Source organism: Macaca nemestrina, chromosome 20 (genome assembly GCF_043159975.1).
Source record: "Macaca nemestrina isolate mMacNem1 chromosome 20, mMacNem.hap1, whole genome shotgun sequence".
NCBI classification, from domain to species: domain Eukaryota; kingdom Metazoa; phylum Chordata; class Mammalia; order Primates; family Cercopithecidae; genus Macaca; species Macaca nemestrina.
This window is the reverse complement of record NC_092144.1, coordinates 55,045,609-55,175,754: the sequence shown is the minus strand read 5'-3', so window position 1 is coordinate 55,175,754 and position 130,146 is coordinate 55,045,609. Positions and strand designations below refer to the sequence as shown.

Here is a 130,146-nt window from a genome sequence, read left to right as displayed (position 1 = left end):
CCCTTGTCTTCTGACCCCTCTTCCTAACACAACTCTTTCGTCCAAGTCTCCTGAGCTCATAGCCTTTCTGTGTATTTAGAATTCCAATTCCAGGGGGGTCTTACGGCCAACACACCTGCGATGAGACCCTATGATACACCCCGAAGCCTTCGGTCGGCCCTGCCTAGCACGCATGCGCGTTCCCTTAGTGGTCCAAACCTCGCATCCCTGGACTAGGCTTCACAGGCTCTGAGAATTCCACGGTTTTTCATTAGCTGTGTGTCTTCGTACAGCTCTAAACCCGGCCATGTGCTGGGAGATCCCTGGCTTGGAGAGGGTGTTACGGAGGCCCAGAGAGGACAAGACTCTAGGAGGCCGTTAACTCTTCGCACGTGAAATTGGGTGGACGTCTGGCCAGGGTTCAAATCCTTGTGGTGCTACTGACCGGATAAGAGATCCTGGACAAGTGGCATCTCTCTCTCTCACTCTCTGTCTTTTTTTTTTTTTTTTTTTAGATGAAGTCTCACTCTGTCCACCAGGCTGGAGTGCAATGGCGCGATCTCGGCCCACTGCAACCTCGGCCTCCCGGGTTCAAGTGATTATCCTGCCTCAGCCTCCCAAGTAGCTGGGATCACAGGAGCGCGCCACCACGCCTGGCTAATTTTTTTTTTTTTTGTAAGTAGAGACGGAGTTTCACCGTGTTGGCCAGGCTGGTGACAAGTGACATCTCTGAGCCTCAGTTTCTCCCCTTTTATAAACTAGGGATTATAATCGTACTCATTATTCGTCTTCCCGTTTTGCCCCCCTGTGTTATTGGGAAGACGTAGTTAGATCGCGAATGTAAAACATCAGGCCCTGGGCCTCATGCTTAAGTGGTGAATATTCGGGGCGCTGTGATTATGAACTTTATATATTACCTGGAAAGAGAGTAAGCTTTGCATTGGGATATTCTAAATGTTTAATGATCATTTTATTATCGGTTTCCTCCACTTTCCTCTAGGTCTCAGCTCTGTAATACTAGCTCTCGCTCTAGGAAGCTCTCTCTGGGTTGCTTTCCCATCCTCCCTTGCCTCCTCAGCTCCTCCACCCCACCCCTGCTCACTTTGTGTCATCACTGTCAGGGGTGGGTGTGTCTCCCCAACTGGGCGGGCTGACCCTGGACTGTTGTGGTCACTGCTATATCTCCAGCACTGCCCTGGGGATTATTGCTGAAAGAAAGTATGAGGCTCTCTAAGTGCAGAAGGTGAGTGACTTACCTCTCTGAGGGCTAACACAGGGCAAGAAGGAACCTTAGAAAACTTCATGCCTCAGCAGGGCGCGGTGGCTCACGCCTGTAATCCCAGCACTTTGGGAGGCCGAGGCAGGCAGATCACCTGAGGTCGGGAGTTTGAGACCAGCCTGGCCAACATGGTGAAACCCCGTCTCTACTAAAAGTACAAAATTAGCTAAGTGTGGTGGCACATGCCTGTAATCCCAGCTACTCGGGAGGTTGAGGCAGGAGAATTGCTTGAACCCGGGAGGCAGAGGTTGCAGTGAGCCGAGATCATGCCATTGCACTCCCAGCCTGGGCAACAAGAGGGAAACTGTCTCCAAAAAAAAAAAAAAAAAAGTACAAAATTACTTGTACAAATTTAGGTAGAGGACCATGGAAAGCCCAGGCAAGTGAGGGGCCCTTTTTTTTTTTTTTTTGACAGAGTCTTGCCCCAGGTTGGAGTGCGGTGGCGCCATCTCGGCTCACCGCAAGCTCCGACTCCCAGGTTCACACCATTCTCCGGCCTCAGCCTCCCAAGTAGCTGGGACTACAGGCGCCGGCCACCACACCAGGCTAATTTTTTTTTTTTTTTTTAGTAGAGACGGGGTTTCACTGTGTTAGCCAGGATGGTCTCGATCTCCTGACTTCGTGATCTGCCTGCCTCGGCCTCCCAAAGTGCTGGGATGACACGCGTGAGCCACTGGGCCCGGCCAAGTGAGGGGCTTTGAAACTTTCACCAGCCTCACTGCAACCCCAACTGTGCTCTAGGCTATAAATACAAACTGCCCCAATGTGCCGTCCAAGTCTCATACACTGCAAGGGCCAATGTGCTGGAGCATGACGAGGTCTCAGCTTCTGATGAAAAGTGTGATCTTGGACAGGGCTCCTGTGGAGCCAGGTTCCCTGCAGAGCCTTCCTACGCTCTGTTGAGTGACCAAATAAATTCTGCCATTCTGTCCAGGCTTGGTGGCTCATGCCTGTAATCCTAGCACTCTGGGAGGCTGAGGCAGAAGGATCGCTTGAGCCTGGGAGTTTAAGACCAGCCTTGGCTACATAGCGAGATCCTAGCTCTACTAAAAATTTAAAAAATTAGGCGGTGTGGTGGCATCCATCTGTGGTCCAGCTACGCCGAGGCTGAGGTGGGAGGGATGCCGGAGCCCAGGAGTTCGTTCGAGGTTGCAATTAGCTGTGATCACACTACTGCACTCCATCCTGGGCGACAGAGTGAGACTCTGTCTCTAAAAAAGTTAAGAATCATAGTAAGTAAAAAATTCTGCCATTCCTACTGTAAGTCACATGATAGACCCACTGTTCTCTCCACTAGGGGGCGCAAAATACTGATCAAGGGCTGTGATTTCAGGTTCTAAGGGAGAAGGGGACTGGGGATCCAACCTTCTAGGTCCTGAGGAGAAGGGATTGGGGGGTCCCAGACTCCTGAGTCCTAGGGGAAGAAGAATCTAGGGGCCTGGACTCTGGGGCCCCTGAGGGGAATGGGGTTCTGAGAAAGGAAGGAGGAGTCTGAGGCCAGCACCAGTATTGGTTGGAAGCGGAACTGGTCCGGGCAGTGCTTTGGTTTGGCTCAAGTCCGTGGGAACCAAGTGGACAGAGCAGGGATTGTTACTCCAGGGTCTCCCCCTCCCCACCACCTCCTGCGCTTGGCAGCCTCCGTTCTTCCCAGGCCCCGGGGACTCGGGGGCATTGCCCACAGTCCCTCTCCAGGGCCCCTGTTTTTTACTGGACTCAGCTGCCCAGCCCCAGGACCTGGGAAAACTGCCCCAAGGGTGTTGAAAGCCTGGCTGGAGGTTAATGCCAAGCAGATTAGGAGAAACACAAGCCGTGGATCTCCAGAGACCAATAGCCCCACCCATGGGACTTGGGGAGCAGGACCACCCTGGACTCCCTCAGGATACAGGAATCTCGGCCCCCAGCCCCCTTCATTCATGGTCCCAGCAGTGGCCTCCTTCAGACCATGGAGCCTCTGCTTATTTGCACCTTCTGCCTTCTGTGCTTTTTACTTGCATTTTTTTTTTAATAAGTTTTTCTTTTTTTTTTTTTTTTTTTTTTTGAGACAAAGTCTCACTCTGCTGCCCAGGCTAGAGTGCAGTGGCCCGATCTCTGCCTCCTGGGTACAAGCAGTTCTCCTGCCTCAGCCTCCAGGTAACTGGGATTACAGGCGCAGGCCACTCTGGCTAATTTTTGTGTTTTTATTAGAGAAATTTTTGTGTTTTATTTTTGTGTTTTCACCATGTTGGCCAGGCTGGTCTTGAACTCCTCACCTCAGATGATCTGCCCTCCTTGGCCAAGCAAAGCTCTGGGATTACAGGCGTGAGCCACTGTGCCAGCCCTAGAGGTCTGTCTTCTTGGGTCCCGCCCAATGCAGCACTGACTTGAGCACCATTCTCCCCTCTGCCACGGGACCTTTATACCTGATTGCAGTGGCACATTTAAAGTGTCAGCCCAGGCCTGGTGCAGTGGTTCATACCGGTAATCCCAGCACTTTGGGAGGGCACGGTGGGCAGATCGCTTGAGCCTGGGAATCGGAGACTAGCTTAGGCAACATGGCAAAACCCCGTCTCTACTAAAAATACAAAAAATTAGCCAGGTGTGGCAGTAGGCATCTCTAGTCCCAACTACTTAGGAGGCTGGGATGGGAGGATCTCTTGAGCCCAAGAGGTCAAGCCTAGAGTAAGCCAAGATCTCACCCCTGCGCTTCAGCCTGGGTGACAGAGCAAGACCTTATCTCAAAACAAAAAAAATAAAAAATGTGTTAGTCCAGCAACTGTGAGGCAGGAAAATAGGGTCTGGAGGCAGGGAACATAAGGCCAGTTCACTTCAGCTATAACAGGAAACATCCTCTCCTGTAGGCCGTAAATAACTTTGTAACTTTTCTTCATCCTCTTCATTTACATAGGGTGTAGGAGAAGTAACCAGTGGAAGGGGAATCCTCTAGGGAGGGAGTTTAAACTCCCAAAAATTCTGTAACAGGACTTTTGAACCCATATGCTTGGGCCCGCTCCCACACTGTGGAGTGTACGTTCATTTTCAATAAATCCCTTCATTTCTTCCTTGCTTTGTCTGTTTTGTTCAGTTCTTTGTTCAAGACGCCAAGAACCTGGATACCATCCACCGTTAACAACTGGAGACTGTCAGAGGCCACTGTGGACTAGCTGTGTCTATGATGTGTCATTTTACAAATGAGAAAGCCAGATTTTGGCCTGGCGCGGTGGCTCATACCTGTCACCCCAGTACTTTGGGAGGCCGAGGCAGGTGGATCACTTGAGGTCAGGAGTTTGAGACCAGCCTAGCCATCATGGGGAAACCCTGTGTCTACTAAAAATACAAACATTAACCGTGCACAGTGGCACATGCCTGTAATCCCAACTACTCCAGAGGCTGAGGCACAGAGAATCGCTGCAGCCTTGGAGGCGGAGGGTGCAGCGAGCTGAGACTGCACCACTGCAGTCCAGCCTGGGTGACAGAGTGAAACCCAACCTCAAAAAAAAAAAAGAGAGAGAGAGAAAGCTGGACTTCAATAAAGAGCAGTTCTAATTGCTGTTTCGATTATTTACTGTTACTATTCACTGTTTTATTCCCACGGACCCATGGGTTAGGGCTCCATACACAACAGTAGGTGCTGATTAAATGTTGGCTGGACTGAGTCAGCCCCTCCATCTTGGCCCCTGAGTCCTCAGAAAAGCAGTGCCATCCATGAGAAGCAACTTGAATTGTATTTTTTGTTGAAAAGAATTCAGGCTAGAGTTGGGAGCAGGATGCAAGAGCTACTGGGAAGGGGGAGCTCAGTCCGAACCTGGGGGATCAGGGGAGCGGGGGACTCTCCCCTTGTCCACAGATGGAGGGTCTGGCTGTTATTCCTCTCCCTTCAGCACAGAAAGAACTTGGTCAGTAAAAATGCCTGTGTAAGTGCTCATGGCTGCTGTGCTTTTGCTGTACAAGTCCCTGGGGAGAAAGCACAGAGGGTTAGAGGGAAGAGGGGCTGGGGGCCTGGACTCCTGGGTCTGAGGGAGGAGGGGCTGAGGCCTGGACTCCTGGGTCTGAGGGAGAAAGAGGGGCTGGGGGCCCGGGTCTGAGGGTGGAGAGGCTGGGGGCCCGGACTCCTGGGTCTGAGGGTGGAGAGGCTGGGGGCCCGGACTCCTGGGTCTGAGGGTGGAGGGGCTGGGGGCCCGGACTCCTGGGTCTGAGGGTGGAGGGGCTGGGGGCCCGGACTCCTGGGTCTGAGGGTGGAGGGGCTGGGGGCCCGGACTCCTGGGTCTGAGGGAGGAGGGGCTGGGGGCCCGGACTCCTGGGTCTGAGGGAGGAGGGGCTGGGGGCCCGGACTCCTGGGTCTGAGGGAGGAGGGGCTGGGGCCTGAACTTCTGGGTCCCGGATACAGTCGGTGGTACGGGCCAGACCCCATTTCTCCAGGGGCAGGTGCTACCTGAGTTTCTCGTCTACAGCAGGCAGGTATGTCTTCTCGTACAGCTTCTGGGCGGCTGCCTTTGCTGACTCCCAGTAACTGGAGAGAGATTCCTGCACCCGGCTGAGCAAGGCCGGGCTGGGCGGTTCATCTTGCTGGGGGAGTTGGGCCCCCTGGACCTCTGCAGGGGGAGAGTGTGTCAGGGGAGCCCATGGGGCTGTAGCAGGGGGAAAGGAGGCAGGAATGAGGGGAGAGGGCAGAGGCAGGGGTAAGAAGGGCCTGAGCTGAGAAGATGCTTGGAGCTCATTCGCCTCCCCACTCACCGAATCCTAGTACCAGGAGGACGAGACACAGAGCCAGGAGGAATCGTGTGCCCATGGTGTCGGGAGACCTGGAACATTGAGTGGGGGTCATATGGCAGGCTGACTGGAGGCGGCTGTTCCTGTGGTCACGCCCCACTCTGGTGGGGGGACTGAGATCCTGCTCTGTGTGTACTCGGTGCCCAAGTCAAGTTTCCCATGCATGGACTTGGACACAGCCCCCTTCTTGGGCCTCACTTTCCAACATCCTGTGATTCTACTCCTGATTTTGACATTTTAATTCTTTTTTTTTTTAATTTCCTTTTTTGAAACGGAATCTCACTCTGTCACCCAGGTTGGAGTATAATGGTGCGATCTTGGCTCACCGCAACCCATACCTCCCAGGTTCAAGAAATTCTCCTGCCTCAGCTTCCCCAGTAGCTGGGATTACAGGCATCCGCCACCACGCCTGGCTGCTTTTTGGTTTTGTTTTTGTTTTTTTGAGATGGAGTCTTGCTCTGTCATCCAGGCTGGAATGCAGTGGTGTGTTAGCTCACTGCAACCTCTGCCTCTGGGGTTCAAGCAATTCTCCTGCCTCAGCCTCCCAAGGAGCTGGGATTACAGGTGCCTGCCACCATGCCTGGCTAATTTTTTGTATTTTTAGTAGAGAGGGGGTTCCACCATGCTGGCCAGGCTGGTCTTGAACTCCTGACCTCATGATACATCTTCCTCGGCCTCCCAAAGTGCTGGGATTACAGGCGTGAGCCACTGCGCCCCACCTAAGTTTTGTATTTTTAGTAGAGATGAGGTTTCACTATGTTGTCCAGGCGGGTCTTGAACTCCTAACCTCAAGTGATTTGCCTGCCTTGGCCTCCCCAAGTGCTGGGATTACAGGCGTGAGCCACCATGCCTGGCTGCTAATTTTTATTCTTTTGTAGAGATGGGGGACTTGCTTTGTTGCCCAGGCTGGTCTGGAACTCCTGGGCTCAAGCGATCCTCCCATCTTGGCCTTCCCAAGGTGCTGGGAGTACAGGCGTGAGCCACTGAGCCCAGCCTAGAAGGCTTTCTTGAGCACCTAAACAGTTCTGGGCCCAGCAGGAACACAGCAAAGCCCCTGCCCTTTGCTAAGCCTGAGTCAGTGCAGGGAGGTGCTCTGCAGACACCATTAAGGACCCACACTAGATCAAAAGCCCTAAGTCAGACCTCATGTCCCTGCATCTGCTCATTGAGTTCTCACTCGTCCTATGAGGGAGGCACTTTTGGTTACAAAGAACATGCACAGGGCACAATATCATCATCCACACGTAGGAGATGAGGTAGCTACATCAGAAAGAGGTTTAAATCTGATCCCTGGAGAAAGAACGGCTCAAGCAAATGGTCTACAATTCTTTTTTTTTTTTTTTTTTTGAGACAGGGTCTTGCTCTGTTGCCCAGGCTGGAGTGCAATGGCAGAATTTTGGCTCACTGCAACCTCTGTCTCCCGGGTTCTAGTGATTTTCCTGCCTCAGCCTCCTGAGTAACTGGGAATACAAGCATGCACCACCACACCTGTCTAATTTTTGTATTTTTAGTAGAGACGGGGTTTCACCATGTTGGCCAGGCTGGTCTCCAACTCCTGACATCAAGTGATCCATCCACCTCGGCCTCCCAAAGCGTTTGGATTACAGGTATAAGCCACTGCGCCCAGCCTACAATTCTTTTTTAGATTTTTAAATTCTTTCATTCTTTTTTTTCCCCCAAGATTGAGTCTTGTTCTGTCACCCAGGCTGGAGTGCAGTGGCATGATCTGGGCTCACTGCAACCTCTGCCTCCCGGGTTCAAGCAATTCTCCTGCCTCAGCCTCCGGAGTAGCTGGGATTACAGGCACGCGCCACCACACCTGGCTAATTTTTGTATTTTTAGTAGAGATGGGGTTTCACCATGCTGGTAAGGCTGGTCTTGAACTCCTGACCTCAGGTGATCCACCCGCCTCGGCCTCCCAAAGTGCTGGGATTACAGGCGTGAGACAATATGCCTAGCCCTTTTTCTTTTTTAGAAATGGGGTTTCTCTGTCACCCAGGCTGGAACACAGTGGCAAGATCATAGCTCACTGCAGCCTCAAACTCCTGGGCTCAAGGGATCCTCCCCTCCTCAGACACCCAACTCTAAGCAGAGGTTCAAATAGTCTACATTTCTAAATTCTGTGATTTACGGAGTGTGGTGATGCACCTATAGTCCCAGCTACTGCGGAGGCTGAGGCAGGAGGATTGCTTGAGCCTAGGAGTTTGAGTCTAGCCTGGGCAATATAGCAAGACTCCATCACACACACACACACACACTCACACAAAGTCACAGTTCCAACACGGGCTTCTAACATTGTGCCTCCTACAATTCCTACTTTATCGATCTTTGCCCTCTCCCTGCTGACGCCCCCCTGCCCCCGCACCCTGGGTCCCTCTCTTACCAGACTCGCGGGCTGTCCTCACCAGCTCCGGACAGGCATAGAGAGGCTTTATAGCGTTTGAGACCCACTTCCGCTCCACAGCCACCACCCCCATCCTTTGTCTAGGCCAAAGTCCTGGCCAACAGAACCACTGAGGGGGTGGATGGGGACAGAAAGGGCAATGACATCCCCCAAGGTCATGCCACAGGGAACCTTCACTCAAGTGACAGGGAACCCTCACTCTGAGAATTTGCCTCTGACAGAGGCTGGCTTGGGGGCTGTGGAGGGGTCGGAGGTGCTGGGTGCCCACTGGGAATGGAGTCAGAGCTTGTGGGAGACAAGGGCGAAGTTCTCAATGAGGGCCATCATGGGGACCTGCTGACTCCACCTGCACTCCTGCCCTCACCCTCCTGAAACTGGTGCGCCTCGAAGTCCCCCATTCTCCACAAACCCACAATAGGGTGTTATCCCTTGATACCCTTCCCTACCCCCCAACTCTCCCTTCCCCATCAGGTGTCACCTCTTCTACTCATTAATTCCTGGGAGGAGGTGGGGTGGGTTTTCTTCTGGCCACACTGGGGAAGGATCCAGACAGGGACACAGGTGAGACTTTATTTATTGGAGAAGTATGAACTTTTATTATTTCTTTTTGTTTCCCCCCCAAGGGATCTCGCTGTGTTGCCCAGGCTGGTCTCGGACTCCCGGGCTCAAGCCATCCTTCCACCTCAGCCTCCTGAGTCGCTGGGACTACAGGCACCCGCCACAACCACCCCTGGCTTTTATGAATATTTTAACCCTGGTCCTTGTCCCCACAGACAATCCTGGGGCACAGGCTGTGGGTCTTGTTCAAGAGGCTTTCTTTGGATTTGAGGAGCCAGGCCTTGGTGCGCGGACCCAGGTCCCTGAGGTGGTCGTCATAGTACGTCTGCATGAAGCCCCGGAAGGTGCTGGGGCTCCTGAGGGAGAGAGGACATCACAGTGGAGGCCCCAGCTCTCCCCAGGTGTTCTCTGCCCCATTTATCTGCGCCTTTCTCTGACCCAGTTCTTGCTCTCAGCTCTAACCCTCTGCTCCTCCCAGACCTAGGGGTCACAGCCCCACTGCCGCCCTTTCCTCCTCCCTGAAACCCAGGGGTTCCAGCCAGGAGTCCAGGCCCCCAGCCCCTCCTTCTCCCTCAGGCCCAGGAGTCCAGGCCCCCAGCCCCTCCTTCTCCCTCAGGCCCAGGAGTCCAGGCCCCCAGCCCCTCCTTCTCCCTCAGGCCCAGGAGTCCAGGCCCCCAGCCCCTCCTTCTCCCTCAGGCCCAGGAGTCCAGGCCCCCAGCCCCTCCTTCTCCCTCAGGCCCAGGAGTCCAGGCCCCCAGCCCCTCCTTCTCCCTCAGGCCCAGGAGTCCAGGCCCCCAGCCCCTCCTTCTCCCTCAGACCCAGGAGTCCAGGCCCCCAGCCTGCCTCCCTCAGACCCAGAGATACAGGGCCTCAGTCCCTCCTCCCTCAGACCCAGGAGCCCAGGCCCCCATCCCCTCCCTCAGACCCAGGAGCCCAGGCCCCCAGCCCCTCCTCTCTCAGACCCAGAGATACAGGGCCCCAGCCCCTCCTCCCTCAGACCCAGGAGTCCTCTCCTGCCACCCAGTCCAGCACACACTCACCAGAACCACTGCCACCTGTCTCTGGTCCTGTTCAACACTGGCTCCAGCAGCTCCTTCATCCTGCCCGTCACCAGGCTCCAGTGACTCATCTTTAGCTTTGGTGGGGGGCTGGGGGTTCCTTCATAGGCTTCTGACTGGCATGCTAGGTGGAACCAGAGGGCAACTTGGGCGGGCTGGGACCCTACAATCCCCCCTTCTCCCTTTCCCGCCATGCTCATCCTGTGTCACTCCTGGTGGCCCAGGGGCAGCCCCCTGCCAGTCCTCTTGCCTCCTGCCTTTACCCGTATATGTCCCATGATCGCTTACCCCTCCTTCAACCATCAGTCATCTCTCTCTCTCCCCTTTTTTTTTTTTTTTTTTTTGAGACAGAGTCAGTCTCTTGCTCTGTTGCCCAGGGTGGAGTGCAGTGGCATGATCTTGTCTCATTACAACCTCCACCTCCTGGATTCAAGCAATTTTCCTGCCTCAGCCTCCTGAGTAGCTAGGATTACAGGCATGTGCCACCATGCCCGGCTAATTTTTATATTTTAAGTAGAGATGGGGTTTTGCCATGTTGGGGCCTTAAACTCCTGACCTCAAGTGATCCACCCACCTCAGCCTCCCAAAATGCTGGGATTACAGATGTGAGCCACCCCGTCCGGCCGGGCCATCTCTTCACCTTGTGTCAGTAGTCTCTCCTGTCACCCTGTCTGCCTATGGTTTCCCTCTAATGGCCTCTCTAATTGCCATCCTCTGATGCCTCCCTTCACCACCTGATTTTGCTGCCCAGGAACTACCCCTTTCCCCCTTAGTCTCCTGTGACCCCCACCCTGTCTAAGCTACCTCTATGGACAGTGGAGGGAAAGCAGGAGGTGACTTTCTGCCCCCAGGGGCAGACATTGGCTCAGCCTTGCTGTCAGTTCCTCTTTCCAGGCCAGACCTTCTACCCACGCGTCTGGACAAAGCCTCGCCTACAGAGACCAACCGTCACGCGGGGGCCACATGTGGCCGGCTGTGTGCCTTGGCCAGTGACTTATCCTCTCTCCCCATGACTCAGTTTCCCCTTCTGTAGAATGGGATAATAGTACCTACCGCAGGGTTATTGTGAGAATTAAGAGTTAATACATACGATGCACATAGAATGGTGCCTTGCACATTGTAGGCGCTATATACGTGTTAATTTCTTTTTTTTTTTTTTTGAGACTGAGTCTTGCTCTGTCGCCCAGGCTGGAGTGCAGTGGCGCGATCTTGGCTCACTGCAAGCTCCGCCTCCCGGGTTCAAGTGATTCTCTGGCCTCAGCCTCCCACGTAGCTAGGACTACAGGTGTGTGCCACTATGTGTGGCTAATTTTTTGTATTTTTAGTAGAGACAGGTTTTTACCCGTCCGTTAGCCAGGATGGTCTCAATCTCCTGACCTTGTGATCTGCCCGCCTCGGCCTTCCAAAGTGCTGGGATTACAGGCATGAGCCAACGTGCCCGGCCCTGTGTTAAAAATTTAAATTTCTACTGGATGACACTGATCTAGAATATGATCCCATTTTAAAATAAAGTACATCGCCGGGCATGGTGGCTCATGCCTGTAATCCCAGCACTTTGGGAGGCCAAGGTGGGCGGATCACCTGAAGTCAGGAGTTCAAGACCAGCCTGGGCAACATGGCAAAACCCTGTCTCTACCAAAAATATAAAAAATTAGGCAGGCGTGGTGGCGTGCGTCTGTAGTCCCAAATACTCTGAAGGCTGAGGCAGGAGAATCGCTTGAACTGGGGAGGTGGGTGATGCAGTGAGCCGAGATCGCACCACTGCACTGTCACGCACTGGGTGAAAAGAGACTTTGTCTCAAAAAAAAAAAAAAAATTAAATGCATATGCAAAACACAGACGCACACACCAGCACACACTCACAGACCCCCTCACATGTGTCCACACACTCAAATATTTTGCACACATGTACCCCACAGAGAGACAGGTGCACACAAATACATACATGCACACAGACATGCACTTTTACCACGACTGTGTACTCCCAGTTCCACGCACGCACACACACACATGCACAGATGATCCCAGTTTGTACCAATGTTATATTCACACTTTACTCTCAACTACTGACACACACACTCCCCGACACGCACACGCTCCGTACTCACGTCTCACGTGGCTACGGAGCCACAGGACACACAGCCACACTCACACCCACCAGGTGTGGGCCCCACATCCCTCCACCCTCTTCTTCTCACCCCCAATGCAGGCCAGGACCAGCACACAGAGGCACAGGGCAGGCAGGTCCTGGAGCCTGTTTCTGAGGAGGGACATTTCTGGGGGTTCCGTGCCTCTGTCCCTCTGTGCTCAACTCTGTGGGCCGGGGGAGGGGAGGCTGCACAGAGCAGGGCCCTCCTCCGGCCACCTCCCCACTTGGCAGAGACTTCAAAGAGCCGGGCCCAGGTGACAGTGGCAATCAGAGGTCATGCCTCTGTGGGCCTCCCTCCTTCCCACCCTCCCACACCGTGCCCTGAGAGAAGACAGAGGCTCTTGAGCCTCCTGCACTGAAGCAGGTTCAAATCCTGTCTCCACCTCCCATGACAGCCTCATTTGCTGGCCTGTTTCCTCCTCTATAAAGTGTGAGACATAGTACATATTTCAGGATATTACTTGAACAAATACAAAGAAAGGCACAGTGGCTCATGCCTGTAATCCCAACACTTTGGGAGGCCGAGGTGGGCAGATCATATGAGGCCAGAAGTTTGAGACCAACCTGGCCAACACGGTGAAACCCTGTCTCTACTAAAAATACAAAAATTAGCCAGACATAGTGACACGCGCCTGTAATCCCAGCTACTCAGGAGACTGAGGCAGGAGAATCACTTGAACCCGGGAGGTGAAGGCTACAGTGAGCCACGATCACGCCATTGCACTTCAGCCTGGGTGACAAAAAGACTCTGTCTCAAAACAAAACAAAACAACAAAACAAAAACAAAGAAAGCTCTTACCATGGAGCCTGGCATTATAGGTGCTCAAAGATCATCGCTGTTATTATTATTTTGTGTCTAATTTCTCCTAGCCACTGGGCTGCAGGGCCAGGCTTGTGGTAGGGCCTCAACAGGGCCTAAGGGATGATGGCAGGAAATAGCAACACAGTCTCATGTCTCCAGCCTCTGTTTCTTTCCGGGTAGGGTGGAACCCGATCACCTCCACGCATTCCTTGAGTTCTCAATTCCAGCTCTTTCTCCTCCAGGTGACTCTGGCTTCAGACGGACCTGGGCTTCGAATCCCCCACTCCTTCACCGCATGACCTGGGCAAATACGTTTTCTTTTCCAGGGCTCAATTTGTTCAACTGTAACATGGGGTTGATAGGGAGCACCTGCCTCCCAGCGTCCTCATGCAGGAGGGCTGAGGCCTATGCAGGACAGCTGCAGGTGCACATAGTAGGAGGTCATCAACATCAGGTCCTGGGCCAGGGCGGTGGCTCCCACCTGAAATCCCAGCACTTTGGGAGGCTGAGGCAGGTGGATCACTTGAGGCCAGGAGTTCAAGACCAGCCTGGGAAACATAGTGAAACCTGGTCTCTACTAAAAATACAAAAATTAGCCAGGTGTGGTGGTGCATGCCTATAATCCCAGCTACTCAGTGGGGGGCAATGGAGCGAGACCTTGTCTCAAAAACAAAACAACATTAACAACAACAAAAACCAACAAAGGCCAGGTATGGTGACTCATACCTGTAATCCCAGCACTTTGGGAGGCCAAGGCGGGTGGATCATGAGGTTAGGAGATCGAGACCATCATGGCCAACATAGTGAAACCCCGTCTCTACTAAAAATACAAAAATTAGCTGGGTATGGCGGCGTGTGCCTGTAGTTCCAGCTACTCAGGAGGCTGAGGCAGGAGAATCGCTTCAACCTGGGAGGCGAAGATTGCAGTGAGCTGAGATTGTGCCACTGCACTCCAGCCTGGGCGATAGAGTGAGAGTCTGTCTAAAAAAAAAACAAAAAAAAAACCCACATCAGGCCAGAAATAGTGCCAGAAATAGAACATTTTTCTCTTGACGGACCCAGCTGCACCCCAGGGCACATGGCTCAGTCAGGGGACTGTGGACTGGACTCTTTTGTCTATGCTTGCCAGATGAAGTAGAGGAGGCCCAATTATATTTGAATTTCAAATCAACAGTGCATGATGTTTTAGTATAAATATGTCCCATGCAATATTTGGGAATTGTACCAAAAAGTTTTTTTGCTATTAATCTGAAATTCAAATGTAACTGAGCATCCTGCATTTTTACATAACAAATCTGCAAACCCAATCTTGGCCACAACCTGAACAACTGTGCAGGACTATCTTGACCCAAATGTCTGCCTTGGCAGAATCCTGTCCATCCCAGAGGCCCCAGCATGAGCACAGCAGATGTCCCCTGGAGTTCCTTGGTAACAATCATCAGCAGATTGAAAACACCCAGAGTTTCTGTTTGGGATGACGAAGATATCCTGGAAATAGTGGTGATGGTTGCACAACAAGGTGAATGTACTTAATGCCACTGAACTGTACACCTAAAAAATGGCTGCAATGGTAAGTTTTGTTTTTGTTTTTGAGGTGGAGTCTCACTCTGTCACCCAGGCTAGAGTGCAATGGCACGATCTTGGCTCACTGCAACCTCTGCCTCCCTGGTTCCAGTGATTCTCCTGCTTCAGCCTCCTGAGTAGCTGGAATTACAGGCGCGCGGCAACCATGCCCGGCAAAGTTTTTGTATGTATGTATGTGTGTATGTATGTATATATGTATGCATTTATTTATTTGAGACAGAGTTTCGCTCTTGTTGCCCCGGCTGGAGTGCAAAGGTATGATCTCAACTCGCTGCAACCTCCGCCTCCCAGGTTCAAGCAATTCTCCGGCCTCAGCCTCCTTAGTAGCTGGAATTATAGGCACCTGCCACCACGCCCAGCTAATTTTTTGTATTTTTAGTAGAGACGGGGTTTCACAATGTTGGCCAGGTTGGGCTCGAACTCCTGACCTCAGGTGATCCACCTGCCTCAGCCTCCCAAAGTGCTAGGATTACAGGCATGAGCCACCATGCCCGGCTCAATTTTTTGTATTTTTAAAGAGACGGGTTTTCACCATGTTGGCCAGGATGGTCTCGAACTGCTGACCTCTCAAGTGATCCACCCACCTCAGCCTCCCAAAGTGCTGGGATTGCAGGCATGAGCCACCACACCTGGCTGCCCAGCTAATTTTTTTATTTTTGTAGAGACAGGGTTTTGCCAAGTTGCCCAGGCTGGTCTTGAACTCCTAGGCTCAAGTAATCCTCCCACCTCGACCTCCCAAAGCGTTGGGATTACAGGGCTGAGCCACTGCACCCAGCCATGTTGTTTATATTTTATCACAATTATAAAAACCAAAAACAGCCAGGTACTGTAGCCCCAGCTACTCAGGAAGCTGTGGTAGGAGGATTCCTTGAGCCCAGGAGTTTGAAAGCCCAGCCTGGGCAACATAGTAAGACCCCCATCTCTTAAAAAAAAAAAAAAAAAAAAAGCCGGGTGCAGTGATTCATGCCTCTAATTCCATCACTTTGGGAGGCCAAGGCAGGTGGATTACAAGGTCAGGAGTTCGAGACCAGCCTGACCAACATGGTGAAACCCTGTCTCTACTAAAAATACCAAAAAAAAAAAAAAAAAGCTGGGTGTGGTGGTGGGCACCTGTAATCTCAGCTACTCAGGAGGCTGAGGCAGGAGAATTGCTTGAACCCGGGAGGCAGAGGTTGCAGTGAGCCGAGATCGCGCCATTGCACTCCAGCTTGGGTGACAGTAAGAGACTCCGTCTCAAAAAAAAAAAAAAAAAAAAAAGGGGGCCAGCATGGTGGCTTATGCCTGTAATCCCTTGTAATCCCTTGTGGGAGGATCACCTGAGCCCAGGAGTTAGACACTAGTCTGGGCAACACAGGGAGACCTCATCTCTACTAAAAATAAAAAAAATTAGCCAGGCGTGGTGGCATGCACCTGTAGTCCCAGCTACTGAGGAGGCCGAGGTGGGAGGATTGCTTGAGTCTAGGGGTTCAAGGCTACAGTGAGCTATGATTGTACCATTGCACTACAGCCCGGGTGACCCTGTCTCCACAACAAGCAAACAAAAACCCAAAATAAAAAACAAAAACAAACCCATTATGTTTTTTGTTTTGTTTTTTGAGACAGAGTCTCGCTCTGTCGCCCGGGCTGGAGTGCAGTGGCCGGATCTCAGCTCACTGCAAGCTCCGCCTCCCGGGTTCAGGCCATTCTCCTGCCTCAGCCTCCCGAGTAGCTGGGACTACAGGCGCCGCCACCTCGCCCGGCTAATTTTTTTTGTATTTTTTAGTAGAGACGGGGTTTCACCGTGTTAACCAGGATGGTCTCGATCTCCTGACCTCGTGATCCGCCCGTCTCGGCCTCCCAAAGTGCTGGGATTACAGGCTTGAGCCACCGCGCCCGGCCTACAAACCCATTATGTGTTGTGTTATGAAAACCAGCTTGGTGTGGGGTTCAGAGCCTGACTCTACCTTTTTCTTCCTCTCCTCTCCTCTCCTCTCCTCTCCTTTCCTTTCTTCCTCCCTCCCTCCCTCCCTCTCTCTCTCTCTTTCTTTCTTTCTTCCTTTCTTTCTTTTTTGAGACGGAGTCTTGCTCTATCGCCCATGCTGTAGTGCAGTGGCGCGATCTCAGCTCACTGCAACTTCCATCTCCTGGGTTCAAGCAATTCTCCTACCTCAGCTTCTTGAGTAGCTGGGACTACAGGCGCTTGCCACCACGCCTAGCTAATTTTTGCATTTTTAGTATAGACAGGGTTTCACCACATTGGCCAGGCTGGTCTTGAAATCCTGACCTCAGGTGATCCACACGCCAAGGCCTCCCAAAGTGCTGGGATTACAGATGTGAGGCACTGCGCCCAACCTCTTTTTTTTTTTTTTTTTTTTTTTTTGAGATGGAGTCTTGCTCAGTCGCCCAGGCTGGAGTGCAGTGATATGATCTTGGCTTACTGCAACCTCCACTTCCTGGGTTCAAGCAATTCTTCTGCCTCAGCCTCTTGAGTAGCTGGGATCACAGGCGTCCGCCACCACGCCCGGCTAATTTTTGTATTTTTAGTAGAGATGGGGTTTCACCATGTTGGCCAGGCTGGTTTTGAACTCCTGATCTCAAGTGATCCGCCTGCCTCGGCCTCCCAAAGTGCTGGGATTATAGGCGTTAGCCACTAGGCCTGGCCGATTCTACCTCTTTCTAGCGGTATGACCTGGGGCAAGTTGCTTCACCTGTCTGGGCCTGTTTCTTCATCCATGAATGGCAGTCATGGACTACCTACCCCCATAGGGTTGCCCGGTAGAGTAAAGATCGTGCACAGAAAATGCTGCATAGGTGCTCCGTCAACGCCAGCTGCTGTTTCATTAGTGCATGCTTCCCCAGCACACACTGTGTGGCAGGAACCACAGCAGGGCTTTTAGATGATTAATGTACTTAATAGGAGTGGGGCATAGTGGCTCATGCCTGTAATCCCAGTACTTTGGGAGGCTGACATGGGCAGATCACTTGAGGTCAGGAGTTTGAGATCAGCCTGGACAATATAGTGAAACCCTGTCTCCACTAAAAATACAAAAATTAGCCAGGCAGGCCGGGCGCAGTGGCTCAAGCCTGTAATCCCAGCACTTTGGGAGGCCGAGACGGGCGGATCATGAGGTCAGGAGATCGAGACCATCCTGGCTAACATGGTGAAACCCCATCTCTACTAAAAATACAAAAAAAAAAAACTAGCCGGGCGAGGTGGCGGGCGCCTGTAGTCCCAGCTACTCGGGAGACTGAGGCAGGAGAATGGCGTAAACCTGGGAAGCGGAGCTTGCAGTGAGCTGAGATCCGGCCACTGCACTCCAGCCTGGGTGACAGAGCGAGACTCCGTCTCAAAAAAAAAAAAAAAAAAAAAAAAAAAATTAGCCAGGCATGGTGGTGGGCGCCTATAATCCCAGCTACTTGGGAGCTTGAGGCAGGAGAATCGCTTGAACCCAGGAGGCAGAAGTTGCAGTGAGCCAAGATGGCGCAATGCACTCTAGCCTGGGTGACAGAGCCAGATTCCATCTCAAAAAAAAAAAAAAAAAAAAAAGTGGGGGGGCCGGGCGTGGTGGCTCACGCCTGTAATACCAGCACTTTGGGAGGCCGAGGCAGGTGGATCACAAGGTCAAGAGATTGAGACCACCAACATGGTGAAACCCCGTCTCTACTAAAAATACAAAAATTAGTTGGGTGTGGTGGCACATACCTGTAGTCCCAACTACTCGGGAGGCTGAGGCAGGAGAATCACTTGAACCCGGGAGATGGAGTTGGCAGTGAGCCGAGATTGCACCGCTGTGCTCCAGCCTGGGTGACAGAGCAAGACTCCATTTCAGGCCGGGCGCGGTGGCTCAAGCCTGTAATCCCAGCACTTTGGGAGGCCGAGACGGGCGGATCACGAGGTCAGGAGATCAAGACCATCCTGGCTGACACGGTGAAACCCCGTCTCTACTTTAAAAAATACAAAAAACTAGCTGGGCGAGGTGGCGGCGCCTGTAGTCCCAGCTACTCGGGAGGCTGAGGCAGGAGAATGGCGTGAACCCGGGAGGCGGAGCTTGCAGTGAGCTGAGATCTGGCCACTGCACTCCAGCCTGGGCGGCAGAGTGAGACTCCGTCTCAAAAAAAAAAAAAAAACTCCATTTCAAAAAAAAAAAAAAACCAAGGCCGAGCACAGTGGCTCACGCCTGTAATCCCAACACTTCGGGAGGCTGAGGCAGGTGGATCACCTGAGGTCAGGAGTTCAAGACCAGCCTGACCAACATGATGAAACCCCGTCTCTACTAAATACAAAAAATTAGGTGGGTGTGGTGGTGCATGCCTGTAATCCCAGCTACTCGGGAGGCTGAGGCAAGAGAATCGCTTGAACCCAGGAGGTGGAGGTTGCAGTGAGCTGAGATTACACCATTGCATTCCAGCCTGGGTGACACAGCAAGACTCCGTCTCAAAAAAAAAAAAAAAAAACCACTTATTTGCCACAAAAACCCTATCAGGTGAGCATCTTTATCACTTCCATTGTACAGATGGGGAAACAGGCTTGGGGTGGGGGCGGAGCCACTTACTGACAACTCCCCAACCAGCAGGGGGTGGTTTTGAACCGGGACCCTCTCACACTACCTAACAAGGCCAGGACAACCTCGGCCCCTCTCCACCAAAATCCAAGAGGTCAAGTGGATGTTGGAGGTGGCGTGGGCCCAGGGAGGTCTCTGACCTCTGCCCCAGCTCCAAGGTCAGCACGCAGGGAGGGCTGTGTGTTTGCTGTTTGCTGCTTGCAATGTTTGCCCATCTCAGGGACGGGAACAGGCTGAAGGTCATTCAGGCTGGACTTCAGAGGCAGCACACAAACAGCTGCTGGAGGATGGGAACTAAGAGATCGGAAGGGGGCGGGGTGGGCCCCAAAACCCAAAAACAGAGCCTGCAATTCTGTTCTCTAAGTCACCAAGCCCCCAAACCACTCTCATCTCCTTCTCTCTATCCCTGGATCCTGTCCCTGGTCTGAATCCCATTCCCTCATCCCCCAAATCCCTGCACCCTCCTCTCTGCTAATCTTCTGGTGTCTCTAGCCGCTCCCCTCCTGGCTGGATACTCTGGGTCATGGTAGGGAAGGCTGGGGTAAAAAAGAGTTTGAAATGTCCCTCCTAATGCATGTTGAAAAATTGAGTTATAATTCACATTCCATAAAATTTACCTTTTTTTTTTTTTTTTTTTTTTGAGATTGAGTCTCACTCTGTTGCCCAGGCTGGAGAGCAGTGGGGCAATCTCAGCTCACTGTAGCCTCTGCCCCCAGGTTCAAGAAATTCTCATGCCTCAGCCTCCCAAGTAGCTGAGACTACAGGCACCTGCCACCATGCCTGGCTAATTTTTAAATTTTTAGTAGAGATGGGGTTTCACCATGTTGGTCAGGCTGGTTTAGAACTGTTAAGCTCAGGCCGGGCACGGTGGCTCAAGCCTGTAATCCCAGCACTTTGGGAGGCCGAGGCGGGTGGATCACGAGGTCAGGAGATCGAGACCATCCTGACTAACATGGTGAAACCCCGTCTCTACTAAAAATACAAAAAAAAAAAAACTAGCCGGGCGTGGTGGCGGGCGCCTGTAGTCCCAGCTACTCGGAGGCTGAGGCGGGAGAATGGCGTGAACCTGGGAGGTGGAGCTTGCAGTGAGCCGAGATCGCGCCACTGCACTCCAGCCTGGGCGACAGAGCGAGACTCCGTCTCAAAAAAAAAAAAAAAAAAAAAAAAAAAAGAACTGTTAAGCTCAAGTGATCTGCCCGCCTCGGAATCCGAAAGTGCTAGGATTACAGGCATGAGCCACTGCGTCCGGCTAAATTTACCCTTTTAAAGTGTACAGTTCAATGGTTTTTCCTATACTGGCAAGGATGCACAATCATCACCAGTATCTAATTCAGAACATGGCTCACTGCAGCCTCAACCTCCCTGATTCAAAGCCATCCTCCTACCTCAGCCTCCCTGGTGGCTGGGCCCACAGGTGTGCACCACCATGCCCAGCTAATTTTTCTTTTCTTTTTTTTTTTTTTAGGAGTGATGGGGTCTTGCTATGTTGCCCAGGCTGGTCTTGAACTCCTGAGCTGAAGCAATCCTCCCACCTTGGCCTCTCAAAGTGTTAGGATTACAGGCGTGTGCCACCACGTCTGGCAAGGGATGATTTTGGAAGAGAACCGGAGGAAGTGAGGAGGGAGTCAGGCAGATATCTGGACCCCTGGGAAGAGCATTCCAGGAAGAGGAACAGGAACTGCAAGGGCCCTGTGGTGGGAGCGTGCCCAATACGTTGGAGGAATAGCGAGGAGTTGCTTGTGAGTGATGGACAGAGAGACAGAGATGAGGCGATCATGGACAGGGTAGTGTTCCGTTTATAGGCCTTTGGTAAGTTCTTCTGGGTTGACTCTGAGAGTCAGGAGAGTTCTGAGCAGAGGAAGAGCATAGTCTGCCTTGAGGCCGGACACGGTGGTTCATGCCTGTAACCCCAGCACTTTGGGAGGCCGAGGAGGGTTGATCGCTAGAGCTCAGGAGTTCAAGACCAGCCTGGGCAACATGGCGAAACCCCGTCTCTACTACAAATACAAAAATTACCTGGGTGTGGTGGCACACACACGCCTGTAGTCCCAGCTACTCAGGAGGCTGAGCAGGAGAATCGCTTGAACCTGGGAGGCAGAGGTTGCAGTGGGCTGAGATGGTGCTGCTGCACTCCAGCCTAGGCAACAGAGTGAGACTCTGCCTCAAAAAACAAACAAACAAAAAGTCTGACTTGAGTTCTAACAGACTGCTGAGTGAGAAGAGAGGAGAGTATAGGAGTTTGGAGAATTGATTTTTGGGGAGAAGGGAATACATTAACCCCAGAGAGTAATATTTATACATTTATTTATTCTCTTTATATCTTTTTTTTTTTTTTTTTTTTTGGTAGAAACAGTGTCTCACCATGTTACCCCGGCTAGTCTTGAACTCCTGGCCTCAAATGATCCTCCCACCTCAGCCCTCCAAAGTGCTGGGATTACAGGCATAAGACACTGTGCCCACCTTCAGGATTTCCTTTTTCTTTTTTTTTTTTTTTTTTGAGACAGAGTCTTGCTCTGTCCTCCAGGCTGGAGTGCAGTGGCCCAATCTTGGTTCACTGCAAGCTCTGCCTCCTGGGTTCACACCATTCTCCTGCCTCAGCCTCCCGAGTAGCTGGGGCTACAGGCGCCCACCCCCATGCCCCTACGCCCGGCTATTTTTTTTGTATTTTTAGTAGAAACGGGGTTTCACCATGTTAGCCAGGATGGTCTCAATCTCCTGACCTTGTAATGCACCTGCCTTGGCCTCCCAAAGTGCTGGGATTATAGGCGTGAGCCACTGCACCCAGCCCAGGATTTCCTTTTTTCTTTTTTTCTTTTCTTTTTTTTGAGACACAGTCTCGCTCTGTTGCCCAGGCTGGAGTGCAGTGGCACGATCTTGGCTCACTGCAACCTCTGCCTCCCGGGTTCAGGCAATTCTCCTGCCTCAGCCTCCTGAGTAGCTGGGACTACAGGTGCCCGCCACCATGCCCGGCTAATTTTTGTATTTGTAGTAGAGACGGGGTTTCACCATATTGGCCAGGCTGGTCTCAAACTCCTGACCTTGTGATCCGCCTGCCTTGGCCTCCCAAAGTGCTGGGATTACAGGCGTGAACCACCGCGCCCGGCCCAGGATTTCCTTTCATGTTTTGAGATGGAGCCTTGCTCTGACACCCAGGCTGAAGTGCAGTGGCATGATCTTGGCTCACTGCAGTCTCCACCTCCTGGGTTCAAGCGATTCTCATGCCTCAGCCTCCCAAGTAGCTGGGATTACAGGTGCACACCACCACACCTGGCTAATGTTAGTATTTTTAGTAGAGATGGGGTTTCACCATGTTGGCCAGGATGGTCTCCAACTCCTGGCCTCGAGTGACCCTCCTGCCTTGGCATCCCAAAGTGCTGGGATTACAGGTGTGAGCCATCACGCCCAGCTTCAGGATTTCCTTTCCTTTTTTTTTTTTGTTGAGACTGAGTTTTGCTCTTGTTACCCAGGCTGGAGTGCAATGGCGTGATCTCCGCTCACTGCAACCTCCGCCTCCCGAGTTCAAGTGATTCTCCTGCCTCAGCCTCTCGAGTAGCTGAGTTTACAGGCACCCATCACCACGCCCAGCTAATTTTTTTGTATTTTTAGTAGAGACGGGTTTCGCCATGTTGGCCCAGTTGGTCTCAAATTCCTGGCCTCAAGTGATCTGCCCGCCTCGGCCGCCCAAAGTGCTGGGATTACAAGGGTGAGCCACTGAGCCCAGCTAGGATTTCCATTTTAAGGCTGCGTTACATTCCATTGCATGTATAGACCACATTTCCTTGACCCATTCATCTGTTGATAAACATTTAGGTTGTTTCCATATCTTGGGTATTGAGCAGAGCTGCAGTGAACAGGGGAGGGCAGGTATCTCTTCAAGGTCCTGATTTCAATTCTTTGGAATAAATACCCAGAAATGAGATTACGGCATCATTTGGTAGTTCTGTTTTTAACGTTTTGAGGAACCCCCATACTGTTTTCCACAGTGGCTGCGGTGTTTGGTGTTCCCACTAGCATTGTAGGAGTCCCTTATATATTTTGAATATTAACCCCTTATTAGTTATATGGCTTACAAATATCGTTCTTATGAAATCTTAAGCTGGGTGAGGTGGCTTACACCTGTAGTCCCAGCACTTTGGGATGCCAAGGCGGGTGGATCACTTGAGGTCAGGAGTTTGAGACCAGCCTGGCCAACATAGCAAAACTCCATCTCTACTAAAAGTACAAAAAAATTAGCTGGGTGTGGTGGCACATGCCTGTAATCCCAGCTACTAGGGAGGCTAAGGCAGGAGAATCCCCCAGGAGGCAGAGGTTGCAGTGAGCTGAGATCACGACATTGCACTCCAGCCTGGGGGACAGAGTGAGACTCTGTGTCAAGAAAAAAAAAAAAAAGGCCAGGCACGGTGGCTCATGCCTGTAATCCCAGCACTTTGGGAGGCCAAGGCAGGTGGATCATGTGAAGTCAGGAGTTCGAGACCAGCCTGATCAACATGGAGAAACCTCATCTCTACTAAAAATACAAAAATTAGCTAGGTGTGGTGGCACACGCCTGTAATCCCAGCTACTTGGGAGGTTGAGGCAGGAGAATCACTTGAACCTGGGAGGCAGAGGTCACAGTGAACTGAGATTATGCCATTGTACTCCAGCCTGGGCAAGAGGAGCAAAACTCCGTTTCAAAACAACAAAACATAAAACAACCTCAACCCCTCATCTCAGGTAGACCACACCAGGAAAAGAGTAGCGTAGTGACATTGCCAGGTTGAGGGTTCAATCTAGTCCCAGTTCTCCACTTCCTGGCTGTGTGACCTTACACAAGTAGCCTCACCTCTCTGGGCCTCAATGCCCTTATGGGATTAACCAGGCCCAGTTTGCAAGGTTCTTAGGAAGATCCTTTTGAGACCACGGAGTTAAAACATCCTCAGCACAGGACAAGGAGATGGGGCATTGGAGGGCTTGTGAGGAGTCTCTAAGGTACAGCCTCTGCCCTCTCCCGCACCCCCTACCCTCTCTGGCACCCCTGGCCCACAGTGAAGAAGCACTCAGGAGAGAATTTTCTATAGGCTTTTTATTGGTGGCACCTGGGGCCACATGGAGGGAGTCCTCAGCACAGGTGCTGAGGTGCGGGAAATTTCAGAGCCCCCTCCTGGGATGTCACCCTTCAGGTGCTCATGAGTTAATCTTGAGTTTCTCCTTCACTTTCCGAAATGTCTCTGAAAACCAATCCCTGTGGGGAGGGATAAGGAAGGGGTCACTGTGTGCAGCCCCTCCCAGGCTGTCCACATTCTACCTGCTACCTGACTCCCACCTCTTCCCCTTCCTGAATCTCCATCCCCACTGTCTGTGGGATTAGGAGGTCCGCTGGGCTGGGTGGGCCAACTTCTGTGCTTCAGTTTCCCAGATGGACCAGAGCACGATGAAGTCTAAACACTTTACCCTTGACTGGGCATGGTGACTCACGCCTGTAATCCCAGCACTTTGGAAGGCCGAGACAGGCAGATCACTTGAGGTCAGGAGTTCAGGACCAGCTTGGCCAACATGGCGAATCCCTGTCTCTACTAAATTACAAAAATTAGCCACGCATGGTGGTGCATGCCAGCTACTCAGGAGGCTGAGGCAGAATTGCTTGACCCTGGGAGGTGGAGATCACAGTGAGTCAAGATCACGCCACTGCATTCCAGCCTAGGCAACAGCGTGACGACTCCATCTCAGAAAAAAAAAAACAAAAAAACCCCTGGCCTGGCTTTCAAGGCCTGCCATCTCTTGCTACCAACTCTTTCTTCCAATCTGCCCTTGCCTTAGCTGTTCTCATTCAAAGGTACTTTCCAGTCTCCCTGCCTATGCCCAGGCTGTTCACATGCCTGGAATGCCACCCGCTCTTGATTATGATTATCGATTAACCTTCTTGGCTTAGGACCTTTGCCTCTCCCTCCAATCTTCCTTCCTTCCTTCCTTCCTTCCTTCCTTCCTTCCTTCCTTCCTTCCTTCCTTCCTTCCTTCCTCCCTCCCTCCCTCCCTCCCTCCCTCCTCCCCTCCCCTCCCCTCCCCTCCCCTCTCCCCTCCCCTCCCCTCCCCTCCCTTCCCTTCCCTTCCCTCCTTCCTTTATTTTTTTTTTTGACAGAGTTTCGCCTTTGTTGCCCAGGCTGGAGTGCAATGGCGCGATCTCGGTTCACCGCAACCTCCGGCTCCCAGGTTCAAGCGATTCCCCTGCCCCATCATCCCGAGTAGCTGGGATTACAAGCATGCGCCACCATGCCCGGCTAATTTTTTGTATTTTTTTTTTAGAAGAGACAGGTTTTCTCCTTGTTGGTCAGGCTGGTCTCAAACTCCCGACCTCAGGCAACCCACCCACCTCGGCCTCCCAAAGTGCTGGGATTACAGGCATGAGCCATTGTGCCTGGCCTACTTTTGTATTTTTAGTGGAGATGACGGTTTCTCCATGTTGGTCACGCTGGTCTTGAACTCCCGACCTCAGGTGATCCGCCTGCCTTGGCCTCCCAAGGTGCTGGAATTACAGGCATGAGCCACTACACCTGGCTTCCAATCTTTCTAAGTTTAGTCCTGGCTAGATTTTCCCTCCCTCCCTCCCTTCCTGCCTCCCTCCCTTTCCCTCCCTCCCTCCCTCCCTCCCTCCCTCCCTTCCTTCCTTCCTTCCTCCCCCCCTTCCTCTCTCTCCTTCCTTCCTTCTTTTCTTTTCTTTTCTTTTCTTTCTTGTTGAGACAGGGTCTCATTCTGTTGCCCAGGCTGGAGTGAAGTGGCACAAACATAGCTCACTGCAGCCTTAACCTCCTGGGCTCAAGGGATCCTCTTGCCTCAGCCTCCCGAGTAGCTGGGACTACAGGTACATGCCATCATGCCTGGGTAATTTTTTGTATTTCTAGTAGAGACAGGGTTCTCAAACTCCTGACCTCAAGTGACCCACTCACCTCAGCCTTCCAAACCTTCCAAAGTGCTGGGATTACAGGTGTGAGCCACCGTGCTCAGCATGTTCTTCACTGTTTTATTGCCCACAATGAAACAGTTTCCAGCACTTAACAGATGCTCAATAAATATGTGTTAAGGAATGATTCTCTAACTTGCCACAGGGAGCAAGGGTGGATTTAAAGATGCACTGAGCATCTACAATGTGCCAGACACCCTGTAGACCCTCTCCTTTACTTCCCCTCAGAACCACCATTTTACAGGGAGGAAACTGAGGCTCACAGTAATGCCTCTCTCTTAAGATCACACAGGGAGTAAGGGGCTCTATGCCAGCCTGGGGACACAGGTCTGGCCAAGTTTGGGTCCTCCATTACCCCACAAGACCATCTGTTTTTTGTTTTTTGTTTTTTTTTCGAGACGGGAATTCGCTATTGTTGCCCAGGCTGGAGTGCAGTGGCATGATCTCCGCTCACTGCAACCTCTGCCTCCCAGGTTCAAGTGATTCTCCTGCCTCAGCCTCCCAAGTAGCTAGGAATAGAGGCATATACCTCCATGCCCGTCTAATTTTTTGTATTTTTAATAGAGATGGGGTTTCTCCATGTTGGTCAGGCTGGTCTTGAACTCCCAGCCTCAGGTGATCTGCCCGACTCGGCCTCCCAAAGTGCTGGTTTACAGGCGTGAGCTATTGCGCCCAGGCTTTTTTTTTTTAGAGACAGGATCGCCGGGTGTGGTGGCTCACACCTGTAATCCCAGCACTTTGGGAGGTCGAGGCAGGCGGATCACAAGGTCAGGAGTTCAAGACCAGCCTGGCCAAGATGTGAAACCCTGTCTCTAATAAAAATACAAAAAAAATTAGCCAGACGTGGTGGCAGGCGCCTGTAATCCCAGCTAGTCAGGAGACTGAGGCAGAGAATTGCTTGAACTGGGGAGGTAGAGGTTGCAGTGAGCCGAGATGGTACCACTGCACTCCAGCCTGGGAGACAGAGCAAGACTCCATCTCAAAATAAATAAATAAATAAATAAATAAATAAATAAATAAATAAATAAAATAAAAATAGAGACAGGATCTCGCCACGTTAGCCAGGCAGGTCTCAAACTCCTAGGCCCCAGCAATCCTCCCACAGTCATGAGCCACTGTACTTGAGCAAGACCATCTTTTCTTTTTCTTTTTTTAGACGGAATGTTGCTTTGTCACCCAGGCTGGAGTGCAGTGGCACCATCTTGGCTCATTGCAACCCTCACCTTCCTGGTGCAAGCAATTCTCCTGACTCAGCCTCCCGAGTAGTTGGGATTACAGGTTCATGCCACCATGTCAGGCGAATTTTTTTGTAATTTTAGTAGAGACAGGGTTTCACCATGTTGGCCAGGCTGGTCTCGAACTCCTGAACTCAGGCAATCTGCCCACCTAGGCCTCCCAAAGTGTTGGGATTATAGGCATGAGCCACGGCGCCCAGCCCAAGACCATCTTTTAAAATGTGGCCTGGATGGGAGTCCGGGAAACTGTTCCTGAAGTCTGAGATCCTTGAGATCTAGCTGTGTGACCAGAAGGACGCTGTCAGCCTCTCTGGGACTTGTTTTTTTTCAATTTGTCCATCTTGGACCATCCTCCACGGCTCCACCCAAAAACACACCCCAGCCCTCCTGTGCCCTGGGAAGGGTTCTAACCGTGTCTTGGCAGGAAGTTCACTCTGTGTGATGAGGTTGATGAATTCCCGAACATTGTCCTCCAGGGTCTTTCCAAACTCCTCCAGGACATCAAAGGGGTTGGAGACGTCTGGAACCCCCTGGGCTGGGGTTGGGCCTGCCAGGAAGATGGGCAGCGGTGCAAAAAATTTTTTTTTTCTTTTTGAGACGCAGACTTGCCATGTCAAGTGCTATGATCTCGGCTCACTGCAACCTCCACTTCCTGAGTTCAAGCAGTTCTCCTGCCTCAGCCCCCCAGGTAGCTGGGATTACAAGCGCACGCCACCACAACTGGCTAATTGTTTTGTATTTTTAGTAGAGATGGGGTTTCACCATGTGGGCCAGGCTGGTTTCGAACTCCTGACCTCAAGTGATCTGCCTGCCTCGGCCTCCCAAAGTGCCGAGATTACAGGCATGAGCCACCGCACCCGGCCAAAAATTTGTTATTGGAACCCCCTTGGGATGGGATCCTGGGATGGATAAGGAGATCCTTGGGGATCATGTGGTTAGAATGGGGAGGATACTGGAGTGACCGCGTGGGGCTCAAGCCGCTGGGAATTGCCTTACTCAGCACTGACCTCCTCCCACAGCCCCTCGCCCTGATCACCCAGTTTCAAGGCGGTAGAAGGAGGACAGCCAATCCTAGAGGCGTAGGCGTCAATACGTCATCAGATGCTAGGGCTCTCCTGGGCAGATTTGGCGCCTGCCGAACTGAGCCTGGGCAAACCTGGAGACCCACCCGACCACAATGGGGCAACCACGACCCAGAGGGGGCCCCAGAGCTCTCAGAGGTCCTCTAAGCCGGGACCCAGGCCTGTAGCCACCTTCACTCTTCCAAAAGTCCAACTCCGCAATTCTCCCATCCCACTTTTACCTTCCAAGACCATCGACAGAACCACCACCAGGAGCGACAGGAAGAGCCTCATGGCGGGGCCGGAGGGGCACTCTGGAGGCAGAGGGGGAGGGGTGCAGGGGATCAGTAGCACCTTCCTCCGTGCCTCCCTTTCTTCCTCCCACGATACCCTCATCTCCTTTTTTTGAGTTCTTGCAGAGTGGAGGCTGGTGTCCCTCCCAAACACTCAGCACCAACCTGAATCCTTGCTGGAGGGCTCCGTTGGGAGGTCCTGTACCACCAGCAGGACCTTTATCAGGCTGGGGAGGGGGCGGGGCAGGTTGATGTTGATCTCTCTCCTCCTGAGCCTGCCTCCTTCTGCCCACCCAGGTTTTTCTTCTCTGTCCCTGGCCCGTGGGCGTTGGGGTCAGGTGGGGTCCCGGGCACTTCCCTTAGCCCCAAAGCCCTTTACCATTCAGCACCCTCACCTCCCAATCTCCCTGACTCTAGGGGGTCCTCAGACTACCATAGCCCCTTTCCTCAACTCAGAGGGCAGCCTCGTCCTGTCTCTGTGGACATCTTTCCTCAGGGGCCTTCCAGTAATAACCCTGTGATCTCATCCACCCCTCATTCACACCATGTCCCTAGACCACCTCTTTCCCCCACTTCCCCTCTCTTAGCAAGCCTCCTTAGCCCCAACAACTCTTCCTTTATGTTGCTGGGGTCTCTCAGTTGGCCCCGCACTCCTACCCTGCGTGCCACCTCCAATTTCTTTCAGATCAGCCCTTGAAGCACCCCAGACCACCCTGATACTCTCTGGGCTCTTAACTTGATGGTTCTGTCTCCCTTTTTTGCGAGGGGGTCACCTTAGCTGGACGACACTGTAAAAACCTCACTTGCATTAGCCAGGTGTGGTGGCTCATGCCTGTAATTCCAGCGCTCTGGAAAGCTGAGGAGGTAGGATTGCTTGAGCCCAGGAGTTTGAGACCAGCCTGGGCAACATAGGGAGACCTCATCTCTACAAAAAAATTCAAAAATTACTGGGTGTGGTGGCGCACACCTGTAGTCCCAGTTCCTCAAGAGGCTGAGGTAGGAAGATTGCTTGAGCCCAGGAGTTCAAGGCTGCAGTGAGCTGTGATTGCACCACTGCACTCCAGCCTGGTGGGACAGAGTGAGACCCCATCTCAAAAAATTAAAACCCTCGGCTGAAAAGTTCTGAGTGTATGCCCCTTCCTCCCTTCCACCAGGACTCACCCCCTTTGCCTGACTACCTCCCCACAACACTCCATCTGCTCTTATTCACCCTCCAAGGCCCCTCCTGGCACCAAGCCTGCTTCCCCCCATCACCACATCCGTCCCCCAAGGCTGGAGTCCAATTCCTTCCCCACCAGCTGCCTTTGACCGCCAGTGACCCTGACAACTGGTGGGGAGGGTGTCCTCGGCCCAGCCTCAGACTCTAGGTTGGCTGGCCTTGTGCCCCCACAACCACGTGTCAGCCTGGCGGTAGGGGGGTGGTTGTGAAAGGGACAGCACAGACAAGACCCTGGCAGGATTGCAACATCCCTCTGGCCGGCTCAGAGCTTCCAGTCCCTGTCAGCCCCAGGGGCCCCCCTACTTCCCCAACTGAGCCCAACATTCCCCAAACATCCACCCATATGTCTGCTTCCCTGACCCCACAAGAATAGAAAACAGTGCTCCTGTTTTCCAGCCTCATCCTCTCCTCTGCTATAGGAGTTTCTGTTTTATAGATGGGGAAACTGTCGCCCAACCAAGAACATCCAGTAGGGCTCGGCGAGGGGCAAGGAGGGGGCTACTGACTGGGCGCAGTGGCTCACATCTGTAATCACATCACTTTGGGAAGCTGAGGCGGGAGGATCTGCTTGAGCCCAGGAGTTTGAGACCAGCCTGGGCAACATAATAAGACCCCATCTCTAGGAAAAAAAATAAAAATTTGGCCAGGCGTGGTGTGCCACGCCTGTAATCCCAGCACTTTGGGAGGCCTGGGCGGGTGGATCATTTGAGGTCAGGAGTTCGAGACCAGCCTGACCAACTGGTGAAACCCTGTCCCTGTTAAAAATAGAAAAAATTAGCCAGGTGTGGTGGCGCAGGCCTATAATCCCAGCTACTTGGGAGGCTGAGGCACAAGAATCGCTTGAAATGGGGAGGCAGAGGTTACAGTGAGCCGAGATGGTGCCACTGCACTCCAGCCTGGATGACAGAGCCAGACTCCATCTCAAAAAAAAAAAAAAAAAAAAAAAAAAAATTCGGCCGGCTGCAGTGGCTCACGCCTGTAATCCTAGCGCTTTGGGAGGCTGAGGCTGACCAACATGGAAAAACCCGGTCTCTGCTAAAAATACAAAATGCGCCAGGTGTGGTGGCACATGCTTGTAATCCCAGCTACTTGGGAGGCTGAGGCAGGTAGAGAGGTTGTGGTGAGATGAGATTGTGCCATTGCACTCCAGCCTGGGCAACAAGAGTGAAACTCCGTCTCAAAAAACAAAACAAGCCGGGCGCAGTGGCTTATACCTGTAATCCCAACACTTTGGGAGGCCGAGGTGGGTAGATCACAAGTTTCAGGAGATCGAGACCATCCTGGCTAACACGGTGAAACCCCGTCTCTACTAAAAATACAAAAAATTAGCCGGGCATGGTGGCGGGCGCCTGTAGTCCCAGCTACTCGAGAGGCTGAGGCAGGAGAATGGCGTGAACCCGGGAGGTGGAGCTTGCAATGAGCTGAGATCATGCCACCGCACTCCAGCCTGGGCGACAGAGCGAGACTCTGTCTCAAAACAAAACAAAACAAAAAAACTTACTTATTTGCCACAAAAACGCTATCAGGTGAGCATCTTTATCATTTCCATTGTACAGATGGGGAAACAGGCTTCGGGGTGGGGGCGGAGCCACTTACTTCCCTACCAGCAAGTGGTTTTGTTTTGTTTTGTTTTGTTTTTTGAGACAGAGTCTCGCTCTGTAGCCCAGGCTGGGGTCCAGTGGCCGGATCTCAGCTCACTGCAAGCTCCACCTCCCGGGTTTACGCCATTCTCCTGCCTCAGCCTCCCGAGTAGCTGGGGCTACAGGCGCCCGCCACCTCACCCGGCTAGTTTTTTGTATTTTTTAGTAGAGACGGGGTTTCACCAGGTTAGCCAGGATGGTCTCGATCTCCTGACCTTGTGATCCGCCCGTCTCGGCCTCCCAAAGTGCTGGGATTACAGGCTTGAGCCACCGTGCCCGGCCTAAGCAAGTGGTTTTGAACCCAGACCCTCTCACACTACCTAAACCACGCCAGGACAACCTCTGCCCCTCTCCACCAAAATCCAAGAGGTCAAGTGGATGTTGGAGGTGGCGTGGGCCCAGGGAGGTCTCTGACCTCTGCCCCAGCTCCAAGGTCAGCACGCAGGGAGGGCTGTGTGTTTGCTGTTTGCTGCTTGCAATGTTTGCCCATTTTAGGGACGGGAACAGGCTGAAAGTTGTTCAGGCTGGACTTCAGAGGCAGCACACAAACAGCTGCTGGAGGATGGGAACTGAGGGGTTGGAAGGGGGCAGGGTGAGCCCAGAAACTCCAGTGTGCCTCTGAGCCTGCAGCTCTGTTCTCTAAGTCACCAAGCCCCCAAACCACTCTCATCTCTTTCTCTCTATCCCTGGATCCTGTCCCTGGTCTGAATCCCACCCCCTCATCCCCCAAATCCCTGCACCCTCCTCTCTGCTAATCTTCTGGTATCTCTAGCCACTCCCCTCCTGGCTGGATACTCTGGGTCATGGTAGGGAAGGCTGGGGTAAAAAAGAGTTTGAAATGTCCCTCCTAATGCATGTTGAAAGATTGAATTATAATTCACATTCCATAAAATTTACCCTTTTATTTATTTATTTTTTTGAGATTGAGTCTCACTCTGTTGCCCAGGCTGGAGTGCAGTGGGGGAATCTAGGCTCACTGTAGCCTCCACCCCGCAGGTTCAAGAAATTCTCGTGCCTCAGCCTCCCAAGTAGCTGAGACTCCAGGCACCCGCCACCACGCCTGGCTAATTTCTTTTTTTTTTTTTTTTTTTTTTTTTTTGAGACGGAGTCTCGCTGTGTCGCCCAGGCTGGAGTGCAGTGGCCGGATCTCAGCTCACTGCAAGCTCCGCCTCCCGGGTTCACGCCATTCTCCTGCCTCAGCCTCCCGAGGAGCTGGGACTACAGGCACCCGCCACCGCGCCCGGCTAATTTTTTGTATTTTTAGTAGAGACGGGGTTTCACTGTGGTCTCGATCTCCTGACCTTGTGATCCGCCCGCCTCGGCCTCCCAAAGTGCTGGGATTACAGGCTTGAGCCACCGCGCCCGGCCCTAATTTCTTAATTAATTATTAATTTTTTTTTTGAGATGGAGTTTCGCTCTTGTTGCCCAGGCTGCAGTACAATGGTGTGATCTCGGCTCACCGCAACCTCTGCCTCCTGGGTTCAAGCAATTCTCCTGCGTCAGCCTTTGGAGTAGCTGGGATTACAGGTGTGTGCCACCATGCCCGTCTAATTTTTTGTATTTTTAATAGAGATGGGGTTTCTCCATGTTGGTCAGGCTGGTCTCAAACTCCCAGCCTCAGGTGATCTCCCCAACTCGGCCTCCAAAAGTGCTGGGGTTACAGACATGAGCCACCGTGTCCAGCTACATTTACCCTTTGAAAATGTACAGTTCGATGGTTTTTCCTATATTGGAAAGGTTGCACGATCATCACCAGTATCTAATTCAGAACATGGCTTACTGCAGCCTCAACCTCCCTGATTCAAAGCCATCCTCCTACCTCAGTCTCCCGCATGGCTGGAACCCCAAGGTGTTCACCACCATGCCCAGCAAATTTTTTTTTTTTTTTTTTTTTTTTAGGACGGATGGAGTCTTGCTATTGCCCAGGCTGATCTTGAACTCCTGAGCTGAAGCAATCCTCCCACCTTGGCCTCTCAAAGTCTTAGGATTACAGGCATGTGCCACCACATCTGGCAGGGGATGATTTTGGAAGAGAACTGGAGGAAGTGAGGAGAGAGCCAGGCAGGCTTGACCCTGGGAGGCAGAGGTTGCAGTGGGCTGAGATGGTGCCACTGCACTCCAGCCTGGGCAACAGAGTGAGACTCTGTCTCAAAAAACAAAAAATCTGCCGGGCGCGGTGGCTCAAGCCTGTAATCCCAGCACTTTTGGGAGGCCGAGGCGGGTGAATCACGAGGTCAGGAGATCGAGACCATCCTGGCTATCATGGTGAAACCCCGTCTCTACTAAAAATACAAAAAAAAAACTAGCCGGGCGTGGTGGCGGGCGCCTGTAGTCCCAGCTACTCGGAGGCTGAGGCAGGAGAATCGCGTGAACCTGGGAGGCGGAGCTTGCAGTGAGCCGAGATCGCGCCACTGCACTCCAGCCTGGGTGACACAGCGCGAGACTCCATCTCAAAAAAAAAAAAAAAAAAAAAAAAAAAAAAAAAAATCTGACTTGAGTTCTAACAGGCTGCTGAGAGAGAAGAGAGGAGAGTATAGGAGTTTGGAGAGTTGATTTTGGGGGAGAAGGGTATGCATTAACCCCAGAGAGTAATATTTATACATTTATTTATTATCTTTCTTTCTTCTCTTTTTGGTAGAGATGGTGTCTCACCATGTTACCCAGGCTGGTCTCGAACTCCTGGCCTCAAGTGATCCTCCCACCTCAGCCTTCCAAAGCGCTGGGATTACAGGCATAAGCCGCCATGCCCAGCTTCAGGATTTCCTTTTATATTTTGTCTTTTTTTTTTTTTTTTCTTTTTTGTGGAGAACGGGGTCTCGCTATATTACCCAGGCAGGTCTTGAACTCCTGGGCTCAAGCTATCCTCCCACCTCTGCCTCCCTGAGAGCTGGGATTACAGGCGTGAGCCACTGCGCCCGGCTCCTTTTATGTTTTGAGATGGAGTCTTGCTCTGATGTCCAGGCTGAAGTGCAGTCGCATGATCTCCACTTACTGCAGCCTCCACCTCCTGGGTTCAAGCGATTCTCATGCCTCAGCCTACCGAGTAGCTGGGATTACAGGTGCCGGCCACCAACCCTTGCTAATTTTTGTATTTTTAGCAGAGACGCGGTTTCACCATGTTGGCCAGAATGGTCTCCAACTCCTGGCCTCGAGTGATCCTCCTGCCTTGGGATCCCAAAGTGCTGGGATTACAGGTGTGAGCCACCGAGCCTGGCTTCAGGAGTTCCTTTTTTTTTTTTGAGTTGGAGTTTTCCTGTTGTTGCCCAGGCTGGAGTGCAACAGTGCAATCTCCACTCACTGCAACCTCTGCCTCCTGGGTTCAAGTGATTCTCCTGCCTCAGCCTCTCGAGTAGCTGGGTTTACAGGCACCTGCCACCACGCCTGGCTAATTTTTTTGTACTTTTAGTAGAGACGGGGTTTCATCATGTTGGCTAGGCTGGTCTCCAACTCCTGGCCTCAAGTGATCCGCCCGCCTTGGCCTCCCAAAGTGCTGGGATTACAAGCATGAGCCACCGAGCCCGGCCTCAGGGTTTCCTTTTTAAGGCTGCGTTACATTCCATTGCATGTATAGACCACATTTCCTTGACCCATTCATCTGTTGATAAACATTTAGGTTGTTTCCATATCTTGGGTATTGAGCAGAGCTGCAGTGAACAAGGGAGGGTCCTGATTTCAATTCTTTTGAATAAATACCCAGAAGTGGGATTGCTAGATCGTTTGGGAGTTCTATCTTTAATGTTTTGAGAAAACCCCATACTGTTTTCCACAGTGGCTGCGGTGTTTGATGTTCCAGCTAGGACTGTGGGAGTCCCTTATATATTTTGATTTTTTTTTTTTTTTTTTTTTGAGATGGAGTCCCACTCTGTCGCCCAGGCTGGAGGGTAGTGGTGCAATCTTGGCTCACTGCAACCTTCGACTCCTGGGTTCAAGGGATTATCTTACCTCAGCCTCCCGAGCAGCTGTGATTACAGGCATGTACCACCCCACCTGGCTAATATTTTTGTATTTTTAGTAGAGACAGGGTTTCACCATGTTGGCCAGGCAGGTCTCGAACCCTTGACTTCAGGAGATCGGCCTGCCTCAGCCTCCCAAAGTGTTGGGATTACAGGCGTGAGCCACTTCGCCTGGCCTGAATATTAACCCCTTATTAGATATGTGGCTTACAAATATTTTTCTTTGAAATCTTAAGTTGGGCGCGGTGGCTCACGCCCGTATTCCTGGCACTTTGGGAAGCCAAGGCAGGTGGATCACTCAAGGCCAGGAGTTTGAGACCAGCCTGGCCAACATGGCGAAATTCCGTTTCTATTAAAAATACAAAAAAATTAGCTGGGCATGGTGGCACATGCCTATAATCCCAGCTACTCAGGAGGCTGAGGCAGGAGAATCCCTTGAACTCAGGTGGTGGAGTTTGCAAGGCTGCAGTGAGCGGAGATCATGCAAGTGCACTCAAGCCTGGGTGACAGGACCAGACTTCGTCTCAAAAAAAAAAAAAATAGGCCGGGCGCGGTGGCTCAAGCCTGTAATCCCAGCACTTTGGGAGGCCGAGGCGGGCGGATCACAAGGTCAGGAGATCAAGACCACAGTGAAACCCCGTCTCTACTAAAAATACAAAAAATTAGCCGGGCGCGGTGGCGGGCGCCTGTAGTCCTAGCTACTCAGGAGGCTGAGGCAGGAGAATGGCGGGAACCCGGGAGGCGGAGCTTGCAGTGAGCCGAGATCGCGCCACTGCACTCCAGCCTGGGCAACAGCGTGAGACTCCGTCTCAAAAAAAAAAAAAAAAAAAAAAAAAAAATATATATATATATATATATATATATATTAATTACATAGGGTTCATAAGGTTGTTTCTCATGTGTATGTGGTTTAATTTTCCATAAGAGCCGGGCACAGTGGCTCACGCCTGTAATCCTAATACTTTGGGAGGCCAAGACAGGAGGATTGCTTAAGCCCAGGAGTTGGAGACCAGCCTGGCCAACATGATGAAACCCTGTCTCTACTAAAAATACAAAAATTAGCTGGGTTTGGTGGCACATGCCTGTAATCCCAGCTACTTGGGAGGCTGAGGCAGGAGAATTCCTTGAACCTGGGAGGCGGAGGCACCGTACTCCATCCTGGGGGACAGAGTGAGAGTCTGCCTCAAAACAAAAACAAAAACAAAAACAAAAACAAAAAAACCCTCAGCCCCTCATCTTGGGTAGACCACACCAGGAAAGTGTAGCGTAGTGACATTGCCAGGCTGAGGGTTCAATCAAGTCCCAGTTCTCCACTTCCTGGCTGTGTGACCTTATACAAGTAGCCTCACCTCTCTGGGCCTCAATGCCCTTACGGGATTAATAAGGCCCAGTTTGCAAGGTTCTTAGGAAGATTCTTTTGAGACCACGGAGTTAAAACATCCTCAGCACAGGGCAAGGAGATGGAGCATTGGAGGGCTTGTCAGGAGTCCCTCAGGTTCAGCTCCTGCCCTCTCCCGCACCCCCTACCCTCTCTGGAAGCCCCTACCCTCTCCCACAGCCGCTTCCCCAGAGTAAAGAAGCACTCAGGAGAGAATTTTCTATAGGCTTTTTATTGGTGGCACCTGGGGCCACGTGGAGGGCGTCCTCAGCACAGGTGCTGAGGTGCGGGAAATTTCAGAGCCCCCTCCTGGGATGTCACCCTTCAGGTGCTCATGAGTTAATCTTGAGTTTCTCCTTCACTTTCCGAAATGTCTCTGAAAACCAATCCCTGTGGGGAGGGATAAGGAAGGGGTCACTGTGTGCAGCTCCCTCCCAGGCTGTCCACATTCTACCTGCTACCTGACTCCCACCTCTTCCCCTTCCTGAATCTCCATCCCCACTGTCTGTGGGATTAGGAGGTCCGCTGGGCTGGGTGGGCCAACTTCTGTGCTTCAGTTTCCCAGATGGACCAGAGCACGTTGAAGTCTAAACACTTTACCCTTAGTTGGGCATGGTGGCTCACGCCTGTAATCCCAGCACTTTGGGAGGCCAAGGCAGGCAGATCACTTGAGGTCAGGAGTTCGAGACCAGCCTGGACAACATGGTGAAATCTCGTCTTTACTAAAAATACAAAAAATACCATGTGTAGTGTTGCACACCTGTAGTTCCAGGTACTTAATGAGGCTGAGGTAGGAGAATTGCCTGAACCCGGGAGGTGGAGGTTGCAGTGAGACCAGATCGCACCACTGTACTCCAGCCTGGGCAACAGAGCAAGACTCCATTTCAAAAAATGAAAAATAAGACCGGGCACGTGGCTCACACCTGTAATCCCAGCACTTTGGGAGGCTGAGGTGGGCGGATCAAGAGGTCAGGAGATTGAGACCATCCTGGCTAACATGGTGAAACCCCATCTCTACTAAAAATACAAAAAATTAGCTGGCATGGTGGCGGACGCCTGTAGTCCCAGCTACTTGGGAGGCTGAGGCAGGAGAATGGCGTGAACCCGGGAGGCGGAGCTTACAGTGAGCCAAGAGCGCGCCACTGCACTCCAGCCTGGGCGACAGAGCAAGACTCCATCTCAAAAAAAAAAAAAAAAAAAAAATTAAAATAAAATAAAATAAAATAAAAATAAGAAACGTTTCACCCTGACCTGGCTTTCAAGGCCTGTCATCTCTTGTTACCAACCCCTTCTTTTTTTTTTTGAGATATAGTTTTGCTCTGTCACCCAGACTAGAGTGCAATGGCACTGTCTTGGCTCACTGCAACCTCTGCCTCCCAGGTTCAAGCGATTCTCCTGCCTCAGACTCCCGAGTAGCTAGGACTATAGGTGCCTGGCACCACACCCAGCTAATTTTTGTATTTTTAGTACAGAGAGGGTTTCATTATGTTGAGCAGGCTAGTCTTGAACTCCTGACCTCATGATCTGCCCGCTCGGCCTCCCATAGTGCTGGGATTACTGGCGTGAGCCACCGTGCCAGGAGTTTTTTTTTTTTTTTTTTTTTTTGAGACAGAGTCTCGCCTTGTCACCCAGGCTGGAGTGCAGTGGCACGATCTCAGCTCACTGCAACCTCCACCTCCCGGGTTCAAGTGATTCTCCTGCCTCAGACTCCCCAGTAGCTAGGACTACAGGCATGCACCACCACGCCTGGCTAATTTTGTATTTTTAGTAGACACGGGGTTTCTCCATGATAGTCAGGCTGGTCTTGAACTCCCGACCTCAGGTGATCCGTTTGCCTTGGCCTCCCAAAGTGCTGGGATTACAGGTGTGAGGCACTGTGCCTGGCCTCCAAACAATCTTTCTAAGTTTAGGCCTGGCTCGATGTTTTGATTCCTTCCTTTTTCTTTTCTTTTCTTTTCTTTCCTTCTTTCTTTCTTTTTTTTTTTTTGTTGTTGTTGAGACAGGGTCACATTCTGTTACCCAGGCTGGAATGCAGTGGCACAAACATGGCGCACTGCAGCCTCAATCTCCTGGGCTCAAGGGTTCCTCTTGCCTCAGCCTCCCAAGTAGCTGGGACTACAGGCGTGGGCCACCATGCCCGGCTAATTTTTTTTGTATTTCTAGTAGAGACGGGGTTCTCGCACTCCTGACCTCAAGTGATCCACCCACCTCAGCCTTCCAAAGTGCTGGGATTACAGGTGTGAGTCACTGTGCTCTGCACATTCTTCACTGTTTATTCCCCACGCTGAAACAGTTTCCAACACTTAGCAGATGCTCAATAAATATGTTTTAAGGAATGAATGACTCTCTAACTTGCCAAAGGGAGCAAGGGTGGGTTTGATGATGTACTGAGCATCTACATGTACCAGACACCCTGTAGGCCCTCTCCTTTACTTCCCCGCAGAACCACCAGTTTATAGGAGAGGAAGCTGAGGCTGACAGTAATGACCCTCTGTCAAGATCACACAGGAAGTAAGGGGTGCTACGCCAGCCTGGGGACGCAGGTCTGGCCAAGCTTGGATCCTTCATTTTCATTATCTCACAACACCATCTTTTTTTTTTTCTAATAGAAACAGGATCTTACCACATTGGTCAGGCTGGTCTCGAACCTCTGGGCTCAAGCAATCCTCCCATCTCAGCCTCCCATAGTGCTAGGATTACAGGTGTGAACCACTGTACCTGGACAAGACCATCTTTTTTTTTTTGAGACAGAGTCTCGTTCTGTCACCCAGGCCCGAGTTCAGTGGCGCAATGTCAGCTCACTGTAACCCCCGCCTTTCTGGTTCGAGCAATTCCCCTGACTCAGCCTCCTGACTAGCTGGGATTACAGTCGCACGCCACCACGCCTGGCTAATTTTTTTGTATTTTTAGTAGAGACAGGGTTTCACCATATTGGCCAGACTGGTCTCGAACTCCTGACCTCAGGCAATCCGCCCACCTCGGCCTCCCAAAGTGCTGGGATTACAAGCATGAGCCACGGTGCCCAGCCCAAGACCATCTTTTAAAATGTGGCCTGGATGAGAGTCAGGGAAACTGTCCCTGAAGCCTAAGCACCCTGAGATCTAGTTGTGTGACCAGAGGGACGTTGTCAGCCTCTCTGGGACTTGTTTTTTTTTTCAATCTGTTCATCTTGGACCATCCTCCAGGGCTCCACCCAAAAACACAACCCAGCCCTCCTGTGCCCTGGGAAGGGTTCTAACCGTGTCTTGGCAGGAAATTCACTCTGTTTGATGCGATTGATCACTTCCCAAGCCTTGTCCTCCAGGGTGTTTCCAAACTCCTTCAGCTTATCCAAGGCGCTGGAGACATCCGGGGCCCCCTGGGCTGGGGCTGGGCCTGCCAGGAATATGGGCAGGGGTTCAACATTTTTCTTTTTTTTTTTTTTTTTTGAGACGGAGTCTTGATCTGTAGCCCAAGCTGGAGTGCAGTGGTATAATCTCGGCTCACTGCAACCACCACCTTCTGGGTTCAAGCAGTTCTCCTGCCTCAGCCTCCCAAGTAGCTGGGATTACAGGTGCGTGCATCCATACCCGGCTAATTTTTTGTATTTTTAGTAGAGACGGAGTTTCACCATGTGGGCCAGGCTGGTTTCGAACTCCTGACCTCAAGTGATCTGCCCGCCTCGGCCTTCCAAACTGCTGGGGTTACAGTCATGAGCCACCCTGCCCAGCCAAAAATTTGTTATTGGAACCCCCTTAGGATGGGATCCCGGGATGGATAAGGAGATCTTTGGGGATCATGTGGTTAGAATGGGGAGGATACTGGAGTGACCTAGTGGGGCTCAAGCCGCTGGGAGTTGCCTTACTCAGCACCGACCCCTCCCGGAGCCCCCCATCCCGCTTACCCACTTTCAAGGCTGTAGAAACAGGACAGCCAATCCCAGAGGTGTGGGCGTCAATACGTCATCGGTTGCTAGGGCTCTCCTGGGCAGATTTGGCGCCTGCCGAACTGAGCCTGGGCGAACCTGGAGACCCACCCGACCACAATGGGGCAACCACGACCCAGAAGGGGCCCCAGAGCTCTCAGAGGTCCTCTAAGCCGGGACCCCCGGCCTGTAGCCACCTTCACTCTTCCAAAAGTCCAACTCCGCATTCTCCCATCCCACTTTTACCTTCCAAGACCATCGACAGAACCACCACCAGGACCGGGAGCGACAGGAAGAGCCTCATGGCGGGGCCGGAGGGGCACTCTGGAGGCAGAGGGAGGGGTGCAGGGGATCAGTGGCACCGTCCTCCCTCCCTCCTTCCCACGATCCCCTCATCTCCCTTTTTTGAGTTCTTGCAGAGTGGAGGCTGGTGTCCCTCCCAAGCACTCAGCACCAACCTGAATCCTTTCTGGAGGGCTGGTGTGGGAGGTCCCGGCCCGCAGGACCTTTATCAGGCTGGGGAGGGGGCGGGGCAGGTTGATGTTGATCTCCCTCCTCCTGAGCCTGCCTCCCTGTGTCCACCCACGTTTTTCTCCTCTGTCCCTGGCCCGTGGGCGTTGGGGTCAGGTGGGGTCCCGGGCACTTCCCTTAGCCCCAGAGCCCCTTACGGTTCAGCATTCTCATCTCCCAATCTTCCTGACTCTGGGGGGTCCTCAGACTACTACAGTCCCTTTCCCCACTCAGAGGACAGCCTCGTCCTGTCCCTGTGGACATCTTTCCTCAGGGGCCTTCTAGTAATAACCCTGTGATCTCATCCGCCCCTCATTCACACCATGTCCCTAGACCACCTCTTTCCCCCACTTCCCCTCTCTTAGCAAGCCTCCTCAGCCCCAACAACTTTTCCTTTATGTTGCTGGGGTCTCAGTTGGCCCCGCACTCCTACCCTGCGTGCCACCTCCAATTTCTTTCAGACCAGCCCTTGAAGCACCTCAGACTACCCTGATACTCTCTGGGCTCTTAAGTTGATGGTTCTCAGTGTCCCTTTTTTGTGAGGGGGTCATCTTAGCTGGACGACACTGTAAAAACCTCCCTTGCATTAGCCAGGTGTGGTGGCTCATGCCTGTAATTCCAGCGCTTTGGGAAGCTGAGGGAGGATCGCTTGAGCCCAGGAGTTCGAGACCAGCCTGGGCAATATAGGGAAACCTCATCTCTACAAACAAATTCAAAAATTAGCCGGGTGTGGTGGCGCATGCCTGTAGTCCCAGCTACTCAAGAGGCTGAGGTAGGAAGATTGCTTGAGCCCAGGAGTTCGAGGCTGCAGTGAGATATGATTGCGCCACTGCACTCCAGCCTGGTGGGACAGAGTGAGACCCCATCTCAAAAAGTTAAAACCCTCAGCTGAAAAGTTCTGAGTGTATGCCCCTTCCTCCCTTCCACCGGGACTCACCCCCTTTGCCTGACTACCTCCCCACAACACTCCATCTGCTCTTATTCACCCTCCAAGGCCCCTCCTGGCACCAAGCCTGCTTCCCCCCATCACCACATCCGTCCCCCAAGGCTGGAGTCCAATTCCTTCCCCACCAGCTGCCTTTGACCGCCAGTGACCCTGGCAGCTGGTGGGGAGGGTGTCCTCGGCCCAGCCTCAGACTCTAGGTTGGCTGGCCTTGTGCCCCCACAACCACGTGTCAGCCTGGCGGTAGGGGGTGGTTGTGAAAGGGACAGCACAGACAAGACCCTGTCAGGATTGCAACATCCCTCTGGCCAGTTCAGAGCTTCCAGTCCCTGTCAGCCCCAGGGGCCCCCCTACTTCCCCAACTGAGCCCAACATTCCCCAAACATCCACCCAGATGTCTGCTTCCCTGACCCCACAAGAATGGAATAACAGTGCTCCTGTTTTCCAGCCTCATCCTCTCCTCTGCTATAGGAGTTTCTGTTTTATAGATGGGGAAACTGTTGCCCAACCAAGAACATCCAGTAGGGCTCAGCGAGGGGCAAAGATGGGGGCTACTGGCTGGTTGCAGTGGTTCATGCCTGTAATCCCAGAACTTTGGGAGGCCGAGGTGGGCGGAACACTTGAGGTCAGGAGTTGGAGACCCACCTGGCCAGCATGGTGAAACTCCGTCTCTACCAAAAATTCAAAAGTTATTCAGGGATGGTGGTGTGCACCTGTGGTCCCAGCTACTCAGGAGGCTGAGGCAGGAGAGTCGCTTGAACCTGAGGTGGAGGTCCCAGTGAGCCGAGATTGTGCCACTGCACTCTAGCTTGGGTGACAGAGTGAGACTCTGTCTCAAAAACATAAAAAATAAAAAAAAAAAGGGGCTCTTTGTCTTTCTCCTTCCCAGACTCCAGGATGTCTCTCTGGATTGTTGCTGGATCAGCTCCTGTCCCATACGACTCCCTGCCAGCCTTTGTTCTGGAACCTCCTTCCCATCCTTGCATCACCTCTGGATCTGACTGGGGATGTAGTGAGATAGGGCGCCCTGTCTGCTTAGACGTCTTCATAGGTCGGCTGGTCGTGGTGGCTCACACCTGTAATCCGACCACTTTGGAAAGCTGAGGCAGGAGTATCTGCTTGAGCCCAGGAGTTTGAGACCAGCCTGGGCAACATAGTAAGACCCCATCTCTACAAAAAATGTTAAAATATAGCCGGGTGTGGTGGCTCACGCCTGTAATCCCAGCGCTTTGGGAGGCCGAGGCGGGTGGATCACCTGAGGTCAGGAGTTGGAGATCAACCTGACCAACATGGTGAAAGCCCGTCTCTACTAAAAATACAAAAATTAGCCTCGTGTGGTGGTGTGCGCCTGTAATTCCAGCTACTCGGGAGGCTGAGGCAGGAGAATTTCTTGAACCTGGGTGTTGGAGGTTGTGGTCAGTCGAGATGGTGCCACTGCACTCCAGCCTGGGCGACAGAGTGAGACTCCGCCTCAAAAAAGAAAAAATTAGCCAGGTATGGTGGTGGGTGCCTGTGGCCCCAGCTACTCAGGAGGTTGAGGCAGGAGGGTCACTTGAGTTGGAGGCTGCAGTGATCTGTGATCGTGCTACTGCACTCCAGCATGGCCGACTGAGCAAGGCACTGTCTCAAAAAAAAAAAAAAAATTCTTATAGGTGAGAACTCAAGGTTCGATTCTTCAGGTGGCAGATGTGACTGACGCTGATCCCCTCATTGACATCTGGGGAAACCGAGGCTCTGAGAGGCTGCTGCTCCAGCCCCTGGACACATAGTGAATCAGCAGCAGGCTCAGTGGACCAGGACCCCTGCCTGTGAGCACACTGACCCTTTCCCTCCTCACTCAGCCCTGGTGAGTCATCTCTAGGGGAGGGGAGCTGCCTCCTCGTGGGTGATCAGAGCAGCGCCAGGGGAAGCACCGAGTTCAGGACGTGCAGGAGCCAAGGCGGGCAGAGGGACATGCAGACATTGCAGCTGGCCCAGGAGATACAAGCTCAAGTCCTGGCCTGTCCCCCGTTGGTGGGAACCCTCCTCCCTGTCTCTGAGAACTGAGGGGGTGGGAGGGGAGGAGAGTGCCGGCGGCTCCTAGGCTTCCATCCAAGCTTCCCCTCTCTGAGCGCCAGCTCTCATCTCAGCATGGGCCTGGTGCAGACTTCGACAAAGGAGCCGCTCCCTTCTCTTCCCAGCCTGGACTCAGTACCCAGTAGGCTTGTTGGGAAACACAAGGGGTGGACATCACAACTGGAGGAAAGGATAGAGAATGAGGGATGGTCCGGGTGAGGTGGTTCATGCCTGTAACCTCAGCACTTTGGGAGGGTGAGGCAGGCAGATTACTTGAGGTCAGGAGTTCGAGACCTGCCTGGCCAACGTGGTGAAGCTTTGTCTCTACCAAAATCCCAGCTACTCTGGAGGCTGAGGCAGGAGGATCTCTTCAATCCGGCAAGTGGAGGTTGCGGTGAACCAAGATCACACCACTGCATTGCAGGCTGGGCAACAGAGCGAGACTCTGTCTCAAAAAAAAAAAAAAAAAAAAAGAGAATGAGGGTTGGGCAGGGAAGCCCAGTTCACAGCGGGTGAAGGGACAGCTAGCTCAGAGGGAACTGGAGAAGAAGAGGGCTCAAACCAAACTGAGCGTTGGAGCGAGAAACCCAGATGAAGGGAGTTGGGGGTAGAAACAAGCAGGTCAGGGAGAGAGAAACCGTAGGAGGAAGAGATAAAAGATAGAGGTGGAGGAAAACAGGAAGCCAGAGTCTCCTAAGGAGAACAGGGAGACAGAGGGGCGGGGCTGGGTGAGGGGTGGGAAGGAGGCAGATATCAGATAAGACCAGAGGAGAGGAGGGAGAACAATGACAGCAGAAAAAAAGAAAAACGGCTTCATAATAAAGGCACCAATCTCAGGTCATTTGGAGTTGCAACTCTGAGGAACAGGTATTAGGTTGGGCAGGCCGGGCACGGTGCCTCACGCCTGGAATCCTAGCACTTTGGGAGGCCAGTGGGGGAGGATCGATTGAGTCCAGGAGTTTGAGACCAGCCTGGGCAACATAGTAAGACCTTGTCTCTATAAATAATAATAATAATAAAAAGCGGGGTGTAATGGTGCTAGCCAGTAGTCTCAGCTACTCAGGAGGCCACGGTGGGAGTATCGCTTGAGCCCAGGAGTTCCACATCAGCCTGGGCAACAAAGCCAGACCCCATCTCCACAAACACACACACACACCCCCCACAAATTAATCCTGGTGGTGTGCGCCTGTAGTCTCAGCTACTGGAGAGGCTGAGGTGGGAGGATCACTTATCACTTGAGTCCAGGAGGTGGAGGCTACAGTGAGCTGTGATGGCGGGTGACAGGGTGAGACCTTGTCCCCCCCAAAAAAGAAAGAGGGGCAGAGGCCAGGCACAGTGGCTCAGGCCTGTAATCTCAGCCCTTTGGGAGGCCGGTGGGTGGGTCACTTAGTCAGGAGTTTGAGACCAGCCTGGCCAACATGGTGAAAGCTTGTCTCTACTAAAAATACAAAAATTAGCTGGATGTGGTGGCATGAGCCTGTAATCCTAGCTATTGAGGCAGGAGAATCGCTTGAACCCAAGAGGCAGAGGTTGCAGTGAGCCAAGATCACGCCACTGCACTCCAGCCTGGGTGACAGAGCCAGACTCCATCTTAAAAAAAAAAAAAAAAAAAGGCAGAGAGAAAGATACAGACACGCAAACACAGACAGAGAGGAGGGGGCTGAGAACTGTGTGGCCAGTGTGCGGGCAGAAAGAGAAACTGAGGCTGGGGCTTAGAGGAAATCACACAGGGAGGCCAGCAGATGCGGTGAAACTTGGCGAATCTTTATTAAACTAGGGCCCACCCCTGGAGGACGGCTGGGGCGGGGACAGGGTCTCCCGCTGCAGGCTGAGCGGAGAGAGGAGGCATGGGGTGGAGTCGGGTCGCATGGCTGTAGGCCTGGGCGTTCAGTGATTGTCGCTGGGCACAGGGGCAGTGCTGGCGCCCACGGCAGCCTGCACCTTCTCCACCAGCCCAGCCCACTGGCGCTGCATGTCTTCCACCAGGGGCTCGAACCAGCTCTTGAGGCGGGCCTGGAAGGCCTCGGCCTGCAGGCTTATCTGCTGGGCCTGTTCCTCCAGCTTGGCGCGCACCTCCGCCACCTGCTCCTTCACCTCGTCCAGGCGGTCGCGGGTCCGGCTGCCCATCTCCTCCATCCGTGCGCGAAGCCGCTCACCCAAGGCCTGGGCCCGCTCCTGAAGCGGCTGGCTGGCCAGGGAGCCCACAGTGGCGGCCCGCACGCGGCCCTGCTCCACCAGGGGTCCCAGGCGCTCGCGGATGGCGCTGACCCCGCGCTCGGCGCCCTCGCGGGCCCCGGCCTGATACACTGCCAGGCGCTTCTGCAGGTCATCAGCATCGCGGAGGAGCCGCTTGCGCAGCTTGCGCAGATGGGAGGCGAGGCGCGCCCGCAGCTCCTCGGTACTCTGGCCCAGCATGGCCTGCACCTCGCTGCGGTACTGCACCAGGCGGCTGCGCACGTCCTCCATGTCGGCACCCAGCCGGGCCTGCGCCGCCTGCAGCTCCTTGGACAGCCGTGCCCGCGTCTCCTCCGCCACCGGGCTCAGCTGTTCCTCCAGTTCCGATTTGTAGGCCTTCAACTCCTTCATGGTCTCATCCATCAGCGTCCTGCAGCCGAAAGAGCAGGAGGGTGTGCGCACAGGGGGAGGCGAGAAGGGCTGGGATAGGTGTGGGTGAGATGGGGATCAGCCAGAGAGACCCGAGAAGGAAGAGAGGAGAGTCTCCTAAGGAGAACAGGGAGAGACAGAAGGGCAGTGAACCAAGAGAGAAGGAACGGGACAGAGGCAGAGAGGAGACAAAGACAGACGCAGAGAGCAGAGGCAGAGACGAAGAAAGAGCTAGGAGGCCGGGCAAGGTGGCTCATGTCTTTATTCCCAGCACTTTGGGAGGCGAGGTGGGAGGATCGCTTGAGCCCAGAAGTTCAAGACCAGCCTGGGCAACACAGTGAGACCCCATCTCTCTGTCTCTATATAAAAGAGCTAGTGAAGGACAGAGACAGAGCCAGGACGAGTGTGAGAGGCTGAGTCAGAAGGGAAGAGGGAGAAACAGAACTGAGAGAGAGAATTCCAGAGAGCTAAAGCCAGGAGTCAGAAATGGGAAGAGGAAGCTAGAACCAGCAGAGACCCAGGACTCCCAAGACTTAGTGGCAGGGGCAGAATGAAACCTGGACCTGGGGAGGTATAGCCGCCCACCAGAAGGGTCAAGGGCCGGGATGGGGACACTCACGTCAGTTCCTGGGTGACCTGGGGGCTGAGCAGCTCCTCCTGCACCTGCTCAGACAGTGTCTGCACCCAGCGCAGGTAATCCCAAAAGCGACCCAGTGCCAGCTCCCAGGGCTGGCCGCTCTGCCCCTCAGCCTGCTGGCGAAGCTCGGGTTCCGTCTCTGGCTCCACCGGTTGCTCCACCTTGGCCTGGCATCCTGTGTGGAACAAGTTGAAGGTGGTTCAGGTTCCTTCTGACCCCGTCCAGGCACCTAGTACCTAGGGGCACACAGAAGGTGCTCCACAAATGCTGCTTTGGAGCCATGGTGGGCAGGGTGAGGGGGGAGTCTGTTTAATCACTTGAAAAGCGTTATTTATTTACAGACAGGGTCTTGCTCTGTCACCCAGGCTGGATTGCAGTGGCCTGAACATGGTTCACTGCAACCTTGACCTTCTGGGCTCAAGCAATCCTCCTGCCTCAGCCTCCTGAGTAGCTGGGACCACAGGTGTGTGGCACCAGGCCTGGCTAATTTTTGTATTTTTAGTAGAGACAGAGTCTCACTATGTTGCCGAGTCTGGTGTTGAACTCCTGGGCTCAAGTGATCCTCCCACCTTGGCCTCCCAAAATGCTGGGATTACAGGGGTGAGCCACCGTGCCTAGCGGAAAAGCATGTATTGAGTGTCCTTGTGTGTCCCAGGCAGGGCTGTGTGGGGTGATGGAGAATAAAGATCACAGCTGTCCCGTGTCTGGTATTCTAATGCAATGCATTAGAAGCCTCTTAACTCCCAGCTGGGCGCGGTGGCCCACGCCTGTAATCCCAGCACTTTGGGAGGTTGAAGCAGGCAGATCACCTGAGGTCAGGAGTTCCAGACCAGCCTGGCCAACATGGTGAAACCCCGTCTCTACTAAAAATACAAAAAAAGTTAGTCAGGTGTGGTGGCATGTTCCTGTAGTCCCAGCTACTCCGGAGGCTGAGGCAGGAGAATGGCATGAACCTGGGAGGGGGAGCTTGCAGTGAGCTGAGATCCTGCCACTGAACTCCAGCCTGGGAGCCACCGCACTCCAGCCTGGGCGACAGAGGGACTTCATCTCAAAACAAAACAAAAACAAACAAAAACTTCTAACTCCTATATTAAGGATGGGGAGGCCGGGCGCGGTGGCTCACGCCTGTAATTCCAGCACTTTGGGAGGCCAAGGCGGGCAGATCACGAGGTCAGGAGATAGAGACCATCCTGGATAATACAGTGAAACCCCTTCTCTACTCAAAGTACAAAAAATTAGCCGGGCATGGTGGCGGGCGCCTGTAGTCCCAGCTACTCGGGAGGCTGAGGCGGGAGAATAGCGTGAACCCGGGAGGCGGAGCTTGCAGTGAGCTGAGATTGTGCCACTGCACTCCAGCCGGGGCGACAGAGTGAGACTCTGGCTCAAAAAAAAAAAAAAAAAAAAGCGGGGGCAGGAAACCGAGGCTCACAGAGCGTCAAATCGCTGTTCTGAGCCAGAAAGCAGCATAGAAGCCTCAGACCTGGGCTTTCCCCTCAAGGGGAAGACAGACCAGCAGAAGAAGAGGGGGCCCGAGGTCTGCCTGAATGGGGCCAGGAGGTTGAGGTGAGGATGAGAGGGGGAGGAGCAGGGAAACCGAGCAAGCCCCGCCCCCATACCTGCCAGGAATGTGACCAGCAACGCAGCCCACAGAACCTTCATCTTCCTGCCTGTGATTGGCCAGTCTGGGGAGGGAGAAACAGTCAATCAACCGCCAGTGAGGACTCCTCCCACTCCCAGCCCGACCCCAACCCGGCCCCACCCCAGGTTAGCCTTCCAAGCCTAGTTCCATTATCTGCAACAGCCTAATCCTAGCACAAACAGTTACCAAGCCGCCCCCAACCCATTCCCTATTTAACTCCCTCCTGGTCTTCTCTTATTTCCCCATCCCCAGGTCGGCCTCCATAGTCAAAATTCCATCTTTCTCTCCCGGGGTTCAAATTCCACACCCCCTCCCCCTCCCCACCGCCGGTTCCATCTCAGTCCCAGTCTCGCATTCCTCATTCTCCCTTCACATTCTAAGCTCTAACCTCACATTTAAGCGCCGTTTTCCATTTATGAGCTAATTCAGTCCTCATTTTAAAGTTCTCCAATCGACGGCTAGCTACCGTGTCGCTGCCCCTGGCTTCCCTGTTATGGAGATCTGAGGACACTGGGGACACCCAGTAGGTGCTCGATAAATGACAGTGACAACTCGTGGGGGTCCTGCTGTGGCTTAGCTCCTAGTCCACATGCTCTGCCCACCCCACCTTCTAGCGGGTCGGGTCGTCTCTGCTGCCCAGCCCTTACCAGGTCCAGTCCCCTGCTGCTGGCCTCACCCCCGCTCCTCCTATCCCCAAGCCCGACCTCGAGTAGCTCTCCTGAGACTACCTGGAGGCCAGGGCTTCCCGAGGTCCCAGCTACATCTTTCTAGAGGCCCCTGAGCTCATCCCCGTGCCCCCGACTGCGCTTCTCACCGGCTCCTGGGGAAGGACGTCCTTCACCTCCGCTGGGGCTGAGTAGGACTCAAGGATCCCAGACTTGTCCAATTATAGGGCTCCCCCTGTCCCGCCCCCTCCTCCAGGGATAGGGCGGGCTGGGCCAGCCCCCAGTCACGAGGTGGGCTGTTCTCCCCCTGCCCCAGGCACAGCAGGGCAGAGGGAGGAGGTGGGGCATAGAGGCCTTTTGACCACCCCCCACAGTCCCCAGGAAGTGAGGACACCTCGCCCAGTAATCCAGACACCCTCCTCCATTCTGGGGGCCAAGCGTGGAAGGGGAATGTGCAGGCTGCCGCCCAGAGTCCTCCTTCCCTGACCCTGTCCTTTCCTGTGCCTGGATGAATGCAATCTGGAGAGGGGGCTGGGGATCTGGACTCCTGGATCCCAGAAAGAAAGTAGGGATAGGGGGCTGGACAGAAGTGGGATGGGAGGGGCTGGGCGCGGTAGCTCACGCCTGTAATCCCAGCACTTTGGGAGGCCACGGCGGGCGGAACACTTAAGGTCAGGAGTTTGAGACCGGCCTGGCCAACATGGTGAAACCCCATCACTACTAAAAATACAAAAATTAGCCAGGCGTGGTGGCGGGCGCATGTAATCCTAGCTACTTGGGAGGCTGAGGCAGGAGAATCACTTGAACCCGGGAGGTGGAAGTTACAGTGAGCCGAAGTCTCGCCACTGCACTCCAGCCTGAGCAAGAGTGATGCTTTCTAAAAAGAAAAACAAAAAAAGAAAAAGAAAAAAGAAAAGAAAGTGGGGCTAGGCGACTGGACAGAAGTGGGATGGGAGGGGGGTGGGAACAGTGTGGTGCATCTGCTAAAAGTCTAGGCTTTGCGAGTGGGACCTGGGTTTTAATCATAGCTTCCTCTTTGGTTGTGACCTTGAGCACAGGGGACCCACCCCTCCCCACGTGTAAAATGAGATTCCAGCACCTCCCCCTGGCTGCCACAGGCATTGTGGTTTCCAGGGTCTTGAAGCTGTGCTTCTGGGTTAAGGTTAGGATTCTGGAGTCAAACTGCCAGGGCTTGAATCCTGACTCTGCCAGTTGCCAGCTGTGTGACCTTGGGCAAATGACTTGTCCTCTCTGAGCATCGGGTTCCTTTGCTCATCAGACTGGGAAAGCAGTGACACGGATATGTTTGGTGACAAGCTAACGTGTATGGAGCACGGAGGACAGCCTTGGCACAGTGGTCCTGTTAGGGCTAGCAATGGACAGGCCGCAGTGAGCGCTCAGATGCTGTCCCTTTCCTAACAGCCCGGTTATAAATCCCAGATGTTTCAGAGGAGAAACCCGCGGTTCAGCAGCGAGATGAATGGCAAAGTCACACATCGAGAACTGGAGTGGGTGGGATCAGAGGATTCTGCGAGTCAGGGGAGGCTGGACTCCTGGTCCTGGGAAGGAACCCCCAGTGCCAGGCCGGGCCTGTTTGCTTTGGCTGGCAGGGGGTGGCTGAGGTGGCTTCTGTGGGTAACTTGGGGTCAGCTCTACTCAGCAGCCTCCCTCCCTAGACCCTGGGGGTAGACAGGGTTTCAGTTCCCGGAGGCTCGGGAGTGGTGCTGGTGGTGTTGGGTGTCAGCTGACACCAGCCCTAGGTTGGCAAAATCCAGACAGCACCACATCCTCAGACATAGGTGACCCAACCCCCATGGCTGCACAAGGAGCCTAGTCTGGCCTAGGCCCCTCCTCTCATGCCTGCAAGTCCTTGAGCCCCTTCTTCCCGACACAGCAGTTCCTAGTACCCTAGTTGTTCTGAAGCTGTTCCAGTAGCTTGAACCTTCTCCCAGCTCCCTGCCCCCCCATGTCTGCACTCAGAGTGTGTCATCTCTGCTGCTGCAGTTTGCAGGGACAAAGTCTTCTATAGCCACTCCGGCCAGGTCAAGCTGGGGCGAGTGACCTTGAGACTCTACCCTCGGACGACAGAAGGCCCGAGGTGTCCCCCAGCAGGGAAGATGTTCCGGATGGGGAGACCGCGATCCCGGGCCACGCTGCGCCCCTCTGAGCCGGACTCAATGCAGCGTCAAGCCAGGCAGTGGTGCGGCTCCGCTGCTTTCCGTGCTCCGGCCCTCTGGCGCCCCCTGCAGGCGGCCGGGGGAAGGTCAGGGCGGCCGGACTCTGGATGAAATGCTCCAAACAGGCCAGGCACACTTGAGAAAACGGAGGCCTCCCATCTTTTTTTTTTTCCCACATATATTTTTTGTTGTTTTTTGTTTTTTTCTGTAAAATGTCCCGGTTCTTCCATAACTTATAAACATGATTTATACCGAGGAGTAGATGGGAAAGTGGACAGGGCAGGGTGGACTGACAGGGGATGGGGAAGCTCCTCTCGCTGCCCCCTCGGGGCGGGCCCAGGCCCTTTGGAGGATGGGGACGCCAGGACACTCCTCCCTGAGGTTGTCTGGCCGCCTCTGCCCCTGGTGCTCAGAATCCTGCGTGCCCCTCAATTCCGGAATCCTTCCCGGGACCCCAGGCCCACTGGGCACGCTGCCCCTAGTACTCAGAATCCCGAAGCGCCATTCGGTTCCAGAATCCCCTCCTCAGCTGCTGGGGTGGCGGGGTCCCTCCTTTCCGATGTCCCCCCCGACCCCCAAGGGGGGAGGGAAGGGAGGGGGGCTCAGGTCTCCCCTCTGTGGCAGGGGGAGGTGGAGGTGGAGGTGGAATTGGAAGGGCGTGGAAGGCGGGGGCCAGGAGGGCTCAGCCGATGGTGAGGCCAAAGCCACACTGGAACTTGTTCTTGCGGTGATTCAGGAAGGCCCCGAGGGCCAGTGTCAGGGGCAGGGGTGGGAGCTTCTTCTCCAGCGTGGCACCCACGATCCAGTTGCTGTCCACAGAGCCTGCAGGGAAGAGCTGAGGTGAGAGGCATGCCAGCTTCCTACCATATCCATGCAGAGTTCCTGGCCACCCTAGATACCAGTCACATGCTGACAGCTTCCAGACCTCCAACCAGACGGCTCCTGCCACCCAGAAACCCCATCACACCCCCAACAACTTCACGCTGCAGCAAATGGCTCACTCCTCTGCTCTCCGCTCAGTGACCCCTGCCCTCTGAAAAGCCCTCCAGACCCCTGGCTTCCCCCAACCTAGTCCTGCCCACTCTGGGGATGGATCTGTTCCTCCCACTGAGTTCCGTGAACACAGGGCTGGTCACCGCTGTGTTCCCAGCAGTGCTCAGCAGGAGGCTCAAACACCCAAAAGTCTGTGAGCCACAGATACCCAAGAAGACTTAAGACTGGACATTGGGACTATGGCCAGTGAGCCTGAGATGAGGTTCTGGATTTGGCTGTGACCTTGAAACCTCTGGAAGCCTCCATTTCCACTAATGTAAGATGAATGGGGCAAGGCTGGATGCTTCCAAAGTGCCTTCTACCCTGGCTGGGTGTGGTGACTCACACGTATAATCCCAGCACTTTGGGAGGCCAAGGCTTGAGTCCAGGAGTTTGAGACTAGCCTGGGCAACATGGTGAAACCTCGTCTTTCCCAAAAAATTCAAAAAAATTAGCCGGGCCTGGTGGCATGCACCTGTGTTCCTAGCTACTCAGGAGACTGAGTTGGGAAGACTGCTTGAGCCCGGGAGGTGGCGGCTGCAGCGAGCTGCAATTGCACTGCTACACTCTAGCTTGGGTGACAGAGGGAGCTCAGTCTCAAAAATAAGAGGGTCAAGTGCAGAAAAATAAGAGGGGATGGGCAAAGCTCCAGCTCGGTCCAAACACTCATCAGACGCTCCACCAAAAATTTTTTAAACATTTATTTCATTTTATTATTATTATTTTATTATTATTATTTTTTTATCTTTTTATTTTTTCATTTCATTTTATTTTTTTTGGGTCTCGCTCTGTCGCCCAGGCTGGAGTGCAGTGGTGCAATCTTTTCTCTCTGCAACCTCCGCCTCCCAGATTCAAGTGATTCTTGTGCCTTAGCCTCCCGAATAGCTGGGACTACAGCTGCAGCACACTACCTAATCTTTGTACTTTTAGTAGAGACGGGGGTTTCACTATGTTGGCCAGGCTGGTCTCCAACTCCTGGCCTCAAGTATTCTACCTGGCTTGACCTCCCAAAATGCTGAGATTACAGGCGTGAGCCACCATGTCTGGCCACTCCAGCCACTTTTTTTCCCAAGCATAAAACATAGTAGAGGGTCGTCCACCTACTTTTTTTTTTTTTTTTTTTTTTTTTTTTTTGAGACAGAGTCTTGCTCTGTTGCCCAGAGTGCGGTAGCGCCATCTCGGCTCACTGCAAGCTCTGCCTCCTGGGTTCATGCCATTCTCCCACCTCAGCCTCCTGAGTAGTTGGGACTACAAGCACCCACCACCGTGCCCGGCTAATTTTCTTTTTTGAGACAGAGTCTGGCTCTGTCGCCCAGGCTGGAGTGCAGTGGCGCGATCTCAGCTCACTGCAACCTCCGCCTCCTGGGTTCTTGCTATTCTCCTGGCCTCAGCCTCTGCGTCTGGGACCACAGATGCCCACCACCACACCCGGCTAATTTTTTTTTTGTATTTTTACTAGAGACGGGGTTTCACTGTGTTAGCCAGGATGGTCTCAATCTCCTGACCTTGTGATCCGCCCGCCTCGGCCTCCAAAAGTGCTGGGATTACAGGTGTGAGCCTCCGCACCCGGCCCCACCTACTTTTTAACAAGTGTTCCCTGGTAATGTGCAGGCCCACAGGGTCGCAGCACACCATCCTCCAGCACCTGTGGTGGCCCACACACCCAGAGTTGAGTCACCTCTTGCCTGTTTCCCGCATAGAGAAACTGAGACCTTTACCTTTGAAGAGGAGGTTGGCCTTGGGCAGGTCCAGCTGGTACCCGAAGGAGACACTGGTGTCCTGCATCCTTGTGCTGGCCTCAAACTCCACGCCTACCTGCAGCTGGAGGGGCCGGAGCAACACACGAGAGTTAGTGACTGGCCCCGCCTGGACTTCCAGGCCCGGCAGCCCCTGGCAGCACCAGCTAGTCCCTGCACCCACTCACCTGGTCACTGGCTTTGTGGTAGTATGTTGCGTGCATGCCTGCCTGGCCCAACGTTACCGTTGCCAACCAGTTGTTCACTGTCAAGAGAGTGGGGTGGAGGTGAGGGCTCATTACCAAGGGGATTTGGGCATCTGGGAACCCAGGCCTCCTCCCTCAGACCTAAGTGTCCAGGGCTCCAGCCCGTCCTCCCTCAGACCCAGGAGAAGTCCAGGGGCCTGGCCCCTCCACCCTCAGACCCAGGAGTCCAGGCCCCAAGCTCACATGTGTATTTCCCAGCTAGAGACATGACGGTGCCCTCCTCCCCAGGCCGCCGGTGGTAGACCAGCTCTCCGCCCAAGGCCAGGCAAGGTGTGATGCTCTGGAGGTAGTGGGCTACGAGGATTCCTGTGGACAAAATGACGAGCAGTTTCCACCCACCCTGGGTGCCAGGCCAGACTCCACCTCCAGGAAGCCCTCTAGGTTCACCCCTGCTGGAGGCTTGGGCTTGCTCTCAGGCCTCCCTCACAGGTTCCTTTTTCCTAACCCATCACCCAGGGGTTCCCACCGCTGAGCTCAGCGTCCCAGGCCCTGCTATGACTGCATTACCTGAAGGACCTCATCTGGTCAACACAAGCCCATGTGGTCAGCATTTATCCACCCCCACTTACAGAGGTGGTCACTACCACTTACAGAAGCTTACAGGGTAAGTCACTCACTCATGCTCACGAAATGTGTCAGGGGCAGAATCCAAGCCTCCACACCTCCCAAACCCAGGCTCTGAGCCACTCTGCTGCTGAGAGGCCGTTGAGTAGAGTGTGAGTAAGAACGCACAGCCTGGGTTCGAATCCCAGCCCTGCCACAGGCTGGGTGGTGACTGCGGACGCTGGCATCATCTCTCTGTGAACCTAACTGCCTCTTGGGGTTGTGAGGGATCGATCGCTCAGCTGTGGCTTGGACTCGCTACACTGAGATCCAAGTCTCCGTTCCTCTGTCCCTCCACCGTAGGGAGTGCTTGCCGAACAAGAGAACTGCCACCTCTGGGCTGCCTTCTCAAGCCTCAGGATGGAGATAGATTCACTCTGGTTTCTTTCGAGCCTAGCAGGGTACACGCCACAAATGTGGTTTTATAGGGGCAAAAGAATTGGGGAGGAAGAGAGTGGGAAACAGAGAGGGAGGGACAGGGAAAGAAAACAAGCCTGGCGTGGTGGCACGGGCCTGTAATCCCAGCTACTTGGGAGGCTGAGGCGGGAGGATCGCTTGACCTCAGAAGGTCAAGGTTACACTGAACTATGATCATGCCACTGCACTCCAAACTGGGCAACAGAGATCCTGTCTTAAAAAATAAAAAATTTAGGCCGGGCGCGGTGGCTCAAGCCTGTAATCCCAGCACTTTGGGAGGCCGAGACGGGCGGATCACGAGGTCAGGAGATCGAGACCATCCTGGCTAACACGGTGAAACCCCGTCTCTACTAAAAAATACAAAAAACTAGCCGGGCGAGGTGGCGGGCGCCTGTAGTCCCAGCTACTCAGGAGGCTGAGGCAGGAGAATGGCGCAAACCCGGGAGGCGGAGCTTGCAGTGAGCTGAGATCCGGCCACTGCACTCCAGCCCGGGCTACAGAGCAAGACTCCGTCTCAAAAAAAAAAAGAAAAAAAAAAAAAAAAAAATTTAAAAAATTTTTAAAGAAAAAAAGAGGCTGGGCACAGTGGCTCACACCTGTAATCCCAGCACTTTGGGAGGCTGAGGTGGGCGGATCGCCTGAAGTCGGAGGTTCGAGACCAGCCTGGCCAACATGGTGAAACCCTGTCTCTACTAAAAATACAAAAAATTAGCTGGGTGTGGTGGCGGGCACCTGTAGTCCCAGCTACTTAGGAGGCTGAGGCAGGAGAATCGCTTGAACCCAGGAGGTGGAAGTTGCAGTGAGCTGAGATTGTGCCACTGCACTCCAGCCTGGGAGACACTGCAAGACTCCATCTCAAAAAGACAGGAAAAAACAAAAAAGGAAACGACACGTCTGCAGAGACGGAAATGAAGGGAGAAGAGGGACTGAAGATTCACAGTTGAGAAATCCACCACGATCGAGCAATCTCCTAGGTTGCGGCCCTGGAGAGGAAGACACGTGGAGAAGGGAAGGGAGGTTGGGGGCCACGAGACTGAGGGCACACAGAGAAGCTGAGACAGCACACAGCAAGTCAGGTGTGAAGATGCTTCCCAGACCAAGATGACCAGAGTGGCAGACTTGGGGCCCCCGAGGGGGAGCAGGCTGGCCTGCTAGCCCGGAGCCAGCTCTCTGGAGCTGCAGGAATAGGGGCCTTTCATACCTGCAGGCATGGCTGGGTGAAGCTCTCAGAGGGGCTGAGTGTTAGGTGGCACCCCCCAAGATGAGCCTAGTGGGTGTGAGGGAGGCCATGAGTTCATGGCCAGTGTCCTGGTGGCATCTTCTGGGGAGGCTGAGATCAGAAGTGGGCTGGAGCTGATCCCTATGGGCTTGGGCAAGTGACTATGTGACTCTCCTTCCCAGAGGAGATGAAGCAAATGAACCCCTGAACCCACCACTGGTTGTTAAATCACCATCCCACGGGCGGGGCACAGTAGCTCACGCCTGCCATCCTAGCACTTTGGGAGGCTGAGGCAGGAGGGTCATTTGATCCCAGGAGTCTGAGACCAGATGGGGCAACATGGTGAGACCCCCATCTCTCCCTCTCTCTCTCTCTTTTTTTTTTGAGATGGCGTTTTGCTCTTGTTGCCCAGGCTGGAGTGCAATGGTGCCATCTCAGCTCACTGCAATCTCTGCCTCCTGGGTTCAAGCAATTCTCCTGCCTCAGCCTCCCGAGTAGCTGGGATTACAGGTATGTGCCACAACGCAAATACACAAAAATTAGCCGGGCGTGGCGGTGCGTGCCTGTAATCCCAGTTACTTGGGAGGCCGAGGCAGGAGAATCGCCTGAACCCAGAAGGTGGAGGTTGAGGTGAGCTGAGACTGTGCCACTGCACTCTAGCCTAGGCAACAGAGACTACGTCTCGGGGCAGGGGTATGCGAGCAAGGGCAGGGGAAGAAAAAACAATCACTACCATTACCACTCTGGTCAGTGTCATGCCCTCATTCAATCAAGGGGGAGACTGAGGCCCACAGAGGGAAAAGCAGCCATCTAGAGTGAGTGACTTAGGATCTCTGGCCTCTGAGCTCCAGGAACTGTTGGAACTGAGGCCATGAGGCCCTCAAGTATCTTTCTAACCATCCTTTCCCATCTCCTGGGCCACCCACCCAGTTTCTCTACCCACAGCCTCATCTCTAGTCTCCTGCCCCAACTTCAAGTGACCTCACAAACAGCACACAGAGGGGTCATGTTAAAGCACAAACTTGACCCTTTGAACCCCTGCTCAGAACCTGCCATGGCTCCCTTGTGCCCTGAGAAGATATGCGTTCCTCAGCCCAGCTACAAGGCCTTGGATGGCTTGGCCCCAGCTTCAGAATAGAACCACTTCCCCTTCCCAGGCTCCCAAGTAGCTGGGACTACAGGCGTGTGCCCTCCCAGCTCAGCCTCCCTAGTGGCTGAGACTACAGGCATGTACCACTATGCCTAACTTCTAATTTTTTGTAGAGATGGGGTATTGCCCAGACTGATCTTGAACTCCTGACCTCCAGCGATCCACCCACCTCAGCCGCCCAAAGTGCTGGGATTACAGGTGTGAGCCACTGTGCCTGACCTGGGACCCCCATGAGGGCAGGAATGGGCTGTCTCGGTCACTTCTGTGTCCCAGCCCAGGGCTGGGCAGACATGAGGTGCTCAGAGTGAAGCAGAAAAGGAGCTGTCGCCATGGGGAGGGGCTGGGGAGGCTTACAGCCTCCTGAATTAGGCTTCCATTCAAATCCCAGCTCCTCTGCTTCCCGGCCGTGTCACCCTGGGCAACCGATTTCACCCCTGGGCCTCGCTTTCCTTATCTGTGAAATGGGGGTGCCTGTGGGCTCCGGCGCCATGGAGATGCCAGCGTGGAGCAAGCGCTGACTGTGCATATGGCCCACTGCTGAGGCCGAGAAGTCGGGCCCTCTCATGGCCTCCTTCACTGGGAGGTAGTTGCTCTTATTGTGTCCAAGTGACAGATGAGGAGACTGAGACCCAGAGAGGCTGGAACCACTTGCCGGAGGTCACAGAGTCGCCTAGAGGTGGAGACGCCCTGGGTCAAGTTGGTGGCAAGACACTCAAGAGCCCAGCCCTGACAGGGCACACGGCAGGCACTGTTCTCACTGGTGTCTGGGGGAAGAGGCACTCGAAAGAACTAGAGACCAAAGCGTCACTGGTGGCCCTGGGCTCCAGGAGGCCAGTGCTGGGGAGCATGAAAGGACCAGGCTGGCAAGGAGGTACAGGGAACGGGGTTACAGGCACCGTGAAGAGCTGGGACACTGGAATCCCACTGGCCATGTGCCCTTAGTGGAGAACCTCCTCTTGGCCTTGCAAGATGGGGACGATGGTGGCCTCTACCTAGCAGAGAGGGCTTTCCTCCCAGCTAGCTCTGCCCCAGTGCCCAGCCTGAGCGAGGGAGAGGACGCACACAACAGGCTTAGGGAAAGGCAGAAGTGGGATGTCCATGCACGCTCCTTTCTTCAGTATTTCCTGAGCCCTCACACTGTTCCCAGCATGGTTCCTGGCATTGAGCAGACAGTGGAGAAGACAGGCAAGTCCAGGAACCCCAACAGCTGACACTGTTGTGTGGGCGACTGGAGACAGTGAGCGGGACCGTTCCAGAAGGAAGTGCGACCAGGACTAGGGGCCAGGAAGAGGTGATGCAGTGCAAAGACAGCTACCGCGTTTAGCACTGCAGGCCTGCTCACAGGGCGACGTGCACCCGCAAACCTTCCCAGCTGCGTCAAGACCAGAGGGAAGAATTCCACGCAGCAGGACCAGAGCATGCATCGGCCTTGGGGTAGAACCAACTCGGTGCTTTCAGGAACCGTCAGAAAAGCTTGCACGGTTGGCCCAGCACTTCGGGAGGCCCAGGCGGGTGGCTCACTTGAGGTCAGGAGTTTGAGATCAGCCTGGCCAACATGGCAAAAACCTGTCTCTACTAAAAACACAAAAATTAGCCAGGCATGGTGGCGCATGCCTGTAGTCCAAGCTACTAGGGAGCCTGAGGCAGGAGAATCACTTGAACCAGGTAGGCGGAGGTTGCGGTAAGCGGGAGATTGCAACACTGTGCTCCAGCCTGGGCAACACAGCAAGACTCCGTCTCAAAAAAAAAAAAAAAAAAAAAAAAAAAAGGCTCATGTGGTTCAGCTGTAGTGTATGAGAAGATGGGGTGATGTCACCAGGGGAGCTGGGACAGGAAAGGTTTCTTCCTCATGGGGCCTACAGATCGGCCTCACCTCGGAAGCCTTTCTGTACCTGCTGCATCTCCAGCTTCCCTGTCTCCCGGGTTTTCCACCATGGCCCTTCCCTTCCCTCATCCCTGTTCCTACTGCTCCCTGCCTGCAATCTTCTTGCTCCTGTCCCCCAGCTGGAGTAGCCCCTTCTCCTCTGGCAGCTCAAATGTGAACACTTCTCTGAGTCTCCCTGGGCTCCTGCAGGGAGAAGTGGTGACTGTCCCTAGGCACTCCCAGGGGTCCGAGGCCAACCCTAGCTCCCCTCCCTGCCTGCACGAGTCATACACTCAGGACTCAGCGCCCAAGAGCCTGCTCTCCACGACACAGCGGATGGGTGTGCAAGGACACAAAGCTGGCAATCAGAAACTCCATCCTTCCAGTTCCAGCCAAAAACTATGGAGTCATCGCCTCCATCCAGTCTCTCAGCAAATCCTGGCAGCTCTGCCTTCAAACAACATCCAGAATCCAACCTCCCTCCCCGTCCACTCCCTCCCAGTGGTACCCTTTGGAGTCTGCTCTCTACGCCAGCTTCAGGGTCCTGTGAGAAGCTATGCCTTGGTTTCCGAAAGCCTCAGACTCACTCAGAGCGAAGGCCAAGGAGCTGTAAAGCCTTATGGAATCAGGTGACCATCCTCCTTGAGGTTCCTTTCACGAGTCCTGACTGCACTTGCTGCAGGCTGAAAAGCTCTTTCCCTGGCCAGGCGAGATGGCTCACACCTGCAATCCCAGCACTTTGGGAGGTCAAGGTGGGAGGACTGCTTGAAGCCAGGAGTTCCAAGACCAGCCTGGCCAATACATCAAGACTCTATCTTAAAATTTTTTTTTTTTTGAGACAGAGTCTTGCTCTGTCACCCAGGCTGGAGTGCAGTGGCCGAATCTCAGCTCACTGCAAGCTCTGCCTCCTGGGTTTACGCCATTCTCCTGCCTCAGCCTCCCGAGTAGCTGGGACTACAGGCACCCGCCACCTCACCTGGCTAGTTTTTTGTATTTTTAGTAGAGACGGGGTTTCACCGTGTTAGCCAGGATGGTCTCGATCTCCTGACCTCGTGATCCGCCCGTCTCGGCCTCCCAAAGTGCTGGGATTACAGGCTTGAGCCACCGTGCCTGGCCAAAAATTTTTTTAATACACAAGAAAATCTCAGTTAAGACTACGCTGACTGGCCGGGTGTGGTGGCTCACGCCTGTAATCCCAGCACTTTGGGAGGCTGAGGTGGGTGGATCCTGACTTGAGGTCAGGAGTTCAAGACCAGCCTGATCAATATGGTGAAATCCTGTCTCTACTAAAAATATAAAAATTAGCTAGGCGTGGTGGCGCATGCCTGTAATCCTAGCTACTCGGGAGGCTGAGGCAGGAGAATTGCATGAACCCAGGAGATAGAGGTTGCAGTGAGCCAAGATCGTGCCACTGCAATCCAACCTGGGTGACAAAGCAAGACTCCATCTCAAAAAAAAAAAAAAAAAAAAAAAAAAAAAGACTGCGCTGGCTCTGAACTGTCTCACCCACTACAGTATATTGCCTGATGTTTCAAAATCACTCCTGCTCAACCACTTCTCCAATGGCAGAAAAGGAGGTTCACAGAAAGGGTGGATTTGCTGCGAAAGCCAGAACTGCAGTTTTGTGACCACTCTCCAAGCCCTCCGCCTCTTACCTGAACCCACGAGGACGTCTGGGTTCCCCAGGGTGACGGCTGCTGTGAAGTCAGAGCCCCGATACTCCCCGTCCACCTGCCAGTTCACAAACTTCGACTGCTGGGTCTGTGGGGAGGAGGGGGTGTGAGGGCTGCTCCTTGCTCATGGTGGCCGAGGGGAGCAGCAGCCTCCGTGCCCCACTCACCTGGATGGCCATCTTGGATCTGAGGCCGGGGCCCAGCTGGTGAATGACCTGAGCGTTGAGGCTGCCGCTGTTGTCCATGTCACCCACCAGTACAGGGAACGCCTGTGAGGCAGAGAGAAGGGCAGGGGTCAGAGGTCGCACACTGTGGAAGCAGGTGAGGTGGGCCAGGGTGAGAAGCCTGGGGTCAGAAAGCCTCAGATGGGGGTCCCCTCCTCCATGAAGTCCTCTCTGACCACCTAGGTTGAGTTAGGCTCCCCTACCTTTGGGTTCCCCCATGTCAGCCCTGCCCATCCTGGCTTGTTACTCTCTGGGAACAGGTCTGTCTTCTGCCCCACTGGTGAGTCCCATGGCTTTCAGTCATGTGTGCCAACACAGGGCTGGGCACAGAATATGTTGTGCAATGAAGGTTTGCAGAATAAACTCATTTACTGAAGGGAAACGATAGAAGCAGAGACCTCATTCAGTCCCCCACACCCTGTCCAGGCCTCCAGTTTTGGCCTTCCTAATAACTAGCCTCTACACGGCTGCCCCAGAAATGCTTCTAAAGAAAGATTTCTACAGCGGGAACCTGTGGACCACGTCTTTCCCTTGACCAAACCATGCCATGACTCTTCACAAGCCCCTAGAGAAAGTCCAAAGCCTAGTTTGGCATTCAAAGTTCTGCATGATCTACAGCTCAGCTCTTTCCACCCTGGGTCATCGCTGTCTAGCAAGAGAGAGGCTGTGGTCACACCCCCAGCATTGCTCAGCATGGAGCCAGGCAAGCAGAGAGCAGGGGTTCGGCGGATGTTTGCTGGATGAAGGAATTACTCGTGTTCCACTACATCTCGGAGAGATGCAGTCCCCATCTCCAAGCTCTCGGCAGCTGTGACCTTTTCCTGATGATGCCAGTCTTAGCTTGGCATTTGGCCAAAAATCTGTTATTCGAAAGATACAAAGAATGGATGAGAAAGGAAGCTCACCTCTGTGGGACTCAGCTGCTTTGTCCCCACATACGTGACCCCGAAGTGGTAGTTGGACTCCCCGATTGTGCTGAGGGCTACTGTGTGGTTCACCTGGGAGGAGAGCGAGGGCTGTGAGGATGCTGGACAGATGGGCTTGCCCAATGAAGAGGGCAACGAGAAGGTCTCTGGGCTGGGCAGGGGATGAAGACTGGGAGGCACAGCCTGACTAAGAGACTCGGAGAAAGGAGGTGCTGCCAACAGGCCCACATACCTGTTCCTTGACTCCAGCCTAGCTGCTATGGGAGACAGTACCTCTGGATTCTAGGTCCCCAAACTGAGTAGTCTGGCACTGTATCTCCGAGTCTTTTCAAGTATCAGGGAGCCCAGTTCTTGAGGGAGGAGTAAGGGGGCGAGTGTGCGGATGCAGGGAGGGGGATGGTGGGGACGATCTCTGGTGGGTAAGGACACCAGGAAGGCTCACCTGGAAATGGTTACTCAACCCTTTGTTGACTGTGAGCTTGACACCCTCCATCTGAATGGGAAACAGCTCTGGAGAAGAGAAACGCTGTCACACTCCACCCCAACCCCATACCAACTCTCATCTCTTCCTTCCCTGCTGTCCCCAGCTCTCTCCAGAGACCCATAGCAGAACATCTCACAAAGGCTTCCACCTGTAAAGAGGCAGTGCAGCCTAGTTAGACAGGGCCAGGGCCTTTGCCTGCTCAAATCTCACTGCCACCAAGCTGAGCAACTTTAGGTCAAACTCATCATCTCTAAGATGGGACCCTCACCATACAGAATTGGCCCAAGGATCTAATGAGTTAACATATAGTGAACACCAAAACAGAACTTCATAAACCTGTACCACTATTACTACTCTGATTGCTCCAGGCTGGGATCCGGAGGCTTTGGGTTCCACCCCCACGGAACCTTGCTGACACCGTGACCTTGGGCCTCAGTTGCGTTCCCGATAACAAGAGAAGTCTGGCTTGGCTGATCCCGGGGCTCCTGAGGTCCCTAAGGCTTTTCTCTACTGCTATGACATTCCACCCCGTTTCCACCATTTGATTCCATCATTCTAAGCCCCAAGTCCAACGTTCCACCATTCGATCCCAACGTCACCTCCTAGTGCTGTTGAATAATTCCAATGGTGCGCGCCAAATCCCAAAGTCCCCAGTGTCCTCCCCTTTCCCCCGAGATCCGGGCCATCGCAGCCCCGAGGGGGCCCGTCGCCCCTCACCCTTGCACTTCCGGTGGCACTCCTCGAATGTGCCCGGGTTGGGCAGGCAGCCGCAGGCCCCATCCTCGGCGGCCCCTGCGGCGCTGGCGGTTGCAGCCCCGGGGGTCCGTTCCGAACCTCGACTCGTACTGGTGCCGGCGCCCAGGCCGCCTCCCAGCGGTGGCAGCGTGAAGCCCGGCGGCGAGGGCGGAGGTGGCGGCAGCCCCACGAGGGCCGGCGCAGGCGGCGGTGGCGGCCCTGCGGGCGGCGAGCTGGCGGCCAACACATTCCCCATGGTCGCCTGCGAGGGGAGAGGTCAGAGGGCGGAGGTCAGGGCCCGTGCGCCCGAGACTCAGCCCCAGCAAATCCCCACCCGACTCCGGGCCCCGGTTCTCACTGGCGGCGGCGCCTGCTCCCGGCCTGGGCTCCGCTCCCACCCCGTGCGCCACGCGCAACCGAACCCGCTGCCGCCGCCGCCACCACCGTCTCCCCGCCCCGCCTAGCCCATTGGTTTAGTGTGCCCTGAGGCCCGCCCACCAGCGTCAAGACTCGGTCTTCCCATTGGACTTGTGAATAAAGTCCCGCCCACTTTTCCTAACTTTCCTTTTGTATTGGTTCTCACTCGCAGGCATGTCACGGCGCACCTCCCGCCCTTCTCATTGGCTCGCCTCGCTTACGCCTATTGGCTCGCGTCGCCGCGGGTTCCGGTGCTAGCCCGCCATTGGTGTGTGCTGCGCATTTTGCCACGCCCGCTGAGGCATCGCCCCGCCTATCACCTGGAGGAGGCCCTCTTTTGATTCCGCCCCGCGGCGAAGTTGCTGTGATAATTGGTCTGCTTTGACCCTTGCAGCATTTTGATTGGCTCCAATGTGTACGGGGGCCGACCTTGGTGGCGTATCAGCTTGGTACTCTCATTGGCTAACGTTCCAGGGTCGAAGGACAGGTAAAGGTGGGTTGCGCGGCAGAGGCGGCTAGGCAGCAAGGTCAGGCCTCGCGTCCCACCAGGCACCGCGGCAGCGGGGCACGCACCCCACCTCTGGTCCGGAGTAGCTGACCTAAAACCGGAAGTGCTGGCCCTTCCCAGAGTGCCTCGGGAGAATTGTAATCTGTTCTGAGAACCCTGCGCTGCTCCTCGTTACCCACAATGCCCTCATCACCTCTTAGACCCACCCCTTTCGTTACCCATCATGCCTCTTGTTCCTCGCGTCACTGCGGCTTCTATCTTTGGCCCATTCATTCCTCTCCCATTACCCATCGTGCCTCTGCCCCATTCATTTGAGCTTCATTGCCCGGACTACTTTTAGTTCCAGCAGCTTGCTCACTTTCGTCGTTCTTCCGGCCCTTCTCTAATTAGCCATCATGTTTTGGATCCATGAAGTCCTGTCCGTTACCTCCCTTGCCCCCGTCCCTATTTTTTCATTATTCATCACTCTGCCTCTGGCTCCTTCATTCAGGTTTATTACCCGTCATGCCTTGGGCTCCTATTACAACGTTATTCATGATTTTGCCTTTGATCTATTTTTGCTTGCCATTTATCCTTTAAACTTGAGCCTCTCATAGTTTCGATATTGCTTTTTTAATTTTTATTTTTTTAGACACAGGGTTGGACTCCGTCGCCCAGGCTGGAGTGCAGTGGCGCCATCATAGCTCACTGCAGCCTTGAACTTCTGGCCTCAGTCGATCTTCCCACCTCAGCCTCCAGAGTAGCTGAGACCACAGGTGCGTGCCATCACGCCCAGCTAACTTTTGTAGAGGCGGGGTCTCACTGTGTTTCCCAGACTGGTCTCTTAACTCCTGGACTCAATCGATCTTCCCGCCTCAGTCTCCCAAAGTGTGGAATTACAGGCATAAGCCACTGCACCTGGCCAATTGCTGTTTTTTATCTTTGTTCCATTCATCATACTGCTGTTGCAATTATTCATATTCAGTAAACAGCATGCCCTGGACCCCTCCCCATTCCATTACTCAACATTTTTTGATTGATAGGTTTTTGCTCATTACTCTCTCAATTCTTATTTTGTATCTTTGGTCACTTTTTGTCTTTAACTCTCTTAACGTCTAGTTCACTGATTATCTCAAGCTCTTAGCCTCCTTCTTCATTCCCCTTCATGTCTCACCCCATCCCTTTCACATCCCACAGAAAACGCAAGTTCTGGTCAAAGTATAAATTCATATTTTGTAGGAAATGTAGTTTACAAAACAGTATCAATCGCTACCCCCAATCCAGGTGACCCACTTTCCCCTGAAGGGAGACGTTTAGGTCCTATTTCACTGGGCAAGGGTAAAATGATTCAGTAGTCTTCCAGGTTAACAGTAAATTCTTCTCCCAAGGCTGGGGGCGTCAAGGCACAGTCTGTATGAGGCTCACCCTGTCTGGTCCTAGGCTGGGCTGCTTGCTTGGTAGGTAGGAATTGGGGTGGGGATGGGGGCTCAGGGAAGGGTCTGGGCCCTGAGACTTCTGCTTACAGGAGGGTGCTGGGAAAACTCTGCGTTGGGCTGGGGAATCCCCTCTCTCCCATCTTTGGGGAACAGGGTGGGGAGGGGGTAAGTGGGACCCTGCTGCCTGGAGGGCTCAGGTCTGAGCAGCAGGGAGCCCTCAGTGCCCACTCCAGCAGACCTATTGGGAATTTACTACCTGAAGACAAATTATAGGTGTAGGGTCTTCTTTGTGATTTGGGGGGAGTCGAGGCATTGGTGGGGGGTGAGAGGTATGATCTAAGGTCACAGTCTGGGAGAGGAGTCCTTGGGATCAGAGGTTGTGCAGAAGCACCTTCCCCACCTCCTGCCTCATGAGATAAGGTTGCCAGGATTCCATTATCATGGTGAGTTTCTCTGGGCTCATGGATTAGGGGTCATAGTGGAGCCACCAAGGTAGAAATCACAAATGGGATGCACGTGTGTTAACTGACAGTGGCCTGGCCAGAGGTCAGGGGGCACTAGATCCTTGGCAAGAAAGCTAAGGGATCAACAGGTGAGATGTGAGACACCAGACGCGTGGCAGCTCACACGTACATGGCCCGGGACATGACAAAGCCTTTGCCCTGGTAGGAATCAGAGGGGCTGCTGTAGGACAGAGCATCGTAGATGGGGTTGATCTTATCCAGATACTCTTCCTCCTCCTCCCCCTCCTCATCCTCTAGATCCAGGGAAACGTCTTCCACAACAGGTGGCCCTGGAGGCACCGGGATGGGGGATCCCAGGCTTGTGGCTCCAGGGTGCAGGGGTCCTGACCGCTCTTCCAAAGTGGGCAATTCATGGTATCGAGGCATTTCCTGGAGGTGGAGAAGGGACAGGAACTCAAGATCACTTCCTACGCATGACACAGATGACCAATCTGCTCTTGACCCCCAAATCCTGACCACTCTCTCCCCATGCCAACAAGATGCCACCTCACTCCTTGTCCATGAGGTCATATTGCACTGGGACATTCATTCGGCCCTTCCCTAACCCAAAGCCCAGCACACGCAACTCACCCTGTTAATCCTGGGACTCACCTTTGTCCCTCGATCTCTGCAAATCTTTCCCCGTGAACTTTCACCTCAGTCTCAGCCTCAAGTACTTAACCTTGGGCTCTAAACGGCCCTTTGAACCTTCAGCGCAACCTCAGTGACCCCTGACCTCCGGTAGACCACTGAGGGGAGTGACTTGATTTGTCTTGTCCCAGCTTCAGGGATGGTATCCAGTAAATGTAGATAATCAATTTGCTTTCATTCTATTTTATTATTATTATTTTTTTGAGATGGAGTTTTGCTCCTCTCTCCCAGGCTGGAGTGCAATGGTGCAATCTCGGCTCATTGCAACCTCTGCCTCCCAGGTCCAAGCGATTCTCCTGCCTCAGCCTCCTGAGTAGCTGGGATTACAGGCGCCTGCCACCACGCCCAGCTAATTTTTGTAATTTTAGTAGAGACGGGGTTTCACCATGTTGCCAGGATGGTCTTGAACTCCTGACCTCAGGTGATTCACCTGCCTTGGCTTCCCAGAGTGCTGGGATTACAGGCGTGAGCGATTGCGCCTGGCCTTTTTCTTTCCTTTTTTATTTTTATTTTTGAGACGGAGTCTCGCTCTGTTGCCCAGGCTAGAGTGCAGTGTCATGGTCTCAGCTCATTGCAACTTCTGCCTCCGGGGTTCAAGCGATTCTCCTGCTTCAGCCTCCTGAGTAGCTGGGATTACAGGTGTGAGCCACCACGCCCGGCTAGATAATCAATTTTTGTTGACCTAGTGACTTTTCCTTTTCTTTTGTTTTTGAGACAGGGTCTCACTCTGATGCCCAGGCTGGAATGTAGTGGCACAGCCCCAACCACCTGGGCTTAAGCAATCTGCCTACCTCGGCCTACAGGCATTTGCCACCACACCCAGGTAAGTTCTGTATTTTTGTAGATACACAATGTTGCTGGGCAGCCCATGTTGCCCACGCTGGTCTTGAGCGCCTAGGCTCAAGGGGTCCAGCTGCCTTGGCCTCCCAAAGTGCTGGAATTATAGACCAGAGCCACCACGCCCGGCCCAGGTGATTTTATTTTTTTGTTTTTATTTATTTTTTTGAGATGGACTCTTGCTCTGTTGCCCACGCTGGAGTGCAGTGGTGTGATCTTAGCTCACTGTAACCTCGGCCTCCTGGGTTCATGTGATTCTTCCGCCTCAGCCTCCTGAGTAGCTAAGATTACAGGCTTGTACCACCACACCTGACTAATTTTGTGTATTTTGAGTAGAGACGGGGTTTCACCATGTTGTCTAGGCTGGTCTGAAACTCCTGACCCCAAGTGATCCTCCTGCCTCAGGCTCCCAAAGTGCTGGGATTATAGGCCACCGCGCCCAAGTGACTTTAGATTCTAACCTTGTGACCTTGGGCTTTCTCGCCCCTGACCTCCCCCCACGGAATCCTGAACACACCAGGGACACACCCTTGACCTTGAGTTATGACCTTTAGTCTTTGACCTCTTCTGCCAGGTCTGACCCCTGGCCCTTCAACCCAGACCCCCAGCCCACCTTTGTCTTCCCATGAGCTCCTACCTGCTCCGTGCATGAGGCGCCAGCGTCAAAGTAGGGGGTCTTGAGTGGGCTGTGCTCCGAGGCCCCCAGAGTGAAGAGCTGGGAGGGCTGCAGCAGACAGGGGCGGGGAGGTCAGGAACTGCCCCCACCACCCAGCCAGCCTCTCCCTGCAAGGCCCCTCCCAGCCCTGGGGTGCGTGTGGAGGTGGGGATAGCTTGGGCTCCAGGGAAAGTGCTCACCATCTCCTGCTCCTCCAGCTTCGCTTTTGGGGTCGGTGGCTTGTAGGAGGGAGGTCCCTCTAGGCTGTGGGGTAGGAAGTAGGTCAAGCGGAGACTAAGACCTGAGAACCCCTCAGACTCCAGCGTTACGGCACATGCTGTTCCTTTTGCCTGGGTCTCCCTTTCCCCTGCCCCCTTTTCTTGCCTGGAGTAAGAGTTATTATTCATTCCATGAATTCCTTTTTTTCCTGGAAGCCTTCAGGTTTCCCCAGCGGATCAGGAATTCCTGTTACATGGACATGCCTAGGTGTACTTCCCCCTCAGGGCACTCACTGAATTTGTACTTGAAATGTTATTTATAATTACCATGCCTCATGTGAGCTCTGGGAGGGAGAAAAGATCTGTGTTGGGCCGGGTGTGGTGGCTTATGCCTGTAATCCCAGCACTTTGGGAGGCCGAGGCGGGCGGGATCACCTGAGGTCAGGCGTTCAAGGCCAGCCTGGGCAGCATGGCAAAACCCTGTCTCTACAAAAATACAAAAACTAGCTAGGTGTGGTGGTGCGTGTCTGAGGTCCCATTTACTTGGGAGGCTGAGGTAGGAAGATTGGTTGAGTCCAGGAGGCGAAGGTTGCAGTGAGCTCAGATTGTACCAGTGAACTCCAGCCTGAGGGACAGAGTGAGACCCCGTCTCAAAAAAACAAATTTTGCATACCTCACATACCTCAGACTGCTCTGAGCTATTTTTCTTTTTTTTTTTTCTTTTTTTTCTTTTTTACGAGGTCTCACTCTGTTGGCTAGACTGGAGTACAATAGTGTGATCATAGCTCACTGCAGCCTCCACATGCCCCCACCCCCACCTCAGCCCACCCAAGTAGCTGGGACTTCAGGCACGAGCCACCATGTCTGGGCAATTTTTGTATTTTTTTTGTAGAGACAGGTTTCGCCATGTTGCCCAGGCTGGTCTCGAATTTCTGAGCTCAAGTCATTTACCTGCGTTGGCTTCCCAAAGTGCTGGGATTACAGGTGTGAGGCACCATGCCCAGTCTTTTTTTTTTTTTGAGACGGAGTCTCGCTCTGTTGCCCAGGCTGGAGTGCAGTGGTGCGATCTCGGCTCATTGCAAACTCCGCTTCCTGGGTTCACGCCATTCTCCTGCCTCAGCCTCCCAAGTAGCTGGGACTATAGGCACCTGCCACCATGCCCGGCTAGTTTTTTGTGTGTGTTTTTAGTAGAGACGGGGTTTCACCGTGTTAGCCAGGATGGTCTTGATTTCCTGACCTCGTGATCCGCCCGCCTCAGCCTCCCAAAGTGCTGGGATTACAGGCGTGAGCCACTGCGCCTGGCCCTTCAGTCTTTTATTTTTTAAGATACAGGGTCTTGCTCTATCACCCAGGCTAGAGTGCAGTGACATGATCATAACTCATTGCAGGCTTCAGCTCCCGGGTCAAGTGACCTCCCACCCCAGCCTCCTGAGGAGCCGGGACCACAGGCATGCACCACTATGCCTGGCTAATTTTGTTTTTTTTTTAAGAGATGGTGTCTCACTTTGATGCTTAGTCTGGTCTCGAACCACCAGCAACAAGAGCCTTGGCCTTCCAAAGTGCTGGGATTGGCCAGGCTCGGTGGCTCATGCTTGTGATCTTAGCACTTTGGGAGGCCGAGGTGGGCGGATCACTTGAGGTGAGGAGTTTGAGACCAGCCTGGTCAACATGGTGAAACTCCGTCTCTACTAAAAATACAAAAATTAGCCGGGAGTGGTGGCGCGCACCTGTAATCCCAGCTACTGGAGAGGCTGAGGCTGGAGAATCCCTTGAACCTGGGAGGCAGAGGTTGCAGTGAGCCGAGATCGCGCCTTGGCACTCTAGCCTGGGCGACAGAGTGAGACTCCATCTTAAACAAAAACAAAAACAAAACAAACTGCTGTGTTATCTTCAGGTTTCTGGAATTTGTGATAAAAGGAGCAATATATAGCCAATCAATAGCTTATGTTATTTTAATGTAAATTTTCGATAACAATTTAGGATCTGCCTCTTGTCTTTTTTATTAAAATAATTGTGGGCCAGACATGGTGCTCACACCCATAATCCCAGCACTTTGGGAGGCTGAGGTGGGCGGATCACCTGAGGTTAGGAATTCGAGACCAGCCTGGCCAACATGGTGAAACCCTATGTCTACTAAAAATACAAAAATTAGCTGGGCGTGGTGGCAGGAGCCTGTAGTTCTAGCTACTCAGGAGGCTGAGGTAGGAGAATCACTGGAACCTGGGAGGTGGAGGTTGCAGTGAGCTGAGATGGAGCCACAGCACTCCAGCCTGGGTGACAGAGTGAGACTCCATCTCAGACAAAAACAAAAACAAAGCAAAGTGCTGGGATTACAGGTATGAGCCACTCTGCCTGACCCACCCTGCCTGACCAGTGTTACTCTTTATCTTCGGGTTTCTGGAATTTGTGATACAAAGAGCAATGGATAGCCAATCAATAGTTTATGTTAATGTAAATTCTCCATAACAATTTAGGAACTGCACTTTCTTCTTTTATTAAAAACTCGGCCAGGCACAGTGGCTCACGCCTGTAATCCCAGCACTTTGGGAGGCTGAGGAGGGCGGATCCTGAGGTCAAGAGATCAAGACCATCCTGGCTAACACAGTGAAATCCTGTCTCTACTAAAAATCAAAAAAATTAGCCAGGCGTGGTGGCCGGCACCTGTAATCCCAGCTACTGTGGAGGCTGAGGCAGGAGAATGGCTTGAACCTGGGAGGCGGAGCTTGCAGTGAGCCGAGATGTCACTGCGCTCCAGCCTCGGCGACAGAGCAAGACTCCATCTCAAAAAAACCCAAAAACCAAAAAACAAACAAACAAAAAAGGCCCAAAAATGTAGTAGGAGCCTGGGCTCTGATGAGTCTTCACAGAACAGAGCAGTCAGAGCCACCATGCGTGGCTGTTTTTTTTTTTTTTTTGGTAGAGGGGGGTGGTCTTCCTATGTTACCCAGACTGGGCTCCAATTCCTGGGCTCAAGCAATGGATCCCCCCACTCCAGCATCCAAAAGTGCCGGGATGACAGGTGTGAGCCACTGTGCCTGGCCCCTGGCTAATTTTTAAAATAAATGCCATACTTTATGGCAGAGAGAAACCCATACCTCCCTACTCCATTTAGATCCCAGTTCCTTTAGGTCTGTCTGTTTCACACAGTCAATTATGGAGAATTTTCTGCCACCCTAACCCCTACCCCATACTCCTCAGTTCTTCCACCCCTCTCCCTTTCCCTGTCTCAGGGCCCATCACTTACTCTTCATCCTCCTCTGCCCCCTGCAGCGTCTGCTCCTTCCGCTGCTGCCGGCAGATAAGGATGCCTGTGGCAGCCACAGCAGTTGCAATGATGGCGGCGATGATGCCCCCGATGATGCCGCCCGTGGCCCCTGCGCCTGCTGTGTTGGGGGTCTCTGCAAGGAGAGGGACAGCGTAAGGGGGTCTCCAGGAGGAAGCCACAGCTCCGTATTCCAAGCTACCATCCCCACCCCAAGTCATCGCCTGCCTGTCTATGTCCTCTCCCACGGGCGGGGGACATTCTTTCATTCAACTCAAACTGCTGAGCATGAGGAAGGAGCGAGGACATGTGCCCCGCATGGGAGACGACTGGAGAACAAAACATACATACAAAGTGTCTACCTTCATGGAACTTTGATTCTCGTTGGGCAGGGAGGCCAACAGTAAGCAAACCAGTACAATAGTTCACATGCCAGACGGGAGTAAGTCACGGGGGATACAAAAATACAGAGTGCGGAAGTGATAGGAGGTGCAAGGTGGGGTCCCCAAAGGTAGTGGGAGGGCCTCTACCTTACTGTAGAGTGACAACTGAGCAAGGACCTGAAAGAGATGCCGGGGATGAGTCACGAGAGTGCCTGGGGGCATCACAGGCAGTGCAAACAGCCAGAGGCCCTGCAGGAGGCTTGAGGGGCTTTATGGCTTTTTTTGAGACGGTCTTGCTTTGTCACCCAGGCTAGAGTGCAGTGGCATGATCACCGCCAACTGTAGCCTCAATCTCCTGGGCTCAAGTGATCCTCCCAACTTACCCTCCGGAGTGGCTGGAACTACAGGCATGTGCCGCCAGGCCCAGCTTTTTTTGTTTGTTTGTTAATTTTTTGTAGAGATGGGGTTTTGCCGTGTTGCCCAGGCTGGTGTTGAACTCCTGGGCTCAAGCGATCCTCCCGCCTTGGCCTCCCAATGTGCTGGGATTATGCCATGCTCGGCCTGGCTTGTGTTGTTTTTAAAGAACAGCAAGTAGACCATGTAGCTGGGGCAGAATGAGGCGGGGAAGTGGGGAGATGAGAGGAGACAGGACCGGGGCAGCTAGAAAGCAGAGAAATGCAGGGGCAGAATTCTGGGATCCAGAATCACCTCTGGGGACTAGAATCTCCTTCCACTTATCAGGAAAGAGGTTAGAGCTGGGGGCAATGACTGACGCCTGTAATCCCAGTGCTTTGGGAGGCCGAGGCGCGCGGATTGTTCAAGATCAGCCAGGGTGATGAGCACAAGACCTCATCTCTAGAAAAAATTTAAAAAATTAGCCGGGGGCCGGCCGGGCACCTGTAATCCCAGCCCTTTGGGAGGCCGAGGTGGGTGGATCACCGGAGGTGGGGAGTTTGAGACCAGCCTGATCAACATGGAGAAACCCTGTCTCTACTAAAAATACAAAATATTAGCTGGTCGTGCTGGTGCATGCCTGTAAATCCCAGCTACTCAGGAGGCTGAGGCAGGAGAATCGCTTGAATCCAGGAAGCGGAGGTTGCCGTGAGCCAAGATTGCGCCATTACACTCCAGCCTGGGCAACAAGAGCGAAACTCCATCTCAAAAAAAAAATTAGCTGGGGGCCAGGAACAGTGGCTCACACCTGTCATCCCAGCACTTTTGGAGGCTGAAGTGGGAGGATTGATCACTTGAGCCCGGGAGTTTGAGCCCAGTCTGGGTAATATAGGGAGACCACCCTGCTTCTTAAAAAAAAAAAAAAAAACAAAAGGATGGCTGGGCGCATTACTCAGGAGGCTGAAACAGGAGAATTGCTTGAACTTGGGAGGTGGAGGGTGCGGTGAGCCGAGATCGCACCACTGCACTCCAGCCTGGGTAACAGAGCAAGATACCATTTCAAAAACCAAACCAAACAACAAAACAAAATAAAACAAAAAAAAAACACAAGACTGGAAAAGGGGTCGAGAAGCCCGTGTGCTCCTGGCCCTCTCCTTCCTTCCTAGCACTTCCTGTTTCCATATCTCACGTCTTCCCTAATGGAAGAGTTTTTGGAGCAGCTACCTGTTTACTTGCCAATTTTCACACTAGGCCATGCGCCCGAGGTCTGGCACACAGTAGGTGTTTGGTGGGTGTGTAAGGACGACCCAGCATGGCACTGAAGGATCCACTGTGTGCCAGGCGGACAGAATTCCCCGCTCCTGCCCTCCTGTTGCCTGGGTGGGGTGGGTGGGCGAGTACAGACAATAAACAACCGGGCAAGTACAGACAATAACACGTATGGAAGAGCCCATGGGGGTCACGCACGCATCAGCCTCACTCTGCAGATGAGGAGGAAGCTTCCAGAGGACGCTGGACTATTGGATCTTCATCTTCACTGCTCCCGTTCCACAGCCTGACATCCTCTGGAGGGCTTCAGCGGGTGGGGGAGTGAGAGAGAGACTGCCCCTCGGTCCGCACACACACCTTCATGCTAAACATACTGCTGCTATTCTTGTGGTCATCATGGCAATGTGCACCGGAGGACGGGACTGGGTCTGTGCAGGTCATAGCTGCAGCCCCAGCACCGCCTGGCACAGGGCTTTGTGGGGTCTGTGGAGGTCGACGAGGCTGCATGAGGGCATCACGGGCATGTCCTTACTGGGTCCCGTGACAGCCTTGTGAGGCCGATGTGAACACCCGCCCCGTGTTACAGAGGTGGCACAGAGGCTTGGGAGAGCAGAGGTGACACGGGTAAAAACCTGCCCCTTACTGAGCCTGGGAGTTCAAGGACCCCCTCTATCTTTGCTTTTCCAGTTGAAAGGAGCTGGAGGGAGCTGCTGCCACTCCCAAGGAGTCACTGAAAAGTCCCTTGGGGTGATCCCTGAGGGCAAGGATGGAGAAGCAGGTGAGGGAAGCTACAGTGGGGGTGGCCAGAGATGGGACTTCTCCAGCACCCCTCGCCTGCCCCATGCCCTTAGGGTCCCTAAGAATGGGAGTGGGGAGCAGCCCTCCCCTCCTGAGACTGCCAGCAACCTGGGGGAGTTGAGGTCTGAGGCTCCATTGGATCACAGCCCTCTGGCCTCCCATTCTCTCAGGACGCAGGGAACCTGACTGAGCCCCTGCTGTCCCCACCCCCACCTGCACCCGAGGGTCTCTGGACTCCGACCGGTCTGGCCACACCATCCAGAAAGGCAGCTTCTGTCCTGGGACTCAGAAGTCCAAATGTTCAGGTCTCTGAGCCCACAGTCCAGTGACCTGAATCCTAGTTCCACGAGCCTCGCGGTTCTCGGCTGTCCAATGCGTCTTTCAAGGATCCAAGTGGTCCGAGCCCCACAGCCTTCCCCAGTCTAACCCCTTCCAGGCTCTCATTCCCAGGGGACGTGGATCGGCTCTTCCCAGCCCTGGGACCTAGGAGTCCCTGTCCCACCCCCTCTTTCCCCACCACCCAAGGAGGGGGTCTGATGTATTACAAGACACCCCCAATGTTTTCCTCCAAGGCATTTATTAACTCCTGAGTGTCACGGGGCCAGGGGCAGGCTGGAGTCAAAACCAAGTCTCTGGGGGCGAGGGTCCTCTCTGGATCCCCACAACTCAGCTCCCCGGGCTCCCCATGCAGCCCTAGAGACGGGAGAAGTCCAGTGTGCCATTCCACCTCCCTCCAAGTCCCAGGAAAGTGGGAGGCAGTGTTCCACTCCAGTGTTGTCCAGACGAACAAGTCCAACCAGTCTGGAACCCTAGGCCGGCGTGGCCCAGTTGGGGGCGGGAGGGCTGGGCCCGGCTCTGTCTCTGTCTGTGTCCAGGTCACACATAAACTGCCCGCCGTGAGATGAGGGAGCCGTCCAGCTGGGACTCCATGTCATCCTCGAGTGCTGGGGGTGGAGGCAACATGAGGCCTTTCTCTGCCTTCTCTTCCTCCTCCTCCTCCTCCTCCTCCTCCTCACCATCTGGTTCCATGGGACCAGGGACTACTGGTGTCCAGAAGACAGGGTCCCCATTTCCCAACACCTGAGTTTTCGGATCGTAGAATCCCCCGTCGCCGCTGGCTCCTCTTCCTGTTCCTCCAAGGCTCTTCCTCCTCCTCCTCACCCTCAGCAGAATGAAGGCCAAGGACCCCCCAGCCAGAAGTAGCAGCACCAGCAGTGTCCCCCCCACGGCCCCCCACACCAGTGGGCCCACGTCTCGGGGCGAGGCCCTGGGGGTTTCTGAGGAGAGAGAGAAGGAGGGGTGAGAGAGAGAGAGAGAGAGAAAGGGAGACACAAGGTCATGAGGATAGCTCTGGTGAGGGGGTGGGGGAGACGCAGGATAGGCGGGGAGGAAAGGAGCGGGAGTGACCATAATTAGGGGGTGACTCTAAGCAGAAGAATGGAGGAGGAAGAGGAGTGGGGGGGAAGGGGAAGCCCCTCCGCCCTTCACTACAGCCTGAGCACCACTTTGTACAAGGAGGGGATGCCAACCAGTGGTCCCCAGGTGTTCACGTTTTGCAAAATTTAAATTGCTAGCCAACCTTTCAAAAATCAGGCGATTTCACTTAAAAATCCAGGTTTCTCTTAGGGGGGAAAAGATCAGATCTGGCAACACCAAACTCCCACGTCTGGCAATCGCTGTGGCTGAGTGGAAGCTGGCTATTCGGATGCAGTAGATCTGGCCGCCCGGTCACTGGCCGGGACCCTGGCGCCACCTGACTTCGCAGCCCTCCCTGAATGTGCTATGGGGTCCTCACACAGCTACGAGCTTGGGGGCACACCCCCTCGGGGGAGGACAGTTGGATTTCAGTGGGAGGCTGGCTGATCCCAAAGCTCTCTGCAGAGGGCCACAGACTCCTGATACTTCTGCCCTCTCGAGTGGCTGGGAGCATTTATTCCAAGTGCCGTGGCTGCCTCCTCTCTGGGCCACTCATCCCCAGCGTGTAAAATGGGGTTCTCATAGACCGGGACAGTAGGACTTCCTTAGTGCTCCCTGCAGGGGTTGAGCCAGGGAGGATGGGAGGGAGCAGGGAGGCAGAGAGAGAGGAAGCCATGAAGTGCTGAGGAGGGAAGTGTGAGCAGGGAGGGATGGGGCTCCTGGGCCCCAAGCCAGGGACAGGTATCAATGTAACCAGAACCTACCCACTGTCACTTCCCCCATCCCTGCATGCAAGGCCTAACTGGGACAGACGGGGGTGGGGGTTCACCCACACCTGACCGCACCTCTACACCTCTACTCACAGGAGAGCTGAGACCCAGGAAGGACATCTGTTTCTGTTGTTTTCAAACAGGGGGTCATGACCCAGTGGGCTGTCAAATCAGCTTAGTGACTCACAAATAGCATTAAAAAAAGAGGAGGATAAAATCTTTTTTGGCAGGGGGTAGGGTGGTATATACGTCTCTAGCTATACGCTGGGTTGAGGAGTGAAACAGATTTTTCTCCATAATGGAAGTGCTGGTCACTAACTGGACCAGGTTGAGCCTATCTCGGGAGGTCTGTCTCTGTTTCTGGAGGTGGCGTTGGTGTTTTGGAACTTGATACTGAGTCTGTTCATGTCTAGGGTTGAAAGTTCTGAATCAGGCTCATGTGGTGGCTCATGTCTGTAATCCCAGCACTTTGGGAGGCCGAGGCAAAAGGAATGCTTTGAGGCCAGGAGTTCAAGACCAGTCTGGTCAACATAATGAGACCCTGTCTCTATTAAAAATAAAATGTTCTCTGAGTCTTCCTAAAGATAGATCTGTCCTGCGGTGTGGCATGTGTACCTATGTTCGTGCTGCTGTGGACTCCATACTGTTTTTCTGTGACGACTGTGTGTGTGCCTGGATGTGGGTTCGTGGCTCAGAGACCCTCTGAGAGTGACCCCAGAAGCTTTGAGTGTGTCTCCTCTGGCTGTGGCTGTCGGGGCACTCACTGCTTGCGACGGGATTTCTAGGGTGCTTGGAGCACGCACGTTTCTGCAGGCATTATCTGTAGGCACGTGTCTTTGTAATGGTGTTGTCGTCTGGGGGTGGCTCCGTGGCCACCGTTGTGGGGAGGTGGGGTATCTTTCCACAGCGCTGAGTCTTTCTCTACTGCGTCTGTTCTGCAGGCTCCAACCTTGGAGCCACCTGCTGGGTGTGTGGGCAGGGCATCAGCTTCTCAGGTGTATCTGGGGTAGAGGTTAGGGGTGTATTTCCAGTCAGGTGTCTGTCTGGGTGGGTGGAGCTGACCCTCCCCTGGGTGTGCTGCTGAGGGCAGGGACTGTGGCTCATTCACCATTGTATTCCTAACCTCAGCCAGAGTGCCTAGCAAACAGGAAACACATATTTGTTGAATGAGAATCTCCCTAACGGACTTTCTGGAGAGTTTCGGAGGAGTTTCGGGGAGTTTCGGGAGAGTTCCCGGGCACAGGTTTCTCCCAGGGTGTCTTTTGATTTTCCGTCTGAGTGAGGGATGACATTCCTCTGTGGGCAGCCGTTGCTGTCCGGGATTAGTTTTGCCCCCAGCGTGTCTGTCTGTGTGATGTCTCCCTCCAGGGACTCGTGCGCATCCTCGAGCATCAGGCGAGCCCAGAGCGGGACAGCTGTCTCTCTGGGTTTGCTGTCTGTGACAGTGTTTCCCATAGGGGTGCCCTATCTCCCTGGCTGTATCTGGATTCCTGAAGAGGGGTCTGTTTTCCCTTAGGTGTCCCTGCAAGGTTGTGTGTGCATTCTAAGATTATGACTCAGTAAGGGAGTCTGCTTCTGTCCCTCCGTGGCTACTCTGTCTGCATGACAGGGACAGCCCCTGTCTGGGAGTTTGTCCCTACACCTTCGGTCATGTTTCTGGGGGGCCTGCACATTGCGTGTTTGCACAGGTGTGCTGCATGGACCGTTGCCCTCGGGTGTTTCTTTCTTTTTTTTTTTTTTTTTTTTTGAGACGGAGTCTCGCTCTGTCGCCCAGGCTGGAGTGTAGTGGCGCGATCTCGGCTCACTGCAAGCTCCGCCTCCCGGGTTCACGCCATTCTCCTGCCTCAGCCTCCCGAGTAGCTGGGACTACAGGCGCCCACAACCGCGCCCGGCTAATTTTTTGTATTTTTAGTAGAGACGGGGTTTCACCGTGGTCTCGATCTCCTGACCTTGTGATCCGCCCGCCTCGGCCTCCCAAAGTGCTGGGATTACAGGCGTGAGCCACCGCGCCCGGCCGCCCTCGGGTGTTTCTTTTTTTTTTTTTTTTTTTTGAGACGGAGTCGCCCAGGCTGGAGTGCAGTGGCCGGATCTCAGCTCACTGCAAGCTCCGCCTCCCGGGTTCACGCTATTCTCCTGCCTCAGCCTCCCGAGTAGCTGGGACTACAGGCGCCCGCCACCTCGCCCGGCTAGTTTTTTTGTATTTTGTAGTAGAGACGGGGTTTCACCGTGTTAGCCAGGATGGTCTCGATCTCCTGACCTCGTGATCCGCCCGTCTCGGCCTCCCAAAGTGCTGGGATTACAGGCTTAAGCCACCGCGCCTGGCCCCTCGGGTGTTTCTAAGCATGTCTCTTTCTGGCCAGGTGCAGTGGCTCACGCCTGTAATCCCAGCACTTCTGGAGGCCAAGGCGGGTGGATCACCTGAGGTCAGCAGTTCGAGACCAGCCTGACCAATATGGTGAAACCCTGTCTCTACCGAAAATACAAAACTTAGCTGGGCTTGATGGTGAGCGCATGTAGTCCCAGCTACTCAGGAGGCTGAAGCAGGATATTGCTTGAACCCGGGAGGCGGAGGTTGCGGTGAGCTGAGATTATGCCACTGCACTTCAGCCTGGGCGACAGAGCAAGACTCCATCTCAAAAAAAAAAAAAAAAAAAAAAAAAAAGTCTGTTTCCAGTTGTCACAGTTGTCATCTGGCTTCGTTCCGTCTGTCTTGGCCAGTGCCACTGTCCTCCTGGGTGTGTGTCTTGGTGACAATGGGTTTGAGTGTGCAGGGTTACTATCCAGGTGAGTGTCTGGATTCTGAGGCATCTCTGCAACAGCATTTCCCAGCACAGGGAGTGTCTGTGGCTGTGGGTCCTGCCAGCTGTGGCTTTGACAGGAGGGGTCTCTGGCCCCAGCTCCGGGGCCCGTGGGGCTCTCTGTCCCAGGGAGCATGGCTCTGTTAACAGTCCCGGCTTCCCTCTAGGTGTGTGGCTCTGCAGCTGTGAGTTTGACCCAGTTTCCATCACTGGGTGATGGTCTGGCTTCGCGCTTTTCCTCTTTGGCTCCGTGCCTTGGGGCCGGATCGTGTTTCTAGGGGTGGGAGCTCTTGGTTTCTGTCTCTTTGAGGTTTGCGTGCCTGATTCTAGGTGCGTGTCTTTCTCAGGAGCTGGAGCCCAGGGCAGCTTCCTCAGGTCTCTTCGTGAGGACCCTAGCCAGGCCTCTACTTTCTAGGAACCCTGAGCAAAGTCCTCAACCCCCCAACTCTGCTGCCTTCACTTACCCTGACACCCCAAATTCAGACCCCAGTCTGAGGCCACGAGGGGAAGGCCAACCCTCATCTCCCCTCAGCCAGGCGGGTCCCTCCCAGGCCGGCGGCGCAGCCTCCCCCAGTGCAGTCCCCAAATCCTGAAGGGTGGAGCTCTGGGGGAGCAGACCCAGGTCTCCACACACGGCCCCCAAGACCCACTCACCTCGGACAAAGATGACCTGCTCAGCGCGGCCCATGCCCACGGCATTGGTGACTGTGCAGACGAAGGTGGTATTGAACAGACTGTCCACCGCGTGGATGACCAGCTGGGAGCCCTGGGCTACTGCGGAGGTCGGGAAGATGCCTGAGGTCCTGGAGGGGTGTGGGGTCAGGTGAGAGGGATACCAAGGTCGAGAGGGGAGCACAGGTCTCATCCCTGAAGATACACCCACCAGGAGCCAAGCTGCAGGGACCTAAGTACTCTGGAGACCCCAAATTGCCAAAATGCAAGCTCCCTTCAACCTGGAGGACTTAGGAGTTTAGGCCCAGCCCCTCCTCCCTCAGACCCAGGAGTCCAGGACCCCAGCCCTTCCTCTCTCAGACACTGGAGTCCAAGCCCCCAGCCCCTGCTCCCTTGGACCCAGGAGTCCAGCCCCCAGCCTCTCCTCCCTCAGACCCAGGAGTCCAGGCCCCAGCCTCTCCTCCCTCAGACCCAGGAGTCCAGGCCCCCAGCCCCTCCTCCCTCAGACCCAGGAGTCCAGGCCCCCAGCCCCTCCTCCCTCAGACCCAGGAGTCCAGGCCCCCAGCCCCTCCTCCCTCAGACCCAGGAGCCCAGGCCCCAGCCCTGCCTCCCTCAGACCCAGGAGTCCAGGCCCCCAGCCCCTGCTCCCTCAGACCCAGGAGTCCAGGCCCCCAGCCTCTCCTCCCTCAGACCCAGGAGTCCAGGACCCCAGCCCTTCCTCTCTCAGACACTGGAGTCCAAGCCCCCAGCCCCTCCTCCCTCAGACCCAGGAGTCCAGGCCCCCAGCCCCTGCTCCCTCGGACCCAGGAGTCCAGGCCCCCAGCCTCTCCTCCCTCAGACCCAGGAGTCCAGGACCCCAGCCCTTCCTCTCTCAGACACTGGAGTCCAAGCCCCCAGCCCCTGCTCCCTCGGACCCAGGAGTCCAGGCCCCAGCCTCTCCTCCCTCAGACCCAGGAGTCCAGGCCCCAGCCCTGCCTCCCTCAGACCCAGGGTTCCGAGGCCACGTGACTCACGTGCTCCAGTCATAGCCCGTGGGCTCTGGGTTGCTGTGGACGTCACAGCTCAGGGTGGCATCAGTACGGCCGAGGTACCAGTTGTCATCATAGCCGGAGATGGACACTTCAGGAGGGTCTGCGGGAAATGGGGGGACTGGATCAGCAAGGAGGAGAATCCCAGAGTGGGTGGACAGGTTAGCAGATGGACAGGAATGCTAAAGAAACGGGGCAGCCGGGCGCGGTGGCTCAAGCCTGTAATCCCAGCACTTTGGGAGGCCGAGGCGGGCGGATCACAAGGTCAGGAGATCGAGACCACAGTGAAACCCCGTCTCTACTAAAAATACAAAAAATTAGCCGGGCGCGGTGGCGGGCGCCTGTAGTCCTAGCTACTCAGGAGGCTGAGGCAGGAGAATGGCGTGAACCCAGGAGGCGGAGCTTGCAGTGAGCCGAGATCGCGCCACTGCACTCCAGCCTGGGCAACAGCGTGAGACTCCGTCTCAAAAAAAAAAAAAAAAAGAAACGGGGCAGGTTGGCAGGAGGTATGGCAGTCAAAACCATCTGGGGCAAATCAGTCCAGGCTGTGTATGCTGATGTCGGTGTAGACACCGTTCGGGGAAACCACTGTGGATAATTTTGTGGGAGTTATTGTTCAGTGCTGGCAGTGCCTGTGGGAGCCACTACAAATAATGTGTGTGTGTGTGTGTGTGTTTGACAGGACGTTGCTCTGTTGCCCAGGGTGGAGAGCAGTGGGGTGATCTTAGCTTGTTGCAACTTCCACATCCTGGGCTCAAGCCATCCTCCCGCCTCGGCCTCCCAGGTGGTTGGGATTACAGGCATGTACCAACACTTCCAGCTAATTTTGGTATTTTTAGCAGAGACAGGGTTTCACTGTGTTGCCCAGGCTGGTCCCAAACTCTTGACCTCAAGTGATCCGCCTGCCTTGGCCTCCCAAAGTGCTGGGATTACAGGTGTGACCCACCACATCCGGCCTGTGTGTGTGTTTCTGACATGGAAGGAGGATGTCAAAACAGGGTTTGGGCAACCAGTGTAGGTCCTGGGAAGAAACTGGCACAGACGAGGCTCAGGGGAGCTGGTGCACTTATGGGTGCACATGATGCATGTTGTCTGGGGGAACCGGTGTAGACTTGGCTTAGGGAATCTGTGTAAGTGGAGGCATTGCCTGGGGAGCTAGTGTAGACAATGTTGAGTTGGGGTATGTGGTCATTTTGGACAGTGGTGGAAGAGGTGGTTAAGCCAGTATTTGAGGGATTCTGTGTGAAGAGTGCCAGGGTGGCCTCTCTGGGTAATATTATGAGGTGTGAGTATAGGCAGTTTCTGGAAGAGCTAGCAAAAATCCCAGTGGGAGGGGTCAGGATCAACAGGGCCCAGCGGGTGGGGGCAATGTAAATAATATCAGGGATCAGGGGTCGGTGTAGAGACTCTGGGAGACACAGTATAGATGGCACCTAGGGAAGTCAAGGCAGAAGTATGAGAAGGTGTGGAGATGATGTTAGGTTGGGCAGTGTAGACATGTAGACATGGCCCAGCATGATTGACCCGGACGGTCCAGGGGCAGTGCCGACCAGGGTCCATGGAAGCCAGAAAAGACACTGTTGGGGGCAGCTCTTTGCTGGTAAACCAACTCTCTGGGGAATAAAAGAAGCTCCCATTTCTAGGGTTTGCCAATTTCCTTGGTGCAAACATTCCCCAAGGTTGATTTCAAGCTCCGAGACGGCTTCATTGGATGTGGAATTGGAAAGAAATATATCAAACTGGCTCTTGCAAGCCCATCCCAGCTTACCACAGACTAGGCATGGCATGGCATGAACCCAGTAAAGCCAGTGTAGACAATGAGGGGGAAGTATGTAGATTTGCCCATGGGAACCAGTGTAGACAATGGCAGGAAGGTTGTGCAGAATTTGGCTTCAGGGAACCCACGTAGACAACATTCAGAGACAATGTAGACAGTGCTTTAGAGAAGCCAGTGTAGGCAGTTTTGATGGGGGAGGGGTCACCCCCGATGCACTCACAGCGTACAGAGAGGGTCACAGGTATCAGGGCTGGCTCCTCGAAGCTCTCATGCTCCACTTTGCAGGTGACCGTGACACCATCTGCTCGGCCCGAGGGGACCAAGGTGAAGCGGCTGGTGACGGTGACAGTGCCGGCCAGGGTCCCTGACACCTGGGTCTCTTTGGCTTCCCAGTCCAGGGATGAGAGCCAGGAGATCCGGGCAGGTGGGCGACCCTCTTTGGAGATGCAGCGGGCCACTGGCACAGGGTCCTGGCTGAACGTGACCTCCTGGGCCTCAGCGTGGTTCTGGGGCTTGGCTGGGGAGAGGATGAGAGGGGGTGCATCACTCCTCACCTGCAGTCATTCAACCAACACTCAGCAGAGGAGCAGGGTGCTAGGCCCTAACCGCTGGGTTCCAATCCCAGCTCTGCTGCTTATCAGTGGCCTGGCTTGGGGTAAGTGGTTTTGCAACTCGGTAGCTGTCTTTTCTTTGGTTCTGTAGCTGTCTCTTCTTTGGTAAAATGGGGATAATGAAAGTACCCACCCCGAGGATTTTTTTTTTTTTTTTTGAGATGGAGTCTGGCTCTGTCGCCCAGGCTGGGGTGCAGTGTCCGGATCTCAGCTCACTGCAAGCTCCGCCTCCCGGGCTTACGCCATTCTCCTGCCTCAGCCTCCGGAGTAGCTGGGACTACATGCGCCCGCCACCTTGCCCGGCTAGTTTTTTGTATTTTTTTTAGTAGAGACGGGGTTTCAACGTGTTAGCCAGGATGGTCTTGATCTCCTGACCTCGTGTTCCATCCATCTTGGCCTCCCAAAGTGCTGGGATTACAGGATTGAGCCACTGCGCCTGGCCTGAGGATTGTTGTGTGAATTAAATACTACACTGATAGGTAAATGCCTTAGGGTACTGTCTGGCCCACACTGCCCTATCCAAGCGTTGCCCATTTTATTTTACTTTATTTTTTAGAGACAGGGGCCCGCTCTGTCACCTGGGCTTGCGTGCAGTGGCGTGATCATAGCTTGCTGCAGCCTCCACCCACTAGGCTCAAGTGATCCGCCCTCCTTGGCCTCCAGAGTAGCCAGGACCACAGGCATGTACCACCATGCCCAGCTAATTTAAATTTTTTTTTTTTTTGTAGAGATGAGTTCTTGCTATGTTGCCCAGGCGGATCTCAAACTCCTGAGCACAAGCCATCTTCCCACCTCGGCCCCTCAAAGCTCTGAGGTTACAGGCGCCTGGCCTGGCCATTTCGTTATACTGTCTCTTCGCCCTGCCAGAGATGCAGAGACAGGGTCCAAAAGCCTGGAGGAGGCTGGGATTTAAAAAAAAAGGTGGTCAGGCATGGTGGTTCACACCTGCAATTCCAGCACTTTAGGAGGCTGAGGAGGGTGGATCACTTGAGGTCAGGAGTTCGACACCAGCCTGGCCAACATGGTGAAACCTTGTCTCTACTAAAAATGCAAAAATTAGCCAGGCGTGGTAGCATGCATCTGTAATCCCAGCTACTCAGGAGGCTGAGGCATGAGAATTGCTTGAACCCGGGAGGCGGAGATTGCAGTGGGCGGAGATCATGCCACTGCACTCCAGCCTGGGTGACAGAGCAAGACTCTGTCTCAAAAAACAAAACAAAACAAAACAAAAAAGCCAAGGCTGAATAACCGAGTAATGTGGTTCAAAGGTCCAGCTGAAAAGGCCCCCTGTTCCTTTTCCTGTAGTCATCATTAGAGGATTGTATGACCGGAAGTGTGATAAAGGCAGAAAATTTTCAAAGTCGGTCCTTTTTTTTAATACCCTTTCCACCTTATCCTCTTGGAAAACATGGGAAGAAAAAAATCACAAAAACAAACCTCCAGGAAGAATAGCAGCTCATGCTTATGATGTGTGTCCCCCACCCAGACTCACATCTTCCGTTGCTTTCTGGACCTGGGTATCCACCTCTGAACTTCTCAACACAGTCTGACTCTCCCCTTCTTCCCAGCTCTCCCTTCCCACCGCCTTCTCCCCTGACCATCGTGGAGCATCCAACAAGCCTCCCCACATCTTCCTGGCTGCCCTCCAAGCTGTTAGAATAGCGACTCAGGGCCCAAGCCCAGCACTTCCCCATGGCCACCTCCCCTGGCCGCTCCACGTGCTCCCTACCCACGCCCTCCTCAGTCTCTGCCCCCACCCACTTTGGGGTTTTGGTTGGTGATTTTGTGACTGGATTGCTTTGGCTTCCTTCTCCAGACCCCACTCCAAGCCCCTCTTCCTCAAGGGCACTTTGCTGACCGCTGACTCTGGCCAACCATCCATCTCTCAGTGGCTCACACATTATGAAGACAGAGGCTTTGGCTGTTTTGTTCCTTACTTCTGCCCCAGTGTGTATATAGAAGCTTTTGAAATTATCTCTCTCTCTCTGTTTTTTTAATTTGAGATGGAGTCTTGCTCTGTCACCCAGGCTGGAGTACAGTGGTTCAATCTCGGCTCACTGCAACCTCCTCTTCCTGGTTTCAGTGATTCGCCCACCTTAGCCTCCTGAGTAGCTGGGATTACAGATGTGCGCCACCATCCCTGGCTAATTTTTACTTTTATTTTTGGAGACCCTCTCTCCAAGAAACAAACAAACAAACAAACAAACAAAAGCTCACTTGCAAAAGCTCCTTGCCTTGGCCCCTGCTTGAAGTGTATATTCAGGACAACTTCAATCTATGCTCCCAGGTGGTCATCCTCAAGCCTTGCCCTTGATTAAACCCTACACTTCCTCATATCTTCTGAGTCGCTTTATTTATTTATTTATTTTGATTCGGAGTTTTGCTCTTGTTGCCTCTCAGCCTCCCAAAGTGCTGGGATTACAGGTGTGAGCCACCGTGCCTAGCCCTAAAGTTATCTCTGGAAGAGAACAAATGATTGCATAAGAAGAGAGGCATTGGTGAGGGTGGGGAGGAGACAGCTGTCCTTTGTGTTATGGAAAACAACTGTGGTCTCATGTGTCACTGGAAAGGGAAGTGTTTACTCAAGGACAGCACAGGGTGACCTTTCAGACGCTCTGGGCTGAGAAGGGGGAAGAAAAGGACATCCAGAGTGATGTGGCTTCTGGGAAGTTGCCTAGGGAAGGTGGACTCCCAGGGGACTTCCAAGATTTAAAGAAACAGCATTTGTAGCTGGATGTGGTGACTCATGCCTGTAGTCCCAGCTACGCAGGAGGCGGAGGTAGGAGGATCCCTTGAGCCCAGGATTACAGGTGTGAGCCACTGCGTCGGGCCTGGGACTCTTCTCTGATCCTGCTTCCCCCTCAATCCATGGGCGAGCCCAGCACCTACTATCTCCTAAAAACACCTTTCTATGCCGCCCCCTTCCCTCTGCCCCCACTGCCTCATCCGTCTTCCCAGCAATGCCTCCTCTTGCCTCTCTTCCCAGCTCCCTTCTACCTCCGTCCACTCCTCCAATCGCTTGTCACACAAATGCCAGTCATTTTTTCCAATCTCAAACATCTGACCAGATCTCTCCTGTGGCTTGACGCCTCCCATGGCTCTTAACCATACTGAGGGCGTAGCGTAGTCCAGCCTCCTCGCCTCCACCTGTGAAGCTCGTGTAATGTGGCCCCGCTGAGGGTCACTCAAGCCCTTGCCTATCCTCCCCAGCCTCCTTTCCATTCCTGGAACATGCCCAGCTCCCAGCTCACGCCTACCTCCCAGCTTTTTCTGCCCGTGCCCCTCTGCTGTGCCCGAAGGTGGGCTCCTTCTCAGACTCCAGACTTGACTAAGACGCCTTCCCTGCACATCCTATCTCAATGAGGCCAAGGTGTCCCCTACTTCTAAACCATTACTTCCCACCTGGATTGGACTTGTTTTAAGATAGGGTCTCATTCTGTTGTCCAGGATGAAGTGCAGTAGTACAATCAGTTCCCTGCAGCCTCATCCTCCTGGGCTCAGGTGATCCTCCCACCTCAGCCTCTCAAGTAGCTGAAATTACAGGTATGAGTCAGGTGATCCTCCCACCTCAGCCTCTCGAGTAACTGAAATTACAGATGTGAGTCACTGAGCCTGGTTAATTAAAACTTTTTTTTTTTCCTGGCCGGGAGCAGTGGCTCACGCCTGTAATCCCAGCACTTTGAGAGGCCCAGGCAGATGGATCACCTGAGGTCAGGAGTTCAAGACCAGCCTGGTCAACAAGGCGAAACCCCATCTCTACTAAAAATACAAAAAAAATTAGCCAGGCGTGGTGGTGGGAGCCTGTAATCCCAGCTACTCAGGAGGCTGAGGCAGGAGAATTGCTTGAACCTGGGAGGTGAAGGTTGCCGTGAGCCGAGATCGCGCCACTCCACTCCAGCCTAGGCAACAAGAGCGAACCTCTGTCTCAAAAAAAAAAAAAAAAAAAAAAAAAAAAAAATTTTTGTCATTGAGACAAGAGTCTTACTATGTTGCCTAGGATGGTCTCAAATTACTAGGCTCAAGGGATCCTCCCACCTCGGCCTCCCTGAGTGCTGGGGTTATGGGCGTGAGCCACAGCACCCAGCCCGGCCTGGACTTTTGCAGTTGCCTTACCCTGTGGTTTTGCAGCTCCCATCCTTTCCCCTCCCAACACAGCCAGGAAGAGCTGGTGAGAACTCAAGCCAGATCAAACCTCTCTGCTGCTAAGAACAGAGCTTATCTACAGCTTACTACAGCTCTTGTCCTCCCTGGGCAAAAGCCAAAGCCTTCTCATAGTCCACAAGGCTTTTGCCAATCTATCCCCATCCTCTCCTTGACTTTGTTGCTTCCTACTTTCCCCCACTCATATGCCTCCAGCCACACTGACTTCCTTCCTGGCCCTCAAATACTCCATGTATTCCTGTCTCAGGGCCTTTGTACTTGCCATTCCCTCTGCCTGGAATGCTCTTCCCTTAGATACCCACAGGGCTCTTCCTCTCCTAGTTTCTGCCTAAATATTCCCAGACCTCCTTAGCTAGAATTCCAACTTGGCCCCCTCCAACTTCCACAGCCCCTTTAACTGCTTTACTCTTTTATTTATTTATTAGAGATAGGGTCGCACTTTGTCACCTAGGCTGGAGTGTAGTGGCATGATCACAGCTCACCTCAGCCTCAAATTCCTGGTCTCAAGTGATCCTCCCACCTCAGCTTCCCAAGTAGCTGGGGCCACATCTGCGCACCACCATGGGCTCAATCTACCTGCCTCGGCCTCCCAAAGTGCTTGGATTATAGGCGTGAGCCACCACGCCCAACCTCAATACTTTTTTTTTTTTTTTTTTAGATTGAGTCTCGCTCTGTCACCCAGACTGGAGTGCAGTGGCACACTCTCGGCTCACTGCAACTTCTGCCTCCTGGGTTCAAGCGATTCTCCTGACTCAGCCTCCTGAGTAGCTGGAATTATAAGCGCAGGCCACCACACCCCGCTAATTTTTGTATTTTTCATAGAGACAGGGTTTCACCATGTTGGCCAGGCTGGTCTTGAACTCCTGACCTCAGGCGATCTGCCCATCTCGGCCTTCCAAAGTGCTGGGATTACAGGGGTGGGCCACCGCGCCCAGCCAATACTTATTTTTTTGTTTTTTTCCAAGAATGCCTGGTTGCCTGCTGCATCCTCAGCACACAGTAAAGCATCTGGCACATGGTAGGTGCTTAATGAACATTTGCTGATGGATGGAAACCCACAGAGAAAGCGAACCTCACAGCTGAAGCCAAGAGAGAAACTGACCCGCAAGGGGATGCTTCCACACCGTGGCCCTCCCACCTCCTTGCCTCCCACCCTTACCCTGCTCACCTATGACTCTGAGCCAGGTCATCCCTCGGACGGACCCCTTGGGGAAGGTGGCAAACTCGCAGGTGTAGTTGCCTTCGTCCTCCACCGTGAGCCCGCGGAGGGCCAGCGTGGCGTCCTGGAGCTCCGCCTCTGTGTCTTGCCTAGTGCTCTGCTTGGCAGAGACGAAGGACAGCCGCTCGCTGCCAGGCTTCGGGCTGGGGAAGCTGGGACCCATCTTAGGGTGGAAGGCGGCCACATTCTGGTGGTCTGGAGGTGCATCTGGGCGCTGCCAGGTCACCAGGGAGATGTACAGTCCAGGAACAGGTGGCAGCAGGTGGCACGGCAGCTCCACGGTGCCCCCGAGCTGGCCTCGCACCTCGGGTAGTACTTGAACTCGCACATCCTGGGCTCCTGGGCAGAGAGGACAGAGAGTGAAGAAGTCGGGTGGGGGAGGAACCCAGACACCTCCAGGCAGGGCTACCACAAAGGGGGCCCCACGGGAAATGCAGGCTCCATATGTAATGCAGGCAGCCTTGCAGCATCCTGATTCTGAAAAAGTCACCTGGAAAAGACATTTTAGGGAAGACTAAAATGACTATTCTATTACTACGACACGTACTATGAAGTCATATTACATATGATTTTGGAATTGCTGTTCATATTCCTAGGTGTGATAATTAAACTGTGGCTATGCACATTATTTTTCCCAGAAGATATGAAGTCGCAGTGTCATGATTTCAAGTTACTCGTAAATGGTTCAGCAAAAAACAAAATATGTCACCCATTGTTAAGGGGGTCTACGTGGGGAGGGTGAGGGAGGCTCCAGGCCATTCTTTTTTTGTTTTTGAGACAGAGTCTTGCTCTATCGCCCAGGCTGGAGTGCAGTGGCGTGATCTCAGCTCACTGCAAGCTCTGCCTCCCGGGTTCACACCGTTCTCCTGTCTCAGCCTCCCGAGTAGCTGGGACTACAGGCACCTGCCACCATGCCTGACTAGTTTTTTTCTTTTTTGTATTTTTAGTAGAGACGGCGTTTCACCGTGTTAGCCAGGATGGTCTCAATCTCCTGACCTTGTGATCTGCTTGCCTCAGCCTCCCAAAGTGCTGGGATTAAAGGCGTGAGCCACCGTGCCCAACCACCAGGCCATTCTTCTTACCTACACTTGTATGTTTAAAAGTTGACATGATGGCCAGGGTGGTGGCTCAAGACTTTAATCTCAGCACTTTGGGAAGCCAAGGTGGGAGGAATGCTTGAGCCTAAGAGTTCAAGATCGGCCTGGGCAATAGAGTGAGACCCTGCCTTTAAAATTAAAAAACAAAATAAATCAATAAAAATTTTATTTTCTTTAAACTAAATTTTGTTTTCCTCAGACAGGGTCTCACTTTCACCCAGGCTGGAATGCAGTGGGCAACTCAGCTCACTGCAGCCTCGACCTCCCAGGTTCAGGCTGGGACTACAGGCGTGCACCACCACACCTGGCTAATTTGTAATTTTTTTTTGGTAGAGACAATGTCTCGCTATGTTGCCCAGGCTGGTCTTGAACTCCTGGACTCAAGTGATCCTCCCACCTCAGCCTCCCAAAGTGCTGGGATTATAGGCGTGAGCCACTGCACCCGGCCCACCCCAAAATTTTCATAAAATGTTTTTTTTTTGAGTGGAGGGGAATCATCTGAAAATAAATCAATTAAAAAAATTTTTCATACAATACATTTTAAAACATTTAAAGGCTGAGTATAATCTTCATCACCCCCCTCAGTAATATACTTTCTCTCACCTTCCTATGAAACCTACAGCCCTCCCTATATAGTATTTTTTTCCCAAGTTCCTTTCTTTTTTTTTGAGACCGAGTCTCGCTGTGTTGCCCAGCCTGGAGTGCAGTCGTGCAATCTTGGTCACTGTAACCTCCACCCCCGGTTCAAGGGATTCTTGTGCCTCAGCCTCCCGAGTAGCTGGGATTACAGGCGACCGTCACCATGTCCAGCTAATTTTTGTATTTTTAGTAGAGACAGGGTTTCACCATGTTGGCCAGACTGGTCTTGAACTCCTGACCTCAGGTGATCCGTTCCCCCTTGGCCCTAAGTTTCTATTTTTTATTAAAATAAAAATTTAAAAAGTATTATATTTTTAGCAGGTGCGAGTGCCGGTTTCTTACTTACATATATTGCGTTGAGGTGAAGTCTGGGCTTTTAGCGTATCGATCACCTGAATAGCAAACATTGTACCCAACAGTTAATTTTTCTTTTTCTTTTTATAGGGTCTCACTCTGTCTCCCAGGCTGAAGTACAGTGGCACGATCCTGGCTCACTGCAACCTGAGTGGCTGGGACTGCAGGCGTGCGCCACCAATGCCTGGCTAATTTTTTATTTTGTAGAGACAGGGTTTTGCCATGTTGCCCAGTCTGGTCTCAAACTCCTGAACTCAAAGCGAGCAGCCCGCCTGATCCTCCCACAGTGCTGGGATTATAGGCATGCACCAACGCACCTGACCTCCAACAGTTAATTTTTCTTTTTTTTGAGACGGAGTCTTGCACTGTTGCCTGGGCTGGAGTGCAGTGGTGTGATCTCGGCTCACTGCAACCTCCACCTTCCAACTTCAAGCGATTCTCCTGCCTCAGCCTCCCGAGTAGCTGGGATTACAGGCACACGCTACCACGTCCGGCTAATTTTTTAATATTTTTAATAGAGATGGGGTTTCACTATGTTGGCCAGGCTGGCCTCGAACATCTGACCTCATGATCCACCTGCCTCGGCCTCCCAAAGTGCTGGGATTATAGGCGTGCGCCACCGTGCCCAGCCTCCAACAGTTAATTTTTCAACCCTCACCCCTTTCCCTCCCTCCCACCTTTTGTAGTCTCCACTGTCCATTATTCCAATCTTTGTGTCCATGTATATTTGCTGTTTAGCTTCCACTTATAAGTGAGAACATGTGGTATTTTGACTTTCTATTTCACTTAGGATAATGGCCTCTAGTTCCATCCGTGTTGGTGCAAAAGACATGATTCCATCCTTTTTTATGGCTGTGTACTATTCCATGATAGATATGTACCACATTTTCTTTCTTTTTTTTTATTGTAAGTTCCAGGGTACATGTGCAGGATGTGCAGGTTTCTTACGTAAGTAAACATGTGCCATGGTGGTTTGCTGCACCTATCAACCCATCACCTAGGTAGTAAGCCGAACATGCATTTGCTATTTTTCCTAATGGTCTCCCTTTCCCTACCCACCCCCGCAACCCCACTGCAACAGGCCCAGTGTGTGCTGTTCCCCTCCCCATGTCCATGTGTTCTCATTGTGCAGCTCCCACTTATAAGTGAGAACATGTGGTGGTTGGTTTTCTGTTCCTATGTTAGTTGCTAAGGATAATGGCTTCCAGCGCCATCCATGTCCCTGCAAAGGACATGATCCTGTTCCTTTTTATGGCTGTGTAGTATTCCGCGGTATATATATGTACATTTTCTTTATCCAGTCTATCCATGATGGGCATTTGGATTGAGTCCATGTCTTTCCTATTATGAATAGTCCTGCAATGAACATACACATGCATGTATCTTTGTAATATAACGACTTACATTCTTTTGGGTATATATCCAGTAAGGGATTGCTAGGTCAAATGGTATTTCTGGTTCTAGATCTTTGAGGAATTGTCATACCGTCTTCATAACGGTTCAACTAATTTACATTCCCACTAGCAGTGTAAAAGTATTCCTATTTCTCCACAGCCTTGCCTGCATCAGTTGTTTCTTGACTTTTTTTTTTTTTTTTTTTTTGAGACAGAGTCTCACTGTCGCCCAGGCTGGATGGAGTGCAGTGGCACGATCTCGGCACACTGCAAGCACACTTGGAACCCCTCCTGGGTTCACGCCATTCTCCTGCCTCAGCCTTCTCAGTAGCTGGGACTACAGGTGCTCACCACTATGTCCAGCTAATTTTTTGTATTTTTAGTAGAGACAGGGTTTTACCTTGTTAGCCAGGATGGTCTTGATCTCCTGACCTTGTGATCCGCCCGCCTCGGCCTCCCAAAGTGCTGGTATTACAGGCGTGAGCCACCGCGCCCAGCCTTTTGACTTTCTTTGAGACAGAGTCTAACTCTGTTGCCCGGGCTGGGGTGCAGTGGCATGATCTCAGCTCACTGCAACCTCCACCTCCTGGGTTCAAGTGATTCTCCTGCCTCAGCCGACAGAGTAGCTGGGATTACATGTGCCTGCCACCACACCCAGCTAATTTTTGTATTTATTGTAGAGACAGGGTTTCACTGTGTTGGCCAGGCTGGTCTCGAACTCCTGACCTTGTGATCCACCTGCCTCGGCCTCCCAAAGTGCTGGGATTAAAAGAGTGAGCCACTGCGCCTGGCTGTTTCTTGACTTTCTAATAATGGCCATTCTGACTGGTGTGAGATGGTATCTCACTGTTGTTTCGATATGCATTTCTCAATGATCAGTGATGTTGAGCTTTTTTTTCATATGTTTGTTGGTTACACGAATGTCTTCTTTTGAGAAGTATCTGTTCATGTCCTTTATCCACTTTTTAAGGTTTTTTTTTTCTTGTAAATTTGTTTAAGTTCCTTGTAGCTTCTGGATGTTAGACCTTTGTCAGATTGATAGATTGCAAAAATGTTCTCCCACTCTGTAGGTTGTCTGTTCACTCTGAGGATAGTTTCTTTGGCTGTGCAGAAGCTCTTTGGTTTAATTAGATCCCATTTGTCAATGTTTGCTTTTGCTGCATTACTTTTGGCAATTTCATCATGAAATCTTTGTAGATATAGACCACATTTTCTTTATCCTCCATTCATCGATAGACACTTAGGTTGATTCCATATCTTTGCTATTGTGAACAGCGCTGCAATAAATATACAAGTGCAGGTGGATATAATGGATATAATGATGTCTTTTCCTTTGGGAGGATACTCAGTGGAATCCTGGACCGAATGGTAGTTCTATTTTTAGTTCTTTGAGAAATCTCCATGCTGTTTTCCATACAGGCTGTACTAATTTACATTCCCATCAACAGTGGGTAAGTGGTCCCTTTACTCCGAATCCTCGCCAGCATCTGTTGTTTTTAGACTTTTTAGTAACAGACATTCTGACTGGGGTGAGATGGCACCTCATTGTAGTTTAAATTTGCATTTCTCTGATGATTAGTGATGTTGAGCATTTTTTCATATGTTTGTTGGCTGCCTGTATGTCTTCTTTAGAAAAATGTCTCTTCAGGTCCTTTGCTCATTTTTTACGTAGGTTTTTTTTTTTTCTTACACTACACAATTCACCCATTTAAAGTATACAATTAAGGCTGGGTGCAGTGGTTCACATCTGTAATTCCAGCACTTTGGGAGACCGAAGCGGGTGGGACACTTGAGGTCAAGAGTTCAAGACAAGCCTGGCCAACATGGTGAAACCCTGTCTCTACTAAAAATATAAAAATTAGCCAGATGTGTTCACTTGAACCCAGGAGGCGGAGGTTGCACTGAGCTGAGATTGCGCCACTGCACTCCAGCTTGGGTGACAAAGGGAGACTCTGTCTCAAAAAAAGAAAAAAAGATATAATTTTTTAAATAAAAAAAATACAGTACAATTCAGTGGCTTTAAGTATATTTGGAGTTTTACATCTGTTACTATAATCAGTTTTAGGGTATGATTTTTTGAGACAGGATCTCACTCTGTCCAGGCTGGCGGGCAATGGTGCGATTTCTGCTCACTGCAAACTCTGTCTCTGGAGCTGAAGTGATCCCCCCACCTCAGCCCCCCAAGCAGCTGAGACTACAGGTGCGAGCCACAAAACCTGGCTAATTTTGTATTTTTTGTAGAGATGAGGATTCACCATATTGCTTAGGCTGGTCTTAAACTCCTGAGCTCAAGCGATCCACCTGCCTCAGCCTCCCAAATTGTTAGGATTATGAGCATGAGCCACTGCACCTGGCCTGGGCATTTTTATAATTCCCATAAGTAACCCCTTTACCCATTAAGCAGTCACTTCCCATTCCCCCAGCCACGAATTGACTTTCTGTCTCTGTAGATGTGCCTGTTCTGGACATTTCATGTAACAGACTATGCAGCCTTTTTGTCTGGCTTCTTTCACTTGGCATCCTGTTTTCCAGGTTCATCCATCTGTAACACGTGTTGGTGCTTCACTCTTCTTTAAGGCTCAATAATATTCCACTGCAGGGATGGACCACATTTTGTTTATCTATTCAGCCGCTGATGGGCATTTAGGTTGCTTCGACTTTTTGGTTCTGATGAATAAAGCTACTGGGATCATGCGAGTTCAAGTTTTATTTATTTATTTATTTTTGTAGACGGAGTCTTGCTCTGTCGCCCAGGCTGGAGTGCAGTGAGCTGAGCAAGCTCCGCCTGCTGGGTTTACGCCATTCTCCTGCCTCAGCCTCCCGAGTAGCTGGGACTACAGGCGCCCGCCACCTCGCCCGGCTAGTTTTTTGTATTTTTTAGTAGAGACGGGGTTTCAACGTATTAGCCAAGATGGTCTCGATCTCTGGACCTCGTGATCCGCCCGTCTCGGCCTCCCAAAGTGCTGGGATTACAGGCTTGAGCCACCGCGCCCGGCCAATTTTTTTTTTTTTTTTTCTTTTTTGAGACGGAGTCTCGCTCTGTCTCCCAGGCTGGAGTGCAGTGGCGCCATCTAGGCTCACTGCAAGCTCTGCCTCCCGGGTTCGCGCCATTCTCCTGCCTCAGGTGCTGGCCACCATGCCCGGCTAAGTTTTTGTATTTTTAGTAGAGACGGGGTTTCACCCGGTTAGCCAGGATGGGCTCTATTTCCTGACCTTGTGATCCGCCCGCCTCGGCCTCGCAAAGTGCTGGGATTACAGGCGTGAGTCACCGCGCCCGGCCACGAGTTCAAGTTTTTATGTGGACGCATGTTTGCAATTCTCACCCTGTCCTTTCATTTCTCAGCCATCCTAAGTGTTTATTGTCACCTTTTTATTTTTCTGGAGATGGAGTCTTGCTCTGTTGCCTAGGTTGGCCCGATCTCAGCTCACTGCAACCTCCGCCTCTTGGGTTCAAGCGATTCTCCTGCCTCAGCCTCCTGAGTAGCTGGGATTACAGGTGCGAGCTACCATGTCTGGCTAATCTTTGTATTTTTAGTGGAGACCAGATTTCACCATGTTGGTCAGGCTGCTCTCAAACTTCTGACCTCAGGTGATCCATCTGCCTCAGCCTCCCAAAGTGCTGGGATTACAGGCGTGAGCCACTGCGCGTGGCCCATGTTTTCTCACTTTTAATATAAACAAGAACAAGAACAAATCTTCCTCTGCTCTGCACGGCGGTACAGCATGGCGACTGAGTGGCCCACAGTTCATGGGTTTGAATCCTGGCTCTGCGATCTTGTGCAGGTCACTTAACGTCTCTGTGCCTCAGTTTCCACAGCTGTAAAATGAGGTTAATAATAGTGCCTGCGTCCCAAGGGCTGTTATAAAGATTAAAGAATAGCTGTGGAACACTCAGCATAGAGCCCCAGGAAATGAGAGGTCAGTGCTTGCTGAGTAAACATAGGGAGCTCAGTTTAATTACAGGTGGCCTTGGCACTCAGCCTCCAGGCCAGGAAAAGCCCAGGGCACAAGACTCATTTCGAGGGCCAGCGCCACTGCCCAGCTCTGTCTGAGGGAGATGGGCCATGGAGGCGGTGAAAAGGCCCTGGCGTCACACACACAGGAACCCCAGGGAAGACAACCCTAATGAGTAACCCTAATGAGCGGTCGCTGGTGGAAGGCAGTCCCCTTGGGTGGGGATAGGCCGAGGATCTTTGGGTAAGAAGTCATCAGTGAATTATAGCAATACGAGAAAGGAAATTAAAAATAAAATAAGGCCAGGTGTGGTGGCTCACACCTGTAATCCCAGCACTTTGGGAGGCCGAGGCAGGAGGCTCACTTGGGGCCAGGAGTTCGAGACCAGCCTGGCCAACATGGTGAAGCCCCGTCTATACCAAAAATACAAAAATTAGCTTGACGTGGTGGCAGGCACCTGTAATCCCAGCTACTCAGGAGGCTAAGGTGGGAGAATCACTTGAACCCGGGAGGTGGAGGTTGCAGTGAGCTGAGATCATGCCACTGCACTCCAGCCCGGGCAACAGAGTTAGACTCTGTCTCAAAGAAACTCAAAAGGCTGGGCGTGGTGGCTCACGCCTGTAATACCAGCACTTTGGGAGGCTGAGGCAGGAGGATCACCTGAGGGCAAGAGTTCAAGACCAGCCTGGCCAACATGGTGAACCCCCGTCTATACCAAAAATACAAAAATTAGCTGGACGTGGTGGTGGGCCCCTATATTCCCAGCTACTTGGGAGGCTGAGGAAGGGGAATCGCTTGAACCCAGAGACCTCACCACTGCACTCCAGCGTGGGCGATAGAATGAGACCCTGCCTACCTTAAAAGAAAAAATTTAAATTAAAAAAAAGATAATTAAAAAAGAAAAAGCCATCAGCAAAGACCGAAGTGTGACATAAATACATCATCTCCACACAAGTCCCACAACTCAAACTCAGGTGGGTCACTTGGGGGAAAAATGAGGCTTTTCCAGTCCAGAGGGGCCACCCCCACCCACCTTGAGAAAAGAAAAATAGCTCAGATCAGTCTGAACTATGCGAAATGTATCAGGCCCAGGGAGACTGTACAGGGAATAGGGGACTTTGGTCACACACCTCCTCCACCCATGCCCGAGGCAGTGGTTCCTGCCCAGCTGCCCTCCCCATTAGCTTCTTGTTCCCGGAATTTGTGATATAATAGCCAATCAATACCTCCTGTTATCTTTTTTTCAGATCCAGACCTGCAGATACCTTATCCTATTTTAATGTAAATTCTTGGTTAACAATTTAGGAACTCTCTCTTCTTTGGTCCTTAAAAATCCACTTGCAGGCCGGGCGCGGTGGCTCAAGCCTGTAATCCCAGCACTTTGGGAGGCCGAGACGGGCGGATCACGAGGTCAGGAGATCGAGACCATCCTGGCTAACCCAGTGAAACCCCGTCTCTACTAAAAAATACAAAAAACTAGCCGGGCGCAGTGGCGGGCGCCTGTAGTCCCAACTACTCGGGAGGCTGAGGCAGGAGAATGGCGTGAACCCGGGAGGCGGAGCTTGCAGTGAGCTGAGATCCGGCCACTGCACTCCAGCCTGGGCGGCAGAGCGAGACTCCGTCTCAAAAAAAAAAAAAAAAAAAAAAAAAAAAAAAAAAAAAAAAAAATCCACTTGCAGACTGGGTGTGGTGGCTCACGCCTGTAATCCCAGCACTTTGGGAGGCCGAGGCAGGCAGATTGCCTGAGGTCAGGGGTTTGAGACCAGCCTGGCCAACATGGCGAAATCCCGTCTCTACTAAAAATATAAACATTAGCCGGGCATGGTGGCGCGTGCCTGTAACACCAGCTATTGGGGGGCTGAGGAAGAAGGATCGCTTGAACCTGGGAGGTGGAGGTTGTAGTGAGCAGAGATTGTGCCACTGCACTCTAGCCTGGGCAACAGCGCGAGACTCCATCTCAAAAAAAAAAAAAAAATAGCTGGGCAAGGTGGCTAGGGCCTGTAGTCCCAGCTACTAGGGAGGCTGTGGCAGGAGGATCACTCAAGGCTGGGAGCCCAAGAAACTGATGCTGCAGTGAGCCATGATCACACTGCACTCCAGACTGAGTGACAGAGTGAGACCCTGTCTCACAAAGAAAAAAGTCCACTTGTAATTACAGCTAGTCAAAGGGTTTATTCGGAGCAACTCGAATCCACACTCCCGGGTGGCCATCCTCAAGCTTTAGGCTTCAATAAACTCTGTACTTAATCATATTTTCTGAATCTCATTATTTAAGGCTGACACCCTTTCCAGCTGGCAACCTTGTTTCCAAGCCCAACTTCCTCCATCTATAAAATGGGGATGTTTCAGCCTCCCTCCAGGGTCCCTGTGACAGTTCCATGGAAGGACTTGCTCATGGGGGATCTTCACGGGGCTTGGCCCAGGTGAGCAGAGCAGTGGCGGTCAGCCTCCTGTTGCAGGCCAGATCTGGCTGTGGCGCATGTTTGCTTTGGCCCACAGAGTGTTATTTCAGATGGGAAGTAGCGGCCCACACAGAAAGGCCTGGAGATTGCTGTCTAAAGCACCAGACAGAAGTCCGGATACGTGGCTCCTGGGAGCAACAGCTGACTGGGGCTGAGGAAGGACAACCCCCCTCCCACAGGGCACTCCCTTCCGGCTCTACTCAAAATACAAAAATTAACCGGGTGTGGTGACACACACCTGTAATCCCAGCTACTCGGGAAGGTTGAGGCAGAGTTATCACCCAGGTGCTGCGACTTATCACCCGCCTGGCCCCCAGAGACACTGAGGTTGGAATCAGGGTTGTTAAGGGCTCTGGCCCTTTCCTAGTTGGGCAAGCAGGGAAGGCCACTCAATGAGGGTCAAGGAAAGCCATTTGGGCCTGTGTGAACTGCAGAGACAGCAAAGTAGGCTGGGGCCTAGGAGGTTAGCTTCCTCTTTGCGGTAAGTGGGAGCCGTTGAGGGTTCTTCAAATGGAGAATGACTTTGCTTCTTCCAAAGAGGTCTGAGGGGAAGGTGGTGGGCTGAGCAGAAATAGATGACCAGACAGCAAAATGACACAAAAAAGGTGGCAGTGAAAAGAACAAGAGGTTAAGACTGAGACTGAGCGTTGGGGAGGAAGATAACAGGTCTTAGGATTTATTTTTTTGAGACAGAGTCTTTCTCGCTCTATCACCCAGGCCAGAGTGCAGTGGCGCCATCTTGGCTCACTGCAACCTCTGCCTCCCGGGTTCAAGCAATTCTGCCTCAACCTCCTGAGTAGCTGGGATTACAGGTGTGTGTCACCACACTCGGTTAATTTTTGTATTTTGAGTAGAGACGGGGTTTCACCATCTTGGCCAGGCTGGCCTTGAACTCCTGACCTCAGGTGATCCGCCCACTTTAGCCTCCCAAAGTGCTGGGATTACAGGCGTGAGCCACTGTGCCTCACCAGGATTTAAAATTTTAAAATGGAAGGGATTTGGTAGTAGGGAGAGAAGGAGGGATCAGGAAAAGGCAGAACCTGGAAGAATCTGGCCATTCTTTCACATCTTATAGGTCAAATCCAAAAAACTAATAGTTACTCAACAAACAGATCCTGGGTGCTAGAGGGTCTGCCCTCTCCAGCCCCGAGGTTTGTCTGTGTTATCCCCTACTGTATCCCCAGCACCTACAACAGGGCCTAGCATATAGTAGGTGCTCAATAAACACTGCCAAGTGAATGAATGGCATCTGAGCACTACTGGCTTTGGAGGATTAAAACAAAAAAACCACTTTAGGCTGGGGGCGATGGCTCATGCCTGTAATCCCAGAACTTTGGGAAATCAAGGTGGGTGGATCACTTGAGGCCAGGAGTTCGAGACCAGCCTGGCCGACATGGTGAAACCCTGTCTCTATTAAATATACAAAAATTAGCTGCATGCCTGTAATTCCAGCTATTTTAGGGAGAGTCGTTTGAACTCAGGAGGTGGAGGTTGCTGTGAGCCGAGAATGGGCCACTGCACTCCAGCCTGGGTGACAGAGTGAGGACAAACCCACCACTTTTAACTTCTTGTGGGGCACACTCCTCGGAGGGTTCTTTTACCCCCAGATACTCCACCTCAGCTGCCACCTCCTCTCCCCTCCCTGGCTGGCTGCTCTTCCGCTCTTTCGCCCTTTTATGTTTTCTGTCTGCATAGTGCTTCTCACCATCTCACACACTAGATATGTCACATCCTCCTGGAAACCGACTGCCAGTGCCATGAGGGCAGGGATCTTCTGTCTGTTTTGCTCACACCTGTACCCTCAGCATCTACAAGAGAGATTGGTACCTAGTAGATGTTCAATATTTGCTGAATGAATGAATGAACCAAGCTCTAAAATCCCATTGCTGCCAGGTGCAATGGCTCACGCCTGTAATCCCAGCACTTTGGGAGGCCCAGGCAGGCAGATCACCTGAGGTCAGGAGTTTGAGAACAGCCTGACCAACATGGTGAAACTAAAATACAAAAAATCTACTAAAAATACAAAACTTAGCCGGGCATGGTGGCGGGTCCCCGTAATCCCAGCTATTCGGGAGGCTGAGGCAGGAGAATCACTTGAACCTAGCAGGCAGAGGCTGTATTGAGCTGAGATTATAGCACTGCACTCCAGCCTGGGGGACAGAGGGAGATTCTGTCTCAAAAAAAAAAAAAAAAAAAAAAAGGGCCAGGCGCGGTGACTCATGCCTGTAATCCCAGCACTTTGGGAGGTCAAGGCGGGCGGATCACAAGGTCAGGAGGGCTAACACGGTGCAATCCCATCTCTATTAAAAATACAAAAATTAGCCGGGCAAGGTGGCGGGCACCTATAGTCCCAGCTACTCGGGAGGCTGAGGCAGGAGAATGGTGTGAACCTGGGAGGCAGAGCTTGCAGTGAGCCGAGATCGCGCCACTGTACTCCAGCCTAGGCGACAGAGCGAGACTCTGTATCAAAAAAAAAAAAATCCTATTGCTGTAAGTTCCCCATTCTGAGTTTCTAATTCCAAATGAATGAACAGGATAGTTCAGGCCCTGTGGGGTTAACAGTCCTTTTTTTTTTTTTTTTGAGATAGGATCTCACTCCGTTGCTCAGGGTGGAGTGCAGTGGTGTGATCTCAGCGTGCTGCATGCAGCCTCAACCTCCTGGGCTCAAGCAATCCTCCCACGTAGCCTTCGGAGTAGTTGGGACTACAGGCGGGCACCACCATACTTGACTAATTAAACAAAAATCTATTTTGTAGAAAGGGGGTTTCACTGTTTGTTGCCCAGGCTGTTCTCAAACTCCTGGACTCAAGCAATTCCTCTTGCCTTGGCTTCCCAAAGTGCTTGGATTACAGGCGTGAGCCACCGCGTCCTGCCTACAGTCCATTTTTAAGGCATTTTCACCTCTTTCTCTCTCACACAAAATGGACTTGTGATAGATCACAAGCAATCTATCAGGAAACCCTGACACCTCCTTTTTTTGAAATTTATCTATTTAGACCACCTCTGACGCCTCCCCAGTCCCTGCCCTGGTCTAATCCACTGCCACTTCCCACCTGGAGGACTGCAGTTGTCCTTGTGGTCTGTTCCTATGCACAGCCAGAGGGATCCCACTAGAAACTGCAGCAGAACACGCCCTCCTCTGCACAGAGCCCTCAGGAAACAAGCTCAAGTCTTTTCTGTGTTTTTTCTTTTCTTTTTTTTTTTTTTTTTTTTGAGACAGAGTGTTGCTCTGTCTGCGTCTCCTGCCTTAGCCTCCTAAGTAGCTGGGATTACAGGTGCCCGCTACCATGTCTCAAAAAAAAAAAAAAAAAAAGAAAGAAAGAAAAAACCCTACAGGCCGGGTGCAGTGGCTCACCTGAGCTCAGGAGACCAGCCTGGGCAACACAATAAAAGCCCGTCTCTACTAAAAATACAAAAATTAGCTGGGCAGTGTGACACCAACCTGTAATCCCAACTACTTGGGAGGCTGAGGCACGAGAATCGCTTGAACCCGGGAGGCGGAGGTTGCAGTGAGCTGAGATGGTGTCACTGTACCAGCTTGGATGACAGAGTGAGACAGTGAGACACTTGCCAGCTTGGGCAACAGAGTGAGACTCTCGTCTCAAAGAAAAAAAAAAAAAAGAGAAAGAGCCCTCAGTGGGGCAGGGGTCTGGGGGAAGAGGCGCCAGGATCAGGGCAGGGGCTATGGGGATGGAGGAGGGCTAGACTGGAAACACTCAGAACTTGGAATGGGAGAGCGGGACCAGCGGTGAGGGTGACAGGGAGAAGCTGGGAGGGTAGGGACTTGGAGGCTGACAGGCTGTAGAGGTAAGGGGGACAGGGGTGAGGGCCGTTGCCCAGACGCTCTGTGTGTCAGGTGGGGGCAAGGGAGATACAGCCAGGAGGATGGCCGGCCTGGAGTGAGCCCCCACCGTCCAGCACACTGCTAGGCAGGGGCTGTGCCGTGAACTTGGCCAGGACATGGCCAGCACCATAGCTGGGGGACTGTGGTCATGGGAACACCAGCCTCCCTCAGTGTCACTGGGCAAGCCAGACTGGTGACAGCTTCATGAGGTGTGAGCTGGGTCCCCAGATACACTTCCTCTCCCTGTGGACTGCACCTGCAGGCTTCCTGTGGTGGCAGAGTGGAGGCTGTCCAGGGCGTGGTGTGAGCCATGGGAGAACTATGGGGACAGACACAGCTTGAGACCCCGAGATCCATAGGTGGGTAGGCCAAGGCAGCGAGGAGGGTGCAGAGTGACTTATGGAACCCTGGAGGAGAGGCTGGGGGCTTGGACTCCTGGGCCTGAGAAAGGAGGGGGCTGGGCGCCTGGATTCCTGGGTCTGAGGGAGGAGGAGCTAGAGGCCTAGACTCCTGGGTCTGAGGGAGGAGGGGACTGAAGCTGGACCCCTGGGTCTGAGGGAGGAGAGATGGTGGCCTGGACTCCTGGGTCTCAGGGAGGAGGGGCTGGGGCCTAGACTCCTGGGTCTGAGGGAGGAGGGATGGTGGCCTGGACTCCTGGGTCTGAGGGAGGAGGGATGGGGGCCTGGACTCCTGGGTCGGAGGGAGGAGGGGCTGGGGGCCTGGACTCCTGGGTCTGAGGGAGGAGGGATGCAGGCCTGGACTCCTGGGTCTGAGGGAGGAGGGATGGGGGCCTGGACTCCTGGGTCTGCGAGAGGAGGGGCTGGGACCTGGGCTCCTGGGTCTGAGGGAGGCGGGGCCTGAGGCTGGACACCTGGGTCTATGGGAGGAGAAGTTGGGCTCTTGGACTCCTGCGTGGCTGGCTCCCCAGGGCCTGGCTTCCCCCACAGATCTATAAAGCACAGCGACCCACCTTCCTATGGCAAGGCGCGTTGGGACTAGAGCAGACCCTTGAAGGCCAGAGGCTTTGAGTACTGGCCTCAGCTGCTGCCTCAGCTACCTTGTTAGTTAATTAATTGCATTAATCACAGTGCCCACCCCCCACAGCGGAAATCCGGGAGCTGGTTTGGGGGGTGAGCAGCGGCTGTAGCAGCCAGGATGTAGGGCTGTCTGCGCCTGGATTTCTGCAGCTGCCCCCTGGCCTCTAATCTGTGTGTTTTGTTTTGTTTTTTGAGATAGGATCTTGCTTTGTTGCCCAGGGTGGAGTACAGTGGTGTGATCTCAGCTCACTGCAGCTTCAACCTTCCTGGCTCATGCGGATCCTCCCACTTCAGCCTTCCAAGTAGCTGGGACTATAGGCGCACACCATCACCTTTGGCTAATTTTTAAACTTTTTGCAGAGACAGAATTTCGCCATGTTGCCCAGGCTGGTCTTGAACTCCTGAGCTCAAGTGATCCACCTGCCTGGGCTTCCTAGAGTGCTGGGATTACAGGCGCAAGCCACCGTGCCCGGCTTCTTGAAAGTCTTTTAATGGTCTCCCTGCTGTCTCTTATCTGTGTCTTCCAGGGTCTCTTCTATCTCTGTGTCTGCCACCGCGCCCGGCCCTTGAAAGTCTTTTAATGGTCTCCCTGCTGTCTCTTAGCGTCTCTTATCTGTGTCTTCCAGGGTCTCTTCTATCTCTCTCTGTGTCTAGTTCTTAGGGTCCCTGTCCCTCTGTGTCTCGAATTCCCAGGGTCTCTCTTGGGATCTCTGTTACTGTTTTCTCTTTTGAGACAGCATCTTGCTCTGTGGCCCAGGCTGGAATGCAGTAGTGCAATCAGGGCTCACTGCAGCCTTGAACTCGGTTCAGGGATTCTCCTGCGTCAGCCTCCCAAAGTGCTGGAATTACTGGTATGAGCCACTGTGCCTGGCCTCTGTCACTCTTAGAGTCTCCCAGAGTCTCTGGTCTCCGCTCTGTGCCTCTCATATTCTCTGTCTCTTTGTAATGGCTTTATTAAGACATTATTCCCATACTATACAATCTACCCATTTAAAGTGTACAGTTCAGTGGCTTTTGTATATTCAGAGTTGGCCATCCAACACTCGAGCAATTATAGAACATTTTCATTAGCCCAAGAAGATACCCCGTCCCCCTTAGTCACTCTCTTCCTCTTTCCTCTGTATGTCTGACATTTCTGGTCTCTTTCTCTGTCTGGGTCTCCCTATCTCTGGAACCTGGCTCTCTGCCTTGATTCCTGGGGCTCTCCTCTCCCAAGACTTCTGGTCTACGTCTCTAAGAGTGTCTGTTTCTGTCTCTGACCGTGGGGTCTCCCTGCCTCCGGGGTCTCCAGTGCCCTGTCTCCCCACACCTTCTCACAGCCTGGCCCATCTCGCTGGGCCCCCACTTCTCCTCCCCTTCCTGCTCCATTTGTCAGCATTGCTGGGACATTAAAAATGTAACAGCATCCCAGGCAGGGGCGGGGGAGCTGGCCCATGTGCCCAGCTCCTTGTCCCCAGCTCCCTGTCCCTCCTGTGTTCATCACTCCCTGTGGCCCCCACATATCGCTGGCCTTGAGGCCCCCTGTACACTGACCTCCCTGGGTCACGGCACCTCTGCTCTTCCACAGCTGGAGTCTTTGGGGCTCCCTGCCTGTCACCAAACCCCTTTCCTTTTGTTGTCCCTGCCTTCATCTGGTATCTATGTCTATCTCCCTTCCCCCACCCTCCTCTGTCCCAGTCCCATTCCAGTGTCTTTCCGCCTCATCCTGTGATGGTATTTCACCTCCCCTCCATCCTCCGGTTCCATTCCTAGATGTGTCTCTGACCCCATTCCTAAATCTGTGTCTGACCGCTTCCCTCTACTGGCCTCTGTCACCATCCTTGTAGCTCCAGCCTCTCTATATACCCACCCCCCCACTTCTCTGCCCAGTCCCCCTTCCCTAATGAGAGGAGACAGCCAGGCTGCTGTCCCTCTGCTCCCCTCCCCCTCCACTACATGGGGCTGCCTGGCGGACATGGACACATGGATGGGCAGGGAAGGAAGCTGGGGGAGGGGAGCCGGCCCAGCTGGGGGCCCAGGTGGTGCACCCACATTCCTTGAGGAGGCCAAGCGGTGAAGGCAGTGCAGCTAGAGAGGTATACAGAGAAGGATGGAGAGGAGAGAGAGAGATGGAGGGGAAGAGAGAAAGAGCTTGGAGAGGGATGGAGAAAGAGAGGGTGAGAAACGAAGAGAGATGAAGAGGGGGAAAGAAAGTGAGGGAATGAGGAAAACAGCGAGGAGGAGGGGAGAGAGAGATTTGGAGTGAGCACGTGCCAGTCAGCCAGCCAGCAGACCACAGAGGCGAAGGATGGGGGGGGTGGTCAGGAAAAGGGTGGATAGCTCCTTCCCCAGGTGCTAAGAGCTTTCACAGGGAATCAGTGGGGCCTTGGAGCCTTCCGGATGGTCCAAAGGGAACGGATTGTTATCTCAGTTTTTTTTACCAGGGAGGAAATGGAAACTCAGAGGCACTTCCTGGAGCCCACCCAGTGAGGGGCTCTGAAGAACCGGAGCCGGGCTTCCCCGGGACCTGCTGTGAGACCTTGAGAAGCCAGCTTGCCTTTGCTGAGCCTGTTTCCTCATCTGTAAGATGGAAACAGAAACAGGACCTGTCTCCCAGGGCAAGCTGGAGCCTTCCCTGAGATCATGCACCAAGCCAACAGTAGGTTCAGGGTCTGGTGGGTTCGGAGAATTCACCCAGAGGTGCCAGTTCTGATCTTACCTCTCTATTTCTGCCTGAAGGGAGAGGCAGGGGATTGACGGGGAGTCCCCAGCTCTGGGTCAAAGCTGGGAGGCCAGTGAGAGCCATCCTGGGGGAAATGAGGCCAGAGAGGTGGCCGGGGTTCCCCCAAGATCCCCCTGAGCTCTTTTTTTTTTTTTTTTTTTTTTTTGAGACGGAGTCTCGCTCTGTCGCCCAGGCTGGAGTGCAGTGGCCTGATCTCAGCTCACTGCAAGCTCCGCCTCCCGGGTTCACGCCATTCTCCTGCCTCAGCCTCCCAAATAGCTGGGACTACAGGCGCCCGCCACCTCGCCCAGCTAGTTTTTTGTATTTCTTAATAGAGACCGGGTTTCACCGTGTTAGCCAGGATGGTTTCGATCTCCTGACCTCGTGATCCGCCCGTCTCGGCCTCCCAAAGTGCTGGGATTACAGGCTTGAGCCACCGCGCCCGGCCCCCCCTGAGCTCTTTTCTGCGCAAACCCTCGGGAAAGTCTAGCATCCCAGAGTTTGTCGCTGGGAATACACAGCCGGGTCACCTGCAAGGGGCGGGGCCAGTGCCTCTTTCAAGGGTTCCCTCCCAGCCCCTCCCTCCCCAGGGGGGCCGCTCTCCTCCCCTAATGGGGTGGATGGAAGGACGCCAGGGGGTCCAAGGCATCCCAGTGGGAGGGAGGGGGGGGATAAGGGCGGCGGCTCCACTCGTCCACCTCCTGCTACGGCTCTGAGGACAAAGGCGCCACCAGAAGATAAATAAGGTCCCGAAACCGGGAGTCCGGAACACGGAGCCAGGAGCGCCCGCCCCGCCCCTCCCTGGCTCGGCGAGAGTGAAACCAGGAAAACTTCCCCGGCGACGTCTCCGTCGCCCCCGACCATTCACAGGGAAAGGGAGGGGGCTCGCAGCCTCTGGGACTCGGGGCCTCCCGTTCTATCCGGGACTCAGGCGACTGAGACTCCAGCCTCAAGACAGAGCCTTCGACCCTTGATCATATCTGGAGCCCAAGAGACGGGAACCGCAGCTCGCACTTCTATTTGGATCTCAGAAGACGTTCCTCTGCCCACAATTAAGTCTGAAGCTCACGAGATCGAGTCTCCTGTCCCCCCAGTTCTGCCGGGAACCCAGAAAACGAAGCCCCCTGCCCACAATTGAATCCAGAATCTACAAGTTTGATCCTCTCTCGCCCCCAGTTTTACCTATATCCCAGTTAGACGTAGCGCCTAGCCTCCATTCTACCAGGGACCCAGAAGACGGAGCCCCTGGCCCCTGATTTTTCTGGAGTCCACGGAGTCAGAGCCCCCAACTCCCTGAGGTTTGGGGTTGGAGCTCCGAGCTCAGGCCCTTCCCACTAAGTCGCTAGAACTCTTATCCTTCGCCCTCCAAGGGACCCGAATCAGGTCCCCTTGTCCTCAGTTCTCTCCGGGCCTCAGACGCCCAAGCCGGGAAGAAGGAAAAATGGGGGAGGGGGTGGTCTCGCCTCTTCCTCCAGACCCTACTGCGGGAGGTGGGGGGAACATTCCCCACATTCCTGAGACGGGTAGAGGAGATAGAGACCCAGATCCGGGTGAACTGCTCGGCGCGGGGTGGGGAGGGGGCGCCAGGCCTTCCTCGGATTTAACTCTTTCGGCGCGGGAATCCGAGAAAGGGGGAGGGGGACAGACAAGCCGGCGTAGGATGGGCAGTTGGATTAAGAAGGATGGGGGTGGTGGTGAGAGAGATGCAGAGAGGAGGGGTCAGAGTCTCCTCGAGAGAATCGGACATGTAGGGGGTCGGAGTCGGGGGGGCCAGCCAGGAAGGGGACACGGGAGAGGGGGCTCGGGGAGCCGGGGGTGGGCGGGGAAGGTGCTCGGCTTCCCCAATTCGGAAGGTAAGGGAGGAGGGGGTCCGCGCGGGGGCAGGGGGCCGTCCGCTCGTCTCACCGGTTTTCCGGAGCAGCAGCAGCAGCAGCGGCCACAGCAGCGGCGTCGGCGGCGATCTCGACGGCAGGAGGGCAACGGCCCGGGCCATGGAGGGCCCGGGAGGGGACTGGGCCCGGCCGGAGGCCCGCAGGCCACTCTGTGGGGGCCGATAGGCTGGGCGGGCGAGTAGGTGCCTGTGGGGCTCCGGCTCCGGGCCGGTTCCCGCCGCGCTCTAGCCTCCCTGTTCTGCTCTCCCGGCCCAGCTCTCCCGCCCGGCTCGGCACCCCCGGCCCCTCGCTCAGCTCCGGCGGTTCGAACCCGCTGACGTCACAGGATCTACCCGCTGCTCCCCCGAGCCGAATCGACCCCGGCTCCGGCCCCGCCCCCTCCTGGCGTTCTGACCCGCCCCCTGGATTCCACGCCTGTTCCTCCACGGGATTCCATTCTCGCTCCTCCCCAGGATTCTAAGGTCGCCCCTGCCACAGAATTCTGTCTCTGTCTGCTCCCAGCGATAAGCCACGCCCCCTAAGGTCTAGCCACGCCCCCTCTGCTCCGGAGTAGGTCCCGCGCCCCGCCCCCTGCCCCCAGCCTGCAGGCCGCCTCGCCAAGGTCTTGCCACGCCCCCTTAGGACCTTCCAGCCGACTCCGCCCCCGCGAAGCCCCGCCCCCACCAGCCCCGCCCCTCGCCCTAGCCTTAGTTCGCCCGGTCTCTTAGCTCAGTCCGTCCTGGCCTCAGTTCTGACCACAGTTCCAATCTTGCCCTTTCTTGCCTGCCCGGGTCCTCTCACCACAGTTGCCTGACGCATGTGGGGCCTTACGGTCCTGACCCCACCACGTCCTGGTTGTGCGACCTCCCCGCAGGTCGCGCCCATCGCTCTGAGCCTGTCTCCCGTACCCTCGTGCGTTTCTAATCTTTGCCCTGAACTCTAGGTGTCGCTGCACTCGTTTCTTTCTGGATTTCTCTGTCTCTCTTAGGTGTCTTTGTGTCTCTCCCTCTCTTTGGGTCTTCCTCTCTGTCCCCTTATTTTTGCCTCTCTGGGTCTTTCGGTCCTCATGCTTCGGTATCGCTCTCTTTCTGGTCTTCCTTTATCGGTCACTCTTTCTTTCTTTTCTTTCTTTCTTTCCTTCCTTCTTTCTTTCTTTCTCTTCCTTTTTTTAAATAAAAGAGACGGGGCGGGGGACAGCGGGTGGGTCTCACTGTGTTGCTGAGGCTGGCCTCAAGCGATCCTCCCGTCTCGGTCTCCCAAGATGCTGGGATTACAGGCATGAGCCACCGCACCGGCCTGTCTGTCATTGTTTCTGGGTCACTTGGTCCCTATGTCTCTTTCCGTCCTTTGACTGTCTCTGTGCCTCTCTGTCTCTTGTGTTTCTCTCTCCGTCTCTATCTCTGCGCCTCTCTATCTCTGCGCCTCTCTATCTCTGTGCTTCTCTGTCTCTGTCTGTGTGTCTCTCTCTGTCTCTATCTGTGTCTCTCTGTCCCTGTCTCTGTCTCTGTGTCTCCCTCTCGGCGTCTCTTATCTCTGCGTGCGAGTCTCTCTCGCTGTCTCTCCGTCCCTGCTCTGTTCTCTGCGTCCTTCCCTCCTTACCTCCCTGCGCGCCCTGGTCCTCCCCTCCCACACCTGCTCCGTACCGCCTTCTCACCGCAGCCACCCGCCAGGGGGCAGCAGAGACCGGCCCCCGCGCTGCGGTGGCCCGGCCGGGCTGGGTGGGGCTGGGCTCCAGTCAGGCCTTCGGACCTGGTCCCTCCCCGCGTCCTTGTCCCACTTCCCCTATCTCCCCAGCCTCCTCGCGTCTTTGTGTCTCTCGCTCAGACTCGGGCCCTTTGTCTCTCCCCGGCGGCTCGCCCTCCTCCCTGCCCCCACCTACCTCTTCGCATTCTTTGGGCTGCCCAGGGGGAGCTGCTGAGGCCGCGCCGCTGGGCGGGGTGAGGGCGGGAAGCGGGAGGCCTGGGGGAGGGGGTGCCACTGAGCGCCAGCCTGGGCCCAAGTTCCTTCCAGGCCAGTAGGCGCCGAGCTGCTCAGCTGGAGGCAGGTGCTTCGGGGCTTCTTGCCCTAGCAAGAGGACCACCTGGGCTCGCCCTCCCTTCTACCTGCCACACCTGGGCTTTCCTCCCCAGAAGGACTAGGTTTCAAGTATCAGAGGCTGTTATCTCTCCGCGTTCAAGTCTTAGTTATGATACTTTTTATTTATTTATTTATTTATTTATTTATTTATTTATTTATTTATTTATTTATTTGAGACGGAGTCTCGCTTTGTCGCCCAGGCTGGAGGGCAGTGGTGCGATCTCGGCTCACTGCAACCTTCGCCTCCTGGGTTCAAGCGATTCTCCCACCTCAGCCTCCTCCTGAGCAGCTGAGATTACAGGCGCGCGCCACCACGCCCGGCTAATTTTTGTATTTTTAGTAGAGACAGGGTTTCACCATGTTGGTCAGGCTGGTCTCAAACTTCTGACCTCGTGATCCACCCGCTTTGATACTATTAATACATGTAGTCAGTGTTTACCATGTGCCAAGCACTGATCTAAGTGCACTGCGAATATTGTCTCATATAAGCAATGCAGCGCCCTGGGCAATAGGAAACTGAAGCAGAGAGATGAAGTGACTCACTGAGTTACAAAATGGCAGAGCCAAGGCAGGGCGCCGTGGGTGACGCCTGTAATCCCAGCACTTTGGGAGGCTGGAGCTGGTGGATCACTTGAGTTCAGGAGTTCGAGACGAGCCTGGCCAATATGGTGAACCCCTGTCTCTGCTTGGGAGGCTGAGGCAGGATAATCGCTTGAACCCAGGAGATGGAGTTTGCAGTGAGCTGAAATCGCACGACTGCACTCCAGCCTGGCAACAGAGTGAGACTCCGTCTAAAAAAAATGAAATAAAAATTAAAAATAAATAAAAAAAACAAAATGGCAGAGTCAGAGCTGACTCTTCTAAGCACCTTATTTCTCTTAGTTCCTCACAGGGATCCCATGAAGGGGACACCATGGTGATCCCCACTTCACTGAAAAGTTAACTGAGGCCCAGGGTGGTTATTTGCCCCAAGCCACCCAGCAAAGATACATAGCAGGCTGGGTGCTTCTTTTGGGCCCGGATGGTCTGTGCTCTTTTTGTTTTTGAGACGGAGTCTGGCTCTGTCACCTAGGCTGCAGTGCAGTGGCACAGTCAATCTTCACTCACTGCAACCTCCGTCCCCCAGGTTTAAGTGATTCTCCTGCCTCAGCCTCCTAAGTAGCTGGGATTACAGGTGCGCACCACCACGCCCGGCTAATTTTTGTATTTTTAGTAGATAAGGGGTTTCTCCATGTTGGTCAGGCTGGTCTCGAACTCCTGACCTTGTGATCTGCCCGCATTGGCCTCCCAAAGTGCTGGGATTACAGGCGTGAGCTACTGCACCCGGCCAGTCTGTGCTCTTAACCTCCATGCCATGTGAGCTCCAGATAGCTTGTGTCTCAGGCTTGGCACAAGCTGGGTGTGAGGATGGCTGGACAAATAAGTGCACACAGCCTCCTACTCGGGAGGCTGAGGTGGGAGGATCACCTGAGCCCAGGGCGGTTGAGGCTGCAGTGAGCTGTGATTGAGCCACTGCACTCCAGCCTGGGAGACAGAGAGAGAGTTTGTCTCTAAAATAAATAAATACACAAATAGGCCTGGCGCAGTGGCTCATGTCTGCAATCCCAGCACTTTGGGAGGCCAAGACTGGCAGATCACTTGAGCTTAGGGGTTCGAGACAAGCCTGGCAGCATGGTAAAACCCCATCTCAAATATATATATATATAAAATAATAAAATAAAACAGTAAAATAAATAAGCGTGCTTAATTTATGTATTTAATTTTGAGGCAGGGTTGTGCTTTGTCACCCAGGTTGGAGTGTAGATCTTGGCTCCCTGTAACCTCAAACTTCCCAACTCAAGGGATCCTCTGCCTCAGCTTCCTGAGTACCTGGGACTACAGGCATGTGCCACCATGCTTGGTGCATTTTTTTTTTTTTTTTTTTTTTTGAGACAGAGTCTCTGCTCTGTCGCCCATACTGGAATGCAGTGGTGCGATCTCAGCTCACTGCAAGCTCTGCCTCCCCGGGTTCATGACATTCTCCTGCCTCAGCCTCCCTAGTAGCTGGGACTACAGGTGCCCGCCACCACACCCAGCTAATTCTTTGTATTTTTAGTAGAGATGAGGTTTCACCATCTTAGCCAGGATGGTCTTGATCTCCTGACCTCGTGATCCACCCGCCTCGGCCTCCCAAAGTGCTGGGATTACAGGTGTGAGCCACCGCGCCTGGCTGCTCGGTGCATTTTTAAATGTTTTATAGAATTTGATTCTCGCTTTGTTGCCCAGGCTGGTCTTGAACTCCTGCCCTCAAGTGGTCCTCTCAGCCTCCCAAAGTGCTGGGATTACAGGTGTGAGCCATCGTGCCTGGCAATAAATGTGCTTTAGATCTCTCTGACCTTCTCTCTCAATCTGAGGCCAGGTTAGTGGGCCAAGACCTCTGGGTTTTATTGCCAGCCTTGGTACTAACTTGCTTTCAGAATCCTGGGACCCCTGTTTCTCCAATGAACAAAATAACCAGTCCCCAGTGAGTCTTCTTCTAAGAATTCTCTCCAGCACCTCCTTTCTCCTGGCCTACCAATGAGTGGGCTTAGCTCTCTCCTGGCTGTTCTTTGTGAGCAGGGGTGAGCCCAGGAAGAAAGCCCCAGGAGGCTGGGCATGGTGGCTCAAGCCTGTAATCCTAGCACTTTGGGAGGCTGAGACAGATGGATCACCTGAGGTCAGGAGTTTGAGACCAGCTTGGCCAACATGGTGAAACCCCGTCTCTACTAAAAATATAAAAAATAGCGGGATGTGGTGGCGGGCGCCTATAATCCCAGCTACTTGGGAGGCTGAAGCCAGAGAATCGCTTGAACCTGGGAGGCGGAGGTTGCAGTGAGCCAAGACTGCGCCACTGCACTCCAGCCTGGGCGGCAGAGCAAGGCTCTGCCAAAAAAATTTTTAAAAATCCCAGAGGTGTAGGGTGGAGTTTCACATCCTTGGGTCACAAGCATGAGGCTGAGCACCAAGTTTGTTGACAAATGACTAGGTGGGTTCCACGCCCGCCTGGGGAGTTGACTTTTAGGGTCAAGGAGTCCCAGAGGTGGCACTTCACTGAAGAGCCATAACCACTAGGAGATAGGGGCATAGGTAGGAGCAAATGCTTCCTGATGGAGCTATGGAGCTGATGTCAAGTATTTTACCTGCCTGGCAACCTCTCCTTTCTTTTAGCAGCAGTGGCCCCCCAACCACTTCCTCCCCTTGGTCTTTTTTTTTTTTTAATTAAGACAGGGTCTCACTCTGTCGCTCAGGCTGCAGTGCAGTAACATTACCACGGCTCACTGCAGCCATGACCTCCCTGGCTTGGGATCCTTCCATGTCAACTTCCTGAGCAGCTGGGACTACAGGCATGTGCCACTATGCCTCGCTAATTTTTCTATTTTTTTTGTAGAGATGGGTTTTTGCCTTGTTGCCCAGGCTGGTCTTAAACTCTTGGCCTCAAGCAATTTGCCCGCCTCGGCCTCCCAGAGTGCTGGAATTACAAACATGGGCTACCATACCCGGGTCTTATTCTGAGATAGGGTCACGCTCTGTTGGCCAGACTGCAGTGCAGTGGTGCAATCATGGCTCGTTGAAGCTTCCACCTCCCAGGCTCAAGTGATCCTCCCGCTTCAGCCTCCCAAGTGGCTGGGACTATAGGCATTCGCCACTGTGCCAGAATAATTTTTATTTTTATTTTATTTTTATCTGATACAGAATATCGATCTGTTGCCCAGGCAGGCTGTGTTGGAACCGAACTGTCGATTCCCTCCTGGGCAGGGGTCGCTGCGAAGGATCACCGACACGAGATTCACAGCAGAGAGTTATTTATTACTAGCGCGCTAGGGTCCCAAGCTCTAAGTTGGCCCTGGGACCCCGAGTGCTTGTTACAGGTTGTTTATATAGGCAAACACAAGTTCAAACACAGCTTAAGGCGCGAAATTCAAACAAAGCTTTAGGCGCGTGGTAATTGGGTCTAGCTATGGCCTGAGCAAGGTGTCTTGTTCTAATTGGTTAGAGCAGGACCTTATGAGGTTTTTTTCTTGGAGTTGCTGATTCCGGGAACTTCGAGGCAGGGTGGGACCCCCGGAATTGGCAGGGTGGGACCCCATGAGGTTGTTTCCCGGAATTGGTAGGGTGGGACCCTATCGAGGCAGGGTGGGACCCTATCCAGAGCCACCTGGTGTTAATTTTTTCTATATGAGGCCTAGTTTCTAAATTTTATGAGGCCTAGTTTCAGCTGGAATAAAGTGGTGTGATTTCGGCTCACTGAAACCTCCGCCTCCTGGGTTCAAGTGATTCTCCTGCCTCAGCCTCCCAAGTAGCTGGGACTACAGGTTTGGGCCACGACACCTGGCTATGTTTGCAGTTTTATTAGAGATGGGGTTTCTCCATATTGGCCAGGCTTGTCTTGAACTCCTGACCTCAAGTGGTTTGCCTGCCTTAGCCTCCCAAAATGCTGGGATTACAGTCGTAAGCCACCGCACTTGGCCCCCTAGACTCATCTTTTGACTTTTTTGTAGAGACAGGCTCTCACTAGGTTGCCCAGGCTGGTCTTGAACTCCTAGGCTCAAGCAATTTTCCTGCCTTGGCCTCCCAAACTGCTGGGATTACAAGCATGAGACATGACTCCCGGCACATATATATATGACTATATATATAAGACTATATATATATATATAGGCATTTGCAATCAAATATAACCTTATTAATACAATCTATACCCCCAAAAATCTGTACATGTCTGGGAGATGCACAGAGCTTTGTAAATTTCCAAGGGCAGGGAAAGGAGGGGCTGGTGGTGAAAGCTTTCAGAATTCTTCAGGATGTCCAGGCTTTGAAGAATAGGCAAGTTTTGTCATAGCGCAGGATATGGGGAAGGACATTCCAGGTAGGAGGGTGGTGAGAGCAGGAGCGGGGGATGTGTGTGAGGGGCAGGATCTTAGAAGGTCCTGAAGGCCAGCTGAAGGGCGGCTCATGCTCTGGGAACCACAGAAGGTGAAAGAGCAAGGGTGGTTTACTACCTGCTTGTCTTTACTTCCTGGAACCCCAGATCCTGAGGTTCACTCCTCCCCCTTTCCTATTGCCCTAGGCCTTTGTGACGTAGGCTGGAGTTTCAACCCTTGGGAAGAGGGGTCATACTGAGGTGGGCCCAGGCTGCCATCTCTATGCAAATTCCCTGGGATGCCATGCAGATGAGGGACCTTATGCAAATGTATGCCCTCCTGGTGGGGCAGGCTGGGACCCTCCACTCATTAACTTGGGGACCAGTGGATGGAGAACCCTTTCCTCTTCTCTTTCCCTTCCTGCTAACCATCTGTTCACTCGCCATCCAACTACCCAGACCCCGACACTAATGTCTGCCTTTAGAGTCGTATCTCTGTATGTGGTCCCTGCCCTGGACTAAGGGAACGTCTGTATTTTATTTTATTTTTTTATTTTATTTTATTTTATTTTATTTTATTTTATTTTATTTTATTTTATTTTTGAGACGGAGTCTCGCTCTGTCACCCAGGCTGGAGTGCAGTGGTGCAATCTCTGCTCACTGCAACCTCCACCTCCTGGGCTCACGCCATTCTCCTGCCTCAGCCTCCCGAGTAGCTGGAACTACAGGCGTCTGCCACCATGCCAGCTAATTTTTTTTTTTTTTTTTTTTTTTTGAGACGGAGTCTCGCTCTGTCGCCCAGGCTGGAGTGTAGTGGCCGGATCTCAGCTCACTGCAAGCTCCGCCTCCCGGGTTTGGGCCATTCTCCTGTCTCAGCCTCCTGAGTAGCTGGGACTACAGGCGCCCGCCACCTCGCCCGACTAGTTTTTTGTATTTTTTAGTAGAGACGGGGTTTCACCGTGTTAGCCAGGATGGTCTCGATCTCCTGACCTAGTGATCCACCCGTCTCGGCCTCCCAAAGTGCTGGGATTACAGGCTTGAGCCACCGCGCCCGGCCAATTTTTTGTATTTTTAGTAGAGACAGGGTTTCACCATGTTAACCAGGATGGTCTTGATCTCCTGACCTTGTGATCCGCCCGCCTTGGCCTCCCAAAGTGTTGGGATTATAGGCGTGAGCCACTGCGCCCGGCCTATTTATTTATTTATTTATTTTTGAGATGAAGTCTTGCTCTTGTCCCCCAGGCTAGAGTGCAATGGCACGATCTCGGCTTACTGCAACCTCTGCCTCCCAGGTTCAAGCAATTCTCCTGCCTGAGCCTCCTGAGTAGCTGGGATTACAGGCGCCTGCCACCACACCCAGCTAATTTTTGTATTTTTAGTAGAGACGGGGTTTCACCGTATTGGCCAGCCTGGTCTCGAACTCCTCACCTCAGGTGATCTGCCTGCCTCGGCCTCCCAAAGTGCTGGGATTACAGGCGTAAGCCACTGTGCCTGATCTTTGTTTTTTTTTGAGACAGAGTCTCGCCCTGTCCCCTAGGCTGGAGTGCAGTGGCAGGATCTTGGCTTTGCTGCAACCTCCGCCTCCCGGGTTCAAGCAATCCTTGTGTCTCAGCCTCCTGAGTAGCTCAGATTACAGGCGCATGCCACCATGCCTGGCTAATGTTTGTCTTTTTTTTTTTTTTGTATAGATGGGGTTTTACCATGTTGCCCAGGCTAGTCTTGAACTCCTGACCTCAGGTGATCTGACTGCCTCGGCCTCCCAAAGTGCTGAGATTACAGGTGTGAGCCACCATACCTGGCCTAAGGCAACCTTTTTGCTTTTCTCTGTGTCTCTTTGTCTTTCCTTAGATAATCACAATAATTAACATGTACTGCACATGGACTCTGTGCCAGGCTTTGTACTAAATACTTCCCTTGTTATCTCATGAAATTCTCCCTTCCATCCTCTGATCCTGTGTGCGTTTGCTGTATATTTTTTTAGGGGAATTTTCAATTCTGCTATATAGGGAACAAGAGCCCTACAAATAAGGACATAGACAGATGAAATGAAGGATGGATATTAAGAGGCAACTCAAGCTGGGCGCCGTGGCTCATGCCTGTAATCCCAGCACTTTGGGAGGCCAAGACGGGTGGATCACGAGGTCAGGAGATCAAGACCATCCTGGCTAACATGGTGAAACCCCGTCTCTACTAAAATTATAAAAAATCAGCCGGACGTGGTGGCACTTGCCTGTAATCCCAGCTGCTCGGGAGGCTGAGGCAGGAGAATCAGTTGAACCTGGGAGGCAGAGATTGTAGTGAGCCGAGATCACTCCACTGCACCCCAGCCTGGGCAACTGAGCAAGACTCCATCTCAAAAAAAAAAAAAAAAAAAAAAAAGGAAGCAACTCATGAGACCTGTTAGACATACTAAGAATGTGAACTGAACACAGCTGGGAGGGATGCAGGGATCCAGTAAGCTCCAAGCATTCATGCGTCCTGTGGGCAACACCCACTCTGCTACATGAGTCCTGAGCCCGAGACACAGCTAAAAGCTGTGGCTGCCAAGCAGGTGATCGGCCAGCTACAGTCATCTAGCTTCTCATGTTTGCTTTTATTGTTGTTGTTTTGAGACGGAGTCTCGCCCTGTTGCCCAGGCTGGAGTGCAGTGGCGTGATCTCGGCTCACTGCAACCTCTGCCTCCCGGGTTCAAGTGATTCTCCTGTCTCAGCATCCCCAGTAGCTAGCATTACAGGCGTGCGCCCCACCCCCAGCTCATTTTTGTATTTTTAGTAGAGACGGGGTTTCACCATGTTCACCAGGCTGGGTGGGAACTCCTGACTTCAAGTGATCTGCTTGCCTTGACCTCCCAAAGTGCCGGGATTACTGTTTTATTTTATTTTTTGAGATAGGATCTTGCTCTGTCGCCCTGGCTGGAGTGCAGTGGCTGGATCACGGCTCACTGCAGCCTCAACTTCCCGGGCTCAAGGGATCCCCCTACCTCAGCCTCCTGAGTAGCTGGGACTACAGGCATGTACCACCACATCAGGCTACTTTTTGCATTTTTTTGTAGAGACAGGGTCTCCTTTTGTTGCCAGGGCTGGTCTCGAACTCCTGGGCTCAAGTAATCCTCCTGCCTTGGCCTTCCAAAGTGCTGGGGATTACAGGCCTAAACCACTACGCCCAGCCTGTTTTATTTTATTTTATTTTTTGAGTTTTGCACGACATCCTTTGTTTGAATGAAATCTCTGTTTTATTCCCATAGATTTGGCTTCAAATTTGAAGATCTAGATTCCATGTCCAGAGAAAAAGAGAACCTGATGAGTCCTGAGAACAAGACCAGGGAGAAGATCTCTGAGCTGGAGTTCAAGGTCACCAGCCCACTTTGGTTAACAAGAGGTGCCTCCTGGCTGTCCAGTGCTTCCTCGTGGAGGAGTCAGCTGCTTTTCTTGGGAGGTGGAGGGTGTTCCCAGCCAAGTGCCTCCTCAGGCCCTAGAAAGTCAGGGATTGGTTGCATTTCCTGAAGTCGCTTCCTAGGTCTGTGGACCTTCTAAGGAATTCCACTGGCCGCTTTCCCCACTGGAGTGCAGCAACACCATTAGGATGTGAATTATTATTATTATTTTTTGGAGACAGGGTCTTGCTCCGTCTCCCAGGCTGGAGTGCAGTGATGCCATCACAGCTCGCTGTAGCTTCGACTTTCTGGACTCGAGCGATCCTCCCCCTCTGAGTAGTGGGGACGGCAGGTGTGTGCCACCAAGTTTGGCTAATTTTTAAATTGTTTTTGTAGAGATGGGATCTTGCTGTATTGCCCAGGCTAGTCTTGAATTCCTGACCTCAAGTGATCCTCCTGCCTTGAGCTCCCAAAGTGCTGGGATTACAGGCGTGAACCATTGCACCTGGCGGGTTGTGAATTTTGTTCATTGATGTCTCCCCAGTGGCTGGCACATAGTAAACACTCAATACACTTTTTCTTTTCTTTTTTTTTTTTTTTTTTTTTTTTTTGAGACGGAGTCTCGTCGCCCGGGCTGGAGTGCAGTGGCCGGATCTCAGCTCACTGCAAGCTCCGCCTCCCGGGTTTACGCCATTCTCCTGCCTCAGCCTCCCGAATAGCTGGGACTACAGGCACCCGCCACCTCGCCCGGCTAGTTTTTTTTTGTATTTTTTTAGTAGAGACGGGGTTTCACCGTGTTAGCCAGGATGGTCTCGATCTCCTGACCTCGTGATCCGCCCGTCTCGGCCTCCCAAAGTGCTGGGATTACAGGCTTGAGCCACCGCGCCCGGCCCACTTTTTCTTTTTTTTCTTTTTTTTTGAGATGGAGTCTCGCTCTGTTACCCAGGCTGGAGTACAGTGACTCGATCTCGGCTCACTGCAACCTCCGCCTCCCAGGTTCAAGTGATTCTCCTGCCTCGGCCTCCCGAGTAGCTGGGACTACAGGCATTCACCATGATGCCCGGCTAATTTTTGTAGTTTTAGTAGAGATGGGGTTTCACCATGTTAGCTAGGCTGGTCTTGAACTCCTGACCTCAGGTGATCAGCCGGCTTTGGCTTCCCAAACTGTTGGGATTACAGGCATGAGCCACCACGCCCAGTCAAACTTTTGTTGAAGGTATGATTGAGTGAATGGAGGAATGAATCCTCAGCTGTGTTTTGCCAGGGGCAGGCCAGGGCATGGCTTTCCCAGTAGGTGCTCTATTGCATTGGAAAGGTGGGACAGGCTTGACTTCCATGTTTGTGAGTATAAACTGGCCTCTTAGGTCTTTCTTTGCTCCAGTCTTTCCTCCTTAGGCATAGATGGTACACAAAATGGCACCAAGCTCACTAGCAAAGCTCTCATTTCCCTGGGGCCAGAACATGATGCACACAGACACAAATTTAGTGTATTTGGTATCATGATCTCATGCCTGCCTGGTGGGGTGAGCTGGGTGGGCTGCCCGTCTAGACCCCAACCTCTCTCACATTCTTCCTGGGAATCTATCCTTTTGCTGAGACTGCAGGCTATGCCTTTTGGAGCTGGTAAACAGAACTTCAGGGGGCAGAGACAGGTACTTGAGGCACCACACAGACCCACTGACCCAGCCTGGCTCCAGGGTTAAGCAGATCTTGAGACAATGAAAATAAACTTAGCAATAATCAAAACTTTAAAGTAAAAGCTTCTATATGTGTGTATATACACTTTGTGTGTGTATATACACATATAAATGTCTATATATTTATAAATATATGTGTATATATGTATAATAAATACATAAAATTAAAGAGATGTGGGAGGCTGGCCGTGGTGTCTCATGCCTGTAATCCTAACACTTTGGGAGGCCAAGGCAGAAGGATGGCTTGAGCTCAGGAGTTCAAGACCAGCGCGGGAAACATAGTGAGATCCCATCTCTAAAAAAATAAAAAATTAGCCTGGCATGGTGGCACATGCCTGTGGTCCCAGCTACTTGGGAGGCTGAGGCAGAAGGACTGCTTAGCTCTGGGAGGTTAAGGTTGCAGTGAGCAGTGATCATACCACTGCACTTCCGCCTGGATGACAGAGTGAGACCTTGTCTCTAAATAAATAAGGCTGGGTGGGGTGGCTCACGCCTGTAATCCCAGCACTTTGGGAGGCCAAGGCAGGTGAATCACGAGGTCAGGAGTTTGAGACCAGCCTGGCCAACATGGTGAAACCTTGTCTCTACTAAAAATACAAAAATTAGCCGATCGTGGTGGTGCACGCCTGTAATCCCCACTACTCAGGAGGCTGAGACAGGAGAATCTAGGAGGTGGAGGTTGCAGTGAGCTGAGATGGTGCCATTGCACTCCAGCCTGGGTGACAGAGCAAGACTCTGTCTCAATCGATCAATCAATAAATGGATGAAGATGCTGGGTGTCACTGCATTGCTTCTTTCTAGATTTTCCTCTGTCTCTCTTAGTGTCTCTTTGTCTCTGTCACTATCTTTGGGTCTCTTTGTGTTCCTAAATTTCTGTATTTCTGGGTGTTTCGTTCCTTATGCTTCAGTATCCCTCTGTGTTTCCGGTCTCTGTTTGTCACCGTTCCCTTTTCTTTTCCCTCCCTCTCTGTGGTTCAGGCTGGAGTGCACTGGTCAGACCACAGCTCACTGTGGTCTCGACCTCCCTGGGGCTAGGTGATCCTCCCACCTCACCCTCCGGAGTAGCTGGGACTACAGGCTCGTACCACCACACCTGGCTAATTCTTTTGTATTTTTTGTAGAGATGGAGTTTTGCCACATTGCCCTGGCTGGTCTTCAACTCCTGGGCTCAGGCGATCTGCCCGCCTCTGTCTCCCAAAGTGCTGGGATTACATACGGGGCCTTGGACTTTATTTTAAAATGGGATCATATTGGCCAGTCGCGGTGGCTCACGCCTGTAATCCCAGCACTTTGGGAGGCCGAGGCGGGTGGATCACGAGGTCAGGAGATCAAGACCATCCTGGCTAACACGGTGAAACCCCGTCTCTACTAAAAATACAAAAAATTAGCCGGGTGTGGTGGTGGGCACCTGTAGTCCCAGCTACTCGGGAGGCTGAGGCAGGAGAATGGCATGAACCCGGGAGGAGGAGGTTGCAGTGAGCTGAGATCGTGCCACTGCACTCCAGCCTGGGTGACAGAGTGAGACTCCGTCTCAAAATAAAGTAAAATAAAATAAAATAAAATGGGATCATATTCTAGATCTGCATTACCTGTAGAAATTTCTGTACTAATGGAAATGTTTTATATCTGTGCTGTCCAATATAGTAACCACAAGCCACAATTGACTGCTGAGCAGTAAAACTGTGGCTAGTGTCACTGAAGAATGAGGTTCTACATTTTATTTAGTTTTAAGTAGTTTACGTTTCTATAGCCACCTGTGACTAGGGATACCGTATTAAACATCAAGGATCTAGAAATATGTTCTGAACCATTTCACGCACTCAACATTACATTGGTAGCTTCATTCTGATTTTATTTTATGTATTTGTCTATTTTTTTGAGACACGTTCTTGCTGTCACCTAGGTTGGAGTACAGGGGTGCGATCACAGCTCTCTGCAGCCTCCATCTTCCTGCCACAGCCTCCCAAGTAGCTGGGACTACAGGCGCCCACCACCATGCCTGGCTAATTTTTTGTATTTTTAGTAGAGACGGGGTTTCACCATGTTGGCCAGGCTGGTCTCGAACTGCTGATCTCAGGGGATCCACCTGCCTCGGCCTCCCAAAATGCTGGGATTACAGGTGTGAGCCGCCGTGCCCGGCTGAAGTTATCTGTGTTTTTTTTTGAGACAAGTTCTTGCTGTCACTTAGGTTGGAGTACAGAGCTCACTGCAACCTCCATCTTCCCGCCACAGCCTTCTGAGTAGCTGGCACTACAGGCTCACGCCACTATACTCAGCTAATTAAAAACACTTTTTTTTTTGCTGGGCACGGTGGCTCACGCCTGTAATTCCAGCACTTCGAGAGGCCAAGGTGGGTAGATCACAAGGTCAGGAGTTTGAGACCAGCCTGACCAACATGATGTGATAACCCTGTCTCTACTAAAAAAAATACAAAAATTAGCCAGGCGTGGTGGTGCACGCCTGTAATCCCAGCTACTCAGGAGGCTGAGGCAGGAGAATCGCTTGAACCTGGGAGGCGGAGGTTGCAGTGAGCTGAGATTGTGCCATTGCACTCCAGCTTGGGCGACAGAGCAAGACTCCCTCCATTTCAAAAATAAATAAATAAAATAAATAAAATAAATAAATAAATAAGCAAACCAATCAAACAAACAAAAAACTGTTTCTTTTAGAGACAGGGTTTCACTGTGTTCTCCAGGCTGGTCTTGGACACCTGGTTTCAAGCAATCCTGCTTTAGCCTGCCAAAGTGCTAGGATTACAGGCATAAGACATCATGTTTGTCCCTCATTCCTATTTTATCTTATTTTTGAGACAGGGTCTCACTCTGTGGCTCAGGCTGGAGTGCACTGACGAGATCACGGCTCACTGCAGTCTTGACCTCCCTGGGTCTATGTAATCCTCCCATCTCACCCTCCAGAGTAGCTGGGACTACAGGCTCGTACCACCACACCTGGCTAATTCTTTTGTATTTTTTGTAGAGATGGGGTTTTGCCATGTTGCCCAGGCTGGTCCTGAACTCCTGGGCTCAGGCGATCTGCCCACTTCTGCCTCCCAAAGTGCTGGGATTGCAGGCATGAGCCACCGCATCCAGCCTCCAAATTATAATATGTGCTTCTGAAATACTGGTACCTATTTATTTGTTGTCATTAGTAGGTTAGAAAGTATAGGCCGGGCGTGGTGGCTCATGCCTGTAATCCCTGCTACTCTGGAGGCTGAGGCAGGAGAATCGCTTGAACCTGGGAGGCAGAGGTAGCAGTGAACCGAGATCTCGCCACTGCACTCCAGCCTGGCAACAGACTGAGACTCTGTCTCAAAAAAAAAGAGAAAATATAATGTAGGTTGGGTACGGTGGCTCACTCCTATAATCCCAGCACTTTGGGAGGTCAAGGTGGGCAGATCACCTGAGGTCAGGAGTTTGAGACTAGCCTGGCCAACATGGTGAAACCCCATCTCTACTAAAAATACAAAATTTAGCCGGGCGTGGTGGTGGGTAGTACCCGCCACCCACAGCAGTTAATCCCAGCTACTCTGGAGGCTGAGGCAGGAGAATTGCTTGAACCCGATTGGTCGAGGTTGCGGTGAGCCGAGATCGCACCACTGAACTCCAGCCTGGGCGACAGAGTGAGACTTCGTCTCAAAAAAAAAAAAAAAAGGAAAAAAAAAGAAAGTATAATGTAAACCATATGCCAATCACAACAGAACCAAAGTTAAACATTAGCATTAAAAATTTTTTTCAGAGATGAGGTCTTGCTGTGTTGCCTGGGCTGATCTCAAACTCCTGACCTCAAGTGATCCTCCTGCCTCAGCCTCCTGAGTAGCTGGGACTAGGCATGAACTACTGTGCCCAGCATTTTTGTTTGTTTATTTGTTTGTTTTTGAGATGGAGTCTCACTCTGTGTCCCAGGCTGGAGTGCAGCGACACAAACTTGGCTCACTATCACTTCCGCCTCCTGGGTTCAAGGGGTGGGCTGGGCGCCCAGCTATTTTAGGATAAATTTTCAAAGAATGTGCATGGCTCAAATGAAGAAACCTAAAATATCTTTCTAAGGTATTTAAAAGATAATATGAGTATTAGTAAAAATGGTCTATGCATAGAACCCAGAAACTAGAAAAGAACAAAATCAAGCAAAAGTATTAACACTTAGGATGATGGAACTTGGGTGGGTTTGGGGCAAAGGCTCCTTAAAATAGGAGAGTCTGAAAGACATTTCTGGCTAAGTGCTATTTTGAGCCAGAATCTGCAGTATGAGAATGAATGAATTAAGTGAGGATCTGTAGTGAAAGATTTCAGGACAAATGAAGAAGAGTAAGTTCGAGAGTCCTGGCCAGGTGCGGTGCATCATGCCTATAATCCCAGAACTTTGGGAGGCCAAGGCAGGGGGATTGCTTGAAGCTAGGAGTTCAAGACTAGTCAACACAGAGAAACCCCATCTGTAAAACAATTTTTTTAATTAGCCAGGTGTAGTGGTGCATGCCTGTAGTTGCAGCTACTGAGGAGGCTGAGGTGGGAGGACATGCTTGAGCCCCAAGGTTCGAGGCTGCAGTGAGCTATGATCACATCACTGCACTCCAGCCTGGGTGACAGAGCAACAGAATGAGATCCTGTCTCAAAAAAAGAAAAAAAGAGGTAGGAAAGGAACAAAATATTCAAGGGCTGGATAGACACTGTCTGATAGGATGCAGGCAAGGAAAGTGAAGCTAGGTATGGCAAAGAGAGAAGCACTATGCATGCAGCCTTTTGTAGGAGTTTGAATTTTATTCTAAGAGAAATGAGAAAACCTGAGTCACAGACGGGCTTCTAATCTGCATTTTATTTATTACTTATTATTTATTTATTTTTGAGATGGAGTTTCACTCTTGTTGCCCAATGCTGGTGTACAATGGTGCGATCTCTGCTCACTGCAACCTCCACCTCCCGGGTTCCAGTGATTCTCCTGCCTCAGCCTCCCGAGTAGCTGGGATTATAGGTGCACACCACCATGCCTGGCTAATTTTTTGTATTTTTAGTAGAAACAGGGTTTCACCATGTTAGCCAGGCTGGTCTCACACTCCTGACCTCAGATGATCTGCCTGCCTCGGCCTCCCAAAGTGCTGGGATTACAGGCATGAGCCACTGTGCCCAGCCTGCTTTATGTTTAAAAGAGTATCCATTTCGAGAATACGCAGTACAAGTATGCATTAGGAGGCTCCTGGAAAAGTACAAAATTATGTTTAAAAGCAATTATAGGTGGGGCGTGGTAGCTCATGTCCATAATCCCAGTACTTTGGGAGGCTGAGGCGGGCAGATCACCTGAGGCCAGGAGTTTGAGACCAGCTTTGCCAACTTAGTGAAACCCTGTCTCTACAAAAAGTACAAAAATTAGCTGGTCCTGGTGGCACGCATCTGTAGTACCAGCTACTAGGGCATCTGAGATGGGAGGATCACTTGAGCCCAAGGTCGAGGCTGCAGTGAGTCATGTACTCTAGCCTTGGCAACAGAGCCAGGCTCTGTCTCAAAAACAAACAAGCTAACAAACACACAAACATACATGAGAGCAATGGGTCAGCCTGGGCAATAGAGCAAGACTACATCTTAAAAAAAAAAAAAAAAAGGGCCGGGCGCGGTGGCTCACGCCTGTAATCCTAGCACTTTGGGAGGCCAAGGTGGGCAGATCAGGAGGTCAGGAGATCGAGATCACCCTGGCTAACACGGTGAAACCCTGTCTCTACTTAAAGTACAAAAAATTAGCCGGGCGTGGTGGCATGCACCTGTAATCCTAGCTATTCAGGAGACTGAGGCTGGAGAATTGCTTGAACCCGGGAGGTGGAGGTTGCAGTGAGCCGAAATCTCACCACTGCACGCCAGCCTGGCGACAGAGTGAGACTCCATTTAAAAAAAAAAAAAAAAAAAGAGAGAGAATTGACAAGTGAAAATATTGCCTATAAGATAAATGTTATTCTGTATTTTATGGAGCCATACGAACTTGGTGGTTTGTTTTGTTTTTTTTAATTTTTACCATTTTAGATTTAGGAATTCCACTTTAAAAGGATGAGAAGGATGACTGAAAGGTAATGTTTAAATTTTTAATTGATATGAGTATTGGAGCCATCAAAGATTGCTGTTGAGCATTTGCTTTTATAAGTGCATTGATCCAGGTGAAAGAAGATGTATGTTTTGACTGATGGCCGTGAAACCATTTGTAGAAAGAGCTAGCTGCAGCTCTATGCCCTGTGGCAGGGTAGAGTTAAAAGGTTTATTGAATATGGGAAGCTAGGGGATAAGTGGTCAGGAAAGAGAGCTGTATGCGAGGGGACCCATGGGATGTGCCTTTGGGTTATGTGAGTGGGAGGTAAAGGAAATGGAGGAATCCAGGATAAATTCTAAGTTTTGGGCTCACCCAGTTGGAGGGCAGGGATACCATTTATGCAATAGGAAAGACTGGAGGTTGATTTGGGACATAATAGGTTTGAGGTATCTATGTGGATATCTATCTATCTATCTATCTATCTATCTATCTATCTATCTATCTATCTATCTCTATCTAAAGACAGGGTCTTACTCTGTCACCCAGACTGGAGTGCAGTGGCGCAATCACGGCTCACTGCAGCCTCGAACTCCCAGGCTCAATCAACCCTGCCACCTCAGCCTCCTGAGTAGCTGGTATCACAGGCGTGCACCACCATGCTCGGCTAATTTTTTGTATTTTTAGTAGAGATAGGGTTTCACTATGTTGGCCAGGCTGGTCTGGAACTCCTGGGCTCAAGCGATCCGTCTGCTTTGGTCTCTCAAACTGCTGGGATTACCGGTGTGCACCACCCTGACTGGATGTTTTTGTATTTTTAGTAGAGACAGGGTTTTGCTATGTTGGCCAGGCTGGTCTTGAACTCCTGGACTCAAGTGATTCACGCACCTCGTCCTCCCAAAGTGGTAGGATTACAGGCGTGAGCCACTGCACCTAGCCTGAGATAAAAGCTTTGTAAGATTAGTGGTTAATGGCCGGGCGCGGTGGCTCACGCCTGTAATCCCAGCACTTTGGGAGGCCAAGGTGGGTGGATCACGAGGTCAGGAGATCGAGACCATCCTGGCTAACACGGTGAAACCTCGTCTGTACTAAAAATACAAAAAATTAGCCGGGCGTGGTGGCAGGCACCTGTGGTCCCAGCTACTCGGGAGGCTGAGGCGGCAGAATGGCGTGAACCCGGGAGGCAGAGCTTGCAGTCAGCTGAGATCGCGCCACTGCACTCCAGCCTGGGTGACAGGGCGAGACTCTGTCTCAAAAAAAAGAGAAAGATTAGAGGTTAATATTCCTGGTGTGTAGAGAGATCCTACAAATTAATAAGAAAAGGTAAAAAAAACCAAAGAGAAAAGTAGGCAAGAGTATACCACAGTTCACAAACAAGAAAAGCAAATGGCCAATGAACATACGGAGAAACACCATTTTCACGCTAGAGGTCACAGAAATTCAAATGAAAACAAAATTAATATGCAGTGAATTAATTGTGGTGAATTCGTATAATTGTATATTGTCTTAGCATCCATTCTGAATATAAGTTTAACTTTCTCATGCCAAAATCTGGGCTTAGTTACCCTTGACACAGTTTCCAGCTCTACACCTCCTTCCAGTCCTTCCTCCCTCCCTCCCTACCTCCCTTTCTTCTCTCTCTCTCTCTTTCTTTTTTAGAGACAGGGTCTCATTATGTTGTCCATGCTGGTCTCAAAATCCTGGCCTCAAGCAATCCTCCTGCCTTAGCCTCTCAAAGCCCTGGGTTTACAGGTGTGAGCCATCATGCCCAGCTCTCCTCCCAGTTTCTTACTGGAGTTGATCAAGGTTATCAGCTTTATCTAATTTCCTCCTGGTGACCATCTCTGTATGGGACAGCTAGATAGATGCAAACTACTTGAGCCACGCTACTGATCCCCACACCTCCGATGAATGGATTGTGCAGATATGACAACCTCCGTCACAGCGTGTCTCTCTGGAACTTTTGTTCTAAACCCATCAGTTAGAACTCTCCTGGGGAACTCCGTCTCTGCCATGCCCTGGACCCCAATAAAGGCTTTGGGGGATCTCTCTCCACCTGCTGGTTGAGGCTGTGTGTCTCAGGCAGCTGCCCGCTTCCCACTGGTCCAGGGAAGTGTGCTGCTCTTTTCTCTCTGGGATCCATAAGTAATAAACTGCTTCTGTTATATCTTTCCTTCTTCTTCTTTTTATTTTTAAATAGAGACAGGGTCTCGCTATGTTGCACAGGCTGGTCTTGAACTCCTGAGTTCAACTGATTCTCCTGCCTCGGCCTACCAGAGTGCCAGGATTACAGGTGTAAGCCACCGTGCCCGGCCTCTGCTTCTGTTATTTCTTCTTTTATTTTTTTGAGACAGAGTCTCCGTCTGTCACCCAGGCTGGAGTGCAGTGACGTGATCTTGGCTCACTGCAACTTCCACCTCCTGGGTTCAAGTGTTCTCCTGCCTCAGCCTCCTGAGTAGCTGGAACTACAGGTGCACACCACCATGCCCGGCTAATTTTTATATTTTTAGTAGAGACAGGGTTTCACCACGTTGGCCAGGCTGGCCTCAAACTCCTGGCCTCAAGTGATCCTCCTGCCTTGGCCTCCTGAAGAGCTAGGATTATAGGCGTGATCCACTGCACCCTGCCTCTTTCTGGTATTTCATGTGTTTTGTTGAGTTGCCTCCTTTTGTCTCACTTGACTGACACACCTGAACCTAATCTCTTTCCTGGTCAGGAATAAACTGGACAC

General features: G+C 52.8%; 6 protein-coding genes across 9 annotated transcripts; all 6 read right to left on the bottom strand.

Annotated features, from left to right (window-relative positions):
• Positions 1-4,780: 4,780 nt before the first annotated feature.
• Positions 4,781-12,350, bottom strand: LOC105478525 (apolipoprotein C-II). Of its 3 annotated transcripts, XM_071087125.1 has the most exons (5): positions 12,223-12,333; positions 10,007-10,148; positions 5,969-6,036; positions 5,667-5,826; positions 4,781-5,188 (listed from the first exon to the last, which is right to left on the bottom strand). In XM_071087125.1, exons 1-5 carry the CDS (start codon positions 12,296-12,298, stop codon positions 5,098-5,100), a joined length of 537 nt encoding a protein of 178 aa, XP_070943226.1. In that variant the 5' UTR covers positions 12,299-12,333; the 3' UTR covers positions 4,781-5,097. The 3 variants fall into 3 exon arrangements, with proteins under 3 accessions (XP_070943226.1, XP_011734217.1, XP_011734216.1); XM_011735915.2 differs by lacking the exons at positions 10,007-10,148; positions 12,223-12,333 and adding an exon at positions 8,388-8,478; XM_011735914.3 differs by lacking the exons at positions 4,781-5,188; positions 5,667-5,826; positions 5,969-6,036 and adding an exon at positions 8,964-9,322 and having other exon boundaries at positions 12,223-12,350.
• An 11,794-nt stretch (positions 12,351-24,144) lies between these two features.
• On the bottom strand, positions 24,145-28,644 carry LOC139360328 (apolipoprotein C-I, acidic form). Its single transcript, XM_071087118.1, has 3 exons — positions 28,573-28,644; positions 27,681-27,816; positions 24,145-24,321 (listed from the first exon to the last, which is right to left on the bottom strand). The coding sequence occupies exons 1-3, from the start codon at positions 28,622-28,624 to the stop codon at positions 24,264-24,266; spliced, it is 246 nt and encodes an 81-aa protein (XP_070943219.1). The 5' UTR covers positions 28,625-28,644; the 3' UTR covers positions 24,145-24,263.
• An 8,382-nt stretch (positions 28,645-37,026) lies between these two features.
• On the bottom strand, positions 37,027-41,091 carry LOC105478522 (apolipoprotein C1). Its single transcript, XM_011735913.2, has 3 exons — positions 40,964-41,091; positions 40,053-40,188; positions 37,027-37,203 (listed from the first exon to the last, which is right to left on the bottom strand). The coding sequence occupies exons 1-3, from the start codon at positions 41,019-41,021 to the stop codon at positions 37,146-37,148; spliced, it is 252 nt and encodes an 83-aa protein (XP_011734215.1). The 5' UTR covers positions 41,022-41,091; the 3' UTR covers positions 37,027-37,145.
• Positions 41,092-45,968: 4,877 nt separating this feature from the next.
• On the bottom strand, positions 45,969-49,892 carry LOC105478521 (apolipoprotein E). Its single transcript, XM_011735912.3, is given in 5 exon segments — positions 45,969-46,830; positions 47,449-47,641; positions 49,083-49,148; positions 49,834-49,867; positions 49,869-49,892. Coding segments are annotated over 5 exon segments (1,035 nt in total). The 3' UTR covers positions 45,969-46,112.
• A 2,218-nt stretch (positions 49,893-52,110) lies between these two features.
• LOC105478520 (translocase of outer mitochondrial membrane 40) lies at positions 52,111-64,772 on the bottom strand. The gene is made up of 10 exons (XM_011735911.2): positions 64,635-64,772; positions 64,259-64,538; positions 63,500-63,567; positions 63,037-63,129; positions 62,075-62,176; positions 61,890-61,995; positions 55,165-55,287; positions 54,904-54,980; positions 54,698-54,800; positions 52,111-52,769 (listed from the first exon to the last, which is right to left on the bottom strand). The coding sequence occupies exons 2-10, from the start codon at positions 64,530-64,532 to the stop codon at positions 52,630-52,632; spliced, it is 1,086 nt and encodes a 361-aa protein (XP_011734213.1). The 5' UTR covers positions 64,533-64,538; positions 64,635-64,772; the 3' UTR covers positions 52,111-52,629.
• Positions 64,773-66,393: 1,621 nt separating this feature from the next.
• On the bottom strand, positions 66,394-109,784 carry LOC105478519 (nectin cell adhesion molecule 2). 2 transcript variants are annotated; one of them, XM_071087116.1, is made up of 9 exons: positions 109,425-109,784; positions 89,987-90,376; positions 84,267-84,563; positions 82,255-82,372; positions 81,224-81,372; positions 72,725-72,878; positions 69,463-69,526; positions 69,245-69,331; positions 66,394-67,509 (listed from the first exon to the last, which is right to left on the bottom strand). In XM_071087116.1, exons 1-9 carry the CDS (start codon positions 109,510-109,512, stop codon positions 67,240-67,242), a joined length of 1,617 nt encoding a protein of 538 aa, XP_070943217.1. In that variant the 5' UTR covers positions 109,513-109,784; the 3' UTR covers positions 66,394-67,239. The 2 variants fall into 2 exon arrangements, with proteins under 2 accessions (XP_070943217.1, XP_070943218.1); XM_071087117.1 differs by lacking the exons at positions 66,394-67,509; positions 69,245-69,331; positions 69,463-69,526; positions 72,725-72,878 and adding an exon at positions 76,144-76,862.
• Between the last annotated feature and the right edge of the window lie 20,362 nt (positions 109,785-130,146).

Coding starts and splice junctions, on each gene's coding strand:
- LOC139360328 (XM_071087118.1), bottom strand. CDS start 28,624: ATGAGGCTCTTCCTGTCGCTCCTGGTGGTGGTTCTGTCGATGGTCTTG. Junction 27,817..28,572: donor TCTGTCGATGGTCTTGGAAG/GTAAAAGTGGGA, acceptor TCTTCCTGGCAG/GCCCAACCCCAGCCCAGGGG. Junction 24,322..27,680: donor GAACTTCCTGCCAAGACACG/GTTAGAACCCTT, acceptor CCCTCCCCACAG/GGATTGGTTTTCAGAGACAT.
- LOC105478522 (XM_011735913.2), bottom strand. CDS start 41,021: ATGAGGCTCTTCCTGTCGCTCCCGGTCCTGGTGGTGGTTCTGTCGATG. Junction 40,189..40,963: donor TCTGTCGATGGTCTTGGAAG/GTAAAAGTGGGA, acceptor TATTCCTGGCAG/GCCCAGCCCCAGCCCAGGGG. Junction 37,204..40,052: donor GAATTTCCTGCCAAGACACG/GTTAGAACCCTT, acceptor CCCTCCCCACAG/GGATTGGTTTTCAGAGACAT.
- LOC105478525 (XM_071087125.1), bottom strand. CDS start 12,298: ATGTCCCTCCTCAGAAACAGGCTCCAGGACCTGCCTGCCCTGTGCCTC. Junction 5,827..5,968: donor CCTCCTGGTACTAGGATTCG/GTGAGTGGGGAG, acceptor CTCCCCCTGCAG/AGGTCCAGGGGGCCCAACTC. Junction 5,189..5,666: donor GCTGTAGACGAGAAACTCAG/GTAGCACCTGCC, acceptor CTTTCTCCCCAG/GGACTTGTACAGCAAAAGCA.
- LOC105478520 (XM_011735911.2), bottom strand. CDS start 64,532: ATGGGGAATGTGTTGGCCGCCAGCTCGCCGCCCGCAGGGCCGCCACCG. Junction 63,130..63,499: donor GGTTGAGTAACCATTTCCAG/GTGAGCCTTCCT, acceptor CTCTCCTCCCAG/GTGAACCACACAGTAGCCCT. Junction 54,981..55,164: donor TCTAGCTGGGAAATACACAT/GTGAGCTTGGGG, acceptor CTCTCTTGACAG/TGAACAACTGGTTGGCAACG.
- LOC105478519 (XM_071087116.1), bottom strand. CDS start 109,512: ATGGCCCGGGCCGTTGCCCTCCTGCCGTCGAGATCGCCGCCGACGCCG. Junction 90,377..109,424: donor GCTGCTGCTCCGGAAAACCG/GTGAGACGAGCG, acceptor CTCTCTGCCCAG/GAGCCCAGGATGTGCGAGTT. Junction 67,510..69,244: donor GCGCCTCATGCACGGAGCAG/GTAGGAGCTCAT, acceptor CTCCACCTCCAG/GAAATGCCTCGATACCATGA.